Genomic DNA, 144,179 nt, shown 5'->3' with positions numbered 1-144,179 from the left:
ATTAAGATTGTTGGCTCTGCAGTCTTGCACTGGCCATTAACTAATAGTTTGGTCTTGCACAAGTAATTTAACTTCACTAAGCTTTAGTTCTTTATCTGTAAAATCTGGATAACACATATCTCATAGAGTTATTGTGAGATTTCAGTGAGATAATACATGTAATAAGTGTGGTTAGTGCTAGGCACTGGACTGGTAATAGTAAATACTAAATAATAAGTAGCTATTATATTGTTATAATTTCTATTGTTATGTCCGATGTTTTTTTCTTATGAGGAAGTCCAGTCATGATCTCAAAATGGTAAGACTTTATTTCTGGGTTCCCAAAAAATCAGTTTACACGATTGGATTTTTGCATAGTTATTAAATAGCATTAGTTAATAAAGAAAAATATGTGTAGTATGTGTACATATACATACTTACATGTGTATATATATGCATGCTTATGTATGTATATTTGTATATGTATATGCATATACGTACACACACACTTGTGTTGCTTAGAAAAAAATTCTGGAAGGATACACAAAAAACTGTTTACAGTAGTTATTACTGGAGACGACATAGAAAATGAGGAGGAAATAAAGTTTTACTTTTTATTTTATGCTTTTCTATTCTGTTTAAAGTTTTGTACTATGAACAGTATTACTTTCTATAAAAAACTCACTTTGATATATATATAAAACTCACATATATATTACAGACATCAAAGTGAGTATATATATGTACCATTAGAGTTTTCATGCCAATGAATCTTTTTTCTTGCTTTAGAGTCATTCAAAATAAAGTGTTCAGTAAATGATATCATTGTGTAAAAGAAATAAAACTTGCATGTTTTTAATAAACTACCTTTGAACTATACACATACATGATAAACAAATAAATGAGGATTACAGTATTTAAGTTAAATGCTATTTCAATAATTGTGATGTAACATGAGTTTTATTTGTGTTAAGATGAATGGGAAAACATTCTTCACATCGAAATGATTTAAGAAAAGTACAGACAATAAATATGAGGAACTATTCTGGCATGCCGTCGGAAGCTTCAGCAATAGGTTAAGTGCTAGGGACCAAATGTGCTTTTACATGTTGTCACACTCTTGACTTGAGATCACATCAAGAGAAGACCGGAGACTTCTGCAGGGCATAGAATACAATTCTGTGTCTTATCAGAAGGGACACAAATCCTTTTGGTTGTCTGGCCGAATGCTTCATATGCAAGTTCAAACCTTTAAGGAAAAAACAAAATACCCAGATAACACCGTCTTCTTTTAAAAAGAGAAAAATACAGCCTTCTGGGTATTTTAGTGAACACGCACAGCAAATCCAGCCCTTCTCTTTTGTCACGCACTCAGGATCGAGATGTAAGCACCCGTAAACCCTCTGTAAGCCTTTCCCAGGCACTAAGGCTCTTTGCATGCACCACTGGGACTCAACACAATATCAATCTTGAATTGCACTTGGCATTTAGCTCACATAGGCGTGGGCTAAATTATACCAAAACAGGTTTTCTGGTGCAATGACGATGATCTGAGCCATGAAAGACAGTTATGATCATTGACAGTTTTCATTCCCCACCAGAGAATAAACACAAGCTCAAGAGTTATATGCTAATATCACCCTCCAATCCATAGTTTTAGAACAGGTTGTATTATTGAGAGACTAAAGTACTGGGGATGTTTGAAGACATAAACTTTGTCCGATTTCATTGCTCCAGACTGTACTGCGAACTCTGGGTGGCTAAATTGTAAATGTGTGCAACTGATCAGAGGGTGGGTGCAGTGGGCGTCGGGTAAGAGAGAGGATGGATGAATCCTTACAGATCTATGTCTTCTACTGGAAATATCCCCAAAGCAGATATACGCAGACAGTGTGTCAGTAGCCTTATCTTTCAAGGTAGAGCGGCCCATAGAACCCTAGACTCAGAGCTAGAAGGGCCTTTAAAATAATGTAGGCCAAATTCCGCTTTTTACATATGAGGAAACTGAGGCCCAGAGAGCTGACGCGAGTTACCTAAGGGAGCAACATTTATTGTAAAATAAATCACACTGGTATTCAGTTGGCTTTGTATAGTCAAATATCTTCAGTGATCAGCAGATGATCCACAAGACAGCAGGCCACAGTGAGCTTCATAACGACCTTCGAGTACCTGCTTTGAAACTCTGCATAAAACTATCCCTAGGCCTCACAACAATCCTGCAAGCTGACCTTTTTTTTTCTGGTTCTATAGACATTCCAGCTTAGAAAGTTTCATAACTTGTGCAAGATCACACTCCTTACAGGTTGTATTAGTCTGCTTGGGCTGCCATAACAAAATAGCACAGACTGGGTGGCTTAAACAAGAGAAATTTGTTTTCTCATAGTTCTGGAGAACAGAAGTCTAAGACCAAGGTGCCAGCAGCGTTGGTTTCTGGTGAGACCCTCTCTTCTTGGCCACCTCCTTGCTGTGTCCTCATATGAACTTTTCTCTGTGCATGTGTAGAGAGGGAGAGATCTCTGGTGTCTCTTCCTCTTCTTAAAAGGACTCCAGTCCTGTTGGATTAGGGCCTCACCCTTATGTCCTCATTTAACCTTAATTATGTCATTAAAGGTCCTATCTCCAAATACAGTTACATTGGGGGTTACGCCTTGAACACATGAATTTGTTGGGGGGGCACAGTTTAGTCCATAACAGAGACGGAAGAGTTGAAGTGTGATCCTGAGTCTGCCTGACTTCAAAAGTCATGTTTGTTCTGTTATACCTTCTGATTCTTAGTGTGTGAACTTAGCACATAATAATGGCAATAGTAACATTTTTCTTCTATCAAATTAATGTGTTTGTATCATAGTTCGGAATTTAACTCTATTACGTCTCCCCCGTTCCTTTCCTCCCATGGTAGGTGGGAATGGCTGATGATCCCAACTAAATGGTACAAAATAAAATATTTTGACTGTTACTGGTATACTTTAGCCAGAAAGGAGACTCCTTCTAGGGCTGTGAGCACTTGTGTGCCGACCTGTCATGCCATGTTCAAGGTCCAGCTATCAGAACTTGGAAAACAGGTGACCTCATTGACTCATTCCAAGTGAGTACAGTCATTCAACATCAACTTGATCCACACAAATATGTACTCAGTGCTTACTATGCGCTGGGTGCTCTTCTAATAGCTGGGGATATGGCAGTGGGAAAGACCGATAGGCCCTTGCTCTCATGGAGAAGACAGGGGAAGGTAAGCAAAGAAATAAGAAATTCATACAAGATTGGTGCTCTGAAGAAAATGAAGTAAGGTAATGGGATAGAGGGGAACTGGGAGTGGGGTAGCTTTAGTTTGGTGCTCAGGGAAGGCCTCCTTACTACGGTGACATATAAGCTAAATCCTGAGGATGAGATGTGGTATTAATTAGTCAGGGTTCTCCAGAGAAACAGAACCAATAGGATGGATGGATAGATAGATAGATAGATAGATAGATAGATAGATAGACAGACAGAAGGAGATTTATTATGAAGGATCATCTCACGTGATTTTGGAGGCTGAGAAGTCCCACAATCTGCCATCTGCAGGCTGGAGATCCAGGAAAGCTGGTGGTGTAATCCTGGTACAAACCCGAAGGCTTGACAACCAGGAGAGCCAATGGTGTAAGTTCTGGTCTGAGTCCGAAGGCCCAGGAACCAGGAGTGCTGATATCTGAGGGCAGAAGAAGATGGATGCTCTAGCTCAAGCAAGAGAGCAAATTTGCCCTTCGTCTGCGTTTTTTGTCCTATTCAGGCCCTTAGTGGATTGGATGATGCCCACTTGCACTGGTGAAGGTGATCTTCTTTACTCAGTCTATCAATTCAAATGCTAACCTCTTCCAGAAACATCTTCACAGACTTACCCAGAAATGATGTTCTACCAGCTATCTGGGGCATCCCTAAGCCCAGTCAAGCTGATACAAATAACCATCACAGAAGGGGTTAGTCACGGAAAAATTGGGGACTTAGTCCAAGCAGAGGAACAGTAAAAGCAAAGGCTCTGGGTGGGAAAAGGTGATTGGTTTGAGGAACAAAAAGAAGGCCAGTGTGGCTAGATGCAGTGAGCAAGAGGGACTGTGGCCCGAAATGAGACGGGAGAAGTCAACAAGGGCCAGATCACAGAAGGTCTGGTACAGCGTGGAAAAGAGGTTTGCATTTATTCTTAGTGCAATGTGACTTTCTTGGAAGGTGTTATGCAGGAGAATAATATGGTCTGAGTGGCATTTGTAAAGAATCATTTTGCAGTGTACACATTCCACCTTCAGCAATTGTAATTTTGAGTCTCTCCTTACCATGAATATCTTCCTGTGAGGCAGAAGGGGGCAACATATTCTGTGGAGTGGTCAATTTAAAATTAGTATTTGAAGAACTGCTGTACCAGAAAATTAGAATATTTCTGTTAATACACATCTATTCCAGCCCTGTTTATAGCCTACTCATGTCCAGTACGTCGAGAAGCTCAGCCACTTGTCTGTCTTTGCCTATCTTGTTTTTCCATTGTTCAGATAATCTAGAACGGTGTTCTAATGAGAAGTGATTTGCAGCTTCCTTTCTTACTTACTCTTTTCCTTCCCTTCTTCTGTCCACCCTTCTTCTTCCTTTCTAATGAGGGAGGCATGCTATGTTTTCTGTCAATAGGTACTCTTTTCTCCATGCAAATTCAGCCTGTTCCAATTATATTTTCTGGGCACTGATTTCATTGTCTGCTTAGAATTCCTCCAGTTATCAAAATTCATAAGCTACAGTAGGAGGGACATAGGAATCCAGAATACGAATGGGAGGCTGGCAGATATTTGCTGCTTGCCCGAGGTAGTTGCTGTGAGCCAGACTCACCCACCGGAGGATTCCCAGAGAAGCGGCTATGCTTCCTCCCTCTGCTGGCGCTCCTTGCCTTTGTGCTCTGATGACACCTGTTGCAGCACAGCTGGTGTGGTTTAGGGACATCTGTAGCTGTTAACGTAGGGTGCTTCCACAGACCAACTGATGGCTATAAGCATCACCCATGGGTGAGGCAGGGAGAATAAGAAACAAGCAGAGGTACAAGGCAGGAAACCTGGGAGATCAAAGGAGTAATGGGGACAGGATGAAAAAAAAGAGAAGTTAGCGGCAGTCAAGTAGTGCTGTAGATGGCAGCAGGTTTTGAAGGCATGGAGGAGATAATTCTAATTTAATATGTAGAAAGAGCAAATGAACAATGCAGCGCATGATGGCAGCGATGGCGGAGAGTGATAGGATATGCTCAACTGTACCTGTTCACTGGTGTGTCCGTGATGCCGAGAGCCTGAGTCTTTGCCACACCCCTCTCTGGAAGTAGGCTACACCGGGTGGCACAGCCTTCTAACCGGCTTCTCTGGTTCCTGGTAGCAGCACAGTATTAATCAAGTGCTATTTTATGAGGAGCAACATTGTAAATATCTGAGTGTCCTGCTTTCTCCTACGGAATGCTACTCTAATTTGCACAAATTACTCCCCAAGTCCATCAGCCCCGAAGATAGCCTCTGAGCTTCTCTCTCTCTTTTTTTTGCTTCTTCCTCTTTTTCCTCTTCTTTTGATACCACGTGCCTCTGCACCATGTTCATCCTGGAGGGCAAGTGAGGTATAAGTTAAAATACATAGGGCTACAAAGGAACCCAATTATACTGAAATATGCTATCCACATATTAATATATATTAATTAAAATATATGGCAATATATGTGCTTTTTAATTAACATATTAATTAACAACAAGATCTAATGATGGGTATAATCTGGACCAATTGTAATATGATATGAAAATATTTCTGTTGGTGACATAGTAACAGGTACTATTGATTTCACTGTTTTTTTTTGCTTATTCATAATTAAATAAAACATGCTCAATTTCCGTCAGACATTAGTAAAAATAAACATTTAATTTTTTTTTTAACCATTCAAGGTCACAGATCCCCTATTTCCTATTCACTGACCTCGGGTTAAGAGTTAAGAATCTCTACTCTAGGAGGTCCCTGAGATAGAGATGAAGTCGCCAACCTACCCATCCCCAGGGATGGTAGGATGCACTCTGGTTCTTTCTTTTTTTTTTTCCCTTTGTGAGGAAGATCAGCCCTGAGCTAATGTCCATGCCAATCCTCCTCTTTTTGCTGAGGAAGACTGGCCCTGGGCTAACATCTGTGCCCATCTTCCTCCACTTTATGTGGGACGTCACCACAGCATGGCCTGACAAGCAGGGCATTGGTGTGTGCCCGGGATCCGAACCCCGGGCCGCCAGCAGCAGAGCGCGAGCACTTAACCGCTATGCCACGGGGCCAGCCCCTCTGGTTCTTTCTATAGAGTTTAAAACATCCCTGAGGAAATAGGATAATTTTGATGAAGCCTGAGAGCTCTAAGTATTCTGAGGGTATGCTGGGGTAATCGGTAGAGAACTGGATATTACCAGAATCCCCTGCGTTAAAGCTCAGACTCCATAAAATCTCCTGGAACTGATCTGCTTCCCCTTCGACCCATATTCCTGGCCTTAGAAGAGACGCCCAGCAGGGTAACTGTGAGCTGCAGTGACTGTCACACATACGCCATAATGGCACCAGAGTGGCTCCAAGTGCAGCCTTCCAAACCAGAAGAACATTTATTCACTTATCGAGGTAATTAAAAAGAAACAAAATTGACTTTCTTTGTTACCTGTTGGGATGATTCTTGCTCTGGGCCAGTTTTCATTTGTAAATATCAGGCCACTGTAACCCACATAATATTAGACATGAAGAAACAAATATTCATTTTGGGAGGTGTTTAATGATGTTACATAGGAAGTGCAGAGGAACTGCCAGAATGGGTGACCTGATTCCTGCCTGGGACACCAGAGTACACCTCTGACTGGCTTGTGCCTGGAGGAATGGCGGCCTCACGGAGGGACTGCAGACAAGGGGGCACAAATGGGAGAGACAGAATCTGGGCCTAAAAAGCCAAGATTGATTGGTACTGTGGGTCCTGAAGCTTAAAGAGAGCATTTTACTCCAGGGCTTGCTCTGAGGGGTGTGCAGAAGGGAATCCGGAGTGGATTTGGTGAAAGCTTGCCAGTAGTTTCTCATGGCAAGCAAAGTAAAGTCAAACTCCATGAAGATGGAGGACGCCTTCCATGCTCTGGCTCTGCCCTTGGAGACCTCATCCTCTTCTCCCCTGTCCCTTGTTCACTGTTCTCCAGCTAAATTCTCTATCAAGGTCTCTGCTCTTGCTGTCTCTCTGCTCCATCTGTTCTTCCTCCTCCTACCCTTTTGTTAACTCTAGACCCAGTTTCCTGTCATTCCCAACCCCACTCATTCTACCTGAACCAACTTAGTCTTCTCATGGGGACAGTCTCCCCGCTCCGTCCACAAGGACACTCCCTCTTCAAGCCTTTGCTTTTGCTCTTCCCACTGCCTGAAACTTTCCCCAGATATTCACCTCACTTTCCTCAGATCTCTGCTCAACCGTCACCCTCAGGAAAGCCTATTCTGACCACCCCATTTACAATGACCTCCTTCCCCTTTGCCCTCCTGTCCTCCATCGCTGCTTTATTTTTTCTCCTGTCATTTATCTCCATCTGACATTACTTCATTTATTTATTTCATGCTACATATCTTAGAATATGAGCTCTATGAGGGCAGAGATTTTTGTGTTTTGTCCACTGCTGTAGTCACAGTTCCTAGAACAATGCCTGGCACATAGTAGGCACTCAGTACAATTTTGAACACATGAATCTTCTGCCATGTGGGACTATTATTCAGCTGTACAGGATGGGGGTGGGCTCTGGAGGTTTGGGTTCTCCCAACACATAGTTTTAACCACCCCCCTCCCAGGTTTATAACCACAATCTGTACCCCACTTTCGGAGGTATTACAATTCCTGAGCCTTTCTTGGATCCTGACGTAAGAATGGCCTTCCTTTCTTTTGGCTCTCCATCCTCTAACTTCTAATAGACTTACATTTCAAACTTTCTAAGGTCTGCAAAGTCAGTTACCGCTTACCTAGTTACTACCTTACGAAATTTTGTAGTCTTCTCTTGCTCTCCTGTTCTCTTGCTCTACCAACTTGCAGCTCTGCCTGATGAAAAATTTTGCTGTATGATTCAATGCAAAGAAAATGACAAATATGAGTATTCTGGCTTTTCATTATGTGGATCTGAAATGGTGTGCTCAAGAGGAAATGAGATTACCGGAGGGTTCAAATAGGTTGTATGATTGTGTGTGGGAGATGTTGTAGAAGAGACAGAAGCCTGGATATGTGTTTGGACTAGGTTACCTTTTTGGTCACTTTCAACCATAAAAGTCATGATTCAGTGATTCTGTGAAATGCTCTGGACTGTTAAGATAAAAGATGCTACAGACACAAAGAGCATTATTATTAGCTCCATTTTTTTGAAGTGATGTTATAATCTTTGTCCATTTTCAATTTTATTATTCATTTGAGCTTAGCGAATTTTCTCACCAGCTCCCCTTTTGTATTATCACAATATCTAACAACTTTAATCAGCCAATTTGTCTTGACAAAAATTACATGCATGACTGTCCCTATTCATAGCACTGTTTTGTTTTTAAAATCTCCGTTCAACCGTAGCTTCCCTCTCATAGAATACCCAATATGTATATTCAGTCTCAGTGTTTTGGTTTCACCAAAGGTCCCTTATCTGTTTTCCACAAGCATAACCTGCTTTAATACTCATTGTCTGAGAGCATTGTTTTTAATCATTCCATATTCATGTGGAACTCATATGTAGCTCCATTATCAAGATTCAAAATAAACCAGCATTACTTAAAGGACTCTTTAAATAGATTGTTAGAAGCAATTTTATTCCCTTGTGTTGTTTAGTCTCATGCTCCTATTTTATCAAGAAATATATTCCGTTTTACCTGGCCTTGTCAGATTTGATTATTAGACGGGGAGTGCATTAATAAGATAAAGTTCTCAGCCAAGATTAGAATCTTATATGAAGCTCAGTGTTTTATCTGCTTTGGAATTATCTGGAATATGGCCATACATTCAGTTTTAAATTGGTTACATTTCTTTCTTGTTGGTCAAACGTTCAGCCCTATTGCCACCACGCTCAAGTTCTCTGGACTTCTGATGATCCATCTTAACAGAATTCATATGATGCATTTTTCTTCCTGAATTTAAAGTCTGTTTTGGGAGATGATGATACTTGTACAAGTTTCTAAATACTCTGGCCATGATCTCCTAGGGGGCTACCCAGTAGCTGGGGCATGTAGACTAGACAGAGCAATTCTGTCATCATATTTTGTCTCCAACACCAGAAATGCAAGGTGGCCAATGAGTTCGTCTTTAATTCTTGTAAAAATTGGTCCCATGCTGATCAAAAGAATGTTAAAGGTACAGATAATTTTTGAGGTTCCATTTTGAAAAAGAAATTCATTTGTTTGAAAAGCATCAGTATATAGTACCCTGCCCCGAAAATATTTTATTTCATTTTGCTTTGATCCGTCAAAATCAGAGGACTTGCCTTTTGTCAGCCTGCGTGATATTTTCTCAAGAATTCCTCTCAGATTATTGCATGTGTTGGGGTTCTATCCCTGGATTTACTTCTCATAGACATTCTGCTTAATATTACTGAACTTCAATTTATGTGCATGAGAAATCAGATTTCAAATGCTTATCTTTGTATTGTTAAAGCAAATAAAATATAGCCAAAAGCTAAGATGAAATAATTTTGGAACTATCTGCTATTTAGTGTTGTGTTTCTCTGCTTCTTCCATTAGCATGAGTAATTTGTGTCTATTTGTGTATTAGTATTATAGACAGACAGATAGATATTTTATAAATAAGAACCTTGGAGAACCTAATTATAAACTTTAATCTGAGAATGACTACTTAATTAGCCAGATCTTCAATTTTCCTATTTACCCACAGAAACAGCAAGACAAATACAGGCATATTGAGCTCTAACAATAGCTGTGTCTCCCTGAAATTGCCTTGAATCAATTGCTGGCAAATCAAATCATATTTTAAGTACATGGAGGTAGGAGGTGGAGGTAGTGTGTTATTTAAGGAAATCTTTTTATGAATTTAACAACTAAACCCCTAATGCATCTGCTTTTATAAATTTGGATTTTTAAATAATGGGTTTTGGTAAAAGAGTAATTCAAGTTTTACAAATGAAGTCATATTTTAAATGTCCTAGAGGAGCATTCTTTTTAAAATGTTAGCTTATCTTGAATCTTTCTATGAATATGTGTTCAGATTCATTTTATTATTTATACTTTTGATAAAGTTTGATTTTTACAAATCAGTTTTAGTTTTTCTTAAACTAGGGCACAGCTGGATTACTCTTCTTTATCCCACAGATGCTTCGTGTAGGGTAATTAGTTAATATCCATAGCTTTCTGGGAAGATGAATAAAACATGGAGCTCTATATACTGTTGACCTCCTCTCTCACCTTTTCTCCTCCTCACACGCAGGTGAGTTTGTAGTGGTCGAAAAACCGGCAGGGAAGTGTTGCTGGTTAATTTACTCTACCTCAAGGCTTGCCAGTGCTCTCTTCAAGACACATTTCTATTTTATGAAAAGAAATAAAAATAATTCAAGTAGAAGCAGAAGAAAATAAGGCCAATAAGGACTTGAAAATGGCAAATTTATTACAAATAAAAGAACTAGCATAGGAACAAAAAAATCCTGAATTTTCTGTAATTATTAAATTTCTTTTTAAGCCTGGAGTGCAGTAGTGAGAACAAAGATACACTTTCCACTCTTTCATCTCTTGTATCCTTCCTCTTTAAGCATAAGGAATTTCTGTATCATCTCAGATCTGTTCTAGAAAACTTTCAAAACGCTCTCAGGCCCTGATGTTCACCCTTAGCTCTCCTGGAACTCCTTCACCACCCTCCCTCCCTGGTGCGTAAGCTGCATGTACATGTGTGTGTGTGCACACACAAACACACACACATATCTCTGCTACTCTTTCTCACTTGGGCTTGTACTACATTTCCGGTGAGTACTCTAAGTAGGTGCTAGTCACTTTCTCCATTGTGCAAATGAGGAAATCGCTAGTATCTAAGGCATTTTCTCAGTCTTCTGATTTTTAAATAAGATCCTTGAAGGTTCTGGAAATATTGAAACTGATGAGGATCTTTCCCTCCTCTTTTGCTGCCTTAGCCTTGTGTGGGCTTCAAGGTGGCTCTTGAAGGAAATGGGTGTTCCCTAGGGGGAAAAGGCATTAATCCAAGAGGAAAAGTCAACGAGTTGTTCTGTACTCTGGTTTCAGTCTCCTGCTTAGCCTGTGAGGCATAATTAAGGACTGCAAAATCTGGGTTCTGGGTCCTCATTTCTATAAACTCACCATCACCTATTTATATCATTTTTTCATGCCTAAAAAACTTGCAAACTTCCATCTGAGGCTCCTTTCAGGGAACTATTTAGACCTTGCCCAGGTTTGGGGACCCTTTAGTAGTTTCTAATATTGTCTAGGAAAATAGACCTCTGCTAGATTGATATTGCCTACTTTCTGTAAGTTATAGTGTCCTCGGTTTATATCAGCTGATGGAAATACCTCTGGATAAACGCATCCGTCAGTAATGCTACTGTCACTGAGGGGAAAAGATACTGCCCCTCCCCCCCAAATAGACCATAAAGGGTAAGAAATTTCCCAATGGCACTGAGGCCTAGGGAATCTTTTGAATCAGAAATCTTAGGGATCCTGCTTAGCTACCAGCTCAGTATGTGGCCTTGAGCATGTTCCTTCTCTCCTCCTGGACCTCCAGTCTAAAAGTAAAATGGTTTTGTCACTAAGGAGACAATATATACCTATTGCTATTTTTCTTTGATTGTTTTTTAAAACAGCTTTGGATTTATTGAGATATTATTCCCATGCCTACAATTCATCCATTTAAAATGCACAATTTAATGGTTTTTTAGTGTGTTCATAGTATTGTGCAATCACCACCATAATTTAATTTTAGAACATTTTCATCCCCTCTAGAAGAAATTCTATACCCATTAGCATTAAATCCTCATTCCCCACTTGTCTCCTCCCTCCCAGCCCTAAGCAACCCCTAATCTACTGTCTGTCTCTATATATTTTCTTATTCTGGACATTTCTCATAAATGGATTCATACAATATGTGGCCTTTGTGACTGGTTTCTTTTGCTTAGCATAATGTTTTCAAGGGTCAAACATGTTGTAGCATGTCAATACTTTATTCCTTTTTATGGCAGAATAATATTCCTTTGTATGGATAATATCACACTTTATTTATGCATTCATCAGTTGAGGGACATTTGGGTTGTTTCTGCTTTTTGGCTATTTGTATTGAGATACAAATTCTTTATCACATATATGATTTGCAAATATTTTCTCCCATTCTGTGGGTTGTCTTTTCACTTTCTTGATGGTATCATTTGCGGCACAAAAGTTTTTAATTTTCATGTAATCAATTTATACATTTTTTTTCTTTTGTTGCCTGTCTTTTCGTATCATATGTAAGAAACCATTGCCTAATCCAAGGTCATGAGGACTTACTCTTTATGTTTTCTTATGAGAGTTTTATAGTTTTTAGTTTTTATATTATATCTATGATCCATTTGTTTGTATTTTCATTTCAGAGTTGATCTGAACACTGAATACCCTTGAAAAAAATGGCCCAAATCGTCCAACTCCTATTAGCTCCAAATAATGGAAAAGCTGACAAGAATTGAAGTATGTGCTGAATATTTATTGCAACTGCTGGTATCATGACCCCACACTCCCATCCATGTTTCCTTCACCTATACCTCTGCTATGATAAGTTTTAAGTTTAATTTTGTTTGCTCACATTGCTAGACAATTTAAGAAACAGTTTCCATATTAAAGTCTGAAGCTGATAGCTAATGGGTGTTGAAATAAAGTGTCCCTTGTTGCTATTGAATTATTATATTTTTCTATGATTTTTTTTTTGCTCTTTAGTCTATTTACTACCCAAACCCCAGGCTGTTATCATCTTTTAAAATTGTTTTCAGTTTCTCCTTTTCACATAATTGTAAAATGAGCCTTTTTTCAATCTCTTTAGTTTCTCATTTTTATCATTATGTTCTGGAAGAATTTTTAAAAGCCTTCAATCTCTGACAGGGCGTTTTTAAAAAAGATAATAATGTTCCATATAATTATTTTGCAGTATTTACAGCCCTTAATATATTGTGGACATTTAATACACATTAAACAGCAAAAGATTTATGCTTGACCTTTTCAGATGAATATCAACTGGATTAGATTTCCTAATTAGCCATTGATCTGACCTCACTGGTGCTTCCACATTTAAATAGTGATCCTCCCCACCACCTACACATAAAGCTCTGGTGTTAATCTGAATGAGGGAATAAGAATGTTAACTACTGAAGACATCTAGTAGTGGTCAGGCCTCCCAGGATTAGCCATGTCTTGCAAAACCTTGACCTCTATGTTTCTTTCTAGAGGTGGTCACACATATTATTAAGGGAGCCCTTGGCTTGTCCCCTTCACCTCTAGGGAAGCAATTATCTCTATTGTATGTAGAAAAACTATATCCCATAGAGTGGTTGTCTTCCTGCTCCCTAGGAAATAATCTGCTGGAATTCAAAATACAATTACCACGCTTGAACACCTTCCTATATCCTGGAGCTGACCATTATTAATGGCATCCAATTATTCACAGCAATCAAGCAGCTGACCTTGCTAAACAGATCACAACAGTGGGTATTTGACAGTCAGTCTGCTGGCTAAGTGTAACAGAAGGAGACAATGTCGTATCTTGGTTGTCTTTAGGGAAAACAGCATGTCACTTGCAGAGTTACGGGAATGCTATAATAACTTGATTGCAAGATTTAGCATGTCATTGTTTTAAAAACGTGTGTGTAGATATGCTGGCAGGAGCAAGAAAGAAGTTGATTTAGGTAAGCTTGGTGTTTGGGAATCTCTTTAGCTTACCCTACATTGCTGCTAATTAACTGCATGACCTTTGGTAAGTCCTTAGGTTTTCTAAGCCTCAATTTCCTTGACTCTAAAATGAGGGCTTTTTGCCTACTTTCAAGCATGGTTGTGAGGATTAAATGATATAAAAACGATAAAAACAATCAGGTAAGCAGAAGTTGCCCAGTCCTCGTCAGTTTCCTGTCCATAGCATCAGTCTGAGCCCCAGCTCCAGCAGAGGTAAAAGGCGTAGCATAAAAGCCTTTTTATTCTTCACCAAAGTGAAGGATAGGTTCTGACTCTCACGCGAATACTGCTTTTTCATCTTGCCTTTTCCACAAGCCCACAAGTCAAAGGTTTTCCTTTATTGTGCAGTGGTATTAAAGTGTGATATTTGTTTGCAGTCAAGGGGCCTAAGCATAAAAACTGACATAAATTTCCAGGTGGTTGGCTTTTGACCCTTCCATTTCCTTGGCTGTATTTTCCCTTTGAGTTGGCATGATATATAACAGTTCTGATCCAGCTGCAGAAAGGAACAAATTGTTTACTTTTGGAAGTACATTAATTCTCTCTGGCCACTAGGAGGGGGATTTTCAAGGGCAACTAACTTTATGTGAGTTTTGAACCAAGCGATTTGAAGGAGGATGGAGAAATGCACACAGTTTGTGTTCACCAGAGGGTCACTGGCATGTCTAATTCAAAGTGACCAGAGAAGAATTCCTTCACTATGTCCTGCCTCCTTGTCACCATTTGAGACACTCCAGTGTCACTTGGATCCCAATTAACAAAAAAGTAATCCACACTTTTGTAAGATCCTAGAGTGAAGTAAAGATAAAATATTCTCTTTAGAATTTCTTATACACATGCTTACCAGTGGTGGATACAGTGAATTTAATTTTCCATGAACGTTATAAAGCATCAAGCAAAACTTACTAAGAGAAACAAGAACTTAGTTTTAGAGAAGGTGGCTAATAGTGTCAGATTAGCCCTGAGGACAATGGGGACTTTCCTGGTGACCTGTGAAATAGCTTCTATTTCTGCACTCCAGGTGGACCATATGGATATGTAAGCAGGTGAAGAGAAACAGGAGGGATTTTGTGTTGGCTTGGGACTCTGGTGTATTCAGCCTGCAGGTTGGGCAATTCAGAAAGTGGCCCTGTCTGCTCTGTAGACAGGAAGACTCCATAATAGTTAAAGGCATGGTCTTAAATCCTGATAGACTGAGTTTCAAATGCTAGCCTTTTCACTCTATTATTAGAGTTGTCTTATCTGAAAGGTGGCATAACTGTTAAGACTCTTAGAAGGCTTAAATAAAATCATAAATGCATTAGTATCTTGATTCTGAGTGTAGTGGGTTGAATAATAGCTCCTAATAGATTTGTCCTTGTCTTGATCCCTGGAACCTGTGATTGTGACCTCATTTGCAAAAAGGGTCTTTGCAGATGTAATTAAGTTAAGGATCTTGAGATGAGATTCATCCTAGATTAACCCAGCAGGTCCTAAATCCAATGATAACTGTCCTTATAAGAGACAGAAGAGGAAAAGACACAGACACATAGAAGAAGAGACCACGTGAAGACAGAAGCAGAGATTAAAGTGACGCAGCCACAAGCCAAGGAATGCCAACAGCTGCCAGAAGCTGGAAGAGGCAAGGAACGGAATCTCCCCTAGAGATTCTGGAAGGAGTGTAGCCTTATTGACACCTTGATTTCAGACTTCTGGCCTCCAGAACAGTGGGAGGATACATTTATGTTGTTTCAAGTCACTCGTTTTGTGGTTATTTGTTACAGCAGCCACCGGAGGTAAAGAAATGAGCATGGTGTCTGGTACATGGTCGATGTTCCATACGTTGTAGCCTTAGTTTTCAAATAAAATAGACCTTTTTTTAGGAAAAAAAGAAGTGAGCTTTCAAAAAATCCTCTCTTTACCCTTTTCCTTCTTTGTTCTTATAGCCTTAATTTACTCACTTATTCACTCATTCATTCATTCATTCAGTCATTCAGTCAGTCAATCATTCGGGTTTTATCATGCAACTTCCATGTGTTAGAACCCCTAGTGCTAAGTGTACTAAATACTTTTAAAAGAGCACTATACGATAGTGAACAGAATACATACAGACTCCAGCCTCATTGAGTTTGTTCTCCAGTGGGAGAGACAGACAAACAGAAAATAAACCCTCACTGCAGTTAGCGCTGTGAAGAAATCTGGTTGGGTTTGGGGGCAGAGAAGAACAGAGAGGATTAAACAGGGTAGTCAGGGTGGTGGGCTCTCTGCAAGGAAGGAACCAGGGAGAAAAGTAGACACACTGGTTTTAAGTAAGTGACCGAGCCTGAAGAACTACGGCAGAAGGTTTAGAAAGAAAAACAGAGGTATTTTGGTAGAGGACTTCTATGTTAAAGCAAAGTGTGTTGACATTGAGATTTGACTTTGCATTAGGCAGGATAGCAGAAGGCATTTGCATCGGCTGGGTAGAATATTGTTGCTCTGTCTATGGGGCAACAAGGGAGTTTTCTAGATGTTCTAGGGCAGAGGTCGGCAAACTTTATCTCTAAAGGACCAGAGTAAATATAGCTTGTGGGCTATACGGTTTCTGTTGCAGCGTTTGACTTTATGTTAAGCATGAAAGCCATAAACGAGATGTAAATAAATGAGTCTGCCTGTGTTCCAAACTTATGTAGTGGGCACTGAATTTTGAATTTCATATAATTTTCACATCTGGAAATATTTTTCTTCTTTTTCCTTTCTAGCTACCATTTACAAATGTAATAACCATTCTTAGCTCAAGAACTATACCAGAACAGGTGGTGGGATGCATGCGGCCTGCAGGTCAGAGGTTGCTGATCCCTGTTTTAGAGTGCAACCTCTGTTTTTACAAGGAAAAGAACAACCTTCTATGCCTAGAAACTCTGCTGTAAGCAGCAGCCAGCAGGCAGGAGTGGAGAGTTAGGTGGGGAAGAGAAGATCCCTTGGGGAAGCAGTGTGATATCTCTGCAGAATTCTCAGTTCTTGCTGGCCAGATAAACATGGGCCTGAGCTTGAATTAAAAATGAATTTTTTTTGCATCATAAATCAACATTTAATGATAATGTTTCTCCGTGATGTTTCAGCTATAAAAGCGCAAATTATGCATGAAATTGATGTACATTATTCCATAATGAACTAATCTGATAGAAAAACACATTAGGTATTTATATTGAAAACAAGTCATTCATAATTATTAAGACATTTTGAAAAGGAGAACCATGTTCTGGAAAACATGAATGACTGGAAATTGGGGCCATCAGTTATGACCAGGGAGACGGAGCGTTGTGTCCCTCCTGCCCTGCTGACATTGCCCAGTTGCCTTTATGGCCATAGATTTAAAAGTGATGATAGACGTTTCTTAAAATTTCTTATTCCATGGTATCATTTTCTCAATGATAATAAATAGTGCATTCCTATATAATACTGCATTTATAACCTCTGCCACACTTTGGGCTCTGGAAATATGCTGATGAACAAATGGTTATGAATTTGAATTTGTTAAATGCTTTGTGGATTCCAGTGCCTTATTATTCAGACCTCATGGGTACTCCACAAATTATTAAGTTAACTTACGGCTTCTCAATTCTTAAGCATCTACCTTCCACTTTCTTTTAAAACCTCACGTTTTAGCATACTGATTCTATATTGGTATCCACAGAAAGTACATCCTATTGTCGATAAGTTTTTGTGTGTTTAACTTTAAATGTCAATTTAAATGGAGGCACTCTACAGATCATAGATTTTTAGAGCTTAAAGAGGCCTCAGAGATGACCTAGACCAACTTCCTCATTTTATATCTGAAGGAAATGATGGGGAAGTGACTTCATAATTTATTAGTTTTACCATTAGCTATACGTAGTTTCTATTTCATTCTCTAATGAGCTCAGCTCTCCTCTGTACACTCAGAAATATTTGCTCAAATGTTTGTAGAGGAGACAAAATCATTCCCAGCCTCTCTTCGATAGACTTTATTTTCCTAATAAAGTATCTGGGGAGATCAGGAAATCTTAAGTGTGCTGTCTTAGTAACTTTCTTTTCACATAGCCCATGGCTTTAGACCTTGACACTAGGAACGACTCCATGTAATATTGTTACTCTTATTAAGAGAATAAGTTAAGGATGTGCACACTCATCTGGGAGAAAATGGAAGCAAAATTATTCTAGAGGGACCTGTTCTGTAAAAGAGGCTGGGTGGGTGCTCTGTGGATATGAAGGTAGGCTAGTGAGTAGCTGATCAGGTGACTAAGACTAGTGATAGGGTGGAGGTGCATGGGCGCAGGAAGAAACAGTCAATACCAAGGCATCTGATTGGTCAAAGACAACTGAGGCACCCCAGACAATGGTCAATATTTGTAAGTAGGCAGCAAATAGAGATCTGTACAAAACTGCAGAACTAAATCCTGGATTTTGGGGCAGGATTCAACTCTTGGGAGAAGCTCTAGCAAGAGAAGGGGAGCCTAGAGAGAAGCCTGGAAGTCTTGCAAGTGGAAGAATGGCATTGAGAAAAGAGAGGGAAAGCAGTTAAACAGTTTAAGCACATTTTCCTTTTATCTATTTGAGCTCTGGGAGTGTGAGTCCTTAATGAAGTCAACTTTCCAGAGAAACAGAGATAACAAAGGCAGGATTGAAGGCAATGACCTGGTCTACCCCTGTCACTCCAGTGTGGACCGTACTCAACAGTTGTGCGTGATCCCTGTCTGCCTTCTCATGGTCTGCTGAGCCTAACAATGCTCACTTTCTGTCCAGAGATTTTCAATTTGGAGACTTCTGTGAAAACAAGTTCTTCATAAAATCGGGAGATAATCAATGTTCTTTTTTTTAACTGCTTTAATTACAGAGGAAAAATAGACAATACAATTCCATTTCATAAATACCTGGTACTAATATGGTAGAGCTATAGGAATTGATATAGCCTTTTATGTGTTTAAGGTCACATTCAGGGGGTTATCAGACCATCAGCCAATGGTTTTTACCTTTGATGTAGTTCTGGTTTCAGCATTTTATAACATCTGATTTTTAGCACTATTGCTGTTTATAAATAGTTGCATCATAAAAAAGATATATAAAATTTAATGTCCCTTTAAATCTCATTGAAAAGCTCAGTCTCTGTGGTGGAAATGGTCTGGTCCTTTCTTGACTCCTCTTTGCTCCTGGTAGGTGGGCCTTCCCACCAGACTGCTGTGTTTTTCCTGGTCTCAGTTCCGCTTCTGGGCATGTTGCCTATTTCAGAGGATCTTGGGTCAGCTTCAAGCCCAACTTGCTTCTCCTTCCCTTGTAAATTGAGCTGCCCATATGTGGATCCAGGTAAAGCTTCATGTGCATAACAACCGCATATACTTATCAGCTCAATGATTATATTTACATCTCCAGGGTTGGAACTCAATAATTCCATTCTTTAGGGTCCTGGCCAATCTATCTTGTCTGGGTTTTGCTTGCAGAAATGTAATTATTTTGGGTGGGTTTTTGACTCCCACTCTTTGGTAACTCTGGTTCTAGTTTCTGACCAGGCATCCTAGGTTTCTCCCTCAATGCCTAGAACTTACTTTATATTTTTGATCTCTAGTTCTACTCAAATTATGGGACTTGATCTGCACAATTTATTTTCTTGACCTACTTTTTACATCTTTGTATTCTGTAGTGATTGCCAAACCTCTCTCTTAACCTGTTCTATTAGGCTGTTTGGGCGCTAAATCAACCTGTCTTTAATCATTGCTCCCAAATCATTCCCCAGCCTCTCAATGCCAGTGTCTTGATGCCTTCACCCCTCCAGCTTTTTTCTGGTTCTTTGGGCTCCTTAACAACCACTTATCAATACCTTGATCATTAATAACTCTTCATTACCTCTGACTTTGATCCCGGACATCCAAGTCTCTCCTCATTCTTTCCTATCTCAATCCAAGACTAGATGTCAACACTAGATGCCTTCCACATTAAAACAAAAACAAAAACCAAATCACATCACAAATACTTAATGAAATAAATAGCCTTATTCCACCACTGGATTAGTGAGAAAAGCAGGCTGTATGCCTACATAACCTTATATGTATTCATGTCAGCCTGACCAGGTTTATTTTGATAGATTGTTATCTACCTTAAACTGAAATACTTTTTGTAGAGCTCTATGTTCAAATGAAAAACAGCTTAGAGTTATATTCATAAATCCTATTTGAATTAGAAAGGAATTTGGCTCACCAGTACCCTTCTTTTCTTTGAAGAAAAGATACAATTTCCTTAAAATATTTCAATTATTTGAAGGAATATTCTTGAACTTTTTATTATTTATTGCTTTTGATATAACATGAACACAATGCCTGCAATTGGTTTTCCAAGAATTTGAGTTTTTGATCATTTATCTTTTGATTTATTGGTTAAAAACATTTCCCTGACTGAGAGGCTATCTTTCATACATTGTGGGATCTCACTTTGGTTATAAAATAACCTGGAAGAGAAAATAGAACACTAATATTAGAAATCTAATTGATAACATCATTTTTAGGTGGATTTTGTCATCAAATAGTATGAGGTAGGCTTCCTTTAGCCTACTGAGAGAGGCTTCTTTCAAAAATATTTTCTTTTTTAAAAAGCAAGAAAATCAACAAAAACTTTATTCAATCCTTTCAAATTATTGCAACATGATTTATGAATTAGCATATGGTCTATCCTGGTGAATACACCCTGTGTACTTGAAAAGAGTGAATATTATTCTGTCATTGGAATATTCTATGAATGTCAATTTATAGTTATTCAATCTTCTCTGTCCTTACTGATTTTCTGTCCGCTAATTCTATCAATTACTGAGAGAGAAGTTTTGAAATATTCAACTTTAATTGTGGATTTATCTATTTCTCCTTAAATTGTCTTTCAGTTTTTGCTTCATTTATTTTTAAGTTCTTTTTTTAGGTACATACAATACACATTTCAGGTTGTTATGCCTTCTTGGTGAATTGATACTTTTGTTATTGTGACTCCTTTATCTTTATCCTTGGTAATATTTCTTGTTTTAAAGTCTACTTTGTCTAAGATTAACGCAACTACTGCAGCTGCTGTAGACTGAATGTTTGTGTCTCCCTAAAATTCATATGTTGAAACCTAATCTCCAATGAGATAGTATTTAGAGATGGGGCCTTTGGAAGGTAATTATGTCAAGAAGTCTCCACCCTTATAAGTTGGACGCCATAGAGCTCCCTTGGCCTGTCCACCATATGAGGACACAGTAGGACAGCTTTCTATAAACAGGAAGCGGGCTCTTATGAGAGATGGAATCTGCTGGTGCCTTGATCTTGGACTTCCCAGTGCCAGAACTGTGAGATAAGTTTCTGTGGTTTGTTAAGTCACCCAGTCTGTGGTATCTGTTGTAGAAGTCTGAATAGACTAAGACACCAACTTTATGATTAGTATTCACATAGCACATACTTTTCTATGAATTTACTTTAAACCTACCTATGTCTTTATATGTGAAGCTTTTTTTTTTTTTTTGTAGATAGTATCTAGTTGGGTCTTACATTTTCATCCACTCTGACAATGTCTGCCTTTTAGTTGGGATGTTTGGAATTATATTTATATTTATATTTTAGGAAAACATTGACTTAAGTTTGGAGGGTTATAGTTATTTATTCCTCAAATATTTGATGATATTCCTCAGTGAGTTTCAGTTTTGTTGATTTTCTCTGATTTTCCACTTTCTATATCATTGATTTACACGTTTATTTTATTCTCTTCTACCTTCTACTTACTTTGTGTTTAATTTCATCTTATTTTTTTAGCTTTTTAAAGTGAATGTTAGATCATTGATTTTAAATGTTTCTTTTTCTCTACTATAAACATCTAAAATATAAATTTTCCTTTAAAGACTGCCGTAATTGCAACTCACAAAGTTTAATAAGTTGTGTTTCCTTTATCATGCAGGTGAAAATATTTTTTATTTTCTTTTGTGATTTTTTGTTCTTTGACTCATGTTTTATTTAGAATTATATTTCTTAATTTCCAAATATTTGAGGATATTCCAGGTAACTTTGTTGTTGATTTTAATATCATTCTAGTTTAGTTATAAAATATATTCTGTATATTTTCAATCCTTTGAAATTAAGACCTGTTTCCTGGCCCAACATATGGTCTATCTTGTGAATGTTCCATGTGTACTTCAAAAGATGTAAATTTTGCAGTTGCTATGTGTGGTGTTCTATAAATCTCAATTCATGAATTTCAATTAGTGCTCATAAATCATTAGATATTGTGTTTCAAATTTTTAGTATTCTTTGATCCTTTTATCATTATGACATGTCTGTCTTCATCTTTATTATTATTCCTTTTCTTGAAACACCCTTTGTCTGATTTTTAATATGATCTGTCCAACTTTCTTATGTGTATTGTTTGTATGGTACATGTTTTACCATCATTTTATTTCCAACATTTGTGTGTATTTATATTTAAATGTATCTCTTGTAGAAAGCATACGTTTGGCCTTGATTTTTTTGTCCAGTGTGACAGTCTTTGCCTTTTAATTAGAATGTTTAGTCTATTTACATATAATGTAATTATTGATATGGTTAGGTTTAAGGATATTATCTTAGTTTTTGTTTTCTATTCCTTCCTCTTGTTCTTTGTTTTTTCCTCCTTTTCTTCTTTTTAATTAATTTAATACTTTTTAGTGTTCCTTTTTATCTTTCTTTATCTATATCTCCTTATTTTGCTATCTTATATGTTGTTCTACAGGTTAACATATGCATCTTTAACTTATTGCAATCTAGTTTAAATTAATATTATACCGTGCTATGGACTGAATGTTTGTGTCCCCCCCAAATTCATATGCTGAAGCCCTAATCTCCCATGTGATAGTATTTGAAGGTGGGGCTTTTGAGAGGCAATTAGGCCATGAGAGTGGAGCCCTCACGATGGGATTAGTGCCCTTACAAGAAGAGAGATGAGAGAGAAGATCTCTCTCTCCACCATATGAGAACACAGGAAGATGATGTTATCTGCAAGCCAAGAAGAGGGTTCACAGCAGGAACCAAATTGTTGGGCACCTTGGTCTTGGACTCCCCAGTCTCCAGAACTATGAGAAATAAATGTTTGTTGTTTAAGCCACCCCGTTTATGGTACTTGTTGTAGCAGCCTGAACTGACTAAGACATACCCCATTCATGTACAATGTAAGAACTTTACACCACTATGCTTCTAATTACTCCCTCCTATCATTTCTCCTATTGTTGTCATATCTTTTACTTGTATATATATTTAAATCTCACAATCCAATTCTATTACTTTTGCTTTATACAGTCTTTTAAACAAAGTGAAAAATGGGAAAAGGTGTTTTTTAAATATTTGTCCACATATTTACCATTTTCAGTGCTCTTTATTCCTTCCTGTAGATCAGGGGTCTGCACACTTTTTCTGTAAAGGGCCAGAATGTAAATATTTAAGACTTTGTGGGAAATATAGTCTCTGTCACAACTACTCAACTCTGCCATTGTAGAGTGAAAGCAGCCATAGACAATTTGTAAACTAATGATTATTGCTGTGTTCTAATAAAACTTTATGAATACCAACATTTGAATCTCATATAATTTTGAAAATATTGTTCTTCTTTTGATTTTTTCCAACCATTTAAATATGTGAAAATCATCTTAGCTCACAGATCATATAAAAACAGCTAGCTAGCTTGATTTGGCTCAGTCTGTAATTTGCCAATTGCTGCTATACACCCATGTTGACATTTAGAATCATTAAGCCTCAACCTGAAGGCCATCTTGTAATATTTTTTGTAGTGCAGGTCTACTAATGACAAATTTTGTTTTTGTTTTCTGAAAATCTACTTATTTCCCTTTTATTTTTGAACAATATTTTCATGGGATATAGAATTCTAGGTTGACAGTTTTTCTTTTATAAAACCTTGAAGATGTTATTCTGTTGTTTTCTGGCTGGTTGCATCTTTATGCTCTGTTTCCTCTGCCTGAAAGTGAAGTCTTTGTTTGGTCCACAGCTGCAACTTGGAAAGGTAGAATACCGAAGCAAATGCAAAATTCACCTAGTGCATTTCCCTTCTCACAAGGAACACAGCCTACATTGTCTGTTGTCTAGTGCCTAAAAACAGTTGCCTTATATATTTCATTCAGTTATGTATTTCTTTTTACAGCAAGAATAATTCCTATATCTGTTATTCTGTTGTGGTCAATCCAGAAGTCTTTGTATATGTTCAAAACATAAGCAGTGATTAGTTTAGGTTATATTTATAAAAAGTCATGTTTGGGTCCTGAGAAATGTTAAGTATTTAAGAGTAAGTATTATGCTCTGTAATTAACCTCTCTCTCACTCTGTCTTTTTTAAACATTTTTTTATGGGAATCCTGGACAGTTGGACTATGAGGCCATAACAAAAGCCTTATCTTAGGCCATGAATCTTGATGGACATAACCTCAACCAATCGATATTAATTGAGTACCATCTATATACCAGATGCTGGTAGGTCTCAGAACTATTACTCTTGCAAACTCAAATACTATAAAATAAATCACGATATAATATTACTTTGAAGAAAAGTTGAAGAGTAATGTCACAAAAACAAATAAGTCCCTACAATTCTAAAGCACTAGGAGTGATCTACCTGAAAAGTGAGTTTTCTCTGAAAAACAAAACACTGAGAACAGAATTTTAGTCCTACCTCTGTTGGAATGATACTGTGCACTTCAGGAGCCTTTCAGGCCTCACTTTCCTCCTATATAGAACGAAACTGTTGTACTCAATGATCTTGAAGTTTCCTTCATTATCTAAAATTTGTGATTCTCTGCATGACCTTGAGTACCTTTTGTACCTTTCTTCTATTTCATGCAATTAAGACAGAGAGGAACATAATGTTTTTGAGAGTCTGCATTCTGAATGTGATTTTGATTATTTAAAATATGAAATGTTAGAGTGCACTTAAGTTGCAAAAAATGGTTTTCTAAACCTAATAGCTAGTTACCTTACATGTATGCTTTTATGTGTCCTCTGAGTCATATCTGCTCTCAGTAGCTGCTGACAAAACAGGATTTTACTGCTGAAAGAGCAGCAGATCTAATATTGCTACAAAAGAGCAGGCTGAATTTTATTTTGCCTTGGGTCATCAATAAAATTCTAGTCATGCTCTGATCCTACACTCTTTATTGTTCCCCATGATACATCACAGGTAAAAGAAAACTTTATTTTCCCAGGCATTGCAAAACTTAAATGAAGAATTGGAAAATACCTAAAAGGTCATACGGAAGTCTTAGAGAGCTTGGAAGGCATTCTCTTTGACTTAGTGACTCTTGTAAATAGCTGTATTTGTTAGAGTAATGCTGACTGCTGTAACAAATAGACTCACATATAAAATGTTTTGCAACGATAAGAGCTTGTTTCTTGCACATGTAGCAGTCTCTGGCAAGTGAACATGTGAGAAGTGCAGCTCTCCTTCTTGTGGCCATTTAGAAACCCATGTTGATGGAGGCTCTGCCATTATTCAAGGTCTTAGGCAGACAGGGACTCTGCCAACACAACACATCATGTCCATGGCTGCTGCAGTAGTATCCATTCCAGTCAGTCAGAAGCGGGGAAAGAGCATGGAGAAGTTTGTGAGAGGTTTATATGGGCCAGTCTTCTTCAATTCCATTGTCTTCATCTATCTGGAAGAGGGCCGGAGAAATCTCAGAATCAGGAAATAGAGCCTAAACCGTCTGACTACTGAGCCTATGCTCTTAAGTAGACTTTTACATCATCTTTTCTGATCTTGAAGTTATTTGTCTTAGTTTGTTCAGGCTGCTGTAACAGAATATCATAGACTACGTGGCTTATAAACAACAGAAATGTATTTCCTACACTTCTGGAGGCTGAGAGTCCAAGATCAGGGTACTATCAGATTCAATGTCTGATGAAAACCTCCTTCCTGGTTCATAGACAGCCTTCTTTTTGCTGTGTCCTCACATGGTGTAAGGCGGGAAGGAGCTTTCTGGAGTCTCTTTCAGAAGGGCACTACTCCCAGTTATGAGGGCTCTGCCATCATGACCTAATCACCTCGCAAAGGCCCCACCTCCTATTACCATCACATTGGGGATTAGGTTTCAACATGTAAATTTGGGAGGAGGCACAAACATTCAGCCTGTAGCATTGTCCAACTCTGGAATTCTACCAAATAAACTATTATTAGAATGTGATCTTGCATGAACCTGTACTAGTAGAGGGCAATGAAATTTTTATTTGAATGTTTCCTATGATTTTCCAGATTTTTCCCAAAAGGCTTCCTTTCTCATTTTTTCATCCAGCTCGAAACAGGATGTGAGAGCAGAGCTTCCCCCTTTTGATGACTTGAAGATCTATACATGCACTGGGAAATGAGGGGAACACAGATAGGCACGCAATCCAAAGTCAGGAGCTCTTTCTGTCTTGGGGCTGCAAGGTTCATATCTTTCAAGGAAGGTGGTTTTTAAAACTCTCCAACTTAGTCTATAGCCCTGTTATATGGAAGGGGCCTCTCACCCTTTTCCTCTGGATCAAAGAAAAGTTTTCTTTATTTATTATAACATTTGCCAGCTAATAACATCAAGTTTCATGTAACAACGCAACTGTGCACATGTATTTGCTTTGGGGTAAAAAAAAATACACTCTCATAATAGTTAATGCTCCATTTTCAAGTCCCGAGAGATATTTCTATCTTTTTCAATGTATGCAACTGAGTTTTCAGATGTGCCTCTTGAAGCTTTTCTGACTTTTGCTATTTTTCTGGACAGCCATTTCATAATCCTGATGAACAAAACATATAATTTCAGCTATCCGGAGAATATACTACATTTACATGGTATTAGCTAAGATGAAAGACACTTTTCGTCCCAAAAGTATTCAAAGACATTTTCTTCCCCAAAATTGAAACAAACTTGACAAATGTTTTGCTTCTTTTAAAAACATATCCCTCCAAGAGGAGTACAATTTTCATGACTTTCATAGGTAGAAAAAAGCTTTTTCTCAGCTCTTTAATCCGGAGTTGTCCTGGGACATACTGATAGGTACTCCAGTGGATTTACCCTTTAATGGAAGATGAGATTGTTCTACGATATTTGTGCCCATTGAAGGAAAAATTGATTGCTGATAGAAAGTTTGTGGACTCAGATGGAAAAGGAAATGACCCACATTTGATGATAAGGTGTGACTACTATGAGATGCTTCCAGAATTACTAAGATACCAATGATATACTGAATATGGTTTAGGTATCTGGTTATTTGACATGCTTTAGTTTGTTGAAAAATAGTTTGGGGAAGTATAAATGATGTGCTCATTGGGAGTGATTTTGTACGTTTGTTTTTTTATTGTGGTAAAATACATATAACATAAAATTTACCTTCTTAACCATTTTAAGTGTACAGTTCAGTGGTATTTAATACATTCGTGATGTTGTAAAACCATCACCACCATCCATCTCCATAGATCTTTTCATCTTGTAAAACTGAAATTCTGTATTGTTTAACAGTAACTCCCCATTTCCTCCTTCCCCCAGCCCCTGGCAGCCACCATTCTACTTTCTGTCTCTATGATTTTGACTACTCTAGGTGCTTCATATAAGTGGAATCATACAACATTTGTCTTTTCTGACTGGCTTATTTCACTTAGCATAATGCCTTCAAGTTTCATCCATCTTGTAGCATAAGTCAGAATTTCCTTCCTTTTTAAGACTGAATAGTATTCCATTGTATATATTACACCACATTTTGCTTATCCATTCCTCTGTTGATGGATACTTGGGTTGCTTCCATGTTTTAGCTATTGTGAATAATGCTCCTGTGAACATGGGTGTACAAATACCTCTTAAAGACCCTGCTTTCAATTCTTTTGGGTGTATATCCAGAAGTGGAATTGCTAGATCATACAGTAATTTGATTTTTAATTTTTTGAGGAACTCCCATACTGTTTTCCATTTTCCATTCCTACCAACAGTGCACAGGATTTTTACCATGTTTTTAAGGGAGGCAGCTGTGATGTGATAGTAAGTGCATCGGTTTTAGAGACAAAAAACTAAACATGGGTTCTAGTTCCTGCATAACAGTCATGTGACTCAGGACTGAATGATTCTTTTTTTTTTTTTTTGAGGAAGATCGGCCCTGAGCTAACATCTGCCAATCCTCCTCTGTTTTTGCTGAGGAAGACTGGCCCTGGGCTAACATCCGTGCCCATCTTCCTCCACTTTATATGGGATGCCACCACAGCATGGCTTGCCAAGTGGTGCAACAGTGCGCACCTGGGATCCGAACCGTGAACCCCGGGCTGCCGCAGCAGAGCACGCGCACTTAACCGCCTGCGCCACTGGCCGGCCCCTGAGTGATTCTTAACCTCTCTGAATCTCAGTTTTCTCACATTTAAAAAAATATCTACCTCACAAGATGCTGTGAGATTAATAAAATAACGTGTGTAAAGGCCACTGGAACTGTCAAGTGCTATAAAAATGTAAAGTATTTATTATGATGTAATTGAATACTGAGAAATAAAAGTCTGTATCCTCTTTCCTGAACTTAGACACACGTGTGCACACACAAACACACACAAACACTTTTAGAGAGTGTCAAAGAGTATTTCTCTACAGGGCTTACTGTTTACAATGCATACTGGGTTTCAGTAAAAGTTAAATTTGATGCCAATGAAAATAATCTCATGGAAAAGAGCTCCATTTTATACCATCAGCATAAGAATATCAATAGAAGAATTCGTGCTGTGTATAGCTCACTTGCTAGCCAGCAGTGTGCTATGTCATGACTTTTCCTTCTGAAGGACAATATTTAGGACCCAGAGAGTTGTATGCAGTCACTATGATTGACTTAGGCAGGTTTAAGTGGCTCTGCCATTTAACATCTGTGTGACCTAGGACAAGTTCCTATGTCTCTGAGCTTCAATTTCTAAATTTTAAAACTGAGGGATTTGGAATAAATCATCTTTTTGGGCTTTTCCAGGCTCAGACATCTCTGATTCTAGGGTCATTGTATGGTTGGTCTAATGTGATCTGATTGTTAACACCTGCCAATGCTCTTGAGTTCAGATAACACAATGGATCCAGAAGCAATTCATTAAGAGAGTAAAGTAATAGTAGAAGTAGGAATAATTTCTACCAATCGTGAGTGAAATTTCTTAACTGCAATAAGAGGATGACATGTGGTTGGATAAGATATGATAAAGTTTGTAGTCTTTATAAGAAAAATTATATAAAAAATTAAAGACTGTGATTATTAGTATATAATTAATAAAAATAGTGTAATGTTCTAGAGCAGTTCTGGCCAATATAATATTCTGCAATGATAGAAATGTTCTATATCTGCACCATCAATAGGGCAGCCACTAGCCACTATGTGTCTATTGAGAACTTGAAATATGACTAGTGAGACTAAGGAACTGAGACTTCTTAATGTTTTTTAATGTTTATTTAATCAAACTTAAATAGCTATGTGTACTGGAGAGCACAGTTATAGAGAATGTGATCTGTTCTCTGAATTATAAACTTCTTTACGGCAGGAAATCTGATTATTCATCTTGCTATGCATTCATTAAAACCAACACAAGGTACATAGTAGGAGATCAATAAATAATTGTGGCAATAAAGGATGTTCCTTGAAAAAAATGATCTGTGGTCAAGAATATTTGGAAAACACTATATCTTCTATCACTTTTTGGAGATTCATAATACATATTAACATATTAAATGCTTTGAGAAATTTTCTAATACATAAATCTATTTCACTTTAAACATGCATCTCTCAAACTTATTTCACTACAGACTCCTTTTATGTGTGCGTGTATGAGAGAGAGAGACTGAGAGAAAGGGAGAGAGGGAGAGAGAGAATCTTGTAAAACACAATTTGGGAAACAGTTCATTTATTGAGAGACCTGGGACTTGGTTGGTAGAATACGTGATCACCCATCAGACGGGTGAGCCCTTCTTGGCCAGGTGCCTGGATTCTGCTCTCCACCTAATATAGATGGAAGATATTGATGGAGTAAAAGGCTTTGGAGCAGAAACTATAAGGACAGCATCCAGCAAACTGGGATGGAAAACATTTAAGGACTCAGAACCCTCTGCGGAATTGGGGAAGGAGGCTTATAATTTGGAACTTTACATGAGAATGGTCTTTATAAGGTAAGCACCTTCTCCCTTGGGAAATATTCGCTGTTCTGAATATTGAAAGTAATGTGTGTTCATAATGTTTTTATTTTAAGTCTCTTAGGATCATTGATTTAGAAGTCCTTTCTATTCCCTTTTTGAAGGAACAAGTTTAAACCTGAATTTGGTATTTAAAGTACTAGGATCTCCCCCATAAAGATTTTTGAAATTTATATTAAAACAAAACAAAGCAAAAACCCAAACTCTTACCCTTGGGTTTCCATGACTGAAATTTTGGTTGGAGTTGAATCACATTTAACTGAGAATTAGATATGGTTAATATCTAATGCAAGGAGCAAAAGGCTTCTTGTTTATCTAGCTTTGTATCTTCCTGAAAGTCGATGCATAAAAGTGTGAGTGAGAAGTAGAGCTGCCTGAAACTACCTGGTATAACACATTTTTTCCAGAGAGTAAAAATACTCAGTTACCTCTTGGTTTATGAGGCAATGAAATATTCCGGCACATAAATATTGACGCTGAGACCCGTGGGATGTAGGAGTGCTAAGCACATTTGCAAGACATAAAGACCAAAGCTAAATGAAGTTACATCTTTTCCTATAAAATGCAATCTGTCCCTCAATGGATTTTACCATCCTGTTGTTTTTATTTCCTCCATCTTTATAATTGGAGACATCCTGCTGATCTGTTGAAAACATTACTAGTATTTCTTCCTGATAGTTAGCCAACCTACTAATTATCCTTAAAATTCTGATTAGGTGTTTGCAGCTAAAATTAACACATCAGGGAAATGCCAGGATTTTGAGCAGGAAGCTGAGAACAGGAAAATGTCTAAATAAAGGCATCAAAAAACCCCGCAAACAATCTGTAGGAACAATATTCTGAACTGAAATAGATTTTTAAAAATTGAAAATATTGTATTGCTTTTAACTTGTGTCGGAGCAAGAAGAATCTGAATTCTGCATATTGAATATAGCTGCTCTAACATTTATTTAGTTTTTATCTACACGGAGGGGGCGCCGTAGTAACAGGGCAGAAGTGAGTATGTATAGATGTAGATGCTGATAGATGGGTAGACGTTAGTTAGAATTCTCTTGTAGAAAGTTGCATTAAACAAGTTTGGGACACATTGTGTTGGATCCCAAGGATTGGTGGGAAAAAGTGCATTTCTAGATCAGAGCCTGCTTTTCAGCACCATATAAAAAAATCCCCTGGTGAGCCATGATGCCTTAGAAGTCTTATTTCAGTTGTGTTTATCTCTGTCCCCCCATCAGATCATAATATCCTTGAGAACAGAGATAATAATAATGAATGTCTTCTTTTAACAAACATTTATCTCAGGCCTAATAGATTTCAGGCATTGTTCTAGGCATTGGATCCAGCAATGAACATTATAGTCATGGTCCTTGCTTTCAAGGAGTTTATATTCTAGTGTTGAGAGAGAGACAGACAATAAGCAAATGAAGGGCTGAATATATTTCAGATACTGACAAGTGCTAAAACTAAATGAAGAAGGTAATGTGAGAAGGAATGAAGGTAGTCCAGGAAGGCCTTTCTGAGATTGAAATTTTAGAGCCGAGACCTAGCATGAGGAAAGAGTAAGTCACAAGAGGGCAGGCTGAAGTAAGAGAAATAACAAGTACAAATGTGTTTGAGTGATTGAGCTTTAGTTTTCAAGGACAGAAAGAAGACCAGCAGGGTAGCTGGAGTACAGGATTCATTGGGAGAGTAGAGCCAGATGAGGTGTGTGGGGCTGGCAGAGCCAGATCACTTAGGGCATCATGGGCCATGTAAATACTGCCATTTTGCTGAGTGTTTTACCTACATGGTATCACTTGGCAAAACCACAACTCTGATTTAAATTACAACTCTCTGCCTTTTCCTCTAAGACATGGAACGAGGCAATGATGCTCACCCTCACCATTTTTATCCTGTATAGTACTGGAAGTCTTAGAGCAATTTGACAAGAAAAAAGAAATAAAAGGCATCCAAATTGGAAAAAAAAGTAAAATTATCTCTGTTTGCAGATGACACAATCTTATACATATAAATCCTGAAAGACTCCACGCACGCACACACGAAACCGCTAGAACTAATAAATTCAGCAAAGCTTCAAGATACAAAATCAACATGCAAAAATCAGTTGTGTTTCTGTATGCTAACAATTAACTATCAGAATGAGAAATTAAGAAAACAACCCCATTTAAAATTACATCAAAAAGAATAAAATACCTAGGAATAAATTTAACCAAGGAGGTGAAAGACTTGTACACTGAAAACTATAAAACACTGATGAAAGAAATTAAAGCAAACACAAATAAATGGAAAGATATCTTGTGTTCATGGACTGGAAGACTTAACATTGTTAAAATGTCCATATTACTCAAAGAGATTTACAGATTCAATGCAATATCTATCAAAATCCCAATGGCGTTTTTTACAAAAATAGAAAAAAACAATTCTAAAATTCATATGGAATTACAAAGGATCCCAAATGGCCAAAACAACTTTGAGAAAGAATAAAGCTGGAGGCATCACACTTCCTGATTTCAAAGTACATTACAAAACTATAGTAATTAAAACAGTATAGTACTGGCATAAAAATAGACATTTGGCCAATGGAACAGAATAGAGCCCAGAAATAAACCCTTACCTATATAGTCAACTGATCTTTGATGAGGGTGCCAGGAATACACAATGGGGAAAGGATAATCTCTTCAACAAATGGTGCTGGGAAAACTTGATATTCACTTGCAAAAGAATAAAATTGGACCCTTATCTTACACCATACACAAAAACCAACTCAAAATGGATTAAAGACTTGAAGATAAGACCTGAAACTGTAAAACTAGAAGAAAACATAGGAGAAAACCTTCATGATCTTGGTCTTGGCAATGATTTCTTGCTTTTGACACCAAAACACAGGCAACAAAAGTAAAAATGAACAAGTGGACTACATCAAACTAAAAAGCCTCTGCACAGCAAAGGAAACAGAGTGAAAACGCAACCTATAGAATGGAACCTATGGAGAAAATATTTGCAAACCATACATCTGACAAGAAGTTAATCTCCAAAACATATAAGGAACTCCTACAATTCAGTAGCAAGAAAACCCCAAATAATCTGATTCAAAAACAGGCAACGGACTTGAATAGACATTTTTCTACAGAAGACATATAAATGGCCAACATCGTACATGAAAAGATGCTCTACATCACTAATCATCAGGGAAGTGCATATCAAAATGACAATGAGATAGCACCTCACACCTGTAAAGATGACTTTTATCAAAATACCGAAAGATAAATATTGGCAAGGATATGGAGAAATTGGTAGCCTCATATATTGTTGGTGGGAAAGTAAATTGGTGCAGCCACTATGGAAAATATTATAGAGGTTCCTCAAAACACTAAAAATAGAACTACTATATGATTTGGTAATCCTACATCTGGGTATATATTCAAAGGAATTGAAATGAGGATCTTGAAGATATATCTGAACCCTCGTGATCGTTGAAGCATTATTCACAAATGCCAAGACATACAAATGACCTAAATGTCCATCAGTGGGTGAATGGATAAAGAAAATGTGGTATAAATACAATGGAATATTATTCAGCCTTAAAAAAGGAAGGAAATCTTGCCATTTGCAGCAACATGAATGAACCTGGAGGACGTTATGCTAAGTGAAATAAGCCAGACGCAGAAGGCCAAAACTATATGATCCCACTTATATGAAGAATTTAACATAGTCAGACTCATAGTAGCAGGGAGTGGAATGGCTGTTTTTGGGTGCTGGTGAGAGGGGGAAATGGGGAATCATTAGTCAAAGGGTACAAAGTTTCAGTTATACAAGATGACTAAGTCTTAGAGATCTACTATATAGCATAGTGCATATAGTAAACAATACTGTACATATTGTATATTTAAAAATTTGCTAAGAGGCTAGACCTTATGTTGTGTTCTTATCATAAAATAATGTAATAAATAAGAAGGCAGGAGGTAACTTTTGGAGGTAATGGACAGCTTTATGGCATAGACTGTGGTGATGGTTTAAGAGATATATACTTATTTCCAAACACATCAGGTTGTATACACTAATTATGTACAGCTTTTTTTTTTTTAAAAACTTTATTTTTTATTTTATTGTTTTTCCCCCAAAGCCCCAGTAGACAGTTGTATGTCATAGTTACACATCCTTCTAGTTGCTGCACGTGGGACGCGGCTTCAGCATGGCCGGAGAAGTGGTGCGTCAGTGCGGGATCCAAACCCGGGCCGCCAGTAGCGGAGGGCGCGCACCCAACCACTAAGCCATGGGGCTGGCCCTGTACAGCTTTTTGTATGTCAAGAAAAACCCCACAAAAACACAACAAAACAAAAAAACTGTTTAAGTATATGGGGATGAGACATAGTGCCCTTGTCCTCATTAATGCTGATGATAGAAAACTGTATTTCTGGACTGCATTACTTTCCTCCCTACCAAGAAAACACCTATCCATGGATTACCTTTCAACGATACGGAGGATCCAGATGAAGACTGGTCATGTGATGAGCAATTCTGTTTCTTACAAAAGGTGACTACTGAATTGATTATTTATTCAATCGCTCACTTTTCCTTATATAAGTATCCATGTGAAAACTGGGATTTTAAAATTTGGATTTATGAAAATGTATCTCTCCTAAAAATTTGGCAGCAGCTTCTTCCTATTCCTCTTTCCCCCTCCTTTACCTTTTCCTTCTTTCACTATTTTTGCCATGACTATCAGGAAACATAAATATAAATTTAATTATAAAAAATACAATAACTACAAGAGCCTAGTTATATACTAAATTTGCATTTCCCAATAGCTATGGGTTTGAAATTTTCTATTTCTATTTTAATATTCATACATTATATATATCATTAATTGCAGCACCCTCAAATCCTTTTCAAACAGGTAAAGCATCATTTGTAAACCAACATATGCTCAATAAACGACCCATATGCAATGATAATAAACATTTTCTTATTCCTACAGTCAGAATTCTACAGTTTCATTCTTTGGGCTTTTTAGCTTTATAACTGTAATTCCCATTATCCTTTCACCAATTATTTGTGCTGTGCCCAAATTGCCCTAGATTCTTCTACTTCCCCTCCCAAGCTGTGAGGACTTTTTTTCCTAATGGTTTGTATCAGGATTCTGTTGGAGAATTGCTCTCTGGCCTCTAGAGCTGCAATGACAGTTCACAAAGAACTGGAAGTACCTGGAAGTTCACATCCCTCTGGAGTGGTCCTTAGCCAAGGATTGATAAAGCCTAGGTCCTCTGCCTCCAGTTGGGACAAACTATGATGTGTAATTTTTACTCCAGAGCTTTCGGCTCCAGCAGCCTGAGGTTGAGGCTGAAGGTGAAAGTGAGGCTGGAACTTCACAGGAAATCACGTCTTTGCATGGCTTCACCTTCTTTGTCCTGCTTTCCTTATTCTCTTACTGGTTATACTTGGAAACACTTCCTTAATAAATAACTTGCACGTGAATTCTCCTCTCAATGTTGGCGAGTGAACCTGATCTAAGATACCATTTATTGAGTTTGAATCTTAATAAACACACACAGACACAAATCTTAGAACACTGACTATAGAAAAAAAGCACTGAATATGAATTATTTAAATTAATCAAAGCACAGAGTCATTCAGAGTAGAACTGCACAACTATCCCAATTGTAGGGTAATTAATAACAAGTCTTTATTAGAAGAAGCAAACTTCTTTGGGATACTGTTGATGAAGATTCAGTACCTGCAGTGGGCTGAGTGAGGCAGAATGGTGGCTTTGGAATCAAACAGATCTTAGTGTGAATTCTGGCTATACCACTCATTAGCTGTATAACACACTATGTCTCCAAGCCATATTTTTCTTACCTCTAAAGTGGTAAACATAATACCTATCTTGTAGGGTCATTGAGATGATTAAAAATTTCAATGCGTAAGACAATTGTCTCAGTAAGATGTTCATTCTCCAAATTAAACCTATACACATTACAAATGTACACAGATAACATTTATTTAAAATGAAATGAGATTCTTAAATACAAAGAAGGGAAATCTCAGGGAGGACGGAATGAGATAGGAAAACCAATAGAAAGTTGTCAGTAAGATGCAAAAACAGTCAAGGCACAGAAAAGATTATAAAAGGAACCATTCAGCTACAGGTTTCTTTCAGTTGTTAATTAAAAGAAGGCAGAAGATTAAAATCAGAAGAGAAACTGGACATTAATATCTATCTTTTCACTGTTGAATTCCCAGTATTTAGCATAATACCTATCACAGAGAAGGCTCTTCCTCCAAAACAGAATCCCATTGAATAGTGTTTATAATTTGTTGTATAGACCTCATGCTCAAATTAACCTCACAGTAAACCTCACATAGTTCTCATTCCATGTGTGGATTCAGTCATTTCCAAAACAACAACAAAAATAAAACTTTTAGTGCTTTTATAGGGTGTCTAATTAATGAAGCTTTTAAAATATCGCTTTGGTTAGATATCTGGGCTGTGAGGACCTTACCAGATCATTGTAGTCAGTATTTTGGAGACCGGAACAGGCATATCAGGTAACCAGCAACTCATAGAACATTGTCTCAGCCAGGCCTGTTTATGTCTGGACCTGCTACTAGTTATGAATTAACACTATTAATGAGGGCTGAATTCAATTTAGCTGTTCCAAACAATAGAACATTTAGTGGTTTAAACCAGTTTGAAGAAAAGGGTGTCTAACATAAAGAAATATTGCCAAAGAAATCAGTGAAAGATTCAACCTTGCTCATTTACAATTGGAATGATTGTTGAAAAGGATAATGGGAATGACAGTTATAAAACTAAGAAGCCCAATGAAAGAAGCTGGGACATTATGACTACAAGAAAAAAAAAAAAAGGGTTTGTTAGAAACATTCACTTCTAAGGACAGTTTAGCTATGGAGGTGGAGCAAAATAATGGTGAATCAGATTCTGGACAGAGTTAACCACAGGAAAGATACTAGTACTCTGCCACTCTCCCCTCCAAGTGAAACACACAGCCCTACAGGGAAAGTGTAGTTCTAGAAAATACCATGGGAAGATACTACTCAAGACAGAGACAGGAAAAAGAGACTGTGATCGACTCTCTATCCCCCGTCCTTTCATTTAGTTCATGGGTACATAGCAACAGTCTTTCACCGTGTGGTTGCTATGAAATTTTAGAAAAGGCATATGGCAAATTTTAGAAAAGGTAATATGTCCAATCCAAAAGAACTGTGATTTGGTTCTTAGAGATAAAAGAGAACGGAAAAGAGGCAGCCTCTGCACATTTATGTGGATTAAATACGAAAGCTGTGGAAATAGTTACAGGCTGACTAAGCCAGCCAGTAACTGCACTCTTGTATGATGCAATCATTCTATTGGGAAACATTTTCCTGAATTTTTGCTAATTGCACTAAACATTAAGAGGATTACCACAGTTCCCTTTAGAACACTTCTCTCCAAAGTTAACTTTAAGGAGAAGGAAGAGAAAGATCGATGATTTAGAAAGCCAAGCCAAGAATTGGGAGGAATAGAAATGGTGATGGGTGATGGTTTAATACAAACCACTTCTGAATTAGGGTGGTACTAAAATATGTTTTAGAAACCATGCATTATAATATCAACTTGGACAATTAGGGGGAAATAGTTCAGTTAAATTTGTCCTAGTTGAGAACAGATTCAGTTAAAGATAGGGAAAAGTCCCTGGGTCTCATTAATTCAATAAGAAGGAAGAACATGTGCTTCTAATAATGCAATATGAGATTAGCCATCACATGTATAATTGTGGGTATCCTACGAAATTCACTTTAATTATGTGTATTCACTTCTCTTGAAGAATGAGAATTCTAAACTTTTCCACACAAACGTATTTATACTTTCAAAACACTTAATGTAAAAATGGTCCTCTAGTAGGGTTTCAAAATATTGAGAAAACCTTAACCCAAGTCTGAGTGAATGTCAAGAAACTGCTTTTAAATAAAAAATGTGAAAACTTTTAGATTTTTTGTTTTAGGAAATGCTTATACTGTAGAATGAAATAATTCATCTAACTAAACAGAGATCATACCCATCCTCCACTGAATTCTGTTTTGAAGAGCATCAGTTTATATTGTATATACTTTCCAGAGCAAAACTATTAATCTTGTGCTACCCTGAATTTACGTATGTGCTGAAATGGCATTTCTGTGAGAGCTAGTAGTTTTGTAGTTGTACCAAGAAAAACACTGATTATGCATTACAAAGAATCAGCAATAAAAACAAATGGATAAACATATTTTGGTTGAGATGAAAGGGGATATATATCCTTAATTTGACACTAGATTTGTGAGCACAAAGTAAACAGAAGTTGAGCCATACTCGGCATTTCTTCAGCAAACAACGCTCAAGGTTTAACATCTTTGTGATGAAACGAATTCATCTTCAGGTTATTGACCTGTTCAAATTCTCTGTCCATATATTGTCCTCTAGAGGAAGACACTTCTTCACTTTAAACTGACCACTTAAAAAAGTATCAGGTGAAAGTTTCTCTGTGGACAGGGGTAGGTCAGTGATTAAATTTTCTTGGCTCAGTAGAGAAATTACAAAAAATAAAATCAATGTTGTGAGTTTTTCATAAAGGTAAACTCATTCTATTATAATTTTTTTTTTTTTTTATTTTGTGAGGAAGATCAGCCCTGAGCTAGCATCCGTTGCCAATCCCCCTCTTTTTTGCTGAGGAAGATTGGCCCTGGGCTAACATCCGTGCCCATCTTCCTTTACTTTACATGTGGGACGCCTGCCACAGTGTGGCTGATAAGTGGTGCGTAGGTCTGCTCCAGGGATCCGAACCTGAGAAGCCCGGGCCGTGGAAGTGAAGCGCGTCAACTTAACCACTACGCCACCGGGCCAGCCCCCTCAACTCATTCTATTAAAAAACTGCGTTTTTATTCTAAGATTATGTCCTATTTACTTACATGGGTTTAAATTTCCCTTTTATGAAATGATGGTGACAATAGATAGTACTTATGTTTATGTCTTTTTAACATCCTTACTTGGCAAAAGAAAAGTTGATATCATATGTTGGTCCTCATCTAGAAAAAAATCACTAATTAGTAAATTCTAGGACTAGTATACATTAAGCATCATACAGTTGTTTTGGCTGTGAAAATATTGACGTAAATGCATAACTATTATTAAATAACTGTTGCCCTAAGTGCCTACTTTCCCACCAACTTGGGCCACTCAATACCCTATCTTAGGGCCCCAGACCTCCCCAAAAGTAAGTATAGTGCCTGTCACAGCTGGGGTCATCGGGATACTTTCTGACTGCTCATGCTTTACCAGCTGTTAAATAATTTAAATAGAACTTGGCGTAAAATCCAAATGCCTGGGAACCATTGGTGTAAAATGAGGGTTGTTATCTGACTCCTTTAAGAAAGACAAAAAACGCTATAGACTCTTAACCATGTAATCCCTTAAAAACTGTATTTAAGACAATCTGGCAACTCCTTGTTTGATAAATATAAGGATAGGGTTGTTTTCCTCCCTTCTTAGAGAGCATAGTATAAAAATCTCCGTAAATAGAAACACAGGGCTTTATGCTTGCTAGGCATAAATAGTTATAGGATGAGAAAGGGTGGGAAGACCTTTTGAGCACAGATAGCAAGGGAGAGAGATGGACACCTTGCATCTCTTTTCTCTTTCTTCTCAGAATTCTTCCTTCAGTAAGAGAAATATGATCTATGCAACCAGGAAGAAAAAATACACTGACTGAAAAAATACGCAGCTTTGATAAAGAGCAAGCTTTAGACCACAAAGATGAGGACAAATATCTAAAACGACTTTAAAGACAACATTATGCAAAGTGTGTAAAACAAGTTTAAAATCTTGTTTAGAATTTGTTAGAGCACATTAAAAAAATAAAAATACCTCCTTCTCCTTTGTTCTTATACACTTGTCTTCACAGCAAAAGGTAGGAGGCCCAGAAAGAGTGGTTAACTTAGCTTGTCCTTTGAGCAGCTGCCCCGTTAACTTCAGAGACAGCACATTTCCATTGCTGCAATCAAGTGACTACAGTAGGTAGCGGCCCCTGCACATTTGAGCTACAGAAGCACTTCAAAGAGGCGACTAACCCCGTTTGGGGTCCGAATCACTAAAATGTGTGATGCTCTTACAAGAATAATATTGTGATGTGAAATATAAACTTTACTTTTCTGCCCTTTGAAAAAAAGTGAAACTAGTCATCTTGATTTTGTTTCTCTTATTTCTTGAGGCTCTGCTAATATTTCTGTAGAAGCAAAGAGATGCGTTGACAGTTCTCTATTATAAAATGCATAAATAAAACATGTTGATGCCACGTAGAGGTTTAAAGTATTGAGAACATGATTATATGGCCATGGTTTAAGATTGTCACGTTAATTATCTTTAGAGAGACGTCTGGGACAGAGAGGGTTAATGGGCACACTGAAGTGAGCAGAGCAAATGCCACTGCAGGTGTTTGCTTTAATGGGGTGTTGATGGAAAGCCAGGGGCGCATAAGCAGGGAAATGAGTGAAAGAGAGAAGGTGTCGAGGTGGTTAGTATAAAACACAGGTCTGTGACAATGTAAAGCCTTAATTCCTAGACTTGTTTCGGCTTTTCTTATTTGAGAATGCTGTTTTGCTAACTTTTGTATAAGACCAATTAGCTTTTTATAAGGACAGGACAATTAGAATGGAGATTTCAGAAAAAGGGTTATTTAATCACATACAAAGCTATAAATTCCTTATATTTATCTCACAAACTTGGCGGGTAAAATGAGTTACTTCTCTCGGTTTTCTTTGTCTATTTTTTTAACTTTATATATTAGGAAATTTATAACATACACATATACAACAGTAGAGAGACTAGTATAATGAACTGCTATTTATTCAGCCTCAAAAATGATCAACTTCCCTGCCAACTTCCTGGCTCCTCTCCTCCCCCAGATTATTTTGCAGCAAATCCCAGACATTATATCATATTAATTGTTAATATTTCAATATACATCTCTAGATAATAAGTGCTCTTTTACAATATATCTACAACTCCATTGTCATACCAAAAAATGCTATGTCATATTTGTCATACCATAAATAAATAATAATTTCTTAATATAATAAAATATCCAGTCAGTGTTCAAATTTTTGTTTATCTCATTTTTTTTAATGGTTGGTATGACTCAAATAACAGACCCAAAATAACATCCATACATTGCAATTTATTAATGTGTCTCTCAAGTCTCTTTTAATCTAGGATCTAAGATTAATCTTTTAATCTAGGATCTTTTAATCTTTTAATCTAGGATTCCTTTTCGGTTTTATTTTCTTCTTGCATACTTTTCTTTTTTGGTTGTTGTTGAAGCAACTGGGCTGTTTGTATACAGGGTAGATTTTGTTGATTACGTCCCTGAGGTGTTGTTTACATGTTGCTCTGATCCCTATATCTTCTGTAAATTGTTAGTTAGGTCTAGAGACTTGATTAAATTTGTTTGACGTTTTTTTTTAGTAAGACTTCTTCATAGATGTTTACTTTCATGAGGATATACAAAATGTGTCCAATTGTTTCTTGTTTGTATGTGTGATGTTAGCAGCCATTGACGAGCTTTGCCTAGATCTCTATTTCTTTTGTTTCTTCTTATCATCAAATATTTGGCTACCCTGAAATACAGCTCATAAAGTTAAGGCAGAAAAATTGCTTGACTCCATTCTTTTAGGTATCCAAATAATGGATTTGTTCTATAGCATCCTCAAAAGAAGAAAAGTGATATTTTTAAATTATATTTTTAGTATCATTATAAATGCCTTGATTAAACACATTTAATATGCATTTTGATCCACGATGTTACTATTCTTACTGATAGCAGACAGCCTTTGGACTTGAATTGCAATACTGACTCTTCCCCTGGTCTCCAGCCTGCTGGCCTACCCTGGAGATTTTGGATGTCAGCCTCCACAATTGTGTAGGCCTATTCCTTATAAGAAAGCTCTCTCTCTCTCTCAGCACATCCTCTTGGTTCTGTTTCTCTGAAGAACTCTGACTTATACAATTGTTAAACAAAATTTGTATTAATTCAACAGGGTTTTCCTGAGTGTCTACTCTGTTTCAGACATTCCTTTAGTGCTGAAAATACAACAGAGAAGAAAATAGACAATAAAATTATTGACCTCATGGGTCTTAAATTCTACTGTTTTCACCACACAATTACTTCCTTAAAATGCTTTGATTCATTACTCCATTACTAGTTATGCTAGTTTTGTTCAACATTTTAGCTCCACATACTAGACATGTAATTATTATTTTACACAGTCAGTATGTGTTTGGATTCAATCAATTTATTTGCTTACTATTCCTACTTCATTTCAGACTATTTTTTGGGGATAGCCTTCCTTTTCTTGGAAGTACAATTTCTAGAAGTTCTTCTAGTGAGGATCTGTTGGTAGTAAATTATCTGACCTTTATTTAATCTGAAAATACTTTTATTTTGCCCTCATTCTCTAAAGTTTTGCTATGAATATAACTTTAGGTTAAGAGTTTTTTTCTTTCAAAACATTTAAGTTATATTTTCACTGCCTTTTGATTATTAAAAAATAGTCAATTGCGTTTGCTCTGGCTATTTTTAAGAGCTTCTCTTTGTCTTTGGTGTTGCACTATGATGCGTCTAAGTCTATATTTAGATTTATTTATACCACTTGGACCTAATTTTTACATCATAAATCTGAGGGTTCATGTCTTTCTTTTAGTTTGGAAAATTATCAGCTTTATCATTTGGAATATTATCTCTACCTCTTCCTCTCTTTTCCTTCTGCAACTCTGATTAGATCCATCCTATACCTCTTCACTTTATCCTCTTTGTATCCTACTGTATCTTTCATATGTTCCATTTCTTTATCCCTCCATGCTACATTCTGCAGACTTTCTTTGGCCCAATGGGCCAAAACTCCAGGCTTTTCAAATAACACAGGTTGTAAGACATTGCTATTAAATGGTGGGCTTGCGGTTACAAATTCTTTCCCTCCATCTGGCTCCATGCTGGCTAGCATGCTGTCCTTCTCTGTGAGGTAGGTTTATTTCTAGCTTAGCCTGTTTCTATCTTCTATATCTATTTCCATGTCTATTTCTAGTGTGTGCGTGTGTGTGCGTGCGTGCATGTGACTTCCTGTTAGATTTCCCACCATGGCTCCACTTTTTTCTATTGTCCACAAGTCTGAGTGAGGTTTCACAATAAGATCTAAGTGTTAGACTCCAGTGAATCAGCATGCCTATCATACCGTCAGGTACTTACATTCTATATAGCAAACCACTGCATTGGAGAATTCTGAGTCAGTAACAAATTTTAAGTAAGTAAATGCCTTGATACTATTGTATTAATACATTATGTGCATTATAAAACTTATACAATGATTAAATTAAAATAGCATGAAATAAAGCATACAGATAAACATCTTACTTCCCCTGTGGATCATCAGGCAGGCCCACTTAGATGTGCACCGCTTGCTTTACACAACAGAAGTTCAAAAACAATTTTTAAGCAAGGGAAACATCTTAACTAAATTGGTGCTTCAATGAGATCATCCTGGGTATGGAAAGGAGAAGGTTGGATTAGAGCAATAGTTCTCAACCTTGGCTGTCCATTAGGATTACACAGAAAACTTGATAAAATTTTGATACCTCGAGTATTTAATTTAATTGATCTGGGTTGGGGCTTTGGCATCAGCATTTTTTTCTAAAAGTACTTCCCCAGGTGATCCTATTTTCAAGCCAGTGTTCAGGACTATGACATAAGGCAATATAAACGGAGAGAACGATTTAAGAGATAATTATAAGACAGATTGTACAATTGGTGACCTGATGACCAACTGGGCATAGCAAGAAATAAAAGATAGCTCTGAGAATTCTAGCTTCGATGACTGTACACATGCATGATAAGCCTACATTTGTGTTACTATGTGTTGGGCTAAGTGCTAGCCATGTGTTAACTTAATTTTCACAGCTGTGGCAGAGGCTGGTTACCTGTTCACCAAACTCATTTCTCTTTCCTCCTTTACATTTCCCAGATGTTTTTTGTAATTAGGACATGTAATTGAGTTTTGCCTAAGGGAATGTTGGACAGAAGTGATATACACTATCACAGGTCTGGCCCATAAAAACAACAACTCCTAGGAAATCATCTCCTTTCTCTTTTATTTTCTGTCTGCCAATTGAGGCTGATGCCAGGATGTGTTAAATATAGCATCTTTTCCTTCTTTCTTGAGTCCCTGAATGGATGCATAGGAAAGAGCAGAGCATCGCAACTTTTATTTCCCTTGCCATTAAAATTGAGGTGACAGATAAATTTTTGTTGCATTAAGCCACTGAGATTTCTGGGTTTATCTGTTAAAGCAGCTAGTGTTATCTTAATAATTCTACAAGATAAGTACTATAATTAGCCTCATTTTTAAGATAAATATAGCAAAAAGAGTAGGTTTTCATGGAAAGATTTTGGGATGCCTGTATTGCATCTAAGTAGAAGTACCTGTAAATATGGGTCTGAGACCCAGGATAGTGGACAATGTGATAAATACGTTTGTGAGTCTTCAGCATACAGGTGATTATTGAAGCCATGGAATTAAAAGTGATTCTTTGAGGAGACAAAGCAGAGAATAAGGGAAGTGGACTAATGATAGAATTTTAGTATATCAATATTTAAAAGAGAATCTAATGTGGAAGACCAAGAAAAAAGTCAGAGAGATTAGAAAAAATAAGATGGAATATTTTCAAGAAAATTAAGAGAAGAGATAACTTTAAAATGGAAAGCCTGTCAGTAGTGACAAAAGATACAGAGATGAATGAGCTAAAAAGCTAAGAAAAGGCCACCTATCCAATTAAGTGGTGAATGCTGACCAGGAGTCGTGTAGGATTGAAAGTCAGATTGAAATGGTTTGACATGTGCCTGAGAAGTGAAAACTTGTGGGTGGTACCTGTAGATTACCTTTCCAAGATACTTGACAATAAGGAAAAAAGGTGTTGTATAGAATAAGCATTTTGATTCCAGGATCTGTTGAACATTAGAAAAAGGGAGATTTGGGACAGTGGGGAATGTGTCAGACCAGTTTCTTTCCTTTGAGAAATTTCTATATTTATGAGAAAATAAATGAATCATAATTATTATTTACCTCAGTAATATTTTCAAGTAAATATTAAACGTAAATGGGACTATGTTGAAAAAGTTAGCACCTTGAAGGCAGGACGACAATTTAAAGTTATTTAAAGTTAGAGAGAAAGACTGAAACAAAGCGACATTCTAAGAATCAAGTTTAGGAATTAAAAGAATATGGAAAGCATTGTTTTGTCAGAAATGGGAAACAACTAAATATGTACCAGGAGAACAGGAAAGAAGTGAACTTAGAGATGGATCAGACATGATGATGAGTTGCTAATATAGTACTGATATTATGAAAATATGATTCATATTTAATGAACAGGGAGGGAAATCCATGCTCCTTTTTGTATTTAACTCTTCTCAGGCAGGAACACTGTAATCTTATTGTGGTCCCATGAATTAAGAGCACTGCATGGATGAATGGATAAAGAAGATGTGATATATACATACATATATATATATATATGTGTGTGTGTGTGTATACGCATACACAATGAGATACTACTCAGCCATAAAAAAGATAAAATCTTGACACTTGCAACAACATACATGGACCTTGAGGGTATTATGCTAAGTGAAAGAAGTCAGATGGAGAAAGGTAAATATCATATGATTTCACTCATATGTGGAACATAAACAAACAAACATGTAGATACAGAGAACAGATTGGTGATTATAAGAGGGGAAGAGGTGGGAGGAGGGTGAAATAGGTAAAGCAGGTCATTTGTACAGTCATGGATGGAAACTAGACTTTTGGGGGTGAACATGGTGTAATGTGTATAGATGTTGAATTATAATGATGTACACCTGAAATCTATATAATGTTATAAACCAATATTGCCTCAAAAAAAAAAAAAAAAACGTACTGCAGAGAAACTGAAGAGGCCCATGAGGAATAACATACCAGGGGAATTGTTCATTTATGGAAAGTTGAAAGGAAATGGAGATATTTAACATAAAAAAGAGTTTTGAGGTGTGAGATAAGTGAAAATAAATATTGGTCTCTGCCTCTGGTTTCTGGCACAGAGCTCCTGAACTCCTTGTGATTTCCTAAGTGATAAGAGCACTAGGGGCATCTTTTGTTCTAATATTTGGTCTTTGATCTCAGTTCCTGGAACACAGCTACTGAGAAATTTCCTGGGTGAGGGGTGTCTTTTTTTCAAATGAGGTGACTCTGAGTGGGCTTTTGGATGGCTCCTGGATGAGGGCTGGTCACTGGAAAGACCAGGCATGATTAGAAACTTGAAATTTTCAGCCTTGTCCTCCCTTCCCTTGAGAAGGAAGAAAGGCTGAAAATGGAGGTGACTGATCATGCCTATATGATGAAGCCTCCATAAAATCCCAACAGCATGGGGTTCGGAGAGCTCCCAGGTTGGTGAACATGTGGAGGTGGTGGGAGAGTGGTGAGCCCGGACAGGGCATGGAAGTTTCATGCCCCTTCCCACATACCTTGCCTTGTGCATCTCTTTCATCTGGATGTTCATCTGTGGCCTTTATCATATCCTTTTAAAATAAATATAATTAAATGTTTCCCTGAGTTCTGTGAGCTACTGTAGCAAATTAATCATCCACAATGAGGGGGTCATGGGAACCTCTGATTTATAGCCAAGTTGGACAGAAAGTGTGGGTGACCTGGGGAACTACTACTTGCAATTGGCATCCGAAGTGGGCTGGGAGCAGTTTTGTGGGACCGAGCCCTTAACCTGTAGGATCTGACTATCTCCAGGTAGATAGTGTCAGAACTGAGATAAACTGCAGGATGTCCAGCAGGTGTCCAGAGGATTGTTTGTTGGTGGTGTGGGGGAAACCCCCACCACATGCACATTGTAACTGGGTCCTAGAATCATTACAGAAGGAGTGACTTGAATCTTTAGATAAAGTTTTGCAATTAAATTAAATGTGGCTTAAAAAAAAGAAAAGAAAAGCAACCTTTCCCGCAAAAGTACTATGTCCAGGGTAGGATAGGATGCCAGGAAAATGTATTCGAGGGGTGAATGTGATAACATGGAGTCATGAGACTGACACGAATGAGACTCACATGGATATACAACCAGGAAAGCCATCATGAGACTGGGAGGGAGACGCACATATGTCAAGACGTGCGTAGCAGGCTGAGCTGTCACGAGGAGTCAGGAGTGACAAGACATAGGCAAGAGCTAGGCACATAGTCTAGATCTAGAGGGATGGGGTGCCAGAGGTCAGGTCGACCGGGCTCCATTTTACAGGGGAAGGTGGCCTAGTAGTAAACTAAGCAGCAAAAGTCAAAAGGCTGGGTCAGGACACTGAACTAGCAAAGTTGAAGGCATCTGGGCTAGAGGAGGATTTACTTTTGAGCTAAATGAAGTTGAACCTTCAGAGCATCTTCCCAAGTTCTGGGAGGGGCTCTAGCAATGTGTTCCAGCGACTGTATATTCTTGCAAATTTAGCAAAAGTAAGATTGTTTTGGATTTTTTGTTTTTTTTTGGTTATAACAATCATCCTTTCTCAAACGATATGTGTTAAGCCTCTCTAAATCTGTCTCTGTATTTATCTTGGCACTAGGTTTAAGGCACAAATATCAAGAAAAAGAGTTGTCCTTTTGCCTCAGACTAGGGGCTTTTGTATTTCCTTTGTTGATAGTAATCGGAGATGAAATGTAGCCAGAGAATTGAAAGGGGCTGGGAGGAGGAGCAGCTAAGCAGGCCAGTTTGCAGGAGTGGAGTTGAAATTATGTGATGGAAAGAGATCAAGCCAAGGCCACCTTAAAGCAGGTGTGTGTGTGTTGAATGTGGGTTATCTGGTGTGTGAGATTTGGTCTTCTTGAAATTACCTATTGTTATCTTCTGCTCTTTTTCTATTAAGTTGTTTTTCTTTTCCTTTTTAAATACGTATTTTTATATGTTATTTGGTACTGTGGATATGAAATCAGGGTTATACCTCTCCTCCTAGAGTAGGAGGTGCTTGAGGGCAGGGTTATCTCCTATTCAGAGCCTAGCTACATTACTGAAGCATAGCCGGCGCACAATAAATGAAATTGTTAGGCTTTCCAGTAGTTCCCCACTGAACTGGGAATGGGGACAGACAAGAATAGATTTCCCTGAGGAGCTGAGGCACAGGCATGCAGAAATGTGAAATTTGCAACAATCTGAGAAAATTTGATACAACCTCTGTGTATCTTTATCCTGCACTTCTTATATTTTAAACTGAGTTTTAAGCTTATTGAAATAACTTTCAATGTATCCTATTTCTGTAGAAGAATTTATCAAGATTAAAAGGAGGCATCACCTAAATAAATTTTCTTAAATTCCCAGGATGTGGTAAAAATTGTTTGAAAATAATTATTTGATTTTAATATATTTTTTGGCAGTTTCATTCATTCATCTATTCATTCATTCATACAACAGATTTTTTTGTGTGTGTGTGAGGAAGATCAGCCCTGTGCTAACATCTGTCAATCCTCCTCTTTTTTTTTTGCTGAGGAAGGCTGGCCCTGGCCCTTCCATGGATGGAAGACATCCATGCCCGTCTTCCTCTACTTTATATGGGACGCCGCCACAGCATGGCTTGACAAGAGGTGCGTTATTGCGCGCCTGGGAACCGAACTGGCAAACCCGGGGCTGCCGCAGCATAGTGTGTGCACTTAACTGCTTGCGCCACCAGGCCGGCCCCTATACAACAGATATTTTTAAGCATCAAATATGTGCCCGGGTATGTACCAGGGTCTAGGGTTATACTAGTAAGCAAGGACATGATCTGTGCTCTATTGAGGCTTACAGTCAAGTGTGGATTGATCAAATGCTCATGGTTTTTTGAAATGATATATCATAAGATGGAAATAAATGTTTCTAGAGGCCATATAACAATGGAAGCTGATCTAGACCTGTGTTTGTGTGTACTGGTGGGAAGAGCGTATGTTCAGGGTAGGCTTCTCAGAGGAAGTAATCTCAGAGCTGAGGTCTGAAGAATGGCTAAGAGATCCTGGTGGTAAGGTGGTATGGAAGCATATGGAGGGACTGGTGAAAAATGTTCCATGGAGAGAAAACACAATGGTCAAAGAGTCTGTTGCCAGAAAGAGCAAAAATTGATGGAAAACTGGGTGGCTGAAGTGAGACCAAGGGAAAGACTGATGCATGGTGAGGATGGAGATGGAAGCAGGGGCCAGACCATACAGGATCTTATAAATCATGGTAAGGATTTGGCTTTTTCTTAAGAACAGTGAAAAGCCATTAACGGATTTAATGTAGAACATCATGTGATCAGATTTGGGTTCTTGCAAAAATCACTCTGGCTCTATTTTACAGAAAGGGTCAGATGGGCTAGAGTGGATGCAGGAAGAATATGTGGGAAGCTAGTGCAGTGGTCCTAGCAGGAGAGATGGCAGCTTGGACTATGGTGGTGTCAGTGGAGACAGAAAGAAGTATGCAAATTTAGGGGCTATTTAGAGGTAAAATAGACAGTGTTTTGTAATGAATTACATATAAGCAGGATGAGGGAGAAGGTCGTGTCAAGTTGACTTCTAGGATTCTAGCTTGTACAAGTGACTGAGTGATGAAGCCATTCAATGAAGTTGGAACCACTGGTAGAAGACTGGGTTTGGTGGGGGGAAGATCACAAATTTGGTCATGGATATATTGGATATGAGGTGCCTCTGACATATCCAAGTAATATATCAAGTAGGCAGTAGGATAAATCTGGAGCTCAAGGGATAAGTTGACCCTAGAGACATGAATTTGTCTCAGAATATTTGTTGTGCATGGTACTTTCTAGAAGAGCATAAGAAGAGAAGAGCATGTAGGAGCAAGCCTTAAAAGCTCTGAACTTTAATGATGGTTAGAAAAGGATGAATCTGCAGAGGAAACCAGAGATGTAGGGAGAAAACACCAGGTGAATGTTTTTCTAGGAAGCCAAGAAAAGGCAGTGTTTCTAGAGTGAGGTAATAGCCAACATATTGTGAAATATGTCTAAGAGGTCCGGTAATATGAGTAATAAAAATATTAACTGATTTTAGTATATGGAGATCACTGATGACTCAAGAGAAAGCTGTTTTAGTTAGGTGACTATTTAGAGAGGAGTGAACTGGGAAGTGAGTGGGAAGCTAAAAAAAAGTAGAGTCAACTCTTTGAAGACACTTGGCTGTGTAAGGAAGGGGAGAACTAGAGCAGCAGAATAGGTATGATAGGATATGATGCTGTGGGACTTCTGTGTGTGAATGTCCATTGGGATCTCCTGTGCAATCGATGGTTCAGAAATTTATGCTCTTTACTTGAAGAATAATTTTGGTACTTAGATAATAGAAATTTGTAGTCATAGTGTAATTTGCTCTCTGGTATATTGCTGGTAATAGCTATTATTTGTTTATGTCATTGTTTTTCCATTAGAATATTTTTTTTACCATGAGAATATATGATCTACTTAATAATGAGGCCACGGATTTATGAGATCATTTCAAGTAAACCGAGGATGGTGGAAAGCAAGTGCTGCCTGTTCCTAAATGTTGCCTTGCATTGCAATAAGAAAATTTTGTGCACTAGAACTGACTGGGTTTATATCCTACTGAAATGGACAGTGTGAGAGGAGGCATACATATAAGAGAAATAAATGTAAAAGACCATAATGCAGGGGAGGTGTCTGGAGAAGAATGATCTTTTATACTCTGAGATGGTAGCTAAGATGTGACAATGGAAGCAGGAGGAATCTTTTTTGGGAGGACAGCTCTGGAAAGTGCCTGTTGTAGAAATTCACCTTTTCTACTAGTTGTAAGATCCTAAAAAATTGCTCAACCACTTGTGGTCTGCTTTCTTGTTTATGAAATTGGGTTACTAATCCCTTTCATCCACAGTGTTTCTGAATACTCCTGTACACTTGAGCTATGAAATACCATACACATTTTATTATCATGGTGGCCAATGAGTACTACAGTATTTATTGAGGGGGGGTGGTATGGAGAGTTTAACTCGTGACAGATGCTTATTCATATAATATTATGTACTTATAACTTCCTAAAATACAGCCTGAAAAACTAAAATTTGCACTTTAAATTGAAAATATATAAGCCATGCCCTTGAGAAAGGCGGTGGGACATTAAAACATGGTGAAGACCATAGACTTGGGAATAAGACCTCATAGATTTACCACTAGTGGTTAACTTGGGAAAGTATTTCACATTTTTGAGCCTCAGTTTCCTTATCTGTCATAGGGGGTTATTACTAATAGTAAATAATAGTACCTTCCTCATAGGGTATTTGTGAGAATTACACGAGGTGATGCTTTTGATGTAGGAGGCACTGGTTCATATTAGCCATTATTATGAGGGCTTTTAAATTTCTTTCAATCTAAAGTTCAGCTTCTCATATTGATAAAACTGGGAGTAGGTGCAAGTGTGCCAGAGGGTACTAGAATTCACAAGATAAATGTAGGATATCTTCCTGGAGGGTACATTTTGTTGATATTTACTACATTTTTATCTTTTTACATGAAGGGTAAAAGCACCCTTTTGAATTTTTTATATAAAGAGAAGGCTTCAAAGAAATATGCTGTCCTTGGAGGGTGGGGTGAGGGTTCAGACTAGACTCTGGAGCCTGGGAATGTGCATCCATTCATGTTTGCAGCCTCGGGTTCCTCAGTGGCAAGGAGGGATTACTGGTCAAAAGACTTAGCTTTCGGAAGATTTAGAAGTAAAGGCACTTCTTGTTCAACCACTGATTTGTAGATTGAAAATCAAAAGGATTATATGGATTTGTCTGTGCAAATCCTAAAGTGATTTTCTGGATTCAGGGAGAATCTCGACATGTTTTAACTTAGCACTTTAACCGAGAAATGTTCCCAGCATTTTGCTGTTTAAGTAATTGAAAATACTGTCAACTCAGATTGCTTCTGAAAAAGGCAAACTAAGATGTTTTCAGAGACACTGAAATATAATATGCCTTGCATTTATTTTTGTAAATATGTTAATTTCCTTATTTATTGTGAGTAAAATAATTCGGCAAATTTTCAATTCTAAAATACATAATTCTTAGAAAATATACTGTATGTCTTCTCTTAATTTGATAGATTTGCCAAAACCTAAATATATACTTCCTTATTAACATTTGGGTGTTATTTTAAAAGAAAAATGGGATTTGATTAAAACATAGGCATAAAGACAAAATAGGTATATACAGACAGAGCAGATTTTTTCATCTCTTCTCATATATAGCTTCTGTATTGGGAGCTTCTGGTTTATCTTTTTTATTCTTTTGAGAGGAAATTGGGGCCTTAAATTGGAAAAGGAATTGTAATTCTTGTCTCCTTGGTTTTGCATTCCTTTCTCTTGTTTGGGAGGATCCCTTTCTTTATCTTCCAGGCTAATTCAAAGCCCCCTTTGGATATTGCTTCCCCTGTGAAGTATCTCAGATCTTTTACCCACTAGGATGGATTATATCTTCATCTCTGCAACATTCTGTACTCACTAATATACAGAGCTATGATTTCCTATGATTTGAGCTCCTTTGTTGATTCCACATCTTCTTCATCTTATGGCTTCAGGGACAGGTATGTCAGGAACACTCAATACCTGTCTATTTATTGAAATTGACTCAAGGAAATGTTGCTAACCACTAGTAACAGGTGGAATTGAGAGTATAGAAGATGTCCACAGAGGCCTTCTGGAGGTATCAAAAGAGCCAGTTATTAATAGGCTGTCTCATAAAAGTACCCCTGAAGCAAAAACAGGACCTCAGATGGTATAAGAGTCCAGAGTTATACTGGAATATACCTGGTCCTTTTCTAAAATTATGTAAGGAAAGGATTGGTGTCTGAGAGTACAGATGGGGCACCTTGGGGATAACTTCAGTCAACTTTCATCAAACTTCAAATTATAAATCTATAATATGACGAGTAATTACATGTTTATTACTCAAGTAATTTGTTAATCATGTAGTTTATTAATCAAGTAATCTATAAGCCCTACAAGCTATGAATCCATAATATGACAATTACATATTCAGTAATCAAGTGATTTTTACACAGCTCTGTGTTAGTTGTTCTGAGTAGATTGTGATGCAGAAGAATTATAAGGCCTGTTCTCTGGCATGAAATAGCTTACATTCAGTGAGGGGCAGGCAAAGCTAATGCACATGGGACAATAGGAGACAAGATAAGCCAGTATAACAGGATGAGAAATGGAGTGTGTCTTTTAGTTGGGAATGGATCAGTACTCAAAGCTGAGGATATCAGGTGATGAGTATGCCCACGTTCTAAAAGAGAGATGCTAAGCAAGTTGTCATAAAATTTTAAAGGATGCAACCAAACTGAACAATCTCTCTAACTCCCATCTCTCACTTGGAGCTATAAGAGAAGTCTAGAGATGTCCCTGAGGTGAGATTCTTTGCAGAAATTCCATAGAATTGGAGAGGTTTGTGATCTCTCGCCTAAGGGACAGAATCAAGCTGGAGGAGAGAACCACCAATAAATGTCAGTGAGAAGCAACAGAACCCCTCTGAGAGATTAGGAGGTGTTTTCCAGAAGTGGAATGTGGCATACACACGTTCCCAGATGTTTGCTGAACAGCAATAAGGATATTTTGTGCACTAGAACTGGCTGAATTTACAGTTTGGTGCAGGGACATAGGAGAGAAGGAAAAGGTCATGAAATTTGGGGTAGTGTCTGGAGAAGGAAACGTGATACATTTCCTAAGAGAACGTGACATTGTCTCCTTTAGTTTGTGGGGAGAGCAGCTGGTGCTGGACTCTGACCTGAAGATATCTGAAGTCAGGAACCGGCTGGAGCTTTCCCGTTCTGCAAGGCAAGAAGGGAGGTATGCTTCCTGAGCCAACGCATGATACTCACAAAATCTGGGGGACCAGAGTGGGTAAGTTTCCAGGGGAGGAGTGGGTGCTCAGACTAGTAGTGGTGTTAGACCCTGTGCAAATGGCTGCCTGCAGGGAGGGAACCTGAGCAGAAAGAGGATACGTAGAGAGTGCTGCTGAAGGCTGCAGCTGAATGGCTGCCAACAGACATTAGGCAGAGAGTACATAAGGTGTGTCAAGGTTCCTAGAAGAAATAGCTCCAAAGAAACTACAAAAAGTGTCCCAAAGAGCATTGTGCTCCTGCACCACAGAAGACCTAAATTACAAGAGCACTTATCAAGGAAGATGTTGACTGAATCACTTTCTTCTTGTCCCTGCCTTTGGATGGGTGAGAAACTGCAGAATGACCCAGGGAGATCTGGGGCAGGGAGGGAAAAACAAGCACGCTTCTAAGGTTTGAAGGTGACCTGAAAGCTGTAGGATTTGCCCATGATACTGCATGAGGCCAGAGAAGGGAGAGCCAGAAGAGAGTGAAATCAGTGGTGGGTGCCTAGAGCACTTTCTTGATTTTATCCTATTGAGTTGAGCCCATTCAAAAACCTGCTTCTATGCATTTACTTAAACTTTAAGTAGTATTGGAATGACACACGTGCCCTAGATGAAATTCCACATGGACGAATGGTAAGGAAGTCTTCAGGGAGGGGTCGTAGCTTTACCCAGCTCCTAAAGTAATGACTTAGAGGAGTAAGGAGACTATTTTATTGTTAATACTTTTACATATAAATATTATTTCCCCATTTTTCATACAAATGGTAGCCTATTATATACATGGTTGTATATCTCGCCTTTTTTCACTTAATGTATATCAAAGGTTGTTTCAAATCAGTATTTAAAGAAGCTTTACCATTCTTTTTTATGTCTACATGCTATTCCATTGTAGGACTGTACTGAAATTAATTTAACTAATAAACTGTGATGGAGGCTTGGGTTGTGTCCAATCTTTTGTTATCATTAACAATGCTGCAGAGAATAACCTGTGCAAGTGTAAATGTAGAAGAAATTCTTTGATGTGGAATTGCTGCACTTTTAAAATAGATATTGCCAGATTGCCCTCCATGAAGATTGCATGGGATTTGCACTTGCAGCAGCAATGTGTGCCAGTAGCTCTTCCTCATTCCCTCGGAAACTCAGAGTGTTTTCAAACTCTTTAATCTTTACCAAACCAATAATTTCAAAATGGTATCCCAGTGCAGTTATCTTTAGATATGATTAAGAGATAACTCTCTTTCCTTTTCTGGGTACTGTATATTCATATTCTTGGCACATTTTTCTATTGGGCTGTTGTTTTTCTGATTGATTTTTAAAAACTCTTTGTATTTGAGGAACTTAGACCTTTTTTCTGTGATATATGTTGTAGTTTACCCCTAGTTTTTCATTTGCCTTTTGGCTTCACTAATGGTGCTTTTGGCAGGCTGAAATTTTTATGTGTTTGAATTTATTAATCTTGTCTCTCTCTTTTTTTTTTTTCTGCTGAGGAAGATTCTCCCTGAGCTAACATCTGTGCCAATCCTCCTCTATTTTGTTTGTGGGTCACCGCCACCGCATGGCCGCTGATGAGTGGTGTAGTTCCATGCCTGGGAACTGAACTCGGGCTGCCAAAGAGAAGAGCACCAAGCTTAAGCACTAGGCCACAGGGCTGGTCCTTAATCTTCTCTTTTATGGTTCTATATTTTGTGTCATTTTTAGAAAATGTTTCCTTCTTTGAGATTATAGTTTTTTTCTTCTTATCGATCTTTTATTTTTAATATTTAAGTCTTTGTTCCATTTGGAATTTACTTTGGTATTGTATGGATTAAATTTATTATTTTTATATGTAACCTTATTGTCCCAACATCATTTACTGAATAAGAATAGCTATTTCTATTGATTTGAAATAGCACATTTATCATATTATTTTATGTATTTGGATTTTTTTCTGGATTTTCTATTCTGGTCCATTGAGCTCTGTCATTTATGCACCAATTCCATTATTATATATTTTAATATTTGGCAGGGTTAGTCCTCTCTCATTACTCCTTTTTTTCAGATTATTTTTTGTTTTATTAAATATATTTTGATAACTCAAATAAGCTTATGGAAACAAATATATTGTTAGTTTAAAAAAATAAAATTTTTAGGGGCTGGCTTGGTGGTGTAGTGGTTAAGTTTGTGCACTCCCCTTCGGCCGCCTGGGGTTCACAGTTTCCAATCCTGGGTGCAGACCTACGCACTGCTTGTCAAGCCAAGCTGTGGCAGGTGTCCCACATATAAAGTAGAGGAAGACGGGAACAGATGTTAGCCCAGGGCCGATCTTCCTCAGCAAAAAGAGAATTGGCAACAGATGTTAGCTGAAGACTAATCTCCTCATACATAAAAAAAAAATTAATAAAAAAATAAAATAAAATAAAAAAATAAAATTTTTAGATTAATTTAAGGACAATGGCATTTTTATGATATTTACTCTTCTTATTTAAAAACAAGGTATGACTTTTCATTTGTTGAAGTTTTCTTTTGCATCTCTGAGAAGAATTTTTTAAGTGCTCTTTATAGATCTTACATCTTTCTTGTTAAATTTATTCCTAGATATTTCACATTTGTGTTGCTAGAGTAAATGAGATCTTTTATTCTATTATTATCTTCTGGTTGTTGTTATAGACAAGGATCACTGATTTCTGTATATTAATTTTATGTACAGCCATCTTCCTAAATTGTTTTATTAGATGTAATCATTTTCGGTTGATTATCTTAGATTTTTGAGGTATCTAATAATGATACTTATACATTCATTTTCCTAATTTTATAAGCTATTCTCTTTTTTTCTAACTGCTATCTCCAGAAAAATGCTAAACAATAGTCTTGATAGTAGTCTTGCCTTGTTCATGATTTTAATGGAAAAGCTTTTAGTATTTTTCCATTAAGTAAATGCTAGCTTTTGTGTTGAAATAGAAACATTTTATCATATTAATGAATTATCCATTTGTTCCTCTTTTCTTAAGAATTTTGTTGACAATGAGTGAGAATTTTATTAGAGATCTTTTCACTATGGAGAAAATAATATATTTTTCTCCTTAGATCAGTTAATATGGTGAATTATCTTAATAGATTTCCTAATATTGAATCATCTTTTGCATGCATGGAATATACCATTTCATCATATTTTATTCTTTTAATGTGTTTCTAGATTCTGTTTAATATTTTATTTAGGATTTTTGCCTCAACGTTTGAGATTAGTCTGAATTTTCTCCTTTGTGTAATCATTTCTGGGGGATTATTTTCAATGTTATATATTAAATCAACCAAAAAATTAGAAAATTTTCTTCATTTAAAATACTCTTGAAAAGTTTAAATAGTGTTGAAATTAGCTATTATTTAATAGTTTATTGTAATTCCTCAGTTAATTCATATGTGCATTACCTTTTGAGGATGTGGGTGGTAAATTTTTGACAACTTTTTTTCTTCTATGGTAGTTGGCCTGTTCAGATTTTTAATCTATCCTTGAGTAAGTTTTGGTAAACTATATTTTTTTAGAACATTTTCTGTTTCATAACGATTTTCAAATGTGTTTGCATACAGTTGAGAATAGTAGCGTCATAATTCTTTTAACTTCCTCTGTGCCCATTTGTCCTTTCCTCTATTGTTTCCTTCTTACAAGAAATTTTTTGTTTTTGTTTTTAATGTAGGTGTAGACCTGGATGAAATTTTACAAAGTGAACACACCCATTTAACCAACACCCAGATCTATATCCAATATGCCTCTTCCTGCCCCTTCAACTCACTCTCCCTACAAAGTTAACCACTATTCTTATTTCTATCACCATGGGTGAATTGTGCCTGTTTTGAACTTTATATAAATGTTTATACCCATTTGTGTCTGACATCCTTTGCTCTACATTTTGCTAATGAGATTCGTTCACATTGTTGTGATAGAAGTCGTTTGTTGCTTTTCATTTCTGAATGAATACTACAATAGTATTCTTTTATATGAATCCATCATAAATTGGTTGTGTGTTCAATTATTGATGGGCATTTGGGTTTTTTCTAGGTATTGGCCATTATCACTAGTGCTAGTAAGAACATTCTTTCATATGTCTTTTGGTGCATATGAGTATGGATTTCTGTTGCTTATATATCTAGGAGTAGAATTACTGGGTCATAGGTAAACATATAACATTGTCAAGGAGTTTTACAAAATACTTGTACCAATTTATACTCCCATCAATTATATATACTGTGTACTTCATTGCGGTCTTAGTTTATTTTCCTTTATGACTAATGAATGATAAGTACAGTCATGTGCCACATAATGATGTTTCAGTCAATGACAGATCGCATATACGATGGTGGTCCCATAAGATTAATACCATATAGCCTAGGTGTGTAGTAGGCTATACCATCACCATCTAGGTTTGTGTAATTATACTCTTTGATGCTCACACAATGACCAAATCATCTAATGACACATTTCTCAGAACATATCCCTATTGTTAAGCGACACATGACTGTATCTTTTTATATGCTTACTGGCCATTTGGATATTCTCTTTTGAGAACTGCTGTTGAGTTTTTTAAAATCCATTTTCTATTTTTTTCCCTTATCGATTTGCAGGAATCCTTTATAATTCTGCATAGTAGTTGTTTACTACATATATGTACTGAAAATATCTGCACACTCTGTGGCCTGCCTTTTAAATGTTATAATAGGGTCTTTTGATACACAGATGTTCTTAATTTTAATGTGTCCTTAATTGATATTTTCTTTATTTTTATTGTTTTTAAAGACCTGTTTATGGAATCTTTGCCTACCCCAAAGTCATGAAGATAATTTGTGTATATTATCTTTTAGAAATTTTTAAATTATATCTTTCACATTTAGGTCTACAATCTATCTAGGGTTGATCTTTTTGTGTATGTATAGTATAAGGTAGAGGAGGAAATTTTTTTCCATATGGATATCTAGTATACCAAGCATCATTTATTAGAGACTTTCATTTTCCCATCATACTAAAGTGTATTATCTTTTATCATAAATTATGTTTTTAATCATGTATTTGAGGGTGTATTACTGGACTCTTTGTTTCTGTTCCATTGATTTCTCTACACTTACCTTAAGACACCCTTAATTATTATAAGTTTATAATAATTATCGATTTTTTGTAGTATGAATTCTACAGTTTTGTTATTTTGCTATAAGATTGCCTTGACTATTTTTGACTCTTTTCCATATTCATTTTTAAATAAACTTGTCAAATTCTGTACACATCTAAAGTAAGAAAACTGCTAAGATGTTTTTGGGATCACATTGAAACTATAGACAAATATGAGGAGAATTGACATGGTTATAACATTGAGTCTCCTAATCCATGAACATTGTCTAGCTCTCCATTTGTTTGTCTTCTTCAATTTCTTTTCTTGTTTGTAGTTTCCTGTGTAGAGGTTCTGTATTTCTTTTGTGAAATTAATTCCTGTTTTCTTGCTATCTTTTAATTCTATTTTAATACCATTTGTTATAAATTTCATTTTGTATGAGTTTGTTGTTGGTGTCAGACTCCAGTCTTTATCTTCCCAGCACTGTGAGACTGATAACACTGCCTAACTTCTCAGCTTCTTAGCAATGCTTTCTCTTTGGCTTCTTTACTTTTCAATTTTTACAGCTTAGGTATCGGCAGAGAAAAACGGCTCAGATTGTTGAGTTTCTCTGTGCTTACCTTCTCAGAGCTTGGTCCTTCAAGGCCAGGATGTTTCAATAGCTCGGAACTCCAACTATTTTCTCAACAGTCCAAGAAAATATCAAAACTTTGCTCAACTTCTTTGCCTCCTAGCCACTGCTCTTTCCATGGTTTCTCATCTTCTCAACTTGTGTCACTTATGAATTGAGAAATGCCCTGAGGGCAAAAGACAGCCTAGAATTTTAGGCTCACCTAAATGATTCTCCCTTCTATCAGGAATCATGTCTTGGTACCACTTCAATGACTTAAAACACATTTAAAAAAAAAATATTTTGTCTGTATTTGTTCTCAATGAGAAGTGGAGTTCTCCTGATCTTTATTTCTTATTTTTTTGTTCATTTGAGGGTTTTTTTGTCACTCATTTATATTTTATTTTATCAATTTTATTGTTTTTCTCAAGAGATTAATTCTAGATTTTTCTTAGTAGTACTACTATTTTTCTAATTCATTGAATGCAGTGTTTTACGTATTAATCTTTTGCTTTTGCTCTCCTTAGATTTATTTATTTATTGTCCAGCTTGTTTTATTTCTTGAGTTAGATGTATATATATGCATGTATGTTTATTTATAATAAATTGGTATATATTTAATTTATTTATAGGAAATTGATATATATATACACAAGCCTATAATTATTTCTCTAAGAATGTATTTAGACATAGCTTACAGATATTAATATGGCATATTTTTATCATAATCTATAAAGATATTCTGCAATTTTAGTTTTGACTTTCTCTTTGACGCAAACTATTAAAGAGAGGGTTCTTTTTTTTCATTTTCAAATTGTATGAGCTTTGGGCTTTGGTTTTATTTTTATTACTAATTTTATTGTATTATGACCAGAGAATTTGTCTGGACTATTTCTGCTTTCTAGAATTTGTTGAATATTTTTTGTAATAATTTTTGTGAATTTTTCATGAACACTTGAAAGAAAGCATAGTCTCTGTTTTTATGGTAGGGTTTTAAAAATATATCATTTAGATGTACTTTATTATTTAGGTTATCTCTGTCGTTAATTATTTTCTGCTTCTAATATGCTTCTATTTCGTCTTTGAATATTTACTAGTTTTTATTTATGAATATTGATATTGTCTTTTATAATATATAGCTATTTCTACTGTTACAGTTTTACTGAGAATTTTACCCTTTATCATTTTAAAGCTTTCTTCTTTTTTCATCTTATATTATGCTTTTTGTTGCTCATTCAATCAGCTTGATATTAAGAGCATGATTTCTGACTTCTCTTTGTAGTAAGAAAATAATTTACTTTATCATTTTCCCATTTTCTAAATTAATGTTTTAGATTTGACTTACAATTACAGTACATATTTAGTTTTGCTTTGTGATCAAATATGGAAGACTGTTTCTTTTAATAGATGAATTTAATTCTTTTATTCTTACTGAAATGACAAATATGTTTGGTCTTAGTTTTGTCATATTTTATTTTATGCTTTATATTTTTATGGCTTTAAAAAATATTTCATGGTTTGCTCTGCTTTTTTTGCTTTATGTTTGTGCTTCTTCTGTTAATTAGAAAAGTTTATATTTTTGTTGTGTTTGTTTCCTATAAAACTATAATTTTATATGATAGCCTTAATTCTTTCTTTAGATAATGTTTATTAATTTTCTACCATGATTGATGATAAAATTGGTGTGATTTTCTTCTTTCCTTCCTTGTCTCTTTAGTTAACTATATGATGTTTCATAGTATTTACTTTAATTATATCAAATAAGCTTCTTCCTCTATTATTGATTTTTTGGATTTAACTATTTTTGAACCCCAACTGTTAAAAGTGAGGAAGTCAGCACACCCTTATATTACTTGCCATCGTTATTTCACCTTCTCTCCTAATATTTTGCTTATACACTGTCAAGAGTTGTTGTTCTGTCAACGAAACCTCCACAGGTGTTTTAGTCTTAGTCCTACAAATTACACAGAGCAATGCTCACTGATATTTCTTCTGTCACTTTCTCTCCAGTCATCCTTTGGGGGGCCTCTAGGAGACTCATCCAGAAGACTTCATGGGAACAATGTTCTTCATAATCTTGCTACATTATCAAACTTGATTTCTATCTTTTTGATCACAGTCTTGTGTTGAAATATAAATGAGGAAACATGAATGATGCATTTAGTGGATGCCTTTTCTTCTCTCGTCCTTGCCTCTCCCTGCTTCTTGACATCTACCTATAGAGGCAGGGCTCTCAGAAGCCTTGTTTCTACAAAGTGACTGTGTGTCCCTTGGCCATAGCTGAATGATCCAAAGTAGGCACCAGACTGAAGTTCAACCAATCAGAGTCCCATCTATGGAGATTTGGGGGAGGGGAGATAGATAGAGTTGAGAAGCAGGGAGACAGAGAGAGAGAGGAGAGAGAGAGAGATCAGTCTTTCTCTGGGTTGCTGGACCTGTAAATAAGGCTGTTGATGGGCCAGGTCTGTAGCTAGTAAATAGGAAAAGCAAAGAGAAAAGAATAAATGGGGCAGAAGCACAGAGAGATGCAGAGCTAAATGAGGAGGAAGAGCTAGGTTCCCTGTAGATTCTAGTTAACGCTTCCAGGTTTTTCCTGAAGCCTGGCTGCTTCTCTTGTTTCCATGAGACATCATCATAAATTCATCTATTTTATGTATATTTATATACAATAAATTCATCTATTTTACTTAAATAGGTTTCTGTTATTTGCAATTATAATAAACCAACTTATACCCTGTATGCTATCATAGATCACGAGTCCACCCTGCTAAAAAGAGTGAGAAAATCAGATTAGATTCCTCTTTCTTGTCCTGCAGGATATGTTCAACTGTAAAGTCACCATGTGAATTTAAACACAGACTCTTTATTAGCTAGCTCAATTACCAGATTAGATCTGGTTTAAGTACCAGGCACGTATCGGCTGGTCAATATAATACAATAGCGTAAAATTAAAAGCAACTGAGAGATTCAGTCATTTGGATTTGCAGTGGCTCATTAAGTCAGCCCCAGGAGCTGCAGGCAGGTACATTTGGATTCCCACAGCTCACTAATCTTTCCCTCCAATTCTGTTGTGGTTGTCTATGCTTTCAGCTCAGCCTAGCTGGTCTGCTTAAAAGCATTCTGATCAAAAAGTGCACTTCACCAAATAGGGCTATTTCAAAAGCGCTCACAGTCTAAAATCCAAGTCTTACCAGCAGGGTCAAAGTATCCCCAGACAACTGAATTTTCTCGTGGTGCCTTGAAGAGCAACCTGAGCTTCTTCAACTTTTCCAAAGACGTAGGGGGAAGGAGAGGTTGGATGAGGGAGTCGCTGTAGCCCTAAGAATCACCAAGTGTCAGGCATCTTGCAAATTTGTAAGACAGCTCAAAATACATACAAAAATGTAAAGTTTAATTAGTCTTTATCTTAGAACTCAGTTGAAAACTCCTAAGTCTTTTTATTTCTTTTTTGTTATAAAAACAACAGATATTTTATTAAACACTTAGAAAATAAAGGAAAATAGAACGAAGAAAAAAAGTTACTCCGAGTCCTACCAACCAAAAAAAACCACTGTTAATTCTAGCACTTTGGTATTTTTTCTTTCCAGACTTTGTTTTTAACTTTTCAATGTGTATGTTCTTTCGTTTACTTGGCATAATGTTGTATATTTACAATTCCGTGTCTCTTTTTTATCCGTGGATTTTCTGTATTATTATAAACTCAATGTAAATGTTTTCAAAGGCTTCATAATATTCCATGAGATTGATATTACATAGTTCATTATCCATCATTTTGGGACGTTAATGTTTCTTCTAATTTTTGGATATTTTAATGTTGCAATAAATATCTTTCAAAAAACTTTTTGTATGTGTAGAATTTCTTTGTAGGTTAGATCCTCAGACATTTCTGCTCTGATTTTTGAATATTTCCATTCTGGCAGCACAAATTAGTCTACCGCCTTGGCCCAGCTTCACTTTAGGTTTGCAGGCATGAGTCCCAGGTCTGTGAAGTGAAGGGGCCCACGGCAGGTCTGGGAACACTGAATGTGAACTGCAAATTTGAATGAATCTGAAATCCGGGTTGATCCCTTTGTTTTCACCTCACTGAGTCCCAAAGATGGGAACTGGCTGAGAACGTGCCCGGATTTGGCTCTACCAGCTGGCAAGGCATCCTCAAATAATGGGAGATTATTAGAATCCTGCCCTTTTTCAGTGAGCTTTTATTCACGTTCATTTTTCTGTCGTGCCAATTAGGGATGGCACAGTGGTTTTCTTTGTATGCATCCTGGCAGCCTTGTCCACATAGATTTGGGAGGAAAATATCGCAGAATGTGCACATCACTTTGGCTTTCCGTAATTAGGCATGACAGCAGGATCTCAGGTCCTTCATCCTACGTTCATAAGTAGCTATATGCCTGAAGAGACTATCTGTGGACTGTTTAATGCCATCGCGTCTTTGTGCATGAAATGTCTCCTCGAGAGAACCCTAGTAATCACACTGAATATACAGCAGAGATTATTCACTCCTCGAAGTTTTTTTTTTTTTTTTCCAGTGGAGACGTTATATCAATCCATAGTAGAGCTACTGTGGGACACAGTAATAAAACAGAATTTAATACAAGGTGGAGTTGGTTGGACTTCATTCAGTCGTATTTAGTTATTAAAATATCTCAAGTATCTTACTATAAGCTCCTCTCTCTATGATTGCTACACAGCTCAGCCTCATGGTCTGTATTATAACGAATCTCCAGCGTATAAACTGACAGGCACCAATGTGCTCACCCAGGGCCCACAGAGGGGTCTCTATTCAAATCCAGGTTTCTCTGCCTACTCAACTGCTAAGTTTCCAGAACAGGATTCGTCCTCTTTTCACCCTTTAGGCATCTGCTTTCCTCTCTGGATTTGACAAAAGCAAGAGTAACAACCCAGCTACCTTTCATTTCGATAAAAGAGGTTTTGTTAATTTGAGCCAAGAGATACTGATGATGGCAGTGGGGCTGTGAGGGTCAGCTGCAGGTAAGAGCTCAGCTGCTAGGCTGCCCATGTGGGACTCTGCAGATACTCCATTTCTTTCCTGGCCACACAATCTTATTGAGGTCGGCAATTGACATGAAACCAGAAAAGGGAATCAGAGACAGGGCTTCTTGGTGAGATGACCTCAGAGGTTCAGTCCTTGCTTTGAGTGCTTTTGTGTGGCTCCACTTAAGTCCTTTGTGCAGAACTGTTAGCGACCTGAACACTTCTAGTATTAGCAGTTGAAGAGGGATCGATGGAGCCTGGGCAGAGGAGAACTGCTTTCCCTCTGGCTATTGTGGTCAGTGGGCAGGGAGATGTACTAGGTGCTCAGGTGCTGTGTGGGAGCTGAAATTCCATATAAGAAGCAACTGTCTTCATCTGAAACAGCGCTTCTCCTTCTATTGCTAGACCTGGGATACAGAGTTACTTCTCTGCTGATGCTCAGAAGAGAAATGCCAATATATTCCCATGGGGAGTGTGTGTGTGTGTGTATAATAAATGAAATATTTTAACATATTCGTGATCAATAAATGTTAGCTTCCTTTTCTGCCAGAAAAGAGTTTATAGTATTTCACAGAATATTAGAATTTTAGAGCCAGGTGACATCATAGAGATCCTTTAATCCAACCACTATAATTTATAGATCAGGAAAGAGATGCAGAGCAGTTTCAGCAATTTTCCCAAAGTAGTAGAGGTAGTGACACAGCCAGGTCTATAACCTGGGTGTTCTGACCCCAGCCAAATGGTCTTTGCGTTATACAATGCCTGTTTTTAAGAAGCAAGAGAAAATTTATTTCTGCATGATTTTTTTTTCTTTTTTAAAACAAAAATACCTTGCTGAGGCAGGAGAAAGAGTAACACCAAAGTGTTCACTGCTATTATTATTGCTGTTACTATTTGTCATATTACTCTATGCTATTCTTTTTAAAAAATACTTTATTGAGGTATGATTAGCACTTAGAAAGCTTTACATAATGAGTTGGAAAATAAGAATATACCCATGAAACCATCACCAAAATCTATGCCATAAACATTTATCATCTCCAAATTTTCCTCCCATCCTGTTTGTTTTATTTCATTTTTAGAGGGTGGTAAGAGTACTTAACATAACATCTACCCTCTTCGAAAATTTTTAAGTATACAATACAGTATTGTTAACATAGGAACTATGCTGTATAGTAGATCTCTAAGACTTATTCGTCTTGCATAACTGAAACTTTGTACCCTTTGATCAACACCTCCTGGCTTGCCCCTTCCACTAGCCCCTGGCAACCACCAATCTACTCTCTGCTTCTGTGAGTCTAATATTCCATTGTATGTATAGCACATTTGCTTTATCCATTCGTCTATCGATGGACATTCAGGTTGCTTCCATGTCTTGATTATTGTGAATAATGCTGCAATGAACATGGGAAGGTAGATATCTCTTTGAGATCTTGGTTTCAATTCTTTTGAATATACACCCAGAAGTGAGATTGCTGGAGTGTATAGTAGTTCTCTTTTTAATTTTTTGAGGAACCTCCATACTGTTTTCCATAATGACTGTACCGATTTACAGTCTCATCAACAGTGTACAGGTGTTCACTTTTCTCCACATCCTTGCCGATACATATCTTTTGTTTTTGTTTTGTTTTTTTGATTCCAGCCATCCTAACAGATGAGAGGTGATTTTTCATTATGGTTTTGATTTGCATTTCTCTGATGATTAGTAATGTTGAGGACCTTTTCATATACTATTGGTCATCTGTATGTCTTTGGAGAAATGTCTATTCAAACCCTTTGCCCTTTTAAAAATTGATTTATTTGTTTTTTTTCTATTGAGTTGTAGGAGTTTCTTATATATTTTGGATATTAACCCTTTATGAGATATATGGCTTGCAATATTTTCCCCCATTCCATAGGTTGCCCATTCATTTTGTTGATTGTTTCCTTTGCTGTGTAGAAGCTTTTTAGTTTGCTATAGTCCCACTTGTCTATTTCTGCTTTTCTTGCCTATGTTTTTGGTGTCATATCTAAGAATTCATTGCCAAGGCCAATGTCAAGAAGCTCTTTCCCTACGTATCCTTTTAGGAGTTTTATGGTTTCAACTCTTATTTTTAAGTCTTTAATCCATTTTCAGGTGATTTTTAATAGAGATATCAGTGGAAAAGCAATATCTATAACATGATAACTACGTCTATATTGAATGGATGGATTAAGGAGACTCTGTATATATCATGCTGTCTACTTGTCTTGCTGAATGGGAAGAGGCGTACGAAACAGGACTACAAAAGGCTTGATGCATCTACCTGAAAACTAGTAAATTCTAATGTCTTTAATCCTTCCTAAGGTTTTTTATTGTTAATTTTCTATCCATCATGTAATATTTTTTCTTATTTGTTTATTTTCCTTTCCTTTATATGAGGGTTGTAGAGTGATGATAATGTTTCACATCACCTTCAGAATCTTACACTCTCTCCCAGAGTTTTGCTAAATGTCCATTAACGAATTCATTGTAGAACAGGAGTCAAGAGGCTTGAGCAGCTGTAACTGTTGAGTTTGGGTAGTCCTTTCATCTGTCTGGGGGCTTTACCCCCCTTAGGTGTAAAATAAGTCATTGTACTAAAGAAGCACGTAGTTTCTTACAACTCAAAAACCATGTCTTTGGCTTTATAATAAATATTTATTGCCAATGAGAGCTTAGTACAGGGCACCTTGTGTGGGCTTTATATATCAAATGTAATACATCAAATATATATCAATATATCAAATTTCTGTCATAAATGAATGATAAAAGTCAATGAGTATTTATTTAATGAGTGGCTTACCCTCTGCCACATCTCCCATCCTCTCAAAGTGGACAGGTATATTTAAATGGGTGCACAGGCATCAGAATTATTCAATATAGTGTGTTACTGAGTAGGAACAGAATGTTCTGGAGTCAGACAGACCTGGGTTTGAATGCACATTCTGCTCCTCATTCACTGTACGATTCATGTAAATTACTTTATATCTTTGAGGTTTAGTTTCTTTTCTGTAAAATGGAGATGATTGCATCGCTTTATTGGATCATTAAGAAAATTAAATGATATAGTATGTAAAGTGCCTGGCATACAGTATTAATAAGTCTCTATTGACTTGCTGCTTTTTATATTTCATATTTGCCCTTGAATACCTACAGAGACCATGCCATAAACAGGTGGTAGTTGCCAGCCATACTTGGTGTTTTGGGCTTGTAGGTGCGTCACTCTGATCTCCGCCCCCGTCTTCACATGACTGTCTCCCCTGTATGTGTGTCCTAATTTCCCTCTTCTTATAGGGGTAGCAGTTATTGAGTGAGGCCCACTCTAATCCAATATGACCTCATCTTAGCTTGATTACATCTGCGAGGCCCTATTTCCAAATAAGGTCACATTCACAGGTTCTGGGTGGACATGAATTTTGTGGGGACACGGTTCAACTTAATACAGCAGCTTAACAATTTTAATTGTCTGACCCATGAACATATTATATCTTTCTATTTATTTTTGTTTAATTTCTCTCAGAAATATTTTGTAGTTTTTCACCGTACAGGTCTTGCACATCTTTATTCATATCCTTCCCAAAGTATTGCAGATATTTTTTTTTTTTTTTTTTTTTTGTGAGGAGATCAGCCCTGAGCTAACATCCGCCAATCCTCCTCCTTTTTTGCTGAGGAAGACGGCCCTGGGCTAACATCGGTGCCTATCTTCCTCCACTTTATATGGGACGCCGCCACAGCATGGCTTACCAAGCAGTGTGTCGGTGCGCGCCCGGGATCCGAACCAGCGAACCCCGGGCCGCCGCAGCAGAGCGCGCGCACTTAACTGCTTGCGCCACCGGGCCGGCCCCTGCAGATATTTTTGATGCTTCTGTAAATGATATTTAAAAAAATTAGTTTCCAATTTTTTGCTATTGTATAGACATGTAATTGATTTTTGTATGTTAATCTTGTTTCTTGAAATAAGTGCTAAATTTACTTATTAGTTTTATTAGCTTTTTTGTGTGGTTTTTGGTATTTTCAACATATAGAATCACGTCATCTATGAATGAAGACATCTTTCTTTCCAATTTGCATTCATTTTGTTTGTTTTTCTTGCCTTTTGATAGTAAATAGAACCTTCAGTATAATAGAGATGCTGAGAGTGGTCATCCTTGTATTTTTCCTGATCTTAGGAAAAGAATCTATTTTATCACCATTAAGTATATTAGCTATAAGTTTTTGATAGATGCCCTTCATTAGGATTGAGGAAGTCCACTTCTATTGCAAGTTGGCTGAGAGTTGTTTTTATTTACTTATTTATTTGTATCAGGAATGGGTATTGAATTTTAGCAAATGTTTTTCTGCATCTATTAAGATAATCATATATTTTTTCTTTTTTTGTTTGTTAAAGTGACAAATAATATTGATTCATTTTTGAATATCTAACCTTTCACCCCAGGAATAGACCCCATTTTGTCATGATATATTATTCTTTCTATATGTTGTTGTATTCTATTAGTTAAATTTTTATTTAGAATATTTGCATCAATATTTGTGAAGGATATTGGTATTAGTTTTCTTTTCTTGTAATGATTTTGTTATGTTTTGGTATCAGACTAACAGTGGCCTCATAGAATGAGTTGTAATGTTATTACCTCTTCTTCAATTTTATGGAAAGATATTTGTAGAATTGATATGTTTTCCTTATGTTGGGTAGAAATAACTGGTGAAGTCATCTGGACCTGGAGTTTACTTTATGGAAAGGTTTTTAACTACAATTCAATTTCTTTAATAGGTATGAGCTATTCAGGTTATCTGTTTCCTTTTGTGTGAGATTTAATAGTGTGTGTATTTCAAGGATTAGTCTATTTAATTTATTGGCATAAAATTTTTCACAATATTCCTTTATTATCCTTTAATACCAGTAGCATCTATAATGTTGTCACTTTTTAAATTCTTGGTATTGCGAATTCGTCTTTATATTTTTTCCTAATATGTTTGATTAGAGGTTTACCGATTTTAGTTGATCTTCTCAAAGGACCAGCTTTTGCTTCAATTGCATTTTTCTATTGTTTCTCTTTTTTTCTATTTCATTGATTTTCATGCTGATATTTTTTATTGCTTTTCTTCTACTTACTTGGAGTTTAATTAGTTCTTGTTTTTCTAGATGCTTAAGGTGGAACTTAAAGTCATTGATTTGAGTCCATTCTTATTTTCTAACATAGCGGTCTAGTGCCATAAATTTCCCCTTAATTAAAGTACCACAAATTTTGAGATGTTGATATGTTGTGTTTCCATTTTCATCCAGTTCAAAAGACTTTCTAATGTCCTTTTTGGTTACTTTTTTGATTCATAGGATATTTAGAAATGTGTTTTTTAGTTTCCAAATAGTTGGAGATGTTCTAGAGCTCTTTATTGATCATTATTATCTGTATTGATTTCTAGTTAAATTACATTATTATTAAAGAACATACTTTGTATAAATTGAATGCTATTACATTTCCTGAGATTTATTTTGTGGCCCATAATATGGTCTATATAGGTAAATGTTCAATGTGCAGTTGAATGTGTATTCTGCTATTGTTTGGTGAAGTGTTCTATAGATGTCAATTAGTTAGATCAAGTTGGCTGATAGGGTTATCCAAATTTCTAAATTCTAACCTATTTTGTGTCTATAAATTATTGGAGAGAGAGGTATTGAAATCTTCAAATGTAATTGTGGATTTTTCTAGTTCTCCTGGCTGTTCTATCAGTTTTTGCTTCATATATTTTGAAGCTCTGTTATTAGGTGCATAATGTTTAGGAATGTTATGCCTATTGATTAGTATTCTCTTATGATTATGAAATGATCTTCTTTATCTCTATTAATAATCTTTGTTCTGAAATATACTTTGATATTAATGCTAACACTCCATCTTTCTTTTGATTGATGTTAATGTGGTATATATGTGTCCATATTTTTACTTTTAACTTGTTTCTTTATACTTATTACATGTTTCTTATAGCAGCATGTTGTCGTGCCTTTTTAAAACATCTATCTGGCAATCTCTACCTTTTCACTGATGCATTTAGATCATTTACATTTAAAGTAATTATTGATATGGTTAGATTTAAAGTGATCATCTTGCTATTTGCAGTCTATTTGTCTCATATGTTTTTTGTTCATTTTTTCTCTTTATCTTCCTTTCTTTGGATTAACTTAATAATTTTTATGATTCTGTTTTACTTATATTGTTGGCTTACTAGTTATAACTCTTTATTTATTATAGTAGTTGCTCTAGGTTTCATATTATACATCTTTAGCTTATCATATTCTACCTTCAGGTAAAATTATACAACTTCATGAATATTATACGAATTTTCAAGAGTACATATCCTTTTCTTCCCTTCCAACTTCTGTCCTATTTTTGTCATGCATTTTACTTTTACAAATATTATAAACCATGTACTATCTTATTATTATTTTCTTGTTTAAACTTTTAATTGTCTTTTAAAAGAGATTTTAAATAAGAAGAACAATATATTTTCCCATTTTGTTACAATTTTTGGTGATCTTTATTCCTTTGTGTAGATTTTTATTTCCATTTGATATGATTTTCTTTCTGCCTGAAGGACTTCCTTTAATGTTTATTGTAGTAATGATCTGCTGGTGATGAATTCTTTCAGTTTTTGTTTATCTGCCAAAGTCTTTATTTCATCTTCATTTTTGAAAGATATTTTCACTAGGTATAGAATTCTAGATTGACAGAGGTTGCTACACTGTGTTTTTGCTTGCATTATTTCCAGAGAAGAAATCAGCTGTCATCCTTATCTTTGCTTCCTTTGTAAGTAATATGACTTTTTGTTCCCCTCTGGCTACTTTCAACATTTTTTTTCTTTATCACTGATTTTAAGCAGTTTGATTATGATGTACCTTGGAATATTTTCTTTAGTCTCTTGTGCTTGAGGTTTTTTAGCTTCTTATATAGTTTATAGTCTTCACCAAATTTTTAAAAATTGTAGCCATTATTTCTTCAAATATTTTCTTCTGCCGCATTCATCACCCCCAAAACCAAGGGATTCCAATTATACATATATTTGGCTGTTTGATATTGTCCTACATTTCATAGATGCACTGTTCATTTAAAAACTTCTCTGTTTCACTTTGGATAGTTTCATTACTATGTTTTGAAGTTCATTAATCTTATCTTCTGCAATGTCTAACCTGCTCTGAATCTTATCCAGTCTATTTTCAACTCACACCTTATATTTTCATCTCTAAAGGTTGATTTGGTTCTCTATCTATCTATCTATCTATCTATCTATCATCATCATCTATCTCTCTCTTCCTCCTTTCTACTTAAACTTCTGAATGTATACTATATAGCTGTAATAACTGTTTTAATGTCCTCGTATTTCAATTCCAACATATGTATCAATTTTGAGTCATTTTCAATTAATTTTTTTTCTTTATTATAAGTTGTATTTTCCTTCCCAATTTTTTTTGCTGATAATTTATTGGATTGCATATGTTGTAAAATTTACCTTGTATGGTGTTGTATACTTTTATATTTCTATAAATATTCTTGTCTTTTGTTCTGGGATGCATTTAAGTTATTTAGAAAAATTTGGTTTCTTCAGGTCTTGCATTTAAGATTTGTTAGGTGGAACTGTAGCAGTGCTCAGTCTAAGGAGAATTATTTCCCACTACTGAGGCAAGACCCTTCTGTGTAGTCTACCCCATGCTCAGTGAGTCATGAGGGTTTCCATTCTGGGTGGTGGGAACAGGTACAACTCCTGGCCTTGTGTGAGTGTTGGGCACTGTTACCTCTAACCCCTTTGGTGACTTTCCTCAGCTTCCAGTAGTTTCCTCACGTGCATTTGCTAATTATCACTCAGCTGAACACTGAGGAGTCCCTTTGCAAATGTTATGAATTCCTTCTCTGTGCAGCTTTCTTCCCTCTGGTGCACTGTCCTAAGAACTAGGACTAAGAACTAGCCACCTTCTTCACAGACTTTTACGTCTGTCTCCTCATGTTAGAGGGTCTGCTGTGCTCTGCTTGGATTCCCAATACCTGTACCATGATTTGAAACTTTCTTGAGGAAATAAGCTGGAGCAACTACAGGGGTCACCTTACCTGTTTTCTCTTTTAGTGATCACTGTCCTTCATTGCCTGATATCCAATGTCATGAAAACAATTTTTAAGAAATATTTTTATCATTTTTTCTGTTGTTTTAGGCTAGAGCATATGTCTGGCCAGAGCAGAAATTCTCAATTGTCTTGAAATCTTGCTTAAATATTGTGTGCATTTTTTTAACTTCTCTATACTTATATCTAATCTCCCCCACAAGACAGTAAACTCATCTAGGACAGGAGACTCATCTTAAACTTGGGCATATTCCCTGTAACTCTGTGCAGTTTGCTGTAAATTTAGAAAGTTCCTTGGTATCAGGGATTATACGGTATAGGAATTATTTGCAGCATTCTTTCTGTGTCTATCACATGACATTTAATAATGTCATCCTGAGTTTACTCTATTGTTATCTCTGTTCCTCTGAAGGAAGAGGATGGCTTTGAGTAAAAGTAGGAGTTCCGGGGCCTGGGACTCTGGGGTTTAAACTAAGTCAAAACCAGGTAGAAAAGTTAAAGCCCAATAATTGGGAGCAAAGTCATGAGAGGAAAATCCAACGGAGTCCAGTGACTGGATTTCCAGTGAGGAGCCAAGAGTAAGGAAGCTGGGAACAAGGATAAAGGGGAGAGAAGCAGTCCCACAAATTTCCTGAGGTATGCACAGGATGTAGGTGGTCTCTCCATTTGAATATTTCTTAAAAATTCATCTGGCATGGATATGGTGAAAAGGTGAGTGAATCTGGCATAGACAGAAGTGTGATGGAAAATCACTTAAAGCACATTAACTACAACTAGTTCCTCTCCCAGTTCTGTTAGTGTGGCTCTCATCACTACATTAGCTGTATAAATCCTGTGATCCTGCTTATTCACAGCGGTTTCCTGGCTTTGTTACTTTATAACTAAGATATATGTGAGCCTAATAAACACTCACACAAAACATCTGTCTCAAAATTGGTTGAATTTCTTCATAAAGTAGCCAGAAATTCTGATATGATCACAATAAAAAGATCATGCTGTTTGTTATAGTAACGGCTTTTTATTACCTTAGCAAGAGTTTTAAATGAATAAGTTTAAATTCAAATAGAAATATATTATAAGTTAATATCTTAAAACATTTCAGATTTATTTTCTGTTTGTTCAGATACAACAGCTTCTAGGTATAGCAGTGTCTGATAGGCCTTACTCAATAGAACCATAAATTTTTACGGTTTCTACCCCACCATTCAAATTCCATACAAGCCAGATAAAAATTCTTGAAGATCATTTAAAATAATACTAGAGCTATGTCCTGGCACTATGATGAAAGCCATGCAACATATTATCACATCTAATACTTACAATAATGCTTTGAAGTAGGTATTGTTATTATTACTATTTTCTAGAGGAAACTCCAGTTTAGAGAGTATCATAAAATAAAAATTCATAAAACACAATGGGTTTTTAAAAATTTTTGCTACTGTAAAGTTCAGATTAGTTTTCCTTTTACTGGAACCCAATACAAACCAAATTTTCACGTTTTATTGGGAAGGAGAGAACTTCCTCTGGAGGTTGTGGGCGTTGCCTCACAATGACTGATGAGGGCAGCAGAGGGCTTTGCAAGGGACCGTGGTTGAGGCCGATGAGAAAAGCTTTCCTTGGGTATGCTGGGAGTGGGAGTAGAGCGAAAGATGAATAGTGGTGGGAAGGATTATCAGGAATCATGAAAGGCCAGAGAAAGAGGAAGCAATTCATGGATGTAGTTAGGCCGGCTATGAGAGAGTCAGAGAAATTGCCAACTGGAGCTGAGGATAGCAACTAATTGAATAAACAAAACCCCATCTGCAGATGTAGGGCTTTCTGTATAGTCTTCCCGAGCTTTAAGCTATGAAGAGCTATAATTACAGTTTTTAAAATCTTAGGTGGTACCAGTCACAATCTTATACACTTTATATTTGTTATTATATTTATTTTATTGTTTTTATTGCATTTACTTATTATTATATTTATGTTTATATTTATTATTTAATTCTCATAAAAATCTCATAAATTCTCATACAAATCTTATGGTAGGAATTATCCAAATATCACAAAACAAGAAACTTAGCAAGTTCAAGAAAATTTGGGGTTTGATCTCAGGGCTAATCTAATCTCAAATCCTATGACTTCTCCCTTAAATTCTCAGCACCTTGACAGTTTTCTTCTAGTAAAAGATTATTTCTGTATCCAGGAAATTAGAAGAAAATCAATGCAGTGATACTTTTTAAAGCCCGAATTCTCTTTCGAAACTATTTTTGTCCAAGCAGTATTCTTTAGAATGCATCTATTGGAATGAAAATCTTTTCTTGGAGATTCACAGTTCTTTGGGATACTATTCAAATAATTTAATTATTGAATTATCTGACGGTAATAAGAGAATAGTACCAGACTAGGGAGTCCCTCTGTTGCAGAGGTGTACATGACCTCGAGGGCTTCAGTTACTCATAGAATTGTCACCTTTTCTCAGAAGCTGGTATGTTACTACATGAACTTGATTTACGCTGAGCAGAGATAAAAAAATGAAATAGGCATTATATGTGCTCAGATTGTTATGAGGCTGCGGTAATCTAAATATATTGGTTGGTATATAAAAATTCTAAGATAATTTAGAAATTAAAATTTAGAAGTCTGTTTTCCAGTATAATTCTAGAGGAGGGGCCAGCTTTGTGGAAATAGTATTCTTTCAGAGTTTGATTGAAATCAGCAAAATTCTACAAGAGCAAGAGTAAAAGGCGATCCTAGCACTGGTACAATCACAGAACGCCCTTCAGGATGCTCTACCTGCTCTCAACATAGCCTGCGAGAAAATGAAAAATACATAAATAAAACGGATGTGTCAAAGAACTGCCTTTTTAATGGTTTGGTTGTGTACTGGGCAACCAATAACAATATTTTTTCTCTTATATTGCCCAGATGGGTCAATTTTATGCATACATTGTAGAATTCTGCTTAAGGTGGTACATTTTGCTTAGATTAAGGCTATGTCAAATTACTGGATAGAATCTTTAAACTCTAAGACACTACAATGATCTCCATGACCCCTGCCTGCTGGTATTTACACCTTTTTGTAATCTCCTTCTCTGAGTATGGATGCAGCTGTGACTTGCTTCTAACCAATAGGATACAGCAAAGGGAATGGAATATGACTTGCATGATTATGTTACATCATTTAAGAATCTGTTTTGCTAGAGAATTTCCTTACTGACTTGAAGAAATAAGCAGCCATGTTGGGAAAGTCCACGTGGCAAGGAACTTAGGGTGGCTTCCCTCCATGGGCATGCAAGAAGCCTGACTCTCTTTTCTACAGTTGGAAGAAAATAAATTTTGCCAACAACCTGAGTAGGTTTGGAAGTGGATTCTTCCCCAGTGAAGCTTAAATGAGAATACAATCCAGCTGACACCTTGATTGGTGCCTCAGAAGACCCTAAGAAGAGGACCCAGCTAAGTCATACCCAGGCTTCCAAGCCACAGAAACTGAGATAATAAATATGTGTTGTTTTAAGCTTCTGAGTTTGTGGTGATTTGTTCTACAACTATGTATTACTAATTGACACTCTGTCTAGCTAATGTTACCCTCACCCCCAATTACTCTCTCATATAACTTTGTTTAAATCTTTCTTAAAATCTAATACAATATTTGTCTACTTTAAATTATCTATCTTTCTTCTTCTGAATCTCTTACTAATTTTGCAACCTCTGACAAGTCACTTGAATTCTCTGAAGCTCAGTTTCCTCATCTATAAACCGGTGTTAATTTTACCTATAACCCCAAGGTTGTGGGGATTAACTAGGCTTGTGTTTGAAAGAAGACTGGCATGGTTTTAACTTCTGTCTGTTCTGACTCTGCCTGCAAAGCACTAACTTTCATCATGACTCATCCTTTATGCCTTAGATTTTGAGATATATCGGTCCCTAAAAATTTGCCTACTCTCTGGATTCTTGACTTCTTGTCTACCCGGCTCTCCAAGTGGAAAATAATGCTTGTTTATCTCAGCCTGCTTTGTTGTAGCCTATGAGCTGAGCTATTAAACAAGAAGGATAATTAATGGTGGCCACCAGTCTACAGAAAATGAGAACTTTGGAGCTGGTTTTTTTCAGGGTACTTTGGTGCTCTTAGAATAGGGTGGCCTCACTAGGACAATCCCATAGCCCTCGCCCCACTAAATAAACAGAACGTGCTGTTACCCTGCCTGTGGCATTGAGTCCACTGGGAAAAACATGAACATGTTGTGCTCTTAATTAGCTAGAGAACAAATTCTGAGCGTGGGCTATTTAAAAGAGTTGGGAGCAGATCCTCAGCACCTGCAAAGTGGTAACAAGTTTCCTGGATAATGGTGGTGGCTCATCCAAACACAAGTTCCTTTGAGTCCCAAAAAACTACTTCTACCTTCAGGGCCTCCATAAATAAGTGCCCAGTTTATAGATTTGTATCTTCTGACATAAACCCTGTGCTGTGTTACCCTAGCCCTTTAACAAAATTGTATGTGGATGAAATGTCACAGAATCGTAGAAAGTTGATGGAGAAAGGAACTTAGCAACAATCTAATAATGATAACAATAGATAACGATAGCTAGCATTTTTGAATACTTACTCTGTGTTGCCGACTGTGCAGAGTGCTCGACATGCAGTGTCTCGTTTAATGGCATCCAACTCACTCATTTTACAGATGGAAAAATCTAGACAATTTGGTTAATTGGTAACTTATAGCATGGGCTCTACTTCATTATAGTGCTTAAATATGGACAACTGAGTACATAAATTACATTTATATGACAATTTAAAAGTAGGCAGTATAATAGAATGGTTAGCATCCCTGGCTTTTGGGTGATACAAATCTGGGTTTGAATCTTGGTTCTGCTCTCACCAGCTGTGTGATATTGGATGCATTACCTAACCTCTCTGAACCACTATTTCTCCATCTGTACCATGGAGATTATAATGCTACACTGGGTTGTTGTACAAATTAAATAAAATCAATAATGTAATGTTCATACTAAGTGATTGTGCAGTAAATGATAGCTGTTATTATAAAGTACTTTCATATCAATTAAACTTCATGTAATTATTATCATTATTATAACCTACATTTTATCTTTCAATATTATCTTTTGAATATTTTTCAAATGAGGAAATGAAGTCATAGAAAAGAGAGGTAAATGCCAGTCCCTTGTTCTGCGATATTGGGTAAGAGCTGAGACTCAGATTGAGATGTCAGACTTCAGCTCCCAAGCTCTTTCTTATTCTGCAATGCTGTTTCTTTACATTAAGCGCTCCTTCCATTCAGCTGAGAACTTAGCTCCTGCTTAGGCTGTAACTCCTTGAGGGCAGGAATTTTGCATCTCTAGGGAAACCAACACAGTAGACCTTCAGTAGATATGTATTTGGTTTATAAGAACAAGTTGACACATAATTCAAAGGAATATGAACCTTTAGTTCAAGATAAGTAATTTTTCCCTCAAACTGAATCTCAAAGGTAAAAGAAAGAGAGGTATCACAGAAGGGTGAAGTGCAGCATGAAATATCCAGAGATCCAGGACAGGGCATGGTTGCTGGGTAATTACGTTGTGGAGGTACTTATATAGGCCAATTACACATATATTAGCCTAAGGTGATTTATATACGAGCCTCATTTTTCCTCCTTGCTTTCTGCCTCCCTGAGCACAGCACCTTAGAATTTGGTTCTAAGAATATGGGGCTTTACTTATTAAGTCACTCATTTAATGGGTATTTATTGACCTCCTAACATGTGTCAGGCACTGTATTAGACTCTGAGTATACCAAAATCAGGAAAACGGAGTCTTTCCTTATGGAACTCACAGCAGGGAAGAAAGATGAAATGTTGACTAGAGAAACATAATTGCAATAACCTACTCTTGAGATTGAGGTAAGCTCAAGTTGTTCTTAGAATACGTTGGGGAGAGACCTGATCAACACCGGGATTATCACAAAAGACTCCCTGGAAGGAATGTTAAGTGAGCTAAGTCTCAAAGGCAATAACCAGGCAACGAATAGGAAAGTTATCTATTAAATACTGCATGCTCAAAGACGAAGATTTGAATCATCCGAGACCGTTGTGGGAAATACAGGTAACACAGTATAGCTGAAATCTAGAGAGGGAGAGGGCCAGGGCAATAAATATAACTGGTAAAGTAATCATGGGCCAATCTTGAAGACCTTATAAACCACTAGAAGGATTTTGAACTGTAGCCTAAAAGCATTTAGAAGCCATTGAAGGTTTTTAACAAAGGGAGTAACATAATTATATTTAGAAAGATGACCCTAATCATCTGTGCAGAATAAAACTTGTGGGCTAGTGCTAGTGGTAGGGGAAACTTTAGGAGGCTGTGTAGTAGACCAAGTGAGAAATCATGATGAGGACTTGGTAACCAAAAAATATAGGGTAGAAGAAGAAAAGGAGGAAGCTATAGATGACTGCCAGACTTTTGATCTGGGTGACTGAGAGATGGTGGTATAATTCACTAAGGAATAAGGAGAAGCAGATTTTGGTGGGACACAGGGAGAGCTTGGATGTACGGATGTAACAAGAAGAAGGGAAAGGAGAAGGAATGGATAAGAAGATTCAAGGGAGGCAGTGGTGTCACTGAAGCCAGAGACAGAAAGAGAAAGAGATAAAGGGAGAGAGAGAGACAAACAGAAAGAGAGAAAGGGAGAGAGAGAGAGAGCGGGTAAAATAAGGACTAAAAAGTGTTAATTGGATTTAACAACACGCTGGACACTAGTGACCGTGGTGAGAACAGTTTCAGAGATGAGCTGGAAGCTAAGAAAAGATGGTTATATATTTATTTTTGGAGGGAAAAGAGCCTAAGGATGCAGTGGAAGTCATATTAAATTTTTCCTCCCTCTGGGCAAATGGTAGGCTTTCACTTTCTCACACCCTTTGAAGTTAGAGCTATGTGACTTCATACTGCTAATGAAATGTAAGCAGATGTGACATTGTCACTTTGGGGTTGAAACGAGCTGGTGTGCAATTTTCTACCTGTCCTTTTCCTGTCTCCGTGATCTGGAAAGCACGTGTCAAGATAAATCTCCCTGTGCTTCAAAGACTGCAATGAACACAGCCTCCCAGGTGACCCACACTGAGTGTGTAACGTGAGCCAAAGGTCAGGAACTTAGTTCATGTTGATTTCTCCATCTCTTGCACTTTGCATTGTACCTCAGTTCTGTGTCCACTAATTTCCTTGTTTCCCTTCAGAGTTATTTACTCTTGCAAAGGAGAAAGTGGCCTGTATGACCACCACGTTCAACCACCCAGAACAGACTGGCTGGAGACTCTGTGTCCCAGTTCTAAGCTCCCATAAGAAAGAATCTGATTGGCCAAGTTTGGGTCTGGTGATCACTTCTAGTTCTAATTAGCTTTGCCATGATATGGAAGGGGGTCCTTTCCTAAGTTGTGGGGTGAGCAAGCTCTCCGAGAAGAAGTATGGCAGGACAGACTGCATCTTTGACATCTCTACTGTGATTGTGAGACTTAAATGACTATCTCTTTTGTGGAATTAAAGGCACTAGCTGACTCCAAATGGGGCGGATGCAGTCTACAACCTTGTCTAACTAAGGGCAAGACAGGAAGTTCCTAGACTTTACCAATTTTCAGTGACCAGAATTTTGCGAGGGGTGGTGGGAGTAGGAGGAAGCTATAACCCTCTCTCTATGCCTTCCAAAACCATCAGACTAGAGGACCAATGGCTCCAACAGGAAGCAAAGACGCAACGCATTAGTAGGAGACTCCAAACCAGCAGAAAGAAGGAGTTGACAATGGCCACACTTGCCAATAAGAGGAAACGTACCATATGAGATGATTATTCTCATCTGAGGGCAGTATCACGGACTTATTGGGAAAGAGGTGTTCAGCAGACAGCGGACCTCAAAATGAAAAGGTCTTTAACCAAAGCAGCTATGAATGATGCGGGGGATTGCTTATTGTAAAGCATTATTAACTTTAAACCAATAGGATTTCTCGGTTTCATAATATGAAATTTCTTGCTTGGTTAAAAAACGAAGCGAAACCAATCCTTTCATAAAACTTCCTTTTGGTCTGTTGTGGCTGACAAGGTTGCGAGTAGGCAGTTTGTGAAAGCTGACCGGGCTTCTGGGAGAGATATTTTCCAGGATTCCAAATGAGATCTTGGACTAACAGAAATATGATGAACTTGAAAAGTAACTGGAATTCTTAGTCCTCCATGTATTCGTGATACCAGAGATTTGTTGCCGTTTGCACACTGGATAACTTCTTATTTGCCTTTAGAAGGGGATACCATGAAGGGAAAGAAAAATGAGTGAAGCTCTCACCAGTAACCTGATGTCATGAAATCCTAGCTTTTTTTCCCACGCCAGTCAGGAGTAGAATTAATTTGCAGGCCTCTGACATTCTTGTAGCCGTAATTAGCACTGCAGCTTAGGATAAAAGCTAAGTGGGTAATAGATAGTCTCCCTCCTCAGAGCTCTATCTTCACACTGTGGGACTCAAGCTCCATCTCTGGCCTTTCGACCTTCAATTCTGCCTGAAATCTGAACTCATAGCTTCTACTTACTCCCACTCTTAGGAGAGTATACCCTCAACGGTTTGTTGATTAACTGTAGGGGAAATAAATGCTTTTCTAAGTCTATGGTAAAGATTGCCTTCTATTGGACGGGACTCACTTCTGACCTCGACTTGAGATATTTGTCCAACAATATCTTACTGCTATTGTCCAGCCATGACACTTGAGACTACAGCCTGGTTTAGATATTTTATAAGATCCAATCAATACAGTGTATTTGGAGGTTGGCAGGAGATGCAAAGGATACCAGAAGGATTTTAAGCTTCTGGCAGTAGACAATGCCAGATAAACCCAAGCTTCTACTTAACTTTGCTATGATTGAGAGTTAGCACCTGTTGGATGTTCCTTGGAAAGTGACTCATCTAGAGCAGATCAACCACATGGACCTGAGCTGCCATATTCTGAGAAGTCCTGGGATCTCTCCCATTAATGTCTCTAGCACTGACTATCTTTTGTCATTTCAGCTATTGTTGCTCTAAACCATAATATATATATGTATATCTTGTTATCTAATTGTATTAAAGTGAACCTTCTTCCATCAAAGATGCAACCTCCTAAAGGGAAAGGAGCATGATTTTTATTGCTAGGATCTTCTGCAATGCCTTGGAGAGAGTCTGGAAGGATGCAGATAACAGGAAGCATATGAGAGATTTTCTGTCTGAGACAGACTGTGACTTGGTTTCAAAGGGCTGTTGTTTTCCTCTATATTTGCTCTGACTACTTAATTAGCTCTAACTCATTGTCCTGTTTTGGTCTTTAGATATGTGGTGTTTATGGCTTTGACTACTTGTGTGGCCCTCATAGACTCATAATATGATTGAGATAATTTCATTTCAAAGCTTCATTTTTACAGATAAGGAAACTGAGACTCAGAGTGGACTGAAGTTAAAACCCAGGTTTTCCTACTCTCCTGCCTGCCTGCTTTTCCCATGCCCTTGAGCCCACTGCCTCACCCTGACTTCGTTTGTTTCTTCGTGCTCCCTGGTTACACCTCCAGCTTTGATTTGTGGCTCTATCTTGACCCAGAATGGAATCCCTGACTCTCCCTTGACTTACTCTTTTCCTTTGCACCTGGCATTTGCCTTCGTTCACCTGCTCCAGGGTTTTAGCTCTTTTCTTCCTCTTCTATGCCCTCAGTTGACTCTGACACTGGGGACCTGCATATACCCGTAAGCTGTTATCTTCTGAACACATATACCCCAAGGCCTTAAAACAAAGAGGATCAGAAGGGCTGCTGAGCAGGGTTAGAAGTGTCTTACACCTGCCTGGGGTGGAGCGGATGGAACAGCGACTTGTGAGGCTGCAAGTCAGCAGAGTGCACCAGGCCCTCAGGCCTCCTGAGGAGAGTTATAACTTAAAAAAGCATTAGAAGCCCTGACTCCAGCTGTCTCTTCTTAAAGTACTCCAGGGATGCTTTTAGTATTTTAGAAGAAGGGAGAGTTTTCTGGGAGGGAATAAGTTTGACACTCACAGATGGAAGCAATTCCCTAAACCAAACCGTGGGAAAAATTCTAGTGATTTATCACCTTAATAACAGCGTCTTTCTATCAGCAGAATTATGAACAGCTGGATAAGAATTTGACTACTGGTTTAGTGAATATGTACAATGCCTTGTTTTGGTGAAATAATAATAAAAAAAGAGCTATACATTATCATTATTATTGTTATTATTATTCATTGAAAAGTATTACAAGAATAGTTGTTTATCATGAGAGTCATGTAAAGCCAACTTTTTAGTGAAAAGGGACCCAAGTAATTAGAATATTCAGACCTGATCTTATCCTTATCCCTGGGCTGCCTTTAGCATCCGTTTTCCAAAAGGCAAAACAACAACCTCCCTAAAAAGCATTCATCTCTGTCAGATTAGTTTATCAGATTAGCTAGCAGAGAGCCAGTTTGGCCTACTTCCTGCTGCTCCAGGCTACCTGGAGGCAAAATTGAGACTGGTAGAAGACTAGATGGACTTGATTAAAGGTAGAGTTTATAGAAGTTTCTTTGCATGTGATGGAGGAAAGGGAGTCTTCTCTAAAAGAAAAAAGTGGGGAGTGGACTGGGGGCCTGGATTAATTTGACCAGTTTGGTCAATTCAACGAAAAGAGATGCTTAAATTGGTCAAACGGGTGTAAATAACCCGAAAATACAGGTAACATAGTTTAAAATTTGTGCTTATTGAGATTATCTGGAACACCTGATCTTGAAGCCTGATTCTATCAAAATAACAAAATGTAACGCGTAGAATTATAAACGGGACTCACTGAAATGAGTTCATTTGTCCCTCTGCCAGTTGTCATTTCTTGTTTATCGTGAAGATGGGGGGAGGGGGAGAAGCATCAACTTGCAGTTGCAGAAAGCACACTGGAATTTCAGAAGGCCTTGACTGTTAAATTCTCTCCATTCCTCTCTCAATAACTCCTTATCATCTTAATTTCATGGGTCAGATATTAGGATGAGCCTGAATTGCAGGTTCTGCCGAGAAGGAAATGGCTAAATGAATAATATTTTTTACTGCTTAATATTTATTGAATCCATCTATTTCTAATTACAATATTGTGTTTCATCTCCTACAAGATTGCTTTTGCGCGTGGAGTGAGATGACCCGTAACATATGCTGCCATTATTATAAGGGGCTTCTTGTAGTTATCATTGTTGGTTTAAAATCTTAGTAAACTACAGCATGCAGAAATCAGAAATAAAAGGAGCATCCATTGACAATGTACCTTTCTACTTGATTAAAAAATGTCCCTATGAAATCGAGTGTAATTCTTTTCTGCATATTCCTTCATTTGCTGCTAAATGGACTGACACTCACAAAAATACAATATCTAACATTTTTAACGGTAGGAATGTGAAATCTTATAGCATGCACTGTTTTGGGTGTGTGTGCGTGTGTGTGTGCGTGCCTGTGGACGCATAATATATTGAAACTTACTGCTCCACATATTATAGTTTTGCTGGTAAATCGGGAAAGGAGAGTGAGATGGATAGTGTAAGTGTATGTAGTAGGCACTCAATATGGGTTTGCTGAGTTGAATCAAATGCTCTGTGTCCCTGAGACAGAGTGACAGGGTGAGGGTCTGAGTTCCAAGGGCTGGGCTTTTCTGAGAATTCACAGACAGGTTGGTCGGTTCCTTCTTGGTTCTCACATCCCCAGTCATTAACAACTAGGATATCTCTGGCTTCTTAATTCTCCGATCAGGGCTTTAACACTGTTCTTTGTCTGCTGACAACTTGAGAAAGCTACCTGCAAAGGGAGGGTGAACTACTAATGGGGACAGAGATAAATTTTCCAAGAGGAAAAGGTGGGGAAAGAGAAGAGGAAAAGTGACTACATAAGATATATATTTCTCCTTAATTTAACTCACAAGTGCAGAGGAAAATTTAGTAATAAAGGTCTTTTTGTTTTTGACTGAATAAAATCCTGAGCTTTCTAAACCAATAAAGACATATATCAAATTCTTATTGCCCTCCTTTATGGGAAACTACCTGAATCCTGATGGAAGAGATATAATAACTGAAATTTCTCATTTTGGAGAAATACAGTAAATGAACGTATGTGATGCTGTGTAGCCCACACACTCATTAAAAAAAATGGTAAAAAAATAATTTTATGCTTAGGTCTTTTGCCTGACATTTTTAACTTCTCTTTTTCCTATTTCTCTGTGACTGATTTCTTTGATGCCATAAAGTATTTCAATCCTTAAACACACACACACACACAAACACACACGCGCACACACAGAATTTCATTATCATGTGCAAGATAAATTCCCTTTTTTGTTGAAATGGTTGGAATCCAGGAAGGCTAATCTAGTCCTTTTGTACCTTCTAGAATAAATTAGAGAAATTGGAATTGAGCATCCTAAATGGAAAGTCAAAGTAACTCAGTGTTACTCTTAGGGATAATCTCAACAATATCCAACATACACACCATTGCCCTACCCATTTGTGTCTCGTGATTCTGTGACGAAAGCCATTGCTGAGCCAGTAGTATCATATTTGTCCATGGATTTATATTTTAAAAATCTATCTCCTAAAAGTGATGGAACCCAAATCTAGATTTCTAGCCCCAACATTTTCCTAAGTTCAAGAAAGTTATTTCCAAATGCCAACTGAATATTTCTAACTGTGGTAGGTAGAATTTTAGGACGGTCCCATGACCTTTACCTGGATGGTACATGGCAAAAGGTTAGTAATCAGTTGGCTTTAAAATAGGGAGATTATCTGGGTGGGACTGATCCCATATCATGAGCCCTTTAAAAGCAGAGTTTTCTCAGGCTGGCAGTAGAAGCCGAAAGCAGAGCGATTTGAGGCATAGGAAAGATTTGATGCTCTGTTGCTGGATTGAAGATAGCGGGAGCTAAGGACCAGAGATCTGAGAGTGGACAATCTGAAGGAGCTTGGAAGTAGATTCTTCCTCAGAGCCTCCAGGTCAGAAAAAGCCCAGCCTGGCGGAGGTCTTGACTTTTCTTGGCAGAGGACCCAATTAAGCCTGCCTGGACTTCTGACCTACAGAACAGATGCCCTCGCCCCAGGTCAGGGCCAGGCTGTGGGTGTGGGGACGGCTGGGTACAGGTACCTGGCCCCATCGTGCCTTGTATGGAGCAAGGCAGTAGTCATCCACACCTTGGGCTGGGAGCATCACAGCACATACAGGTGACTCAGCAGAGTCCTCTTGTTCACTCCTGATCCAGGTACTGAGAGCATTTTTGCATGGAGGTTGCAATCCCTTGAGGGTGCCCTATCCACCATTGGTTAGGGCAGTAGGCCATAGGAAGAAGGTATTGACTGTATTTATAAATTGTTTGCAAACAGGCTCTTCTTTTCAACTGCTTTTACACCTGAAATATAAATCAATCCTATTTCCAACAGTGTCACTAGGAAAAAAAGTGTCAGTCAACAGTAAGGTATCTGTAACACCACTATTGTTTGCCTAGAATTCATTTGTGATGTGGAATGTTCTGTGTTGTGTTTGAGTGGGTTTCAACTCAGTAAGTCCTGGATTGGCTCTAACCTCAGTGCCTGTCCTCCTGTTCAGTTATGTGGTCATGGAGGCAAAGAAAGGGGTTGTGCAGGAGTGGTAGAGGGAGCTTGCATTTAGGTTGAAAAGCAAGAAATCATGTGCAGCACCAAAGAGTAGAAAGTATCTGAAAATATGAAGTAGGTTGTACAGAGAGCTGGAAAAAGCTTATCCCCTGGGTCGGGCACTTGACTGCAGCCTCCACTTCCATCAATAACATGCTGTGTTGGCTTTTTCAGAGCCTCCTTCTCAGAGTCTCAGTGTTTCCATCTGTAGAATGTTTGTTCTAAACAGGTCAATGTGTGTGGGAATTTGGATAAAGTCATCCTCTCTTGAGATCCATCCCTATGCCCTCACACCTCTAAAGGAAACACTCTACACAGATATGGAAGTTGGAGTTCTTAATTAAACAGACAAGCAAGAATGGAAGGCCTAATTTTGTGATATCCAGAGAATAGCCATTTTTAAGAATGCTCTCTTTGGGGGTGATTTAATTATTCTACAATTATATAATGATTGTGCTGTCACACTTGATAGCAGATTAGGTGTTTTGAATTGGAGAAGTGGGACACTTGTATGTTTGCACTTACCAGTAGTGAAAACTTGGATAAACAGTTACCTGGAGCATTGGATTTTCTTAAAAAATAATCTTTGCACAAAGATGGTTTTGGCTAGATGATCTGACTCTATCAACTCACCTTTAGATGATCATAGTTTGATAATTATCTATACACCTAGACTGTTGTTTATTAATACTGTACAGTCTGGGATTATAATGTAGTAGTCCTGATAACATCATTGTCTTGTATGAATATTTCCTATCTTATTTATTGAGAATAAATAACAAACTGGCAAGTTTCTGCATCTGACCAATCAGTGAGTTTGGAAGCAGAATTTTTGTGTACCATGAGCTCATCTGGGTTACAAAATTTCAGAGGTGGGCCATTTTAACAGGGCAGTGGCCCCTTGAACCATCATGTAGTTGTCATTGCAATGAATACGTCTACATCTATGAGGGCAGGACATATGTCCCCAAATTTATATAAATGCTTTCTTTTTCTTTCTCCTCTCATTTAGTATAACATTTTTGCCTTGATTCCTTCAGACCTGAATTTTGAACTCTGGCCCACAAAGAAGGTCTGAGGTCTTCAGAAAACCACCTTGCTAGGCTGTTTTAGATTGTGACCTGCTTCAGACATTGTTTGGTAGGACATTGTTTCTTTAAGCTCTTTGTTGTCCTATTTGAAATTAATATACTGTGACAGCCGTTAATATGGTTGGATCCTCCATTGTTTTCATTTGAATCACTGAAGTATTTAAAAAATAACAGAGTAGCTTTCATCCCTTTGGTCATGTGCTAAGATTAAACACTTTCTTTCTCGAGCCTTAGCAGGCAGTCTAAGTGAGGACACTGCAGAGGAGAAGATGAACAGACCTGAGAAGCCGCAAGGATCTATGACACTCCTGAAGGTGAAATTCAGCAAGCTCCTGCTGCTACAGTTTCTAAAAGTAAATACGGGATTTGGCATTGCTGAGGCCCACCTCTACCCAAAGAACTCAAAAAGCTGAGGGGAAGAGAAGGCAGGGAGTTGGAACAGATGCCAAAGCAGCTGGAGACAGACCCTGAAATACATAATGGTACCCCATTCAGTTACTGAGTGTGGGAGTGCTTATATGCACCATGCTTTTAAAGGAGTAATAGACTTTTTATTGCAGCTAAGCTTGAAATAAACAAGTGATTTGATCATTTTCTCTAGATTAATTGGTAATGAATCAATTAGCAAACCCTTAAATTCAGCCAATCACCTAGTTACTAACTGGTTTATAAATCTACCACTCCAGTCCTCTTTCCTTTCAAAAAGCAATGCATCAAGCCTCGTTCTTTACTTCAGTGCATTTGAGGAATGGTCCATCTAACAGTCCATGTCTTCTACCCTAATGCAGTGCCACGAATGGCCTGGAGACCACTACCTGAAATGTAAGTACAAGTTGGAAATTTGGTAGGAAAATTCCTTTGCAGCTCAAGAATGAGACATGAGGCCTAGAGCATGGGCTTAGCAGCGTACACACCCTTTTTCCAACCTCTAAGGCTATGGTTATTGAGTAGCCTGAACAAAAGAGCTTATCTTCTCCCCTTGTTAAATTTAGCAAATGCTAAAGCTTTTGGTAAAAACACAAAAGCATAGGTGCTTTTTGTTATACCAGCAAACATATTTTGACAGTGGGATATTAAAAGCTTCCAGTTAAATTCAATTCAACATTAAAAAGTTTCTACAGTATTAGGATTGGTTAGACTGTGCTGCAGGAACAAATAAATTGTGATATCTCACTGGCTCAACGTGTAAAAATTTATTCTTTCTCAAGCCAAATCTGCTGCAGGCTCAAGGGTTCTCCTACATTCCTCCCTTCCAACTGGTGACTCAGGGCTCCTGATTGCTTCCATCCTGCATCAGCTCTGCTATTCAACACAATGCTCTCTGGTTGCTGCAGCCAAGGAAGAGAATTTAGAGGGTAGGTCATGGACTTTTCACTGCTTCAGCACGAAAATGACAGCTGTCATTTCTCAGCATAATTTGCTGGCCAGAATTAGTCACTTGGCTCCATCTAACTGCAAGATCCCTGGGAAGCAAGATCTGTTTTAGGTCTTAAATAGAGAACAAAATCAGGTGTTAGTGAGCACTGTTAATGTCAACCCCACCTACAACGTGACACCCACTTTCTGGGTGATGATGATAACAAAGGTGAATGTCATAGAGTTTTCCATTAAAGAAACTCATAATCCATTGGCTTAAAAATATGCTTATGAAATATGAGAAAAGGACAGTGTCTACATTAACAAAGCAAGACATAAAATTGACTATATGGCATGGTTTCAGTTACATAAAACATAAAATAGGGATCAATCATTCAAAAACACAAATATCACACTGCAAATAAATAGTGGCCTTTAGAATCAAAGCTTAATGTCAAATTAGAATTTTATTCAGACTTTGACCTCATTATACACTGGCTACCTGTAAAGCTTTGGCTTCATGCAGTTTAGTGGGATTGGAAAAAGGAAATAAAACCAAACAAAATAAACAAAAAACCTTATCCATTTGTGTTGAACTGCTTCTGATTCTAAAGAGGAGACAACTCAATATACTGAATGGTGCAGGATTTGAAAGAACAAAACTGAGACCTGTTCCAAGTGGAGGCCAGGCAGATAGGGACCCTTAGAAGACTCCCACCAACTGGGAAGATGCCATCTCATCTCATTTTGCTAGTTGAATAGGTTATAAGAAAGAAGAACTTGGGGCCAGGCCCAGTGGCCTAGTGGTTAAGTTTGGCACACTCCGCTTTGGCAGCCCGGGTTCGGTTCCTGGGTGCAGACATACACCACTTGTCAGCTAAGCTGTGGTGGTGACCCACATACAAAATAGAGAAAGATTGGCACAGATGTTAGCTCAGGGTGAATCTTCCTCAAGCAAAGAGAGGAAGATTGGCGACAGACTTTAGCTCAGGGCGAATCTTCCTCAGCAAAAAAAAAAAAAAAAAAGACATTTGCCAGCTTTTTTCCCCCTTGATTTACATATTATCCAGAATTCTAAGTCCTTCAGGAAAAGTTTTCTTCCTTACTCTTTTTTTTTTTTTTTTTTTGGTGAGGTAGATCAGCCCTGAGCTAACATCCATGCCAATCCTCCTATTTTGCCGAGGAAGACTGGCCCCGGGCTAACATCCGTGCCCATCTTCCTCTACTTTATATGGGACACTGCCACAGCATGGCTTGACAAGCAGTGCGTCGGTGCGTGCCCCAGATCCAAACCTGGGAACCCCGGGCCGCCGCAGCGGAGCACGTGCACTTAACTGCTTGCTCCACCGGGCTGGCCCCTTCCTTACCCTTTTTAGAGTTTTTTTCTTTTTCCTGAAATTAAGAGTAAAACCCGCTCACTGAAGAAAATTTAGAAAGCACAGGAAAGGTTTGGAAAAAGGAAATAATCACTCTTAATACCCTTGTTCAGGAGCAACCTCTATTAGCATTTGATATACTTTATTTTAGACTTTTATAGATATTTTATATAATTGAAACCACACCTTATAGTCAATTTTATGTCTTGCTTTGTTAATATAGATACTGCCTCATACTTAAATTTCATAAGCATATTTTAAAAATGGGAGATAGTTTATTTTATGAAAATTACAAACATTACTTAACCATTCTCCTAATATTGGTTAAATAGGTTGCTTCTAAATTTAAACTATTATAAATAGTCCTGTCATGAACACCAGCAATTAGTAGGTAAGGCCTTGAAGGAATATAATAGTCTTCCTTGGACTAGACTTAAATTTTTTTTTTTTTTTTGTGAGGAACACTAGCCCTAAGCTAACATCCATTGCCAATCCACCTCTTTTTGCTGAGGAAGATTAGCCCTGGGCTAACATCTGTGGCAATTTTCCTCTACTTTATATGGGACGCCGCCACAACATGGCTTGATGAGCGGTGCTTCTCTGAGTCGGGAATCCCAACCTGTGAAAGCAGAGCCTTCAAACTTAACCGCTACGCCACCCAGCCGGCCCCGACTTAAAATTATTTTTGTTGATGAAAGTGTTTCACGAAGCATTCTCCAAAAGATAAAACCTAATATCATATATGTTTGAAGGGACAGTGAGGAAATGAGATCATAAAATCACCTTCTGCCTGTTACATGGCTTCCTAAAGGAATAGATTTTGAGCTAATTGGAGAAACATGTCAAAGATGGGAGCACATTCCAGGTTACGAAAGATGTGGACAGCAAGCATATCACTTAGCTTTGGCCACGATACGGCTACGTAACGAACAACCAAAAAATTACAGCCGCATACAAAGTAAGCATTTATTCAACTCCTCCGCCTGTGGATTGGCCAGGCTCATCTGATCTAGGCAGGGCTTTACCAGGCAGCTCTGCTTCAGGTCCCAGGAGCTGACAGGCTCCCACTGCAGGTCTGCGGGTAGGCTGAGGCAGCTCAATGTGTTGCTCAACCTCCTTGGACCAGCAAGATAATGAAGATGTGATGTTCTCATGTCCATGGTAGAGAAAGCCCTGTCTCTTAAGCACTTGTCAAGCCCTTACCATGTCTTGCTTGCTAACATTCCACTGGCTAAAGTCATGTGGCTAAGCCTGAAGGCAAGAGAGGGAAAAGTACTTTCAGGTCGGGGAAGTGCTGGAGAGGAGTGAATATCTCTGAACAAGAACCTCTGTACCACAGCAAGGGGAGAGAATAATTGCATAGGGAGGCTACTATAATGCTCGTCTTTTCTTAAGGAATCCCTGTCTACTAGAAACAGGCAAAGAAGACCTCTTGAGGTATCCTTGTTTTTCTCTTTTCCATACATTTACCAAACTATGAGCAGGATGCCTCTGTGTACAGCCTAGATATCTGTGAACAAATTGATTGAGATTTGGGACCCAGACTTGAATATGAAATCCCCTAAACTAACAACATTTTCATAGACACAGTGTCCTCTTTCGTTCTCTGTTCTTTAAGGAAGTATCCTTCAGAGAAGAACCTGCTTCAATTGGTAACTCAGTGTCAGGCAACACTAATTCTATTTGCCCTCTAGGGCAGTGATTCTCGATCCTGGCTGTACGTTAAGAGTCAATTAGAAAGCTTTTTAAAACTACGTGGTACCTGAGTCCACCAAACCAATTAACTCATAATCTGTATGGGCTGAGGCCCCAGCGTAGATATGTTTTAGGTGCCCAGCGATAGCACTGTGCATTCAGTGTTGAGAACCACTGCTCAGGCGTAACCATTTCCCCTTCTTTCAATCTATTTTCTGCATTCCCAGGCCTAACATTTTATCCATAGCCATGTCTAATTCCACTCTCACCTGTCATAGAATGCTAAAAACCTGCACGACAGGTTGACTTTTTATAAAAATTTCTCAGAGGGACCAGCTTAGAAAACTTATGAATTCTTCCACATTAAGAAATTGATTAGCTGTGTTGGACCTCAGCCAGTATAGTCTCAATCCTGGCTGCACGTTAGAATTACTCGGGGAGTTTTAAAAAAAATCAAAACCAAAATAAAACCTCTCTGCCCAGCACCAATCCCCAGAGATTCTGATTCAATTCTTATGGGGTGGGGTCCCAGCCAGTGGTACTGTTTTTAAAGCTCCTCAGGTAATGATAATATGTAGCCAGTTTTGAGAACCGCTGAACCCTGATAGGGTGAGAAAATCAACAGCCGTGAAAACATATAAGCCTAAGGCATCTTCCCTGGTCCTGAGGATTCTTCGAACAATGAGAAGTATATCTTTGGATATAGCAGAATAGGAAATTGGACACAAGTAATGAGAGCGATAACGAATAATTTGCCTGGATGTGCCATCCTTTATGCCAAAGGATGCGCATGCGGGAATGATGGGAAATGAGATTTGTGATGAAGAGAAGTGGACACAAGGGGTCAGGTAGTAGAGTCTTGAATCTAAGGCCAAGGGCTGGAAACATGATTTACTAGATAGTTGGGAACTCGCATAAGTTCCTGAGCAGTACAATTCTCAGATATTAAGTGATTTGTAAATTGTTTTCTTTTTTCAAATCACCTTATTTAATCATACTTTGTCTATCTGTGTGTGTGCCATTCCATTGTTGCTTATGTGTGTATAGTATATCTGGTATATTAAACAAGCATGCCTCTTCCAGGTATAATCATTAAGCAACTATATATTTATTTCCCTGTCCCTTTAAAAATACTTGTTAGAGCTACTTCTTCCCTTTCCTTTGGATGAGAATCTAAGTAGTCCATGACAACTCCAGTAAATTCTACATAATTGGCACTATCAAAAGCTAGCATTGTCCTCTGGACCTGGCAGGTGTTTAAAACTGATTCTTCCTCTCATGGGATACTGGAGTATTCATTCTTTTGAGGAAAGCCTCCCTTTTACTCCCAAATTACTGGGAGTAGCTTACCTGTAGCTCCCTTCATAATAGCAAATATTTCTTTATTCTGGCTGGTAACTTAGTCCTTCCACGGCCGCTAGAAATAAAGTATTGCCTACAATTTCTCTCTGCTCAAGTCTGTTCTCCGCTTGGACGGGACTTAATGGCATTCCAGCTCTCTCTCTCTCCTGCCTAGCACACGTCTGGTCATTGGGAAGTGCTTATGAATCTTTTCTGCCAGCAAAATCTGGGAGTGCAGGCTGAACACAGCTCAGCCACCATTCCTTTGACTTGTCATTAGGGGCTAGTCAGCTTGCCTCTGGAGTGCACATTTGCAGGAGGGCGTCAGACCCCAGGCCCCAAGGCCTTGTAATGGTGGGGGACAAACACTCCGAGTCTCCTGTTGAAGCCTCTCTCACCAGTGCGAGGTGAGGAACTGCATTTCCTTACTCTGACTCAGAGTTGAGGGTGGGATTCACCCCACATTAATGAGTCTCTCTCAAAATGCCTCCCCAGAGCTGCTGAAGAAAAACATGTAAATCACAATTAACTAAATAAATCACTGATGCTATTTAACCTGAACTGTTCTGCTTAGAGTTACCCAGGTGAGAAGTGGCTAGATTGCAAACCACACCTGCCTTCGTGACGATCAATTTGGGACTCATATTTAAAACTACTGATTGTTTTCTCTGTCCTTGGCATATTAATGCATCTTCATATTTACGGTTCATTACTCCCTTTGGCGGTCTTATGGGCCTCTTATTTCACTTCTGTTTCAGGTGCTCTGGTAAATAACTGCTTGCCTGCCCCTCAGAGGACCCCAAAGCAAATTTCAGGTATGCCACATAGCCTATATTTAAAATCACGTTGCTCAAAACATACACTCCAAATTTCATAAAAACTTGTCAAGCTGATTTTGCTTGATATGGTAACAGAGATATGTAAAAACATATACAAACATTTTTATTTATAGAGCTCTACATATACATGCAGTTAAAAATAAATAAATATTAGGCAGTAAATTCAACTGGCTAAGGAAAAGAGTATTTTGATTGTGTTGTTGGAATAGATGGGAATTCGAATGGCATTGTTTCTCAACCCTGTTGGAGGCTGGGGGGTAGTAAATTTTCTCAAATACCATTTAAGTCTCTGTGCTCCTCGCTATTTGTCTTGCCAAGGATATCATAGGTCTTGATGGATTTGTTATGTGCAGTCATGCCTGGCTGATGGTTCCGCGTCTTTGATCGCCCCACTAGGAATTCCATTACAGGGCTGCCCTTTGGAAATCCGCTGTTAGCTGGGCCTGCTGTGTTGCCATGTGCACTACAGCTTTGTCTGGTAAACAGTTCTCTGTTTGTTGGCTCTGCTAGGTGCTTACTATACAGATGCGAGTTAGAATGAAAGGTTTAGTTTGGGCCTTCCCAAATTGCTCAATACAATTGCATCTTTTTATACATCTTGACTACACTAGAGGCACGGCTGGACACACCTAATTTTTTCAGAAGGGAAGTGAGTTCTTTGGCTTCTTTAGAAGTTGTCAGTTCATCTTCATTTTTGTTCTAGTAGCCATCGTTTATCTGAAAATTTTCTTGCATTTGATTAAAGTGAGCTCTCTCTGCACTTTGCTGGAGAACTTAGCTCTTCCTGACACAAATCACTGGGAGTTTTATTTTTATTTATTTATTATTATTATTACTATTTTTTAAACATTTAGTGAATCAACTGCAGATTTGGGAGCTCACCAAGAGGTTCCAGAGTTTGTTCTGCACAAGCAGCAGGTTATGGATGAGATGTAATTTCCGATGGCAGGTGCAGTTGAGGGTTGGGGAAAAAAAGGACGGGGGTTAACTTCAACATTTACCTTTTGCAAACATCTTTTACCGCTCTCCCATCATTTGGACTCTGTCAGGGGGTCACGTACTCACTCGCAAGAAGAGGTCATCCTCAGGGAACGGGGGACATCCTCTCCCTATTGAAGTCCTGGGCTCTGAAAATTTTCCACCAACAAATGGCTTGAGGTTTGTGTACTTAATGCAGAGAGATGTTGCTTAACTTTCATCGTACTTCTCAAGTTTCTAAAATTAAGTGTTCTTAAAGGGAAAGGGGTGTAAGCCTTGGGGTTGTGGGTTCAGTATGTCATAAGCAAGATATTTCCTTAATATTTTTATCTTCAAAAGTCAGTTTTTGGGTAAAATTAATAATTATTCTAGGTAGAAATTCAATGTAGTCTGGTTCCTTTCTTCCTCCCATTTTACTCTCTCCTGGGCTATTAGAATCCCATGGCTTTCCTTTCAGTGCACGTGTTGTGTGATGATACGTTTTTGCCTCTCTCCTCCACTCCTGTAAGCTTCACGCTATACTGGATGGAGCCCCTATTGTGGCTTTAAATTTCCCCCATGTTTCTCTCTTTAGAGGAGGGTTAACTTTGCTGCATATATAACAGCTGCCTCTGGCAAAGGGGGAATTCTGCAATGTATAATAATGCCCTTATGGTCACCATTTACTTATCTTTTAATACAACCTCCCTCCTGTTTTCTCTTGCCTCTCTCTCAGCGTGCTTTGAATCCGGCTCAAATGTTGTCTACTTGCTACAAATCCCTTTCAACAATATTATCTTTTTTCCCACCTACTTCCTCCGGAAATACATTGTTCTTTCTTAAAGATATATATAATTTTTTCAGGTATGGTGTTTAAATCACTGTCAATGTGTCCCTAGGTGCTTTCTGAGGGCATTAACTATGCATTAAAGCTTGTAAATAGAGCTGTGCATGTGCATGTGCATGCAGATGCTGGATAGCAGTCAGAAAATTATTGTCACCAACAACACTGATAATTGAGGATTCCATAGATGGTGTGTCAATTCTCTTCTCCCTTTGCCAATAACCTCCCTTGATTCTTCCCCAAACCCACTTTTTTTTGCATTCATCATTCTAGCTTCTGGAATCTCTTAGAAGAAGCAAAGATGACGCCAACAAAACATCCAATAGATGCCAAAAGGACCATCTTTACTTCCTTGCTCTTCTGCTTCCTTCCTTTTCTATTATTTCTATTTTTATACTATGCATACCCTTTAATATTCCTCCATGTTAGTAATCAACAGTAACCCATTAATACTAATGAAGTAGGTATGCAGGAGAAAATTTAATTGGCACCACCCTGCACTTGGAAACAGAGAACAGGGATGAGTTAAATCCTGGATGAGGAACCAGGATCTGAATTTATTGCTGTTGACTCACGGCTATTCTTCTCTCTCTCCTTTGCAATAACGCTTCGAAGTAGACCATAGCACAGATTTCCAGACATAAATAGAATTAAAGCTTAATTTAAATTACAGCTGTGACCTGCTTTTAATAATGAATCAATAATGAAATACTGACCAGAAATTCGCCTAATTACCAAACATATGTGAAATTTCCACTATGCTGCTTGGATGCAAAGGGACAAATTAATTTAGATTTGAATCATATACATTTAGTTGGAATTATGTCCTAGCTGTAGATTATCCTAAAGCAATAGATATATAAGTAACTGTACATCTCAGAATGCTGGTTAATTCTTGTAACTTCCAATTCAGAAGTTTCTAGTCTTAGATTTCATAGGATTTGGTTGGAGTCAATATAGTGGTTGAAGCTTCCCATGGTTAATCTGTAGTTTTCTTGCATTCATACATTCAACCAGTGCATACTGAGGGCCTAATATGAGTCAGACACTGTTTTAGGTGCTGCAGGAGTTACTCGCTGAGTGAAAAGTGTTTGCAATTTAGCAATTCAGCCATCATTGCAAGATGGATCTAGAAGAAGTGAAGGTAAAATAAGGGTAGGATGAAGACATAGCTACAATATCTCTCCAACGCAAATTACCATCGTTCCTTTCCATTACCTGTTTAAATGAATCATAGGATGTTTGAGCTGCATGGAACCTATTCTAATCCCATTATGTAGAGGAGAGAAAACTGAGTCTGGGCAGATCAACTGATATGCTCAGGATCACACAGCAAATTATTAGCAGCTGGGTCCAACCCAAGATTTCTGAGTGTTAGGCTGGTGTTTGTTCCAAAAGATTGTTAGGAATACATGCATCTTATCAAGACCGGGAAAATCTGTTAGGCTTTGTGAAGTCATTGATGATCTTGAATCCAAAGATATGACTTCTACCTACTTGGGGAAAAAAAAAAATCTTACATTGTTGTCAGGGTCCTAGCTTTTAGTTTGGTTGGTAGATTCATTGGTGCTGATTAACCTGTTAAATATAACCAAATAAACAATTATTTTTTTGTACAGAAAATAAAGAAAGAGATGGCGCTTTGGAGGATTGTTCCAAGATGAAACTGATTTCTCCCTGCGTGGCCCTTAGGTTGCTCTTGTCACTACTAAACAGAGGTGGTATGGATATCATAGAGACCTAGACCTGGAGGGAACATTAGGGGGCCATAATACTACTTTCTCATTTTTTAGTTGGGATTACAGAGGCAAAATAAAGAAAGTGACTTGCCCAATGATGCACAAATAGCTATAGGCAGAGCAAGGTATCTTGATTCCTAATTCTGTATTCTCCTGCCTCCCTATCCCACGTTCTGACATAATTTGGTGGAATACTAGAGCCCTCTTTCACAGGTGATAGTTAAAGCGTTTATCCTTCCTTTGGAAAAAACTCTCTTCTAGCACTAGAAGATGATTCTGGTTCTATTTGTATACACTTCTGGGTTTCTGGCAACTTTTCTTCCAGCAAGCTGAGGAATAATAGTCTATTGTTGCAGAGAATGACCAAATTTCAATAAATGTTGTTCTGGATGGATTTTGGCTTTATTCCTTTAGGTCCTTAGAAAGGTGATGATTAGAATAGGAATTTTCAGTCACAGAAAAACAAGCTATTTTAAGAGAAGTTCCTACTCCCCCAGCAGTTGCTTTTCTCTCCAGATTTGGTTCATTCTCTTTGGCACTTTATTTTGGAATGATATGAGGGATGTATGTGTTTTTATCTGGAAAGTTACGCAGATATTTAAACAGAAGAAGCTTGAAAATTCTCTCTTTATTGCAACCCCTTCAAATAATCACACCTTGGAAAAATAAGTTATGGCTGAGTAATGGCCATGGCTCTCATTATCTACAATGGACATCCATTAGGAATCTGAGACATAACGTTGATAGACCATTGCCAGCAAGTAGCAGGACTCTGTTAATGGTCATTTGAAAGGCTTCAAAAGTTCATTCAAAAGTTCAATCCAGGGAGAAAGAAGGTCTTTGTGAAGCCCTTTCTATAGCTGATGAAAGTTCAGAGAGAGGCCACTGCTGGTATGCTGGGGATGACCACAATAGAATTGCCTGTGGTATCCATGCCCTCACTCAGTTGCTCTCACATCTTTTCTCCCCAGGCCAAAATAGCCCATGTCCTTGCTCTGGATAAGCCAATATACAACTTCATAGAAAAAAAGCTGTATGCCTGTTCTACCTGAGGTAACAGATCCCTGCTCCCAATCAGGGAAAAGAAGTTCAACCTCATTGAATTGTCTTATATTTTCAACTGCTTTTACATATTCACAAACGTGCTAAATATTTATATAATTTTATGTCATGACCTGCTATGTCATATTACATGTACTCGTGTACTGACTTTTATCCTTTTTCTTAATGCTCTCTTGTACATGCTGTACAGAGATCCAACTCCTACCTTTTGACTGCCCCAGTGGTCTCACTCAGAGAGAATTTATCGCCCCACCCCCTCCGACATCTTGATTCTCAGCATGAAGAAAACCTTAGAGTTACCAATGAGTTACTTAGAAAATCTTCTCTTTTCTTTACGTGCTTGCTAATGAAGATGGAATTGCTCAGAGGAACAGGAAGATTTCCGTGGTTCTTCTACTACCACTGCCTTGTGGTTGTGTAGATTTCTAGTTTTCCATACTTCATTGGATCACTATAAAACTCTATGAATGGACTGAGACAGATTTTCAATCATGTTTTTCAAGTGAGGAAATTGAGTCTCAAAAGATAAAGTGACAGCAAAAGTCACCGAGTCACTTGGTGATGAAAACAAGACTGGAGAATAGATCTAATTTTGGGTACAGAACTTTGTCCTAAAACATCCCAGGTCTCCATATCTTCTGATCTGTAGATTCAAAATTTGTTTCCACATAAGCAGCCACAGAATCCTGAGCCTATGAGCCAAGTCAATATACGATATATGCCTCATGTATCTGACATGTGACTGTTTCTGCCCATACAGCTGATAATGATTGCCATTGATAAGGTAAATGATTGAGTAAGCCCAGGAAGTCTCGAGGCCATGTAGGCATTTTCTATTCATGGCCTGATGTTGTGGGGGAAAGCAAAGGAAGGCACCGAACACTTACTGAGTGTCTATTAGGTACGAATGCTGTGGTTGTGCTTTCCATGTGAGAACAGCAACCCGGGAGGGGCATTTTCTGCATTTTTGAAATGAGGGGTGTGAGGATGTGGCTAGAAAGTAGCACATTCAGGTGAATGTGTTGTAGTGCACCATATTCTTTTTCCTTGAATAAAATTCGACTTCTCCATTAGAGCAAATATATTTGTTCTCTCATTAAAAAGAGCTGGATGTTCTTCTACACTGCAGCAATCGAGGTAGTCAGTTAACTAAGCACGATATGACATGGAGAGACAGACCAGGATCGGAATTTTAATTCAGTAAATTGTGCTATATGATTATCATCATCCAACTCAATAAACTTCAACGTTTCTTGTCTTTTTTATCCTTTTCCTAAGAAAAAGAATACATTTCACTTCATTTAAACTGGTATTCTCTTTCAGTCACAGAATCTTTAACCATGTATTCATGTGTTGTCACACTCATACATTTGCATATTCTAGCACCCAAGGGAGTCCTGAGAATTTCAAGTTTAATATAAAATGAATTTTGGAATAGGGATTATCTAATACTTATGCCTCCAGACATTCTCTGGAGAGTTCTAAGTGGAAAAAAAGAAATAAAAAACTTTTTTAAAGCTTCCAAACACATCTAAGAATTGAAATCCTGTTGAAAAATACTTTGGCTGAATGCCATCAACTTAAACTTCTGCTAACAAATTCCATTGAAGTTTTATTGGGAAAAAAAAGCAATTTCATTAAAACAACAGCCACAACTGAATCAATTCCAGGTTGATGATAAAGACTGTGCTTAGGAGAGATGGTTCTGATCATTTAATTTTTTTTAATGGAAATGTGTGCATAATGAAATTTCCTCACATCCAACCTCTTCTCTTGGCAGTTAAGTATCTACATGGATATACTTGTCAACATGACAATTGGCTGAGTTTTTCTTTTATCCAAAGAGGTAACATTGCAATTACCGATGAGATCTGGAAGGATCTACTAGATGAGTGGTTAGCCAAACAAGGTCCTAAGGGTAAAGGCTTTTCTAGACATATTGGTGAAGCACTGTCACTGAATGTTGGTTCATTCAGCCCTCCAATTAACATTTATTGATTTCCTGAGTGCAGAGATTTAAAGGCGGAATTAATCTAAAGTAGTTTTGCAATTATAAAGCTCTACCTGGTTGAAAAGCTGGTAATCACTTTCCTGATTTTTTTCTTGCCACCTAAGGCTGTTCTTAAGAGAGTATCCTCTTTGGGGTGGGTTTAAGAGATTGTTGGAGGATAGTTAGTGTCACCACACTGACTGACATTTCGCCATTCTCTCTGGTAACCAATTGAATTCACAGACTCCAAAACAAATGAGTGCTTCAAGTTTCTTGATGAGACGAATGGCAGTTACTTTGCTTCGAAATATGTCTATGTCAAGAGGTTATCATTTGTTTTTAAACAAACAAAATATAGAGCCCTAAACGGAAGTATAAAACACTTGTGATAATCAGCCGGGCACCAACATTTGCCATAAAATGCTCTCATCATCCTTATGTGACCTAAGACCCTGTTGGTGCAAAAATTGAAGGAGCAGCTTTAGGGATATATTCTGGCTGTAACACAGAGGCTGAAGCATTTTCCCAACAGGGTCAGAAGACACAGGAAACCTGTGCTTGTGTATATGTTGGGCTCAGGCAGAAGAATTACACTCCTGGTCTGCTTATAGATTTAAACATTTATTTTGAGAATGCCACAGGAAAAGACTTCCTCAAGAAACAATACTAGTGGGATGGGTCACTCACATGGCATGGAGCCATCCCCATTATCTACATGGCGGTGGAGCACAGGAACTTCATCTGTTCAACGTGTCTGTCGCAAGCTGCCTCAGCATGCTCTAGGATCTCTAATTGAATTTATTAATGAGAGAGAGCAGAAACTGGAAGATTATGCTTTTAAATGCTAAAGACACTTTCCACAATTTTCTCACCAGAACTTTTGAATCTTCCCAAGAATGTTCTGGAGCTGCATTAATAGACCTCCCCATCACCTCCAATTTCATTTCACCCCAAAAACGGTCAGTTAATAAAAATAGGCCTCTAGAGCAGGGTTTCTCAGACTTTATGCACATAAAAATATGTATACAAATGCCTTGGGGATCTTGAAAAAATGTAGTTTCTGATTCAACAAATACAGGGAGGACTAGAAGTTCTATATTTTGAATAGGTACCTGGGTAATGCAGATGCTGCTGGTCCACGGACCACCTTTTGAGTAGCATAACTCTAGATCTGTTTTCAAGGAAATAAAATGGAATTAACATTTGTGAGTCACAACTCAAGTTAAAAAACTCCAGGTAATTTATAGATATTATTTCACCTAATTTTCTTAAGAACCTATAAAATGTGTATTCTGTCCAGTTTATAGATTAAACTGAAACTTACTGAGATATTTTAACTTACCCCATATCACCTAGTTAATAATGGCAAAGCTAGAATTGGATCCTAGTTTCTCTGACCCCAAAGGTCTTTATCCTTCTGACAGACCAAACTGCCTCCTAGTGCTGATGTCCCTCTGAGTGTGCTGACCTGCCAGGGTTTTCTAGTTTAACAAAGAGTATCCCAGGGATGATTAAACTAGCAGATCGAACCCCTTTGCACCCAAACATCAATACTGTGATAGCAAAGTGATTTTTTAAAAAGCCATAAATGCAGAGGAACAAAGAGAATGTAATAGGAAACCCATGGAATACAAGAAAGCAGACAGGCAGATGGTAACTGCACTAATCACCCAGAGAGAGCTGGGTTGGGGTAACTGCATTAATCACCCAGAGAGAGCTGGGGCTAGGAGGCCACGGGAGGAGCCGGAAGTCAGCTGGTGGTACCGTCAGTGATTCCTCGAGCATCTGCCTGAAAGGCTACCTTGAGAGTTTACACCAGACACCCGAAGAATGAAGTGCTGGAATTTTTAGGGCAGCTCAGGGCCTCGACAAGTAGGGAAGAAGTTACGCTGTCAATTTCGGATTTTGAACGCACTAGAATTTCCCTTTTCTGTTTTCAGCTGTGAGATAAAGGAAGAAACAGGCTCCTAAACTTCCTGTGGTGTAGATACCAACAATCAGGATGATCTTGGGTATGTCATTATGTATGTGTGTCTCGACATCCTGAAATATAAAAGGAAAAGGCTACACTTCGTCATCTCTATGATCCCGTTGACTCAAACATTCTGTGATCCTGAAGGTGTAATCTCTGTTTTATGGATCTGCATTTATATCAGAGAAATGTGATTGTAATTTTTTCATCATAGCAAAAGTGTTAAAGTAGCCGATGGAGCAATACATTTGTATATCACGATGCAACTGGTCATCCCTCATTTATACAAACCTTGTTGAAGAAATGACACTCAAAAGCCTCTCTATATTTAAGTTTTAAAAAAATCTATAAAATTATATTCAACTGGTTAGCAGCGTGTATCTGAGATTTTAATAGAGCTATATTTCTTTTCTGTGATCCAAAAGGCTTTTGCAGTGAATATAAGATATGGAGCACTTGATTCAGCTGCCCTCTCTAAACTGTGGGCTAAATTTATTAATGCAGCTCATGACTTATCCCCTTTATTTGTTTCATTAAGCATAGTTTTTATTTTCTCAGAAGCCAATATATATTTTGTCATCATGGAAATGAATATCAAGTAGGTAGGAATGATATTATAGATTTATCCCACATGAAACAAATCTGATATATGAAAATTTTTTATAAATAAAACATTTAAAAAAGAGATACATCAATGTGAAATTATTCACTTTGCCCCAATAATTATTTATAAATATGTATTTATTATTCAAGGATTATATTAAAGAACATTTAACCCAATATTTATTCATTCATTCAATGAAACAAATTCAATTTATGCACAATTTTTAGGATTTCATTTCTTGTTTAATCAGGTCAACTTGTGTGGTTTAAGCAACTTTTGATTTTTTAAGTGAAAGCACAAGTAAAATTTCTATTTAACAGTAGTAATTTCATTGGATTTGGAGATAAAGCAAAATGAGCGGACAAATAAAACTAAAAGAAAGTTAGACAGGTTAGTATAGAGCAAAAAAAAGAACTAATATATTTCCATCTAAAACTTGAACTGAACTGAACAGACTAAGAAAAAATACTGGACTAAGAAAAACACAAAATCCAAATAATGGTCTGATTTTGGAACTTAAAAATGAAAAAAGCAATCTCCTTTCCCCATGTGCCTCTCTCTTTCTTATTTACACAGACTCTCTCTCTCTATATATTTATACACACACCCACATGTGCACACACACAGTTGAGAGCACTAGATTTATTTATATTTTGTTTCCCATATTGGAGAAACTGAGATTTGGAAATTTAGTCCTTTAAACATTTTGCTATACTAGAGATTCAAATAGGATTGTTCAGTTGGTGATACTCAGTTCCCAGTATGACAACCTTTATCATGACCTACATTTCCATGTAAATGAATTTAAAAATGTTGAACATTCTTTGTGTTGGGGCCAGGAGGGTCTAAAGATGTAAAAAACTGATATTTAGGAGCCAGCCCCATGGCTGAGTGGTTAAAGTTCCGCGCACTCCACTTTGGTGGCCCAGGTTCACGGGTTCAGATCCTGGGCGCAGACCTACACCACTCATCAAGCCATGTTATGGTGGTGTCCCAGATACAAAATAGAGGAAGACTGGCACAGCTGTTAGCTCACGGCTAATCTTCCTCAAACAAAAAAAAAGGAAGGTTGGCAATGGATGTTAGCTGAGGGTGAATCTTCCTCAGCAAGAAAACAAAAACAAAAAACACCTCTGATATTTACTTGGCACCTACTATGAGCCAAACACTGTGTTAGTCAATTTGTATTTGAGGCCGTTAACATTATCTATCTTTCTCTGAATCAGAAACTAAGGCCTGAAGAGAACCTCTAGCAAGAACAGCAGCTGAGCCTCATACCCAGCCATCAGATTTAATACATCATCCCCCACACTAGACTAACTCCATGAAATATAGTCCTAATCTATAAGTTGCTTATCAGCTGGTGTTTTCTGAAGATAGTAGACAAAGGAATATAATACTTGTGGAGCATGGTAATTGACATTAAGGAAACATGAAATGTTGTTAAAGGAAATCAGAGTATGGAATGTGTATATTTACTTAATGAAGCGACAGGAAAGTCTTCACGGGAAAGACAGTATTGGAGATTGGTTTCCAAGTAATGAGAGAATTTTGACAGGTGGAGATGAGGATGAGAACATTCCAAAAGAAAGGAAGAACTCAGCTAAAGTTGCCTATGCAATAAAGTACAGAGGTAATCCTGGAAAAGGAAATTAGTTAGTTTTATGGGGGTCTTTAAGTAAAAAGTCAAGGAGGTCTTAAATGTCAAAAAAAACTGTAAGAGCAGATCCCACTTAGGAGGTAATCACTACAGACTAAATACATGCAGTCTTGGCAGCCATTGGATGTGGAAGTGTTACAGAGGGAGAAGACCAAACAATCCAAACATTAGAATCTCAAAGGTATTATTGTTATTGCCAATTGGAAAAAGAAACTAGAACAAGTAAAAATCTTCCTTCATGAACATATTTATGTTGCTTTTCTTCTTGGACCCTGTTCTCTTCTTTATCCCAAGCAGAAAATGAATGAACATAGCAACTGCCAGCTCTCTATGCCATATGTGGATGCACCAAATGGGATCAATTCCTGGACTGGAAACCTGGGTACCAGGCTGTGGCACACAGTACTAGGAAATAGAGGATACAGGCAGTGCATCATCCCATCTCCAAGTGAGTCAAGAGATCAAGTTTTCGCCAAGAGGGCTAGCCTCTCTTCATTGTGGTATTTTGCGTATTTATTCAATTAGCTCAATATTATTTTTTCTTTCAATTTATGTGTATTTTTTGGAAATACTGAGTTGTTAAGACTTAAATACTTATTAAGTTATTTAGACCTAACTACTTACTAAACAGAGCTGTTAGGTTTTTTTTTTTGGGGTGGCCTCTGAACGATGTGAGAAAAATTACTGAGGCATTAAGGGTGCTGCAAACTTAAACATTTTGGGAAATACAAATGTACAACTCTCTAAATAGTATTGCGTGGTGTATAAGTGCCTTTAGGACAGGATTTCTTTAAATTCCACTCCCAAGAATCTTTTTCTCCATCGCACGTTAGCTACCCATGTCCACCATCATATTTTAGACCTTGTCATCAGGAGTATATATACTGTACTATTCCAGTGCCCCGGTTTTAACTATTCTTTGATCCCACTGGGACTTCTATTACTCAGTATCTTTTATATTACCATTTACTATCCTCATGTGCTCACTTCCCTTCTCACCCAGCTTAGAATCCATGCTCCATCACCATAATTGTTCCCTTAAATACATTTTCTGCTCCTTTCCCTTCTCTTTTTCTGTCATTCTTACTTGACAATATCTCTACACTCATTAAACCCAACTCTCCAGATACTTCACCTCTGCACCCACAGATCAGGGTGTGGCTGGAGGAAACGATACAATAATGCTGCCTAGTCAATGTTAAATTCTCAAATAAGTCATTGACGCTTCATGGCAAGCCTAGGAAATTCACCTTATTTTCCGAGATGACTCCTTCACTCCTCCCTCTCCTTCAAACTCTAACACTCCTTCCCCAATCTTTTATTCCTTGCTTCACTGGAAAAATAGAATCTATCAGAATAGACCTCATTTTCCCTCCCCAAATCTCTTACTGTACCTACATCCATATCTCTGTACTCTCGTTTTTCTCTTGTTTCATGATTGAATTAGCTCCACTCTAAGCTACAGTTTCTGTATTTGTATTTTAGATATCAGTCTCTTTTGCCTATTCAAGGGCTCTTTTGCATCTCAATATTTTCTTTCTCTTGTAGATCACTCCCATAAATATAAAATCACGCAATGAAGTATTTCACCGTAAAATATAGGAAAGCACCCACGTTTGATCAAGCAATCACCCTCTTTGCCTGCTCCCTTTTACAGCAAAACAAAAACTTGTCTCTACTCATTGTCTCTTCTTCATCTGTCATTCTTTCTTTGACCCACCCCATTCAGGCTTTTGTCTACACCGTTCTGCCAAAATAATTCTTATAAAGGATATTGTCATTTTGCCAGGCTTGATGGTCTGTTTTCAGTTTTTATCTTATTGTCTTTCTCAGTAGCACTTGGCATTGATGATCATCCCTTCTATTTAGAAATCACTGGCTTCTGGGGTCCTACTCCCCTACGCTTTCTTCTGTCTCTTTAATCATTGTCTGCGTCACCTACTACAAAAGGATCTCCTTTTGGAGGGTTTAATCTTGTTCACGTGTATCCCCAGCAACTATAACAGAACCAGGCACATAGTATCATGCGCCCCAGAATAAAGACAATAGTTTCAGATGAAAAATTTAGGGGGAAATGATGAAAGCAGTGCCTTTAAATTAGACCTTAAAGATTAGGTAGGATTTCATCATATATTTTATTTTGAAAGGTTGAGGAATTAAGTCAAAGGAAAAAGCATTAGCAACGATGCAAATTTAGAAATCATGGGCCAAATTCTGGGAATAATGGCGTGCTTTCCAGTCACATTGCAGCATGGGGGTTAGGATTTCCAGATATGAATTTAGGGGTACACAAACACACAGTCCACAGCAGACGTCTACACTAAATCCAGAGGCGAGTGTACATTCAGGGCTTAGGGCTAGTTACCTGGCACATGGGTGGTATAAGATACGTAAATGGATTCTTACTGGAATACAGTGTATTGATTAAATGATGCTTTTGCAGGCCATATTTGCAAAATGCAATTTTTATTCGTGCCAATCACGAATGCTAGGTTTCGTCAGTAGAGGGCGTTGGAGGGACATCTCTTCCAGTTGCATTTTTTTTTTTTCTCTTGCTCCTAGGGCACAGTGGCCAATCAGAGGCTTCCCAGGCAGTTTCCCCAGGATCCCAGTGGGCAGTTCCCAAGTGAATTCTGCCAGCACCCTAATGGGCAGCTTCCTAGCAAGTCCTGTGGGTGCCCCAGTGGGTGGCTTCCATGCAAATCTTGTTGGCACTCCAGTGAGTGTCTGGTATTTTGCTTGCCAGCGTTGGCGTGCAGGAACTCAGCCAACTTGGCCATCTGGTGGGCCATAGCCACACCCTCCGATGAAGTCTGACTCTCAGCCCTGGTGGAGCCGTCTTCTGAGTTTGTTTCTTCCTTGGGTGTTATCCTTCTGCCCTGTTGGTAGTGGCTGCTTCTCATGTCTATTTTTCCTGTATTCTTTAGTGTTCTTCTACCTTTTACTAGTAAAATGTTCATTCCCTTTGTACTAGTTAGTATTTCTTCATATTAAAGTTTCCCTGATTAAATTACTGGTGTGGTTTCTGTATCTGACTGGGTTCTTATTGATAGATTATTGTTCCATGTATAATGGATGTCACCCAGTTGTAGCAATGGGTAAATTCAGAGTGTGCCTTCTAAATGCTCATATATTTTCCTTTTCAACTACTAGCAATTGGTCATCATGCAGCAGAATCTACATCCAAACTTAATCGAAGAGCCCAGTTTACCCAACTATATGTTGAAATACAAACAAACAAAACAACACAAAATGTCTCTAGTCAAATGAACTTGAGAAGTGTATGAAAATGATGTTTTCTTTTCTCCTTTGCAACAGATATACTAATAGAACAAATATTTGAATGAGAACAAAATAGAATAAGATGAACTTGAGATTTAATTGTGATCTGTTGAAATTGCATTATCCAAGATAGATAGGTCATCAAGTGGAAAAACCAAAACAAACAAATCAAATATGTTTTGTCGAACCTCTGTGTCTACACTAGTGGAGAGAGATAAAAATACTAGGTCAATGTTGGTTAGTTCTTGGGGAAATTGTATTGTTTTTTCCAGAGACGGTCTATGGTCTAGACCAGGGAGTGACCAATTATGGCTGCAGGTTGACCTCTTGCTCTTGTAAATAAAACTACATTGGAATATAGCCATGGCCATTCATTTATGTGTTGTCTATGGCTGCTTTTATGCTACGATGCAGAGTAGAGTAGTTGTGACACAGACTGAATGGCTCCACAAAGCTTCAAATATTTATTATCTGTCTCTTTCGGAAAGTTTGCTGACCCTGCAGGACATGGGATCTCTCTACTATTGAGGCTTGAAAGCAGCTAAACCAATGAGTGTGACTGTGTTCCAATAAAACTTTATTTCTAACAACAGGCTATAGGCCATATTTGTCCTATGGGCTTATTTTACTGACCCTGCTCTAGAGCATAGTAGGTGTGCAATAAATATTAGCTGAATAAATGAAAAAAATGGATTTTTTAAAAATTCTAATATTGCCAGTACATTCTGTTCTCTTTTTCAGTGTGTGTGGCGCTTAGATAATACCTATGTGGCAACTGTAGACTGTCCATGATGGATGACATAGGTAACCTCTGGAGAGTACCTACATTTTGACCATAAACCACTGGGCCCATGTGGAAATCATTGCAGTCCTGGGGCAAAAGATAAACTTCATGCTTGATAAAAAACAACCAAAAGGTGAGGTTTCTCTCCGGTGTGCTGCAATCTTCAGTCTCCTTCTGTTTTTCATTCCCACTGGCAGCTCAAAGCTGTCCTTAATCCATCACACGCCTCTTGAATGTGTGCTCTGGGTTCACTGTCATGATGAAAAACTGCTTCATGAACTTCGTGGAGGAACTCAGGGTTGAGTCTGAGCTGTTTGCGTAGCTTCTGGGGAAAATGTCACCCCAATGTGGGGGAAACAATTCAAGAGGCATTTCAAGTATTTGTTTTAAAATAGAAATATTTGACAATGGTACGTACTTTTTCAAAGGTGTTGGTTAGTTCTACAAATCCAGGTAAGCAAATTTCACTAGCCAGCATGAGATTGCCTAATTTGGTGATGCTACCTCTGTTATGTCACTCACATCTGCGCTGGCACCTCTATCCTACTGCCACTAGCATAATTCAGGCCCTCATACCTCTTTTCTGAATTGTTACCTCCAACTCTTCATGTCTCTAACTTGCTTTACCTTTCTCAGCCAGATTAATCTTCCTGAAGCGCAAATCCGATCATGTCACTATTTTTCTCAAAAACCCCAAATGATTCCCTTTTGCCAGGAGAATAAAGTCTAATCTTAGTTAGTTGACAGCCTTCAGCTCCATTTATCTCCACCACTCCTTACTCCTCCTGCTTATATCCGACTACCTCCTTTCATGGAGGGTTGCTAGATAATATACACGATACCCAGTTAATTTGAATTTCATATAAACAACGAGTAAGTTTTAGTATCAATATATCCCAAATACTACATAGAAAATACTCATATTATAAAAATGATTCATTGTTTATCTGAAATTTAAATTTAACTGGGTGTCCTGTATTTTTATTTGCTAAATTTAGCACCCCCACTTTTCATGCCTGCTACAACTCCCAGATGCAAATAGTCTTTGTTCCCTATATATACCTCATGCTTTTCAGCTTTTCTGATTTTGCCAGAATTACTTCCTAACTACCTATGTCATAAGTAGAAGTATGGAGTATAGCATGTAAATGCTCCCTCTTCTTCGTCACCATGATGTAGAAGAAGGGACATAGATGAGATATACTTTGATTATTATTATGGCTCCAACTTGGCCATCTCTGCAATGCTTGGACAAACTGCTTAGCTTATCTACACAACGAGGATAGTAGTACCAACTTCACATAATTATTTTAGGGTTAAGTGTGAAATTTTATAAAAGCTTTCTAAAAATGTATAGTTTATAGGGGGGGTTCAATAAATAACACCTTATGAACTTTCTCCTTCCATCAGTGTTTCTTAAACTTGACAAACCTCAAAGCCCCCCAAATGTATCTGTGGATGCCAATGTAAGAAACACCTCATTAAGCAGTTCAAAGTAAAAGTGGTTGCTTTAGGTGGTCATTTCACACCACACACAGAAACACCAATCAGATTTAAGCAATGAAAGTCTGTGGCAAAACGTGGTTATTAGGTATTTATCTAGATAATCCGGAATAGAATTATATTTTTAGACTCTCAACAAAATACAAAGACAATATTTAAAAACTGTCATAAAGAACTTTATGGAGTCACGGGAATATACCAACAGATCCTCATTAGAGAAACACTGCATTCAGCTTATCTGTATACTATAAGCTTTACTCTCTACTAGACAGATTGTGTTTGGACAGGCTACATGTTTGGGTCTTTGCGTCTTCTCCATGGAGCCTTCTACAGAGCAGAAACTTATATTTGTTGACTGAAGGACTAACTGATTGTCTGAATAAATATTGACTTCTCAAATTCAGAAATATAGGCTTTAAATGATGACTTATGTGTATTTTTAGCCAATCTACCAGTTGCATCCAAGGTCCCTTTTTGATAGTCTGTCTACACTGCCTCTGCTGAGTAGGGAATGGGTTACATGACTTTGGCCATGGTTTACTGGGCATCTGACATGGCTGGCACATGATGAGTCAACCAGATTTTCTCTCACAGGATGTGGGAATTATCGTCAGTCTCTGGTGGGTGCTTAAAATTAAAGTTGCTGTCTGGCTCCCATGGAGCATTTTGATTCTGCTGGGAGGAGCAGAGAAAACTGCTCTGCAGAGGGTCATAGTGATGGGGCAACCACTGAGTTGGGGCCTGGAGAAATCGCAAAGTAACCTTGTGACCTGCTTTTCTACTTCCTGATTCAGTCCCTTATGGGAAGAAAGTGGTCATAACTCCTATTTTTGTTTAAGGGAGTTGGAGGCTATTGTTTGTCACTCACAACCAAATAATCCCTAATTAAGGCACCTGGGTCAAAATGGGCAATGGACTACACCTGCCAAGAGAATTGCATGGAGTAGTGAGTCTCACCTGTGGGCAGTGTGAATTTTAGAGGTGGCTGTGTGCATGCTGCTGCAACAAAGCAGAGGAAGTTAAAAGAAAGCAAGAGGGAATAGTAGACAGGTGAGGGAAAGAATCGGTGATTGGCTAAGTGGCCATCAAAAAACTTGGGAAAATTATCTAACGCAATTTTTACTAAGTCATAGTAGATGATCTAGTTCTCTCTCCTTCATTTTTCCATGAAATATTTAGAGACTTATAATATTCACTAAACTTCGGATACATATGCCTTCTTTATAAGGAATGTGCAGGACAAATAAGTTGGATGGTTGATACCTGGTTTGGCTAAATCCAGAAATGGAGCCCAGACTTGAATCTCAAATATGCTGGGCTATTGCTTTAGTTTTTATTTGAAGAAAAGGTTTCACTGATAAAAATTTTCATAAAACAGACATAATAGAAACAGCCTCAGACAAAGAATTAAAAGATGTGGGATCGCATCCCAGATCCCTCACCTTTTTGTTATGTCTTGGGTCACATTACTTATAGAGTAATCCTGGAAAGTATTGGAAGATTTTTATGAAATTCAAATGTTATCAAGAGAGTGAAAGCAGTTTATAAACTGTAAAGGGCTACAAAGGTTAAAGGGGGTGTTTAGGTTTACAATTTAGATTTTAGGCTCCTTTTGTTTCTTTCTGTTTTCCCAATGTCTAGCACAGCAGCAGTAACATAGGAGGTGCTCATAAATTGATTGGTGAAGAAATGAACCTAGGCTTCAGGGTCACATATGCATTTCATATACGTATAAATAAATCAATCTTAAAATATTCATTGACAAAGAGGATGCAAACTGTCCTGTCTACTGTGGAACAAAGGAGAGGAAATAGCAACAGAATTGATTTGGGGTAGAGTCAGATCTAAGAATTCGAATGGTACCCAGCAGTGAGAATGTTAGCAGAGGAAGTTAAATGTCCCTTCCCTAGAGAGTGTAAAGAGATTGGATTTTGTTTTCCTCGGAGCAAGTTAAGTCTAATCTTGATGAACTTGAAGATCTCTCAGCATCTTTTCTATCCCTTTAATCTTAGGATTAAAATGAATCTGAAATCTTCTTTACTGCTGGGACAGCAATTGATGTCTTCTGTATGGGCCTAGATAACATTGAGTCAGTGGGAGTGTCCCACAAATGCACTGCAGTATGTATGCAGCTTGGTTGATTTCTCAGTTGGCTGCTTTGAGCATATTTATTGTAAGCATTTCTGATGTATAATTCTAAAAGGCTGAAAACGACTTGTGGGCCTTTTAACCTCCAATTAATCACCCTGAGGGCGTATAGCATGTCCTCTGGGCCTTTGATGTGATTAATAGAGGAAAAGTGTGACTTACTGCTCCTGTGACTAATTTCACAAGTCTTGCTTTTATTTATGGAACAACATGAATGAATCACTGCATGTATTTCGGTGGCTTCACATAAATATGTAAACAATGTATTCCAGTTTCTGACTGTGTCAGATTTTAAAATGATGGTAACATATAGACCAGAAGATATGGCATCTATACAAGTTCCCTGCGTAGTCTCTGGACGGATGACTCTTGCTCTTAGAACTGCCTTTGAGTTGGGGGAAGACAGACTTCTGCCCTAGGCCCTGCACTGTAGAGGGTCTGTGTATCACACAAACACACACAGAATATATTTATTTAAGAACATGTGGTTCTTTTTGTCCCTTGGGATCTAGGACTCAGCACGGGCACAGAGCAGTCTGAAACCATGAACATCCATTCCCATGACTAACACCATGCAGGCCTCAGAGAAGCACTTCTCCACATCTTGTCCTATATTTTCAAAACACAAGATAGCCATAAACAAATGCCATAAAGTTTGTGAGTTGTGCTGCTGCCAGTGCCACAGAGGGACTGTGCTTTGGAAATCATAGAGAATTTGAGTGGCAAAAGCACACAGATAAAAGGAAAGGCAAATAATTTGTATCAATCTAGGTCTGGTCAGGAAAACAGAGCCACTCTAGGTATTATGGGAAAAAAATGTAAACTAAAGGAATTAGGGTTTACATGATTGTGGGAAGAGCTTAGACAGTGAATGTTGGGAAGTATGCAGCTGGAAGGTAGGGAAATAATCATTAATGACCTTGACCTGAATCACTAAAGCATGTGATTCTTCAAAGGTTACTGGGAAATGGCTGCAATCTCACTGTCTCTGGGCAAGTTCCCACCAATTGTCAGACTACCACAAAGTGTGGATGCATCTGGAAAGCCTGGGAAGTCACCAAATATCCTCCATCTACCCATGAATCTGATACTCACAAGCTCCCAGGAATAATGATCTGTTCTCCATTCTGCCTGTAAAATATCACAAGAGCTTCTCTTATTGGCGAACTCTAACCCAGAACCACACAAAGTAAGGGATCCTGAAAAATGTAGCTCCTGGCTACTCTGCATTAAAAGGAGAGGAATAGGGGTGATGCTGAGTTGACAACAGACAAACACAATTCACCCCTTTATCAACTCAGCATCATGTACAACACTTCTCCTTATGTTTAATTTTTGAATAAAGACAGATATAACATCGTGCTTCCAACTAATCTTAATTCAAGTGCTGACACTTTCATTTTCCCAACAGGGAAGGCACAAAGGCTCATGTGCCACTTTATCCATTTCTGGGGATAGTCCATGACTTGAATATTGAGATATAGAGTCTACCAATATGAGTATAGTTTATATTTCATAATGGGGAATGAAGGGGATATACATATCAAAGAATAAAGAAAAAAGAGTAATTACTAGCCCTTTTTTCTGCAACTTGTCATGGAGTCATAGTATTTATAGCTTCTCACTTCCACTATCTATAATCCTTTCACCCTTAGCAAGTATGTCATAGTTTTTTGCCTAGTGGGAACTCAGAACTGGTGTTGTGTTCCTGATAAATTGTTCCCTTAGCAGTGGATGTAGCCATATTATCCATGGTGAACGAAAATTTATATTTTTTAGCTTATGCATAACCTCCACAGCTCCAGCCATGGCTGCTATTCACAGAATGGAGTCTTTTGTCCTTCTAATTGTTGAGGTCTCCTCTGCTCCGTTCACTATGATCTACATTCATAGTTACGATACAACAAATACCCCCCTCACTTTGTGCCCATTCTGAAAGATCCATCCGTATACCTCTTCTCCTGAGCAGCTTTTCCAATTTTTGAATCTTCCTTTTTTCAAATACCTGGCCATTCAGCTAATCGTTGGTGACTGTACACAAATAAGAGTAGATTTGTACTTTTGTCTTCCAGGAAATCTCATCTTTTAGGCAAACTGAATAACTGCTCCAAATTCTACCTGCAGGAAGGATGTCCCTCAAACAACTCTCCTTCAGGAGCACGTCTGCCATCCATTTCTGGGCGGTTTTAGATGATCTTCTGGAATCATTTGTAAACCATGCCAACTGTTTTCCCTTTTCAGTGAACTGGTCATAGGGGAGTCTCCATGAGGCCATAATGTGAGGTGATGGAGAAGAGGCTGTGCGACAGGAGCAGGCACCATGAGAGTCTAAACCACTTGCTCATGCAGCACCTGTGTGCCTTCAGCACCTCCTGGAGCCCAGTCTTTCATATATCACTTCCACCTGATGGTCTATATGGCCTGGTGGTTCAGATAGCATTCAGCTCGTGATGAGCGCTTCAGGTTGCATAGTAGCTCTGTGTCTCATGGTCAGTTACTCAGGGCCCACTGTACAACAGGAGCTATGTTTCAAAGGAGAATGGTTTTCTGCAGAAGAGGGCATGATTAGTTCTAGGATCCCAAGGGTCTGCATGATAATTCATCAGTCGGGTCCTGACAAAGGCTCTGTATACCATCCCTATCACAGATACCTCAGGTACCACTGGGGCTGCTGCATCACATGGACAAATGGTAGAGACACTTGACAGCAGTGTGAACCCAAGGCAGAGCCTGCTCTTTGGACTCCACTGAAAACTAGAAATCTTAGAAGCTACTTGGTAAATGTGTCCAAGCAACTTTCCTGCCCCAAAATGGCATGTTACCTTCAAAACTCAGAGGCCCAATAGGCATTAGTCTTCTTTCTTGGTGACAGTAGGTGCCAGATGTACCAGCCTGTCCTTCACCTCAGAGCTGATATAGTGACATGCACGCGAACTCTAGAAACCTTACTGAAGGTTTGAGGGGTTTATTTCTTGTGCTTTGTCACACATGTGTCTTATCAGGGTATGTAAGGTAGGGGTTGGAAAAATTTTTCTGTAAAGGTCCAAATAGTAAAAATTTAGGCTTTGTAGATTATATAACATTCTGCCATATTTCTTCTTCTTTTTGTTTGTTTTGTTTTTTTATAATCCTTTAAAAATGTAAAAAATCTTTCTTAGCTCATGGGCCATGCAAAAACAGACTCCTGGTAGTTTGTTGATCCTTGTTTTCGGGTAATATTTCTCATTTCTATCTGTGATATGTTGTGTTTTTTTTCTTTTTTAAATGTCCAATCAATTTCAGACTGCTACTTTTGTAAAATACAGTAAAAATGAACACCTAAAAAGTGAAATTATAAAGATGTAGAAAATACAAGTTTAAATTTTTTAATATCAGATTCAACAGACATAAAATTATGCTGTTAAATTGCTATAAAATTTCTCAATTCTTAATCTAAATTTCTGTACTTGACTCATTGCAAATTAGCAACAAACAATTTTCAAATTTCCATTGGTATGCAGACTGCACTTTGAATAATACTGATCTAGAGTATTCGTTACTACCTGCTCACCAGGTCAATCAGCATTCAACGTAGTGAACTGTTGTCCTGATCTGTGGAATGGCCAGATGATCAAGTTCCTTATAGCCTAGATTAACACAGTAGACTGGAAAGTTAATATATTCCTGAAAGAAGGCAGAAGAAGTGTAATACTATCACTTCCTTTGTTAAAAGTATAGAGAAAGAGAGAAAAAAAAAATCATCAGATCAGTAGCTGCACATCAGGTACTAGGGGTTGTGTTGATTTGCTGGAAAGCAGCAGCTGCCATTGGAGTCACCACTTTATTAATTTATGATAATCCACTGTAATTCTCCAAGATTCATCTGGCTTCTGCATAGTCCATATAGGTTTGTTGATTGGGTTTGAGATAGGACTAACCTTCCCCCACATCTTTCAAGTGTTTGATAGTAGCATTAATCTCTGCAGTCCCTCTAGGAATGCAGTATTTGTTTTGGTTTTACCACTCCTTGTCATTGACTACCAGTATCTTATTTTCCAGTGCCTATGGGGTTTTCTAAGATAGAGTTATCTTATAGTTGGACTGGGACATCTCTGCTTATCTCTGGGAAGTCTGGAAATCTGGTATTGAAATTTAGACAAGATAAAGATGAGATAGTCTAGCTAGTGATTTTTTTGGTGAAGAAGATTGGCCCTGAGCTAACATCCGTCGCCAATCTTTCTCTTTTAGCTGAGGAAGATTAGTCCTGAGCTAATATCTGTGCCAATCTTCCTCTATTTTGTAGGTGGGACGCTGCCACAGAGTGGCTTGATGAGTGGTGTGTAGGTCTGCGCTGGGGATCCGAAAGTGTGAACCCTGGACTGCCAAAGCAGAGTGTGCGAAATTAACCACAATGCCACTGGGCCGGCCCCTAGGTAGTGATTTTTAATGTGCTGTTAAAAGTTTGAAATTCCCTTGCTGGAGACCAGGGCCAGCTTTTTCACATTTTTAGGGGATGTACAGATTGATGACTTATACTTGGTTTCACCAGTTCCATAGCCTGGCTTTGGCTATGTGATGAGTGGGGCATAGAAGACCCTGGTGGAAACTTTTGCCTGAGCTCTCCCAAACTAAAAGTCCTTGCACATATCCAGACCATTATAGTGGTTCACAATCCAGAACTGAGGTTCACCCTGTGCAATTGAGAAAGGAACCTGGGGAGCTGCGCCTGGAAGTCTCTCGGCCTCTAATGCTTCCTGTGCTTGCTTTCCTCTGCTCTACCAGATGCTTTGCCTTTGTATATACTTTGGGTGAGTGTGTCTTGAGGAATCTTGTGAGTCCTTTCACTTCTCCAACCTTATGTAATCATTGTAGTGTCATTACTGTCTGTAAGTTTCATCAATCACATAACCAATTCCAGATTCTTATTCTTAAGATTCTATTATCCTAGAATATTTTCCATACCAACACCACATTGGTCTGGGTTCAATCAGGAAAACAGAGCCCCTGTAAGTAATACAGGAATCAAGGGGTTTAACGTAAGAGTTAAGGCTTCATAAATGTAGAAATATCTTGGGAATGAGGGTTGGGGAGGCTGCAGCCCAAAGGTCAAATTTACTGACATCACTGAAGTAGATGTTTTAAAAAATTATTGCCATTTTTAGGATTTGTTGAGAAAATTCCCACCTGTGGGGAAAAAAATAGCTATTTGTATAATTTTGCCTTAAAATATTGATTACTAACTCTTAAATGTTCAGACATGTGATGTGTGGGCCTGCATTTATAGTGTTACCTGGGCCTCACAAGTTTTAGGGGCAAGCCTGCTTTTTTTCATGATTCTCTTTCGTGGATTTTCCTTGACAAAGCTTTTGCTTTGCCTAAACTTCAGGTTTGTTTACTATGTATCTCTCACCCATCATATCTGACCAACTCAGATTTTCCCTTCACTGTAACGGCAGTCAGCCTTCACACTTGGAGGTCATCTCCAGACCTTTATTTTAGCACTAATATTGAGTCTGGAAAATAATAGTATTAAGTCTGTATTAGCTCAACGGACTATCATGTAGTATCTTTATTATAGTGTATTTGCATTTAATAAAATAATTCTTTGGTAAAACTGGAGAAGATTTTAGAGTTTATTTAGCCCTATAGTTAAAATAGAAATAAATAATATATAATAATAAATGTTGTGTGGGGTTTCCTGGGAGTGGGAGTAGAGCATTATCAAGAGAAAGTTTGGGGGTGATTTTGGGCTCTTTTACCCCCACTATTCAATCAAAGATGTTTTGCTTTTATCTTTTTGTCTATATTTCTTGGTAAGATTTTGTTTTAAAGCAGCTTTCTTAAATTAAAAAGATGTTTAAAATCCACTGATCTAACCCAAGTTCTTATTTTATATTTGAGGAAATTGAGCTCCAGAGAAATAGAGAAACTTGCTTAAGGCCACATGATGAAAAAATGGCAAATGAGGGAGTAAAACCCAGGTCCTAGTCCCAGACTATACTCTGTCCAGTCTTCTTACAAGTGCTCAGATTGCAGAGATCATGGAACTCTTAAAGCTCTGTGCAGAGTGACAGAAAAAGCTATGATAGCTTGTTTTACTTAAATACAAATAAAATTTCATGTTAATCAAATAACCTATATTATGTTCTGGTATATATAAATAGAACCTGATACCAGATACGTTCTCTCCCTCTCTTTCAAACACACACACACACACACACACATATACACACATGACAAAAAACAACTTGAAATTAAAAACATTTGACTTTTTCAACGTGATTGTTTCCCCTGAGTTGGGAAAATGCAATTTTAGTGGCAGGGTACCTATGTGTAACTGGAGAAACACCGCTGTTCTGTGGATGCAGATGCAAAATTTGAGAAGCTGGTGTCACTTGATCCGCTTCATGCTACCTTCTACCCACATGTCCTAAGGCTCTGAATGAAAAAGTTATAGCTAAAGCTTTACATATTTAAAATTGGCATGCATTTTATACAATTAAAAATAATTATTCTCTCTCAGAAAGCTTGAGAAAATGGAGTTTTACTATCTGGTCAGAGATTTAAAATGCATTCTATGGGGCCAGCCCAGTGGCATAGTGGTTAAGTTCGCACGCTCTGCTTTGGAGGCCCAGGGTTCACAGGTTCGGATCCCATGTGGGGACCCACACACCGCTTATTAAGTCACGCTGTGGCGGCATCCCACATATAAAGTAGAGGAGGATGGGCACAGATGTTAGCCCAGGGCCAATCTTCCTCAGCAAAAAGAGGAGGATTGGCAACGGATGTTAGCTCAGGGCTAATCTTCCTCACACACATAAAAAGGAAAGCATTCTAAAAATATGTTCTTTGACTGCACGTCTCTGACTTGGCCTTCTGTTGAAAAGTGTAAAGATTCAGAGGACAGTATTCAAGTGACTGTGAAACTTATGATTTTTTTAAAAAGGCTGATTTAATACAAGTCTAATTTTTCTTTCTGATGAATCAGCACTTTCTACTAATCTTTTAAAAAGAAGATTAATGCATCATGAATAGTTCAATTATATGTTATGAAGTTGAGTGTCATAAACATTAATAGAAAGTTACCAGAAGGTATCAAGATAAAAATTAATCCTTAGGTAGGTTGAATCAGATGCTCTTAGGCCAAACTGGACTCAAAAAATCTTCTCAGAATTTAACCTCTTAAGAGCTACTTTACTAGATATTTCACTTATAGTTAGGGTGTTGCATGACAAGTAATCCCAGTAGGGAGATAACCCACAGTACGGTTTGAGAGTTTTAGTATAAATCCTCATTCTGCCTCTACGGTTTCTGAAATTTATCTGTTAAATATTTTTCCTTTGATGTTAAATGCAATTTTAAAATATGGCAAAGCTGTTATTGAATGGTGGTTTGACATCATGGGGTATGGTGACTGGGTAGTCAGTCAGCAAATATTGAAGAAACTAATTCTGTGTACCAGACATCCACATGGTGATCCTAGGGGTGGAGATGTGAGGGGATATGATTTTAGAAACCCTGGGGCTTCCAGAATGTGTAATGAATGGATGAGGATGCAGGAGGGAATACTCATCATCATAGAAATGGCTAGGAATAGTCAGACTAGGAATTGTTAACTGACCAAAATCAAGTAGGTGGCTAAGAAAGATTTCAGAGTGGCTATCCACTAAGAAAGGAACTTTTCCAGGCAGAACAAAACAATACATTAAGAAATACTGCAGAAAGTGATTCTCAGAAGAATCTCAGGAAGCCTTTGAATCAGGGCTTAACATACTCTGGAGAGTAGTTAAACAGAGCTGCTTGGACCTGGGGTTGAGACCAAAAGAATTTTATTTTCTTAGGCACCAAGGGTGCTGAAGGAAGGAATTCTGGCCTCAATGTTGGGGGAAATTAAGTGTGGAGAATAAGAATGAAGAGTAATGTTAGATGTTGACCTACTGGAAAATGAAATGCAAAGAACCCTCAAGAGTTGAATTAATTCCTTAACACCAGAGAAGATGAACATTTGGCCTAGAAACTCAATGTCTTTCACTTAACTGTGTAAAAATTCTATCCTGAATAGATCACTATGCCTTTCCTTGCCACGGCTGTCATACTCCTTTCCACTGTCACGTCTCTTCCCAAGTCTTTACTCTGGGTAGACTTGCATACAGCTGGCTTCACTGAGTATAAAGAAATCATAAAAAGTTGTCTTATTGAGCAAGTAAAAATATAGGAACCTGGCTAAATTTGAATTTCATACTGTCAATATATATTTTTTTAAATATAGGTATTTTCCATGCAACATTTGGAAGATACTTACACTAAAAATGTATACATTGTTTATCTGAAATTCACATTTAACTAGGGGTCCTGTATGTTACTGGCAACTTAGTTCGACCTTTCAGCTTCTTTCTCCAACTAATATTTTCTCCATGTCATTATCCATGAGCTCCTTTTTTTCTCATTTCTAGGAAAATGTATACCTCCTTTCTAGAAGTGATCCATTCATCTGTACTCTTGATTTCATTTACTTTTATGTTTTCTGAAAGAAAGCTTACTCTATCAGTCATTTCCTTCATTTTGCACTTTAATTTCTTGCTCCTCGCTAGTCACCTCCCTTTCTCTCCCTCCTACCCTCTCCATTTGCTCCTTTTCCTCTATGAATAAAGTGTCTCTATCCTAACACAATTCTCCCTTAAAGTTTTTCTCCTTCGAACTACTTCTCTTAACTGCTAAGCTGCTCAAGAGAATGATTCATACCTACTGCTTTTTTTCCTTCACAGTACCATGTTTGGTATTATAATTTTGTATTAATGTATCTGATTCTCTAAGTAGTAATAATCCCAACTGTGGAGAAAAGATTGTCCAAGGAGGCCAGTGCATCATCTAGAAGTTTATTTCTTAAAATGGCAATTTGAGGAGAGGCCAAATGACGGCCAAGGAAGAAGTAAGTTTAAAAGCAAAAACAAACACAAAATAAATAAAAATAGGTTTTAATAAAAATTGTTACCATTTACTGAAACCTTCTTTGGTCCAGATACTCTAAGTAATTTATATTTACAGCTCATTTAATCCTCACAATGACTACATGTAATTTTATCACTGGTTCTTAGATGAAATAACTAAGATTTAGTGGGGTTAAAACAAAATGCTTGCTCAAGATCACACAGCTGCTAAATGATGGAGCAGGCAATTGAATATAAGGATTTTTGGCTCCAAAGCCCACAGGATGGGGCCATGAGTAACCATCACTTAAGCAAATTAAACAAACAAATGCCTACTCAATCGCTTATACCAGTTTCATTTAGCTCTTGAACCATGTGTTCTGTCATTAGTGTGATTAATATTTGCTGTAGTTATTAATTGGGTGAAACATAAGTGCTTAATTTTTAATGACATGATTGCTTGATTGCTTGGGGAAAGCAGTTTAGATCAATGAAGACTAAAATTTCCATGTTATTCATTTTCCAGATGACGTTTTTAACTGCCTGACTGTAAAATAACAACTTGGCCTACTGCAAACATTTCTGAGTCTTCTTTAATTAACCAAGCTTCTGATATACCCAGCAATTTAATGTATCATATCTATATCTAAGTGTGTACTCAGGCATTAAGTAATGGAAATGTATAATTGGAAAATGTGGACTAGAGCAGTCTTTTTGGCGGCCATACAGTGGATTTTCTACATTTTTAGTATTTTCATCTTCAGATTTAGTTTAATTGATTTCACAGTCTCTTCCACCTCCAATTCAACAAATACTTATTAAGAACTTACTATGTGCATGGCCTATTTAGGTCTACAGTTGATAAAATAGTAGCAAAGTCCCTGGCTTTATGGAAGTAGTTGGGAATATGAAACCCATATATGTATGTATACAGGATGACAAAAGCCAGTGCTGAGAGCCTGAACCAGGAGGGCAAGAGTGAGACTCTTGAATAGAAGACCCCCGTGTGGGAGACATCGGTAGAGATTGGTGACTAAACGAAATAGTTGTTGAGAGAGAGCTATCTTGTATTAACACATAAAGGACAATCTGGAAAGAAAAAAAGAGGAGGAAAAAAGTGAAACAACATCAGCAATATCAAGAAAGGAATTCAGGCAAGCAATTATTGACCAACTTCAAGCTTAAATGTGTTTCCTTCAATGTTTTCAATTTTAAAGGCTCTTTTTAAAAATAACATTTAAAATTTGAATTTATCTTCTCTGATCCTCTCCCTTTTCAGTTTTGTCTTCTTCTCTTGTTCTGATTTCTGATTCTTCCTAATCATTTTCACATCGGTTTGACTATACAGGAGAAATCTGTTCAAAACTGACACAATTATGGAGTTAGGTAGCATATCCTTATTGTATTTTAAAATGCAATGAGAAGTTGATATTTTGTCCCTACTTAAACTCATACACAATTTTTGGGAAAAAATAAGGAAATTTTACTTGCATGCAAGGGGCCAGTCTTATAAAAGGAAATGGCCTATGAAAAGAGACAATACATGGTATTTAGAGCTCTGATTATTACATGGTAACCCCAATTCCAATTGCATGATGTTTAGTCCAGATTTGACAGAAACGAATAGGTTTTGATAAACAAAGAAAACATATCTCCATGTTTTTAATTGGTTTCACAATCTCTTTCCTTTCCAGTTCAGCAAATACTTATTAAATACTTTCTATGTGCGTAGCCTAGTTGATCTTATGGCAGATAAGACAATAGCAAATAATCCCAGTGCTTTTGAGATTCCCTTGTCATCAAATTGTAGAGGCATCTGTTCTTTTGGATGCCTTTGTAGTTCATAGCTGGTATTAGGAAGGTCCTTCTACCACGGGCCCATCTTGAAGGCAACATCTTTAATTGAGAAATGCAAAGCTTTTCCAGGCTGAGGAAACGTAGGTCAAAATTTAATTTTCATTTTTTTTCCCTTTAAGTTCCTTCTTTTGGTCAATAATTCCTTTGAGGTGCAGACTTGACTAAATAAGTTTGCTTTGTGATTTTCCCATTTAGTATCACTAATTTGATTTCATAATGGGTTAGAGACATGTGATTTACCCAGTCGTAGCTCTAGTGCATAAACATAGATATTGGATACGTGCAAATCTTGCAATTAACTTTATTATTCTGTAACTGGCCCATCTTTCCACCCAGCAAACTAACTTGTAAACCAAGGCATGGATCCTAGGTAATGCTTGGCTATTCTGTGATTATCCAAACAGTGATTTGTTCGCTGTAAGGGTACTGTAAGGACATTGATCAGATCAGCAGGGATATTAGTACATTTCTCTCCATGTACAGCATGGGTTCCTCCTTGAGAGACCAGAAATATTCCTAGCACTGTGCAGTTTTTTGGACAGCTTTATTGAAATATAGTCCACACACCATACAATTCACCCATTTGAAGTGTACAATTCAGTAGTTTTTAGTATATTCACAAGTTGGACCCATCACGTCGATCAGTTTTAGAACATTTTCATCACCCCCAAAAGAAACCCTACACCCCTTAGCCATCACCTCCTAACTCCTCCATCCACCCTAGCCTTAGGCAACCACTAGTCTACTTTCTGTCTCAACAGATTTTCCTATTCTGGATATTTCATAAATAGAATCCTAAAATATGGGGTCTTTTGTAACTGACATCTTTCATTTAGCATGATGTTTTCAATGTTCATCCATGTTGCAGTATATATCAGTATTTCATTGCTTTTTTGTGGCCAAATAATATTCCATTGTATGGATATATCACATTTTGTTTATCCATTTATCAATTGATAGACATTTACATTGTTTCCACCTTTTGGCTGTTATCGATAATGCTGCTATTCATTATAATTTCTTGCATGATCTATGTTTTCATTTCTCTTGGATATATACATAGGAGTGGAAACGCTGGGTCAAATCTTACCTCTGTGTTTATGTAGGCAGTTATACTGAACTGCCTAGATGTTTTCCAAAGGGGCTGCACCATTTTACATTCCATAGCAGTGTATAAGTGTTCTAATTTTTCCACATCCTTGCCGACATTTGTTATTGTCTCTCTTTCTTGTGTGTGTGTGAGGAAGATTAGCCCTGAGCTAAACATCTGTGGCCAATCCTCCTCTTTGCTGAGGAAGACTGGCCCTGGGCTAACATCCATGTCCATCTTCCATCACTTTACATGAGACACCACCACAGCATGGCTTGATAAGCAGTGCACAGGTCCGCTCTTGGGATCCGAACCCTCAAACCCTGGGCCGCCAAAGCAGAGCGTGCGAACTTAACCGCTACGCCACTGGTCTGGCCCCTATCCTCTATATTTTTGATTATAGCCATCCTAGTGGGTGTGAAGTGGTATCTCATAGCGAGGTTTTTCTTTTTTCCCTGATGACTAATGATGTTTAGCATATTTTCATGTGATTTTTGGCCATTTATATTTATTCTTTGGAGAAATGTCTATTCACATCCTTTGCATGTTTTAAAATTGGGTTATTAGTCTTTTTATTATTGAGTTGTAAGGGTTCTTTCTATGTTCTAAAACAAGTCCTGTATCAGATATATTATTCTAAAATATGTTCTCCCATATCTTTTCACTTTCTTGATAGTGTCCTTTGGAGCACAAGAGTTTTTAATGTTGACGAAGTCCATTTTATCTTTTGTTGCTTGTGCTTTTGGTGTCATATCTAAGAAACCACTGCCAAATCCAACGTTGTGAAGATTTACCGCTAGGTTTTCTTTGAAAAGTCTTATATTTTAGCTCTTACATTGAGGTCGTTGATCTATTTTGAGTTAATTTTTTCATTTGCTGTGAGGTAGGGGTCCAGATTCATCTATTTGCATGTGAATATCCAATTGTCCCAGCACCTTTTTCGTACTGTGCAACTTTTATGGCTACTTCTCAGAATTTCATGAATTCTCTGGTTATCAATTCAATTGAATTACTTGACCAGATTAGTCTGGAATTAGTCTGGAATATATTTGCCAAATATTCTATAATTCAGCCAGTTTTTCTAATTTCCTGTAAGACAAGGTTTGAGGATGGAAGGAGTTCCTTCAGAAATGTTCTTCAGTTATCAGGTTTGGGAGATCTATTCTGGAAGATTTTGCTCATTCTTCATTATTTAGGGCAGATCTTTTCTGGCATGAGGAGCAACACTGAATAGCACTGAGTGGATGCCTTTCTGTTCATAAGCAGCAGGATCTAAGTGAGGTGATTTGAACCTGCCTTTTCAGGCAGTTTATATCATCCTTTAGTCCCATTAACCCAGAATAAAGACTGCTTTATTTTCCATTGCTTCTATCTTAGCAGTAAAGCATAAAAGTTGAGGGGGCATATATGTGTGCTAAGTTATTAGGAGACATATATATTGTATTTCTGTGGGGATCCAGTAGGGAAAATATTTCTATGGCTAAAAACAGCCTAATTTTTTCCCAAATAGGATGCAGGTTGTATGCTTCACAGATACTATGATTACAAAAGCTGTGATTCATAGGAGTTCCCTGAGTAGATTGGCTTTCTTTTCTTTCTTTTTGTTTTGTTTTCTGTGAGGCAGATTAGCCCTGAGCTAATATCCAATGCCAATCCTCCTTTTTGCTAAGGAAGATTAGCCCTGGGCTAACATCCGTGCCCGTCTTCCTCTACTTTATATGGGACGCTGCCACAGCATGGCTTCACAAGCGGTGCATTCACAAGTGCTTTGTTCACAAGTGGTGCGTCTGTGCGCGCCCGGGATCTGACCCCACAAACCACTGGCAGCCGAAGCGGAGTGCATGCACTTAACCACTACGCCACTGGGCCAGCCTCCTAGATTGGCTTTCTAAGCACAATACCTTTGGCTTGGTATGACTGAGGAGGCTACTTTTGATAAAGAATGATCTCAAGCAATTTCTTATAGAGTACTTTCCACATAGAATTCAGCATAACCTGCTCAGTCATGTGGTCCTGAGACATAATATAGGGATTCCCTTATCATGAAATGGAAAATAATCATATACCTACAATCATTATTTCCTTAGAGATATTTAAAGGAATGAGCCAACTGTCATAAAACAATGTATGAATACCAGAGTGTTGGCTGGGGTTAAACTTACAGCTCTAAGCAGGATGATCATTAGGAAGACGTCTGAGCAGTTGATCATTTTAAACCAGCCCAAGGTAAAGAATAAAGTAATCAGTGACAAAAAAGGGAAAGCAGATTAGTGCATGACGGTCCATACTCCCAGTCGTGGAGTGTGACACAAAGAACTTGCAAAGAAACTATCCATGTTTGAAGACTGTCTACTTGACCCAGAGATCTTAGTATAGCTGTTTACTCTTGTGGAACATCTGCTTCTGGAGGCTTTTTCGTTAGCCTTCAGTGAGATCCCTAATATAAGTAGAGATTCATTGGGAAGAGATTCTATCTCATTTGTGTTAGGTTCAATTCCTTGAAGTTTAACAGCATAAAAGTAATTAAAAGTACTAAAATCATACCTCACAGCTGGGTTCTAATGTAGATATATGCTGATGTGTTTATTAGTAGGCCCAATCACTAGGTTAAAAAATCATGGAAAGCATTTATTGGGTTTTCTTTTGGAAAGCAATCTTATACTCATGGTGCTGAGAACTGAGTATATTATGGTAACCTATAATTATCCTAATCAAAACCCTGATATTCCCTCCCCCAACCCAGGAAAATGGGAGTTATGTAAGGACATAGTATGTGACAGAGAATTAAATTTTGGTTTCATTCCTGTGATAAATTCTGGTTTCAGTGGGTATTGGGAAAGTTTGTGGATGGGTTTGTGGGTCCCTATCTGCATTTTGATTATTTTTGTTTAGAATATACAGCATATATCTATAGACCTATTGGTTATAGGCCAGAGGGAACTTGTCTATTCATGGATTGTTAGGAGAAAGGGAATATAAAGATACAGAAATTATAACCTAGCTTTGTAGTGCAATTATAGCCTAGCTTTATCTAGTTCATTAGACTTTTTTAAGTGAATTCTTTCTGGAGTGAACTGAATTTTGCAATTCCGTTTACAACAAAAAAATCTCTACCCAATGATTTAACCAGAGTGGAGTTGTGTAGAAGAAAAGTGTGCTTTTAAGTTCTTTCATTAAAAGTCTAATGGAGATAGATAAGCGTTCAGAGGCAGAATCAGGCAAATTCAGAGGGGTGGTAGAAATTCCCAATGACAATTATGGTCTAATTCACTCTGGGGGACCACTTGAGGTAAAGGAGAGGGGTTTTGTGTAGAAAGAATGGAACTGGCATTCAATAGAAATGTAAAGGTTTACCTTAAACAATTATGCTAAGCTCATTTTTTGTGACTAAATAATCAGTGGAAAAAGCTATTTGGGAAAGTGCACCCTGGAAGAACCTATCACTGGGGTCCCAAGTGGGACGTGTAGTTAGCCTTTTTAGTCTTTTTTGAGCCTTCCTTAGGCTTTCTCTTTTCCAGTATCCAAATTATTTCTGGTTTCTTGCATACGTTTCTTGTTAAAATTTAAAATTTAGAGAGCAAGAAGAACCCCTTTTAAAAGGGAATTTGTTGTTTCCAATGCCCTTAGTCATCTTGACTCAATTGTTTAGTTTGTAATGCTTTAAGATTTTTCCTTTTCTTTTGTTCTTCTTTCTTAAGAGTCTTGGTAGTGCTCAGCTATTTGTGGTAATTTCTCCAGATGAGACACTTGCCAATCTCAAATTCTCCTAATTACTTTATTATTTATGTTTCTAATCCATATGGGTACAGAATATTGTTTTAAAGGTATTAGCGAGACTTTTTCTAAAGTACTCAGTTGATTCAAGAATCTTTTACCTACAGTTTTGGATCCTTGTCCAGTTAACCTTAATAGGGAAGATTTCAGGAATGGCCTACAGTAATTTTCTTTTGAAACTAATTATTTGTTATATCCAAGTCTTCTGGTTTAATGGTTCATTAGGTTTCCAGTCTACTTTGACTAGTCATTTTTTTCTCCCTCTGACGTGGTAACCAATAATCAATTAAATTGACACAAATCTGGCAAAAAATCTGGGGTATAGAAATATAAGAGTATTCTAAATTTCTCTTTACATTTTTGCCTGTCTTCTGTAAATTTGTGAAATTATTGTCTATATTTTGAAGCTTAGCATGGGACTAAGGTTTAAACACTTGAAGAGGTGAGCAAGTTCTTACTGGGTTGAAGAGAAATCTTTTTTGCTAAGGGTGTGCTCAGCTACTAGAAAGGGTATGGGATTTTGTGAGAGTAGAGAAGGAACAATGGGTAAGTGTCCCTTGGAACTCCCATGGGTAAGAAAGCTGTAAAGTAATTTCAAGTCCTCTTCATAAGAGCCTTTATTCTCAGTAACATTCAAAGGAAGGGAAAGGAATGAGTGTTTAGGTTTTTCCTGTATTTTTTTTGTTGTTGTTGTTTAATTAAACAGGGAATCTTGTAAAAAGGAAGGAAAAAAGCTACATGAGACTTTTGTTGATATGGAGAGGATTCAGTGTGTCAATCAAAGAAATTGGCTCATTAGGCATTTGAGATTTTGTCTCCGTTGAGTTTGAAGTCACTCTGTAAGTGAAAGATTATGTTAAAGGCACAATTACTAACTGTGGGTTACTGAAAATTTGGGTTGTCTAAAATAAAGGAATGCCTCTTAGCCAAATATGGAATTATGATTATAATGAGAATATATTAAGTGATGGGGTTCAGGACAACCTACCTCAAAATATGGCACCCTGGCATAGTGAATATTTTAAGCTGAAGGAATTTGAGAAAGAGCATATGCAAGAAGGACTTTCTGGCCTTCCCTTGAAGCAGATTATAAAACCTAGGAAGGACTTTCTGACCTTCTCCTGAAGCAGATCATACAACCCTTGTATGAGAGATGCCCTCTCTATACCCAGCGGAGAGGAGCATCTTTATCTCTGAAGATTAAAAGACACAGAGAGAAATCTGAAGAAACAGGTCTTGCTAGTTCCACCCAGTTTATTGCGATTAGCTCATACCCTTTGTCCTATCATATCTTTCTATGATTTTCCACTCTTCATCAAACATAGCATAAAAACACTCAGGTGTAACTGTTTCTTCAGGTCTTCATTTCCTTATGAAGGCTCCCGTTTCACATAAAACTTATGTTAAATAAATTTGTATGCTTTTCTCTTCTGTCTTTTACTTAAGGGGTCCCAGCCAAGAACTTAGAAGTGTAGAGGAAAAAGGTATTTTCTCTCTCCTACATAAGCAATCTGGGGTTTTAAAGTAAGATGGGGGAACATCTTATAATTAATTTCTCCCACAAACATACAAAACAGATAGATACAGTCGACACAAGATAATTTGAAGATTTCTTCATCAGCCAAAGCATAGTAATGTCAGTGGTATAGCACAGGACATAGGGCAACTTTCTCAACCACATAGTTGAGACTGCCTACAGTATTTTCACTGCAGCCCCTGTAACCTGGTTTTTAAGAAGCTTGAGTCACCAGAGGTTGCCTGGAATCCTGACAGACATCTAACCAGAACAAAGACAGGCATCACCTCTCAACACTTGCTTCCAGTGAAGAGAACCACACAGTCGTGAAATAAAATAACCCAGAAAATAAGGAAGCCGTTAACCAGAAATAAACTAGTCACACACTCAGGGTTGCAAAAGTTCTCTAACAGTGAGGTGAGACTCACCCAAGGAGACCATGGAGAGTAGCGTGGACATAAGAGATGGTTTGCACCTCTCTAGCAATGCAGGTCAATCAGCTCAGTGGATTAGGTCTCAGGAAGACTTCTAGAAAACTGTTTAAAAATTTTAGAAAAAAATTTAGGGGGGAGGAAGAGTTTTTATTTTTTTTGTAAGAGATCTAAACTTTGAAAAGGGGCTCATGACATAGAATAAACAGTTTCTGGGCTTACCTTACTACACAGCAGTTCCAATTCTGATTGGATAACTTGGGTCAGTTTGGATAGAAACCACAAGCTCCTATCTTCAACAACAGATACCACTAACTTCCTGGTTTTCTCAGGCAACGTGTCTTGGGGAATGTTTCTTCCATCTACGGTGACTTCTGTTTATGGATTCCTTTGTAACTCATGACTGGTACTCAGAAGTTTCTGTTATTCATGGCCTTTTTTGAAAAGTAACCCTTTTGTTATTTTAGAAATGTAAAGCTTTTCCTGACTGAGAAAAGCATTTGACTCTATTTATGAAGTTTGCTAGACTAAAGTCAAAATGTCTTTTTTTCCTTTTTCATTACTCCTTTTACATCTTTCCGTTATTTCCCCTCCCTTGAGACTGAGAACAGAAATGTAGAATGGAACATATGTGCATGGGTTACAATTTTGTCCTAAGTAAGATGTTTTTAGAGGGATCCAGACCTGGACAACCAAGTATTATAGATTAAATATTTGTTCTGAGTCTCATGTTTATTAACTAGAATGTGGAATTTAGAATAAACATTGGACTAGAGTTTAGAACATCTAGGGTCTGGTCTTAGGTCTTCATTTATGAGTTGTGTAAACTGGACAAAACTCTTCTTGCTAAGTTACAGATTGTTCATCTTTAAATAGGCTAATATACTGTTTTTTCTAACTCCTACTGATGGTTCTGAGATTCAAACACTTTGAAAACTAAATACTATAGAATGTGAGTTACTATCATTCAAATAAAAATAAAAAAGGACAATGCCAAGACAACACATTTGTAGTGTTAAAGCATATAATAAGACAATTTACAAAACAAAGAAATCCAAATAACCAGTAAATATATACACAGATATTCGATTTCATTAGTAATAAAAATGCAAATTAAGTCAGTAGGAAAATAATTTTTGCAACAAAATTAGCAAATATTTTTAAAATTATTATTTCCAGGGTGTCAGGAAACTTCAGACCCTCATACAATGCTAGTAAGAGTCTAAATTTATAAACATTTCTCAAGGGCAATTTATAAAGTAATAAAACTCAAAAATGTGTGCACTCTTTGGCAGAGTAATTCAGTTTCCGGGAATTTTTCATATGAGGAAATCAAAAATATGCAAGATGAATGTATAACTATATTAACTTTAACATTAGAAGTAGTTGCAAAAGAATTAGAGACAATTTATGGAATCAATAATAAATTATGTGTTCAGTGGATATCACCCACTCCCACTCTTGTTATAGTCATCAATAAACTTCCATGTCACCAACACTTTCATTGTGATTTTAGCTCCTGGCTCTCAATTATTCTCCTGAATATATTTCTTTTTAATTCATTATTCATATAGATGATCGCTCCAACTCTGACCTCTCAATTCCTTGACTTCTCCTCCAGAGTGATCTTTTCCACCACAGTAATTCAGCAACATGCTATCGTAGTCAACTCCTGACAAACAGCAGTTTTAAAATTGGAATACCTATACCTTAGAACACAAAAGACTTTCCCAAAGAATTCTTGGGTAATTTAAGAAATTCACTTTCGAAATTCTCAACACTCATAAGTCCGCTTTCCTGAAATAGATTATGTTGAGAATGAGTTTGTGATGAGCACCATGCCAACTATCCTTTTCTGTCTCCACTTCCACAATTGCCTTTCTCCTATTTTACCATCTGTATTAATTTCTTATTGCTGCTGTAACAAATTGCACAGATGCAGTGGATTAAAGCAACAGAAATTTATCTTAATAGTTCTAGAGGTCAAAATTGTGAAATTGGGTCTTATAAGGCTAAAATCAAGGTGTTGGCAGAGCTGCATTCCTTCTGGAGGCTCTATGGAAGTATCTTTTTCCTTGTCTTTTTCAGCTTCTACAGGCCGGCCACTTTCCTTGGCTTGTGGCCCCTTCCTCCAACTTCAATACCAGCAGTATAACATCCTTCATTGCTTTCTCTAACTTTGAAACTCTTACCTCTCTCTTAAAAGGACACTTGTGTTGACATTGAGCCCATCTCAATAATCAAGGGTAATCTTCCTACCTCAGCAACCTTAACTTAATCACACCTGCAAAGTACTTTTTGTCATGTAAGGTAACTTATTCACAAATTCCAGAAATTAGGACATGGACATTAGAGAGGGGAGGCATTATTTTGCCTACTAACCATCCACTTTTGGTTGGTTGCTCTTATTTTTGTGCATTGTTCCTGGGTGTAAAACTTCCCAGAATACCAAGTGGAGTATTCTAAATATTGATGATTGATTCTCATAACTGGATAACAATACTTTGGCTCTGTTTTCAGCCAGTTCTCTGCCTTCAAAAAAAGGCTAATAAATCATTTTAAATTATAGATTTCCACGTGATTTCAGATATGTAATTCTGGAGAAATTCAGATAATTGAGCAAAATTAATATTACCATCCTTCTATTCCCATCTACTTATTCATATAAATATTTCTTTTCAGTGTTTAAACTGTGAAAAACAAACAAATAAAAATCTAGGAATAGATTTGATGCTAAACCTTCTCCCATTCTAGTAAAAAGCAATACTAGCCCATGGAAACAATACTTATTTTATTTTAAAGTCCTACCCGTCTTATTAAGAGATGTGTTTTAAATAAAATTTTACATTTTATGTTTAATAAATGTCAAAATTTGTGGCATACTTATAATGCTTTGATCAATTAGCTACTGCCGATAATTGTACAGTAACTAAATCCAGAAAAAAATTTAACATAAATTTACAAAAATTTATTTAGATACATATTATTATTACAGAAATGTAAATAGGATAATAAATAAAATACTTTCAAACATAAAAACATATATCACTGATGTAAAATTCTGTGGGAGAAATGGAATGCAATTACAAATTCAAGATGAAGAAGATTGATGTAATCTACCTGTTAAAGAGAAACTTATTTGCATATTTTTAAAATGGATGATGGTACATATCAAATTGCTACTGTAAATGTATTTCATATATTACATTATTAAAGTAAGGTAGCAGTTTTACTTTAAAATTTTAATATTTACAATATGGTGGAAAGTACATTCTTTACATCTACTTGAACTTCCGGTGAAGAATTAGATGTCAATCTAAAACTTTTCATTACCAGTAACTACACCTTTTCTAAAACCTTGTGAAATTACTTTTTTTTTTTTTTTTTTTTGGTGAGGAAGATCAGCCCTGAGCTAACATCCATGCCAATCCTCCTCTTTTTGCTGAGGAAGACCGGCCCTGAGCTAACATCTATTGCCAATCCTCCTCCTTTTTTTTTCCCCTTTTTCTCCCCAAAGCCCCAGTAGGTAGTTGTATGTCATAGTTGCACATCATTCTAGTATGTGGGATGTGGCCTCAGCATGGCCAGACAAGCAGTGTGTCGGTGAGCACCCAGGATCCGAACCTGGGCCGCCAGTAGCGGAGCACGCGCACTTAACCGCTAAGTCATGGAACCGGCCCCCAATTACTTTTAACTTTGAGGTTTACTCCCACAAGGCCTTGGACTCCTACATTTTCACAACATCAGAGCCCATATTACATTGTTCGTACAACTTTTTCATTGCCCTTAGCCTGCTTGTGTCTTACTTCCTTCACTTTACATTTCTTGTATATGCCCTCAGTGTTTTGCCTCATTTTCAGTTAATCATACTTCTTGAAAAAGCTTCAACTTTAAAGCTATGGACAAAAATCATATTTCCAACTATACTGAGCCTGCATCTCTCAGTTGAGTATAGCTGGAAAAAAAAGAACGCAAATACTGACTGGTTTCACTTTATATTCAATAGTTATATTAAATGTATACGGACTAAATATTTCAAACAGAAGCAGGAGTCATCAGACTTGATAAAAAAAGTCAGGACTTAATTATGTGCTACCTGCAAAAAAATTGCTCTCACTATAAAAACACAGGTTACAAGGAAAATGATGGCAAAAAATATTCCATATAAACACTAATCATAATAAAGTTGGAGTGGCTATATTATTATCAGAGAGGTATAAAGAATTTTGTCAAGAATAAAGTGGGATATTTCATAATGATAAAAGTTTCAATTAATGAGCGGTACATAACAATCAGCAGTACATAACAATCAGATGTTAACATAAAAATTTATGGAGCAAAAACTGATAGAATTAAAAGGAGAATTAGGTAATTTCAGAATTACAGTTGGAGATTTCAAAACGCCTGTCTCAGCAATTGATATTGCAAGTAAACAGAAAATCAGTAAAGATATAACAGACTTGAACAACACTATCAACTGACTTGAACTAATTGGCGTTTATTAAATACTCTACCCAAAAACACAGAACACGATTTTTTTTTTTAATGTACATGAAATGTTCATTAAGATAGACCATATTTTGGGCCATAAAACAAGTCTCAATAAACTTAAAAGTAATAATGCAACACAGAACATGTTCTCTGACCATAATAAAATTAAAGTAAATATCATTATTAGCGGAATATCTGGAAAATATCAAAATATTTAAAAATTAAGCACACAGTTTTAAATAGCCAATGTTTCAGAGAAGAATTGAAAATGGAATATTCAAAGTTAATGAAAAAGAAAACACAACATATCAAAAATTTTGGAATGCACCTAAAGCAGTGCTCAGATGGAAATTTAGAGTTTTAAATGCTTATATTGGAGAATAAGACAGGTCTAAAATTGATTATCTAAGTTTTCAACTTAAGAGGCTAGAAAAAGAAGAACAAATTAAATCAAAAATAAGTAAAAGTAAGGAAATAATGAAGATAAGTGCAAAAATGAATCAAAAGTGATTAGAGAAATCAAAGAAACCTATACTGGGTTTCTTGAAAATATCAATAAAATTGATAAATGTCTAGTTAGATTGGGTAAGATAAAAGGAGAAGACATAAAATACAATATCAGGAATAAAAGAGATAGCTATAGATCCTATAAAATTAAAAGAATAATAAATAATATTATTAAATATTTTATGCAATGCCATTAAAAACTTAGATAAAATAGGCAAACACCTTGAAAGGAACAGGTTAACAAAATTGACTCAAGAAAAATCAAACGATACAAACTTTCAATTATAAGATAAGTAAATTCTGGGGATCTAGGATACAGCATGATGGTTATAGTTAACAATCATGTATTGCATACTTGAAAGTTGTCATGAGAGCCTTAATGTTCTCACAATAACAACAACAATAATAAAATGGTAATTATGTGAGATGGAGGATGTGGTGGCAAACATTTCGCAATGTATACATGTATCAAATCACCACATTACAATGTGGTGCCTGAAACTTACGGAATGTTATATGTCGATTATATCTCAATTAAGCTAAAAAAAAATAAAATATAAATTTAAAAAATTTAGAAAGAAAAAGAAACAAAGAAGAAATTGAATGCTTATATATTTTAGAAAACACCTCCAAGGCCAAATGGCTTCACAGGTAAATGGTATCAAACACTTAAGGCAGAAATTATATTCATTTTATATAAACTCTTTCAGAAATTTAATGAGGAGAGCAAGCTTCCTTACTCCTCTTATAACACCAATATTACAATAATGTAAAACCAGAAGATAAAGACATTACAGAAAAGGAAAACTACATAACAATGTCCCTCATGGAAATTAATAGTAATAGTCCTTAATGAAATATTAACAAAATAAATCCAGCAATAAATAAAAATGGATAATATTCCATAACCAAGTGGTATTTATACAAGGATTGCAAGATAGGGATATTAAAAAATCAAGGAAGATTCCAGTTTTAGCCAAAATTGAATAAGTCAATTACAGTCCATCTCCCCTACTGACAATTAAAAAACTGGAGGGAACACACATACACACACATGTACACACACACCTATCTGAAGACTGAGAGGTAACCAGTAGTAGGCAGATTGGAAAGAGAGTGAAAACTAACGAACGGTCATTACAGAGGGAGGCTGAAGTGCTTGATAGTGCAGGTGGCTAAAACTCCGAGTGATTTCTGTCTTTCTGGACGATAAGGAAATATTATAATCAACTCTATGATCATAAACTTGACAATTTAGATTAAAGGGTCAGCAAACTATGGCCTATGGGTCAATTCAGCCACTGTCTGTTTTTGTAAATAAATTTATTTTTGGAAAACAGCCACATTTGTTGGTTTCTTTGTTGTCAATGGCTGCTTTCATGCTACAACATCAAAGTTGAGGAGTTGTGACAGAGACTTGTATGGCCTACAAGCCTAAAATATTTACTGTATGGACCTTTACAGGAAAAGTTAGTTCACCTTTGAATTTTTTTTCAGGGTCAGCTTTCAGATAAAATATTTTGGAGTTATCCGTAAGTCTTCTCTTTCTCTCAAATTCCATATCCAATCTATCAGTAAATGTACTGGCTCTATCTTCAAAATACGTCCAGAACCCTCCTGGTCTGGGCCAAAATTAGCTCTCACCTGGATTATTGCTACAGATCTTTCCATGTGTTATGTTTGTTCGTTTGTTTTCTCCCCTACCCCTCTACACTCTGCTAAATACAGAGAAGAAAAATGGATTTGTTTGAATTAGAAATTTAATCATGTTACTCTTCTGTTCAAAACCCTTCTGTGTCTTACTATTTCTCTAGAGAAAACACTAGACTTCTAATGATCGGAAGATCTGACACAGTCTGCCCACCTGGTTACCATCTCTACCTCTAACAACTGACATCACTTCTACTCTACTGACCTCCCAGCAGTTCCTTGAACATGCTAGGCTCTCTCCTGCTCAGGGCTGCAGCACTGTGCTTCAAATTTCTGCTCAAACATCACATGATCAGTGATGTCTTCCTTGAGAACCCTAAATAACATAGTGTCATCCCTCAAGTCCCCACTCTCTCTTTATCTTCCTCACCTTGCTATATAGTTTTTTTCTTCTTTTTTTAATTGAGGTACAATTGACATATAATATCATATTAGTTTCAGGTGTACAACATAATGATTCAATATTATATATTTTGTGAAATGATCACACAATAAGTGTAGTTAACACCCATCACCATACATAGTTGCAAAAATTTTTTCTTGTGATGAAAACTTTTAAGATCTACTTGCTTAGCAACTTTCATATATGCAATACAGCATTATTAACTATAGTCACGATGCTGTACTTCTCCATGACCTATTTATTTTATTTTATTTTCTGGTGAAGTAGATTGGCCATGAGCTAACACCCATTGCCAATCTTCCTCTTTTTGCCGGGGAAGATTGGCCCTGAGCTAACATCTGTGCCCTTCTTCCTCTATTATGTATATAGGACACCACCACAGCATGGCTTGATGAGCAGTGCAAAGGTCTGTGCCCAGGATCTGAACCTGCGAACCCCGGGCCACAGAAGCAGAGCTTGTGAACTTAACCACCATGCCACTGGGCTGGCCCCTCCATGACCTATTTATTTGATAACTGGAAGTTTGTATCTTTTGACCACTTTCACCCATTTCTCCCAAAATAGGTGAAGGTTATATATTCTTTTTAGTACTTATGAGAATCTGACCATAAATATTTGTTGATGGAAATATACAAAAATCTTACTGAAGAAAAAATTTAGCATCAGAGGAAAATTTTTTTTTTTTTTTTTTTTGTTTTTTTTGTGAGGAGATCAGCCCTGAGCTAACATCCGCCAATCCTCCTCTTTTTTTGCTGAAGAAGACGGCCCTGGGCTAACATCTGTGCCTATCTTCCTCCACTTTATATGGGACGCCGCCACAGCATGGCTTACCAAGCAGTGCGTCGGTGCGCGCCCGGGATCCGAACCAGCGAACCCCGGGCTGCCGCAGCAGAGCGCGCGCACTTAACCGCTTGCGCCACCGGGCCGGCCCCCAGAGGAAAATTTTAAAGATATATCAATTAAGAAAAATACATATTGTAATACCATTCCCCTGTATATTCTCAATTTTGTAAATAAATATTATATATATGTCTGTATGCACATAAAAGGATTTATATGTATTCTCCAAGATCTTTTTTCTGTGAGGAAGAATGTGAGTGGTTTTAATTTCCTTCAACTTTCTACAGTTAATGTTTATTATATTATATATAGACAAAAATATTACTAAAATACAAATAAATTAACTGAAAAAGATGGTTAATTGAGAGGAGTTTTCATTTTAGTCCCTCAATATATATTTGAAACACAGGGACATCATAGGGTCCTGAGTTCAGAGACTTCAAATAGCAGACATGTGTCCAGAGAAGCCATTCTACAACACGTACTGCTGAGCATGTACTTATTCCAAGGGGCTAGAACGCAGGCTGAGGTGCATTTTATGTGCAGTGGTCTCCTTTTTTTAAGGCATATCACTAAATCTCTAATAATTCAAACCTCTTTCAGAGAGATGCAATTTTAATGATTCAAGGCCTTTCAAATCTAGCAATTCACCCGCTCCACGTTAACTTGTCTTTTGACAAGATTACCAACTGAACTGTTTAAATATATGGCTAGATTCTTTGTATGCCTAAACTTTGGATATATTATTCATGCCTCAAATCTGTTTCTTCCTGTTTTCACCAGGGCTCCAAAAAGAAAAAAAAAAAAGGACCCCCAAAGCCTTAACACTAGTTGAATTGTTTTCACTTCTAAATATATCTATGTACAATATTCACCAACCACAGTTAAACTAGGTATCATCAGCTAATTATACTGTCAACTTTAGATTGACAGATACTACAAAAAGGTAGGAAAGCCTAACAACCAGTGGATCAGAAACTTGTATTAGTTTTCTTCATCTTCTGAAGAATCAGTGAACATTGTGTTTAGAGATATTCAGAATTGGAGTGTTATGTATGTCCTGAATAGAGTGATAATTTTTAAACCAAGTGAGTTTACTTCAAAGAAATATACCTTTGAGAAGGAATAAATGGATTCACATAATTTTAAACCTCCCTAACCGTTAAAATGTTCATTAGACTTTGCTGTTTAGAGTTAGACTTGTTCCATTCCTAGTTAAGTTGTTTAGACCCCTCACTCATTTGGTTCCATAAGATCTATTATGAAAAGTACATTACCCACACATGTTTGGATCAGCACAAATGGGTGAGTATTTAATACAGTACCAGTCACAGCAGTTGACATGCTCTAGTGTTCCAGGAATTAGAATTTCCATAATTTATTGGGAAGACTTCTTCTTGGTCTAATTTTTCCAGACATATACATTTCCTTGAAAGTTTGCTGGCTATTTCTTCTAAAAAACTGATATCTGCTGTGTAATTCTTCCACCCCTATTCTAGCCTCATGGAATCTTATATACTTAACTCTTGTTGTTGAGTTGTCTACAATTCTGATATCTTTTCCACAAGACTCCCATGTCCTTCTTCTACAACTCTCCCTTCGTCTGAGTTTTGTGTCTGTAGTCGAGTTTAGTCAGGAAGCTCCTGACTAAAATTATAAAATTAGTCAATTGTTAGAAATAATGAAAATAAATAAATCGGACTCCTTGTCCAACGTTGACTAGGAACCTAATGAAGCTTTCAAAAGCCTGTGGGAAATAAGGGATAAGCTCTTGGCCAACAGACCTTGGAAGGGAAAAGTAACATCCTTTGGCAGTTGGAACAGATGGCATCTTAAGCATGACAGATTTCCCATCACTCCAAATAGAATCAATATCCAGTATCATGAAATAAACCAGCTGGCAGTGGGTGAGAAGTCTGCCTGTTAGTTTGATTTAGGTATGGGTCGATTTGCATAGTTTTGCCATTATACTTTGTTTCAGTTCATTACTTTTGACCAGATCCAATAGAAACCATCTCAAAGATTCTGTGATGACTGTCTCACTGAAACAGACTTGAAACTGGAAAGATTTAAAAAGAAAGAGCAAAAGAATTGAAGGGGCCAAACTACATCTCCATGTTGGCTTTCTTCCTCTGTGGATATTCAGATAAGGCAATTTCATGGGCAGCAGTCTTCTGAGAAAAAGTTGCGAAGGAGATGGGGGAGGATGGGTAAGTATATGGAGGAGATACCAATATTTATCATGAGTTTACTTTATGCCTGGTGTTTTCCAACTGGAATTCTTTTAATTCTTACGACAGATCACATGGGTAGTAAGCGACAAAATCTGACCTCAAATCCATGTTTGGCTGAGTCCAAAGGTCATGCTTTTTCAGCCTTTCAGCTACATTATGTTGATGATTGGTCTTCCATTAGCATTTACCTCTTTCTTCAACCCAACATCCTACCTGAGTCCATTCTTAAAGGCTTTTCTCCTTAGGACAGTCTTTATGTGCTTGGCCTAGAATGCGCTGACTAAATTAAGGGTCAATTGCATTTTAATTTGGAAACCCAATAACTTAGTCCAAAGAAATGAATTCCCAACGGTGAATTATCAGGCATTCCTTCATTTACATTTTAATGCATCAACTAAATATTCATAAAGCATATACTATGTGCTAAGTGCCTGGAGCTGGAGAAACAAAAGTGAGCAAAAAATGACACAGTTCTTGTTTTCTTGGAGTATAGGAGTTGATGCGGGAGACAGACATTAATCAAATAATCACATAATTACATGTAAAAGTCCAATTGTTAAGAGAAATATGAAAGAGAATTAAGGGATATCTATAATATTAAAGGCTTCAGTCACAGGTTGGGTTTATGGAGTGTAGGACGTTTATTAAGCAGTATTCTTGAGGCCAGGAAGGGAAGGAAATGGAGAAGAAGAGGTCAGAGGGAGAAGCTCGATTGTACTGCAGGCTCATTGAAGGCTTCTTCTGACACACTGAGAACCCAGAAGGTAGGATGACCCTTCAGAGTTGCCTAAAGTTGGGATGAGGGGCCAGGGGTTCATATCCCATATCAATCAGTCATTGGATTTGTGCTGCTTTGTAAGGAGTAAGTGTTTTGAGGACAGAGTAGAATGTGTGAAAACGGATACAACTTTTTCCTAAAAAATTTGGCTTAGATGGGAAGGAGGGAGATAGAGTGGTAGCTAGAGGGCAATGAGGGCTGCAGTGAGCAGTTTATTTTCAATAGAAGAAGGTTAGGCATGGTCCTGGTGAGAAGGAGAGGCTTTATGCAGTATTGTTGGGGGAGATGCTTCTGGGTAAGAGATTTTATCAGAGGCACAGACATCTCACTGCAAAAACAATTTATGTGTAAGCTCTGCCTTTTTCCTTGGTTTGAGTTTAAATAAGTGTGGTACACATAGACTTAAAACCTTAAACTCTTTACTTAAAGATTACACTTCCAATCTTTTTCAAGATATTTACTAGGCATACTTACTCAGCAGAGCGGAATGATGGAGGTCAAACACAGAGGCCTGAGTTGTATGAGCGTGAGATAAAGAGGGAAATGAGTTTGTCACAGGATATTGGGAACAATCAATCATTCTAGGATCTGGTTGGAATAGTCCCTCACAATAACACCAAAGGATGTGACTGTTCATTGATCCAGAGCTAGAATTTGTGCCTTTGTTCTAAGTGTTGGAAATTTACTTGGTATAATTAGAACTAGCAGGAGTGGCTGTTCCCAAGAAGAGAAGGATTCAAGAAATGACAGCTACTGCTGATGGCAATAGGGAAATACATCAGATGTGAAGCTCCGTGGTTCAGCTTATCAATAATCTGCTTATACCTGGAATTGAAAGGTGGGAAAATATGCATTTTAACTTTCAATGACACTAATGTTCTAGACATACTGCTGTACCATTTCATCACAAGGAAGTTTGCTATTTCCACTTTCAATCTGGGTGGTTAATTCTGTTATTCTCAGCAAAACACATTCATGGGGAAGGCCTATGATGTGTTCATTCACTCATTCAACAAATAATTTTTCAATATCTATTGTGGGATTGGCACTGTGCTGGTAGCAGAGTGCAAGGTGGTAGGAAAAAAGAATTCAGAGCAGTCTTGCAGGGGAAAATAGACAATGGTACATAAAAGTAATAATTAAATTGTTACAAACTGTTATAAATGCTTTAAAGGGAACAAGGTACCATGTCAGAGAATAATAGATCAGGAGTGAGATGGTAGGTAAGGGAACCCACTTTAGACAGAGTTATCAGAAAAGATCTTGCCAAGGAGTTGACACTTAAGCTAAGACCTCAGGAGAAGAGTGAGCCAGCTAGAAGAAGGTTGAAAGAGCATTCCCAGCAGAGGGAACAGCATGCATGAAAATCCTGAGGCAGGAAAGGGCTTGATGAGTGCAAGGGACTAGAGAAAAGGAGTCGTATCACAAGATCCATTGGCAACCTCGTGGAAAAAAGCATGACATTTTCAGTGCAATGGGAAGCCATCAGAGAGTTTAAGGGGAGCCTCATGACCTGATCCATACTTTAAAATTATCTTCTGGCTGACTAATGGAAAAGAATTATGGTTAGGGAAAGAGTGGAAGTAATAGTTTATATAAGAAATAATAATGGTATGTTGGGAAGAGAAATTAATGTATTAAGTTATATTTTGGAGAAAAATGACCAAATATTAATGAATTGCTTATGGGACATTATGGAGCACCTTGTATGGATGGAGCACCTCATTGGACGATTTACTGAGAAGGAAAAGACTTGGGAAAAGGAGATTGGAAGAGAATTGGGCTACTAAGGATTCAATTGTGGGCATGCTACATTTGAGATACCTATGAGCCATTGAAGTGGTTATTTCAGGTAGGTAATGGGATATGTGCATGTTTAAAGATGAGAGCAATGATCTGTGTGTGAGAAATAAATTTTAGAGTTGCTGACACATAAATGATACATAGTTATCATAAAGGATGAGATCATTTAGGGAAGAAAATAACCAGAGAAAAGAAAAGCAAACCCTTTATAGAGTCCTGAGGAACTCCAAAATTTAGATTTCAGGTGGATGATAAAGAGATATTGGTGCTGAAGTGAGAATTCCCCTAGCGTGATGACATGATATCTGGTTACATTTTCACAATGACAATTTGGAATGCAAAATAAGAACAGTTTCTATTTATAAAGCCCTTATTAAGGCCGCTATTCTTCCAAGGGCTCTGCCTACGTTCACGTATACAATTCTCACAACAATCTTATGTGGCAGGTACTACTGTCATCACCCCATTTTATAGTTGAGGAGCTTGAGGCCCAGGGAGGATGACTCACTTGCCTGAAGTCACATATGGAGGCAAGCTTCAAGCCCAAGCAATCAGGCTCTAGAGCTTGCACATACCTATGAGGCTAATTTTATCCCCTAAAATGCGCTTTACATGTAGTATAGTATCCCATCCTAAGTGGAAAAGGGTGTGGATAGAGGCTAAATTCAAGGGTGCTCATGACTTACCCATCTCGACACTGTTTGTATTGAAGAATGAGAAACAATCCACCACATGGGGAGAGAGAGTCAGAATGCACAAGCATGATCCCAGGATGAAGTCCCGCAGCAGTGTCTGTTCTTTTGATAATTTTCTGACTGGTGTCCAGAATTCTAGTCCTAGCGGGAGAGAGAGAGATGCAGGCAAAAATGGGCCGTTTTCCTCATGTTGTCTCTGAGACAGTGGGAGCACAAGGCAGCATAGCTTTGAGAACCCACACAGCTAAGTGTAACACAGAGGAAAGAATCTCCTCATCTCCACTGGGTCTGCAGTGTGGTTTCCAGGCCGGAGGGCTCAGGCCCAGCGGCTGGGGCAGAGGCGAAGGCTTTCAGCTCTTGGATGCTTTGTGAGTTTAGTGGTAGCAGATCAAGGAGACAATTGCACGTGTTTTGTAGCAGCTTCATGAGCTCTTTATCAACTTTATATCATTTGAGGGGAAACTTCATTGTGGAATTTCAGTTTTGAGAGACGATCTG

The sequence above is a fragment of the Diceros bicornis genome, chromosome 12 (assembly GCF_020826845.1).
Source record: "Diceros bicornis minor isolate mBicDic1 chromosome 12, mDicBic1.mat.cur, whole genome shotgun sequence".
Taxonomy (NCBI): domain Eukaryota; kingdom Metazoa; phylum Chordata; class Mammalia; order Perissodactyla; family Rhinocerotidae; genus Diceros; species Diceros bicornis.
Note: the sequence above shows the minus strand (reverse complement) of the source record.